The following is a 144,179-nucleotide window of genomic DNA, read 5'->3' as shown; positions in this document are numbered from 1 at the left end:
GTTTCATAGGGAAGAATTATCCTGTCATAAAATTATTTCTTGAGCATTCATTACATCTCTCGGTTAAAATGGGTTCTTTTATGGTATTGATTCATTTGAGTTTTCTCAAAATGGGAAGAATTTTCAAAATGGTGTTTTCCTCAAGGTTCAGAGTATGTCTTAGCCTCATCTTTACTCTTTTTGAAATTCACTTTTCAAATTCTTGTCCCTCTTTTTATCTTTTTAAATTAAAATGTTTCCTTTTACTATTTTTTTATTTGAGTGTAGTTGATAGTCAGTGTTACATTGGTTTCAGGTTTTCAAGATCTCCATACATTATTCTATGATCACTACAAATATAGCCACCATCTGTCACCATATAACACTATTATAATATCATTGACTATATTCTCTACACTGTCCCATATCTCTTTTTAAAATCTCTGATTTTTATGTTTTCTGTTATTCCACTTTTCGACCTCATTTTACTTGGTTACTTTAATAAAATATGCCTGATTACACACTCTATGCTGAAAACCATAGCATTTGATTTATAGTCTTCTTCTTCTTCTTCTTCTTCTTCTTCTTCTTCTTCTTCTTCTTCTTCTTCTTTCTTCTTCTTAATTAACATATAATATATTATTAGCCCCAGGGGTACAGGTCTGTGAATCGCCAGGTTTACACACTTCACAGCACTCACCACAGCACATACCCTCCCCAATGTTCATAACCCCACCACCCTCTCCCTAACCTCCCCACCCCCCCCCCGGCAACTCTCAGTTTGTTTTGTGAGATTAAGAGTCTCTTATGGTTTGTCTCCCTCCCGATCCCATCTTGTTTCATTTACTCTTTTCCTGTTCCCCAAACCCCCCACATTGCACCTCCATTTCCTCATATCAGGGAGATCATATGATAGTGACTTTCTCTGGTTGACTTATTTTGCTAAGCATAATACCCTCCAGTTCCATCCATGTCAACGCAAATGGCAAGATTTCATTTCTTTTGATGGCTGAATAGTATTCCATTGTGTGTGTGTGTATATATATATATATATATATATATATATATATATATATATATATTTCATTTGTTGATGGACATCTAGGTTCTTTCCATAGTTTGGCTATTGTGGATATTAATGCTATAAACATTTGGTGCACGTGCCCCTTTGGATCATATACAGTCTTCTTTACCTCTATCAGAACCCCAGGAAGCTTTATTTATTTATTTACTCACATAAACAGATGATCCAACACAACGTTTTTTGATGTTCCAATGTATTATAATGTCTTACCGCTTAACACTATGCTTACTGCTCTCTTTCACTGTCTGACTAAATCCTCATCATCACTATGCCATTTAATGAGAAAGAACATTTGAACTCAGAGTTCTCTCCATATCAGGGAATGAAGACTCCACCCTTCTGTTTGTGCAGGTAAAATAAATGTTGATGTCTGTCCTGCACATACCCCATCCTGTTCACCAGAATATTCACCATCAAAATATATACACAATGAAAACCATACCTCACCACTTCTATTACCACCCAGCATGCTAAAAACACCATCATATGTTCCTGAATTATTGACTTGATTGATAACCCCACTTCCACACATACTGCACTCCTTTCTCCATGCAAATTTATTTTGGTACAGCAATTTAACCTAAAAATCAAGTCATATGATTTTATTCTGCTGTTGAAAGACTTTTGGTATCTTCCCCTTTCATATTAAATAAAAACTGAAGGCGTTTCAATGTACTAGAAGGTCATACATCAATACGTTCTTCCTCTCTCCACCACTATGAACTCCTCATTGGCCTCCTTGCTTTTCCTCAAAAGTAACAGACAAGCTGTTCACACAAAGTCTATATACTTACTTGCTCTGCCTAGAGCAATCTTTTCCTTTAATATTTGTATAACACTCTCCTTCACTTCCTGGGTCTTTGTGCAAATAACATCTCATAAATGAGATATAACCACCCAAAACAAAATAAAATTAACTTTCATCCCAGCATTCCCCAATGGCTTTTACCTTTCTTGTATTTCTTTGTATCACTTATCACCATCAACCATCAATCATTATTCTATTACTGGTTTATTTTCTTATTTGAGACAGAGAGAGAGAGAATTGGGAGGGTGCGCAGAGGAAGAAGAAAACACCCCACTGCCTAGAAAGCCTGCTGGGGAGTTACATCCCAGGACCCTGAGATCATGACCCAAGCCAAAGGCAGTCACTCAATGGACTGAGCCACCCAGGTGCCCCTCTATTATTGGTTTATTTCACTATTATATTTCAAAAGAATGTGAGCTCTTTGTGGTCAGGTATTTTATATGTTTTATTAATTGAAGTATTCTCAGAAAGGTAGCTGGCAGATTGTAAGGGCTCACTAAACTGTATTTTGTTGTTATTATTGGGCTCCTTTATGGGCTTTACCTCTTACGCTAGAAGTCTATCCTTCAGATGTAAGCGATAAGAATAGAGCCCTGCTGCCTGTTCAAATGTGTAAAAAGCCTGTATTAAGTGGATATTTTAAAAGCTAAATGAATGGCTTAATAGTTGTATATAGGGGAAAAGGGAACATATTTTCCACAGTTTAGAAGTGGAGTTCTTTTATAGAGTTCTTGTACAAGCCTACACTATGGAACGATAATGGGCAGTTGTACATTACAATTATACAAACACTTTGGTAATTTATATCCTTTTTTTGTAATTCTTGACTGGATCATTTAATTCCTTAGGAGCATTATAGCATTTCAACTTTTCATGTTCAATAAACTTATTGGGGTTGCTACCTTTTTTATTCAAATGGAGAAATAGTCATGATTTAATCTAAATAAAGTGTTACTGATTGTGTTGTTTTCTAGGAATGAGTCGCACATGCTAGTTTAAAAGTTTTGTTAAATTCCCAAGTCTGTCACTGATAAAAGCCTTTTGTAGATTAGTAACTTGATTAAAACGGAAAAGTTATGTATCACCTATTGTTATACTATCTTTGTTTCCATCTTGCATTGTAATAACACCCATCTTAACTCTATTTAAGACAAATCATTGCCAGATGGATTTCTGGCATTGATTGCAGGATATGAAATCTAGTATAACTAAAAGTTTTTGGTTTTAGTAGCATATAAATCAATTTAGAAAAATATATGTATTTGAATATAAGATAAAGTTTTAAATTATTTGGCAATAATAAACTAAACTTTTTTTTTGTAAATTTTTATTTTCTAAAATTTCATTGAGCTCTCTTGCAATAAGAAACAAGTTACAAAAAATTAAGGTTTATTTACCCCAATTCAAAATTATTAGGAATATAATCATAGAGGTTGAAGTATTTAAAATATTGAACCCAAAATGTTTTATTAGGTAAATTCATGAATGCTGAGCATTCACTGTTAAAATATACTAATAACATTGATAGACTTGTAGAAGCCTAAAATCAAATATTTATTAAATATTTATATCCACATCTTTTCATAGCTTGGTAATTCATTTCTCTAGCATTAAATAATATTCCATTGTTTGCATGTACTACACTTTCTTTGACCTTTCACTTATGGAAGGATATCTTGGTTGCTTCCAAGCTTTTGTCAGTTATGAATAAAACTACTATAGACATCTTTGTGGGTATAGATTTCATCTTCTTTGGATAAATACCAAGAGCTGCTACTGCTGAATCATCTGGCAAGAATATGTTTAGTTTTGTAAGAAACTGCCAAGTTGTTTTCCATTCTTTATTCTCAATACACATGGAAGAACATTCCTGTTGCTCCACATCCTCACCAACATTTCGTGTTCTGTTGTCAGTGCTCTGGATTCTGGGTATGTACTGGTGTCTCTTTTTTGTTTTAATTTGCATTTTCCTGATGACATGTGATGTGAAGCATCTTTTTATATGCTTATTTGCCATCTGTAATATTTTCTTTGGTGAGGTATCTGCTAAGGCCTTTGGCTCATTTTTAATCCGGTCTTTCCCCCATTGTTGAGTTTTTAGGGGTCTTTGTGTATTTTTGATTAACAGTCCTTTGCCAGATGTGTATTTTGCAAATTTTTTCTCATAGTCTGTGCTTTGCCTTTTCATTCTCTTGGCATTGTGTTTCACAGAGTAGACATTTTTAAATTCAGTGCTTGTGCTTTTGTAGCTAAAGTTATTGCGAAAACCAAGGTCATTTAAATTTTCTTCTATATTACCTTCTACATGTTTCATGTTTAGGTTTATAATCCAATCTGAGTTCATTTTTGTGAAGAGTGTAGGATATCTGCCTGGATTTATTTTATTTTATATTTTTAGATTTAGCTTCACCATTGCTACAGAACCATTTGTTTAAAAGATTGTATTTTGCTCTCTTGTATTGCTTTTGCTTTTCTATTAAATATAAAATATAATTGATAATATATATTCTGTTGCTTTAATCTAGTCTCTCTGTGGTATTACAATATCATGCTTACAATTATCGTTATGGTAAACTTTTTTTTAAGATTTTATTTATTTATTTGACAGAGAGAGAGATCACAAATGGGCAGAGAGACAGCCAGAGAGAGAGATGAGGAGAAGCAGGCTCCCTGCTGAGCAGAGAACCCAATGCCGGACTCGATCCCTGGCCCCTGGGATCATGACCTGAGCTGGAAGGCAGAGGCTTAACCAACTGAGCCACCCAGGTGCCCAATCGCTTTAGTAAACTTTGAAGTCAGTCCTCAGTCTTTGTTCTCCTTCAACACTATGTTGACTATTGTGAGTCTTTGCCTCTCCATATAAACTTTAAAATAAGTTTGTTAATATTAAAAAAAAGAACTTGCTGGAATGCATTAATTGTATAGATAAACTTGGAAACCAGTGACCTCTTGAGCTTAGCAGGAGATAGACCATGGACATCAGTTGTCACAGTGGTGCCTCTGGCAGAACCTATTGCAAATCCCTAGGCAAAATGAGACCTCAAGGATCTGAGAGAATGTCTAAGAAGTACTTGATACATCCCTTGGGTATGGTTTATTGAAGTGTCCACCTGTCTGAAAGCTGGGGAATCTAGATAAGGGAGGGAAAATTAGTTATGATAAAACATATCAACAAACATCAATAAATTTTGTAAAACTAATTGTCATGGCTCATATACAATATGACCAACAGAGGGACCATCAGAAGGAAAGCATCAGTTATGTTTATTGTGAAATTTTTTATTCAAAATAAAGCAATGTGAGGGGAAGACACAATGAGAAAATTACCATTTTTTAAATGGTAAACATCTTACAAAATGGAATAGGTTTTATATTCTAAGTAGTATATTGAAAAGTAAAACATTGGGGCGCCTGGGTGGCGCAGTGGGTTGGGCTGCTGCCTTCAGCTCGGGTCATGATCTCAGGGTCCTTGGATTGAGCCCCGCATCGGGCTCTCTGCTCCGCAGGGAGCCTGCTTCCCCCTCTCTCTCTCTCTCTCTCACTGCCTGCCTCTCTGCCTACTTGTGATCTCTGTCTCTCAAATAAATAAATAAAATCTTTAAAAAAAAAGAAAAGAAAAGTAAAACATTAAAAAATAAAATTTCAATGAAAAAAATTATTTAATTTTTAAAAAGGTTAAAAATAGCAGAACCATTTTTCTTATAACTGGAAAATACACTGTATATACATCTATCAAAATAACTTGTCATGGGGGAGCCTGGGTGGCTCAGTAGGTTAAAGCATCTGCCTTTGGCTCAGGTCATGATTCCAGGATCCTTGGATCGAGGCCCACATCGGGCTCTCAGCTCAGCAGGGAGCCTGCTTCCTCCTCTCTCTCTCTGCCTGACTCTGCCTTATTGTGATCTCTGTCAAATAAATAAATAAAAACTTTTATAATAAATATTTGAAAAATAACTTGTCATGTCTGGAATCAGGAGCATATGGAAAAAAATAATATCTGAGGACAATACTTCTGCCATGTTTTGTGCCTTGCTAATATTTTTAAACAGTCAGGCAAATTTTAGCCTTATTGAAATACCTGCTAAGATACCTGCAGTGCCTTTTGGAGCCCTATGACTATAAAAATTAATTGCAAATATTCAAAATGTTTACTATGGTGTCACTATTTAGGGCCACCACCAAGTATGTTTCAGAAGTAAGCATAACTGTTACTCTTCCATAAGGCAAAAGGGCATATTTTCAGGAGTTCCATCTGCTGTACCAGGAGGTGAATCAAGTAATGATTTTTGTCTATAAAATAATTCACTTTTCAATCTAACATTCCTCATTCCACATTATAATAATAAAAACTAGGAGGAGACTAAAACAAACAAACAAATACAACTACAACAACCAGCTTTTCCTACAGTGGAAAAGTAAATATAACCTTAGGAGTAGCCTAAAATTTATTTTTAAATATTTTAAGATAAACGTTTTTGTTAGAAAACCATATATTTTATATTACTAAGAAATAACAGGCAACGTTTTATGAACTTCTAAAAAGTCTAGTTACTTGTATTTATCTATTAACTCATCTCTTTATGAAGTAGAACATGATCACACCTCTTGTATCTACCCAAGTTTGTATGCTTTGGTTGTTTTATGTTTGCTATTTCCTTGCTTAATTTTTACAATATTTGATACATAATAGTATCTTTAAGTCCATCTATGATTTCACAGAATTTGTTTGAACTTCATAAAAATGTACCATACTTTTTGCACTGTCCTTGTTTTACTTCTCTATTAGCTTTCCAAGTTTTATTCACTTTAGAGTGTGTAGCTATCATTTATTTTTACTCCTCCATAATGCTATGTTTACAAATTTGTATTTATCTGTACTTTTAAAAATATCTTAATTATATACCATTTCTCATCTCACGTAACACTCATGTTACTTCTACACTTATCAGATATTATGTAACTGAAAACCACAACTCAGCAACAATAGAACACCATTTTTCAAAATTAAATGGCTTACCAGAATTCTTTAATTCTATCCTTTATTTGTATTAGATGACCCTTTATTCTGGTATTTGGCATTGTTCATATGGAGGAAAGCTTATAAGTTGATATTCCATAAATAGAAGGATTTTTATGATCGATTAATTATTTTCATTTAGAATGCATAGAATATGGTTGATTTAATATTTCTTTCTTACTCTCTGCCTGGAACATAGTGCTATCTATGCAATAGCCACTAAAATATTAAGTTAATTACCTAGACTTTAAACTGCATATTAATAGGAATAGCATACAGAACTCTTCTCAGATTGGGACACCTGGGTGGCTCAGTCAGTTAAACGCCTGAGCCTTTAGCTCGGGTCATGATCTTAGGGTCCTGGGACTCAGTTCTGCAACAGATTCCCTGCTTAGCCGGGAGTTTGCTGCTCCCCCTGCTTGTGCTCTCTCTCACTCTCTCTCTTACAAATAAATAAAATTAAAAAAATAAATTCTTCTCAGATAGCTAATATAGAATATCGTCTTTGTATTCATCAAAGGGAAAGTGCCATATAATAATGAAATCCAGACTACTTCAAATTCATTTTTTAACCAGTAAGAAAGTACTGGAAACAAGCCAAAAATGTCTTCAATGAATTAAAGAAATAGATTGATTTTCAATATCTTAATGTTTCTAATGTTAAATTGCAAGATTTTTATACTAGATATCAGTGTAAATATTCATTATACAAGGATATTCTAAAAATAAACCTGAGAAAACTACTTGACATATATGATGACAAAAACCAATGTCAGTTTGGGTAAAACTTACAACACCTACCACCTGAAACTCTTGTTCTATATGGTGCCATCTTGTGATGCTGGGCAGCGGCAGTGAGCCACAGCTTCCAGTCAGCTAGAAGATTACAGGGGTGAACACCTGATATTCTTACAAGCATTCTATATATAGAATATATATATTCTTCTTTTTTTAGTGTAATATTTAATAAATTGCATGTGATATTTGATACTTTGTTATAAAATAGGCTTTGCTTAAGATGATTTTGCCCAAATGCAGGCAAATGTAAGTGTTCTGAGTATGTTTAAATAAGCTTAAGGTAAGCTATGATATTTGATAGTTTTGGGGTATTAAATGCATTTTCAATTTTTTATGTGTTTCTCTGTACATAGCCCCCTTGTAAGCTGAGGAACATCTCTATATGTATATGTAGCCTTGGTATGGCTTACATATTATTGGCATGAAACATCTAGAACAGTACGTGTGCCATAGAATTGTCTACAACATCAAACAAGTTTCTTGAAAACTTGTGCCAAAGGGGTTATGTCTTTAAGGATTCTTATTTCAGAAGGGTTCTCTCAAACGTAAGATTTTTCAGAAGTTAAGTGAAAATCTGACCAAACTAAACATTTTTCCATTTTCCCTAGTGAGCAAAGATAGCTAAAATCTATCTGCCATTTTCAACACTGTACTCAACGATTGTAATTCTAATTTAAGAACAGATTATTTATATCAAAACCACATGTTGGCCTAATCTTATACAATATTCATAAGTCACACTCAGACCCTTGGACACTTTTATTTGTTGAGTCTATATGGTACTACGGACATTCATCTTTTTTGACCTCATAGCTTCATGTATGTCTATACTTTTGAAAATACATGCATCATAGTTCCATTGTAAAATGTCTGGGTTATAAAATGTGCTATGCTATCAAAATGGTAATAAGAACATACAAATGACCTGATGTAATGAACTGGACCAGATTGCCAGATATCACATTGCATACCAGAAAGATTCAGTGGTAAGTTTTAAAATGGCCAGCTATACACTGACTGAATTATAACTCATTTAGCTTCTTTCTTTGTGTACAGTATTATACATTAGTCAGTATTATAGTAGATAAGTACTTTGGACAGATGTAAATATGCTGTAATAAAAAATGTTTTTCTTCTTTCTTTTAGTCCTTTTTACTTGTAAGACTAGCCACAAATACCACGCCTCCCCCAAAATAATTTGCAATCCAAATTTATCTCTAAATGAATTTATTGCACAGAAAAATATGTATATATATATATATATATACACTTACAGAAGACATGTTCAAAAATAGTTACACAACAGCAGGGCCCTAAATGTAAGCAGTATAGTTGTTTTGTTTTGTTTTGTTTTATTTCTTTTAAAAAAAGAGGTTATGTGAAATATTAGGATTTTATTTCCAGGCGTAGTATTTCAAGACAGTTAACTACACCTATGGTGTCAACATTGTAACCATATGACAAAGTATCAGTCGTACAAGATATCATTCTCTTTTACCTCTATCTTTCTGCCAGAAATGTGGGCTTAATAGTGAGAACTCCAACAGCAATTTTTGCAACTGTGAATAAAAAGCCATGAAAACCTCTAAGATAGTTCACTTGACTTTCTTAAGACTCTGAACCAACACCAGAAAACACTCTCTGTAGTCTTCTTGTTAAATGAAAAATATGGTTAAACCACTTTTGACAGTCTACTACCTACAGCAAACTGTAAATCTTAATTGAAATATGTCCTCTCAGCTGTGCTTAAGCAACTGAGTCCTGAGCTTTTCAGGTTTTCAGTCTGAAAGAGTACACCTCGGGTGCTCTGAAAGGGAAGAGAAACGACACCCTGTTCTCCATATAAATTAAAGAAGAGAAATCTGTGCATTTAAGTGGGCCATATAAAATTTATCAAGCAGTTATCTCCTAACTCCTTCCTATCCAAATTACCTGATATGCTCTCCCTACTCCTTTATTCCACGTTACTGCCTTTTCACAACATGTCTTCTGTTATTTCCTTCTTGCAAGCTAGTTTTGATTTCTGCATCTAAAAAAATCAACAATCATTGTGTATTTCAATTCCCATTTTCCTCAAATGCATTGATTCTTCTTATCTATTACTCTTTTCTCATACTCAGTGTCTTTGTCTTTATGGGGTTTGTACTTTGCTTTTCCCCATCCTTTACTGCCATTATATAATCAATCTAATAACTTCTTAGAGAAAGTTAAAAATTCCCGCATAGCCACACGTGAACACAAAGTCACTGATTTTTAGCAAACCTATAAGATAGTCAGACATCCATTCAATTTCTTTTTTTTTAAGATTTTATTTATTTATTTGACAGAGAGAGATGACAAGCAGGCAGAGAGGCAGGCAGAGAGAGAGGAGGAAGCAGTCTCCCTGCTGAGCAGAGAGCCTGATTTGGGGCTCGGTCCCAGGACCCTGGGATCATGACCTGAGCTGAAGGCAGTGGCTTAACCCACTGAGCCACCCAGGCGTCCCTCCATTCAATTTCTTAACTGAGTCCCAAATGCATCCTGACTTCTAACCTAAACCTAAGCTCTACTTCTTACACGTTGTTATATGACCAAATTCTTTCAGTTCAGTATTTTGTAACATTTAAATATTAATCAGTTGATGCTTTGTTTGTGTATTTCTATGAAAATAATTTGAATACTGTAGATTTATTGTTATATTTATAGGTTTATAATCAAAGTTTCATCAGTTGAAGTTTTTGGAAATTTCAGATATAATGATTAACCTAAAATGATACTGCCTCAAATCCCTCTGATATCAAGGCCCAACACCTGATTATAGCCAAACCTGTGGTGGATAGTTCCATGGGAAATTGCAGTTACTTAACACTGATAGCATCTCATGTTCTCTCTCTCATTTTAGAATGTCTCCAACACAACCTGAAAGTGTAGGAGAGTTAATGTCCTCTGAGGACAGCTCTCAGTGAAGTGGAAATAAGAACCATAGGTAAAATTGTCAGTTTTCAGGTCTTCATGAGGACAACTTAAAGAAGTTTCTCAGGACCTTTCAGTAAAAGCAAGCCTTCATTTTCTATCCACAACAATTATATCAACAATGTACCTCTTTGACAAAGTTGCTTCTTCACTGTATCACTTTCCCATTCTTTTCTACCTTGGATAATCTCCCAGATAAACTAACAGTACTCAAATCCTTTGTCCTACTCTTTGCTCTCAGGATAAATGGAGCCAAAAGACTTAGATTAATATCAAGTTCTGAATGGGATCTTAGAGCTATTTCTGTCCAGATTTTCATAAACATAGGGACCTTTGAATTATCAGGCTATAAATAAGTTCTAAATGGAGGGGGCAAAAGCAAAAAGTAGAAATTTTTATGTTTGATTTTTTTTTTTTTTTTTTTTTTTTTTTTTTTTTTAGGCTTTAACTTTTTATTTTTTATAAACATATATTTTTATCCCCAGGGGTACAGGTCTGTGAATCACCAGGTTTACACACTTCACAGCACTCACCAAAGCACATACCCTCCCCAATGTCCATAATCCCACCCCCTTCTCCCCAACCCCCTCCCCCCAGCAACCCTCAGTTTGTTTTGTGAGATTAAGAGTCACTTATGGTTTGTCTCCCTCCCAATCCCATCTTGTTTCATTTATTCTTCTCCTACCCACTTAAGCCTCCATGTTGCATCACCACTTCCTCATATCAGGGAGATCATATGATAGTTGTCTTTCTCTGCTTGACTTATTTCGCTAAGCATGATACGCTCTAGTTCCATCCATGTTGTCGCAAATGGCAAGACTTCATTTCTTTTGATGGCTGCATAGTATTCCATTGTGTATATATACCACATCTTCTTGATCCATTCATCTGTGGATGGACATCTAGGTTCTTTCCATAGTTTGGCTATTGTGGACATTGCTGCTATAAACATTCGGGTGCATGTGCCCCTTTGGATCACTACGTTTGTATCTTTAGGGTAAATACCCAATAGTGCAATTGCTGGGTCATAGGGCAGTTCTATTTTCAACATTCTGAGGAACCTCCATGCTGTTTTCCAGAGTGGCTGCACCAGCTTGCATTCCCACCAACAGTGTAGGAGGGTTCCCCTTTCTCCACATCCTCGCCAGCATCTGTCATTTCCTGACTTGTTGATTTTAGCCATTCTGACTGGTGTGAGGTGATATCTCATTGTAGTTTTGATTTGTATTTCCCTGATGCCGAGTGATATGGAGCACTTTTTCATGTGTCTGTTGGCCATCTGGATGTCTTCTTTGCAGAAATGTCTGTTCATGTCCTCTGCCCATTTCTTGATTGGATTATTTGTTCTTTGGGTGTTGAGTTTGCTAAGTTCTTTATAGATTCTGGACACTAGCCCTTTATCTGATATGTCGTTTGCAAATATCTTCTCCCATTCTGTCAGTTGTCTTTTGATTTTGTTAACTGTTTCCTTTGCTGTGCAAAAGCTTTTGATCTTGATGAAATCCCAATAGTTCATTTTTGCCCTTGCTTCCCTTGCCTTTTGCGTTGTTCCTAGGAAGATGTTGCTGCGGCAGAGGTCGAAGAGGTTGCTGCCTGTGTTCTCCTCAAGGATTTTGATGGATTCCTTTCGCACATTGAGGTCCTTCATCCATTTTGAGTCTATTTTTGTGTGTGGTGTAAGGAAATGGTCCAATTTCATTTTTCTACATGTGGCTGTCCAATTTTCCCAGCACCATTTATTGAAGAGGCTGTCTTTTTTCCATTGGACATTCTTTCCTGCTTTGTCGAAGATGAGTTGACCATAGATTTGAGGGTCTATTTCTGGGCTCTCTATTCTGTTCCATTGATCTATGTGTCTGTTTTTGTGCCAGTACCATGCTGTCTTGATGATGACAGCTTTGTAATAGAGCTTGAAGTCCGGAATTGTGATGCCACCAACGTTGGCTTTCTTTTTCAATATCCCTTTGGCTATTCGAGGTCTTTTCTGGTTCCATATAAATTTTAGCATTATTTGTTCCATTTCTTTGAAAAAGATGGATGGTACTTTGATAGGAATTGCATTAAATGTGTAGATTGCTTTAGGTAGCATAGACATTTTCACAATATTTATTCTTCCAATCCAGGAGCATGGAACATTTTTCCATTTCTTTGTGTCTTCCTCAATTTCTTTCATGAGTACTTTATAGTTTTCTGAGTATAGATTCTGTGTCTCTTTGGTTAGGTTTATTCCTAGGTATCTTATGGTTTTGGATGCAATTGTAAATGGGATTGACTCCTTAATATCTCTTTCTTCTGTCTTGCTGTTGGTGTAGAGAAATGCAACTGATTTCTGTGCATTGATTTTATATCCTGACACTTTACTGAATTCCTGTATAAGTTCTAGCAGTTTTGGAGTGGAGTCTTTTGGGTTTTCCACATATAGTATCATATCATCTGCAAAGAGTGATAATTTGACTTCTTCTTTGCCGATTTGGATGCCTTTAATTTCCTTTTGTTGTCTGATTGCTGAGGCTAGGACCTCTAGTACTATGTTGAATAGCAGTGGTGATAATGGACATCCCTGCCGTGTTCCTGACCTTAGTGGAAAAGCTTTCAGTTTTTCTCCATTGAGAATGATATTTGCGGTGGGTTTTTCATAGATGGCTTTGATGATATTGAGGTATGTGCCCTCTATCCCTACACTTTGAAGAGTTTTGATCAGGAAGGGATGCTGTACTTTGTCAAATGCTTTTTCAGCATCTATTGAAAGTATCATATGGTTCTTGTTCTTTCTTTTATTGATGTGTTGTATCACATTGACTGATTTGCGGATGTTGAACCAACCTTGCAGCCCTGGAATAAATCCCACTTGGTCGTGGTGAATAATCTTTTTAATGTACTGTTGAATCCTATTGGCTAGTATTTTGTTGAGTATTTTCGCATCTGTGTTCATCAAGGATATCGGTCTATAGCTCTCTTTTTTGGTGGGATCCTTGTCTGGTTTTGGGATCAAGGTGATGCTGGCCTCATAAAATGAGTTTGGAAGTTTTCCTTCCATTTCTATTTTTTGGAACAGTTTCAGGAGAATAGGAATCATGATTAATTGACTTTATTGATTATTATAAATACTAACATTATAAAAGTGTGGATCTTTGTAAAACAATGTCATATTGTAAGAAAGAAGTTGCATAATCCTTTTGAGAATATTAAACCAAGTGTTCAGGTGCCATCTAATTTCTTGTTTAATCCAGAACTTTGGTGTGCATCATCTTGAGGAATAGGATTTTGAAGTCCAGACAGACTAAGAGAAAACTGATCCAAATGTGTGTGTTTATATTTCTGCTTTTGTTGTAAAAATCAAAGTGTGATTGCTGGTTTAAAATGGTAAAACTAATAATGTTCATGGACTCGATTATAAATTTTCTAATTGTATGGGAAGAATCCAATAAACATAGAATTAATTGATTTGCAAATCCTCAAAGAGCTACAGGATCAGGTAGTGGTATGTTCTGATTCAACAGCATCATAATGCAGCATTTTATATGTGTGGCTAATGGATATTTTCATGAATGTTTGCTAGCTAGTCAGCCAATACAGAGAAATATTAGGTAGCGTAATTACTCACAGTTGTGTTTAATAAAATGAGAGAAAATTATCAAATGACACTAATAATAATAATCCTATAGCAGGCTAAATATTCAATGATAATTACAAGTATTAATCTAGCTTTCTTCCCTGATTATGACTCTGCTCTCCTTTATCATAATGGGAGTAGCAGATTGTCTGCAGTGAATTGTGAAAACGCAGCAGTGACTTTGGCAGTGAAGGCCTCCCATCAATTTTGATAGGTTAAAATGATTCTGGTTGGTCTTGAGCAAATGTGTCAATTTTTTTTTTCTGTGTGTGTCATAAAAGAAAGAAGCAATAGTAAATTCTTGCTGTTATTCCATGGAGCCAATAAAATCATACTGCCAACAAGAGGCTGTTGACACCATAGGTGTAGTTAACTGTCTTGAAATACTACGCCTGGAAATAAAATCCTAATATTTCACATAACCTCTTTTTTTAAAAGAAATAAAACAAAACAAAACAAAACAACTATACTGCTTACATTTAGGGCCCTGCTGTTGTGTAACTATTTTTGAACATGTCTTCTGTAAGTGTATATATATATATATATATACATATTTTTCTGTGCAATAAATTCATTTAGAGATAAATTTGGATTGCAAATTATTTTGGGGGAGGCGTGGTATTTGTGGCTAGTCTTACAAGTAAAAAGGACTAAAAGAAAGAAGAAAAACATTTTTTATTACAGCATATTTACATCTGTCCAAAGTACTTATCTACTATAATACTGACTAATGTATAATACTGTACACAAAGAAAGAAGCTAAATGAGTTATAATTCAGTCAGTGTATAGCTGGCCATTTTAAAACTTACCACTGAATCTTTCTGGTATGCAATGTGATATCTGGCAATCTGGTCCAGTTCATTACATCAGGTCATTTGTATGTTCTTATTACCATTTTGATAGCATAGCACATTTTATAACCCAGACATTTTACAATGGAACTATGATGCATGTATTTTCAAAAGTATAGACATACATGAAGCTATGAGGTCAAAAAAGATGAATGTCCGTAGTACCATATAGACTCAACAAATAAAAGTGTCCAAGGGTCTGAGTGTGACTTATGAATATTGTATAAGATTAGGCCAACATGTGGTTTTGATATAAATAATCTGTTCTTAAATTAGAATTACAATCGTTGAGTACAGTGTTGAAAATGGCAGATAGATTTTAGCTATCTTTGCTCACTAGGGAAAATGGAAAAATGTTTAGTTTGGTCAGATTTTCACTTAACTTCTGAAAAATCTTACGTTTGAGAGAACCCTTCTGAAATAAGAATCCTTAAAGACATAACCCCTTTGGCACAAGTTTTCAAGAAACTTGTTTGATGTTGTAGACAATTCTATGGCACACGTACTGTTCTAGATGTTTCATGCCAATAATATGTAAGCCATACCAAGGCTACATATACATATAGAGATGTTCCTCAGCTTACAAGGGGGCTATGTACAGAGAAACACATAAAAAATTGAAAATGCATTTAATACCCCAAAACTATCAAATATCATAGCTTACCTTAAGCTTATTTAAACATACTCAGAACACTTACATTTGCCTGCATTTGGGCAAAATCATCTTAAGCAAAGCCTATTTTATAACAAAGTATCAAATATCACATGCAATTTATTAAATATTACACTAAAAAAAGAAGAATATATATATTCTATATATAGAATGCTTGTAAGAATATCAGGTGTTCACCCCTGTAATCTTCTAGCTGACTGGAAGCTGTGGCTCACTGCCGCTGCCCAGCATCACAAGATGGCACCATATAGAACAAGAGTTTCAGGTGGTAGGTGTTGTAAGTTTTACCCAAACTGACATTGGTTTTTGTCATCATATATGTCAAGTAGTTTTCTCAGGTTTATTTTTAGAATATCCTTGTATAATGAATATTTACACTGATATCTAGTATAAAAATCTTGCAATTTAACATTAGAAACATTAAGATATTGAAAATCAATCTATTTCTTTAATTCATTGAAGACATTTTTGGCTTGTTTCCAGTACTTTCTTACTGGTTAAAAAATGAATTTGAAGTAGTCTGGATTTCATTATTATATGGCACTTTCCCTTTGATGAATACAAAGACGATATTCTATATTAGCTATCTGAGAAGAATTTATTTTTTTAATTTTATTTATTTGTAAGAGAGAGAGTGAGAGAGAGCACAAGCAGGGGGAGCAGCAAACTCCCGGCTAAGCAGGGAATCTGTTGCAGAACTGAGTCCCAGGACCCTAAGATCATGACCCGAGCTAAAGGCTCAGGCGTTTAACTGACTGAGCCACCCAGGTGTCCCAATCTGAGAAGAGTTCTGTATGCTATTCCTATTAATATGCAGTTTAAAGTCTAGGTAATTAACTTAATATTTTAGTGGCTATTGCATAGATAGCACTATGTTCCAGGCAGAGAGTAAGAAAGAAATATTAAATCAACCATATTCTATGCATTCTAAATGAAAATAATTAATCGATCATAAAAATCCTTCTATTTATGGAATATCAACTTATAAGCTTTCCTCCATATGAACAATGCCAAATACCAGAATAAAGGGTCATCTAATACAAATAAAGGATAGAATTAAAGAATTCTGGTAAGCCATTTAATTTTGAAAAATGGTGTTCTATTGTTGCTGAGTTGTGGTTTTCAGTTACATAATATCTGATAAGTGTAGAAGTAACATGAGTGTTACGTGAGATGAGAAATGGTATATAATTAAGATATTTTTAAAAGTACAGATAAATACAAATTTGTAAACATAGCATTATGGAGGAGTAAAAATAAATGATAGCTACACACTCTAAAGTGAATAAAACTTGGAAAGCTAATAGAGAAGTAAAACAAGGACAGTGCAAAAAGTATGGTACATTTTTATGAAGTTCAAACAAATTCTGTGAAATCATAGATGGACTTAAAGATACTATTATGTATCAAATATTGTAAAAATTAAGCAAGGAAATAGCAAACATAAAACAACCAAAGCATACAAACTTGGGTAGATACAAGAGGTGTGATCATGTTCTACTTCATAAAGAGATGAGTTAATAGATAAATACAAGTAACTAGACTTTTTAGAAGTTCATAAAACGTTGCCTGTTATTTCTTAGTAATATAAAATATATGGTTTTCTAACAAAAACGTTTATCTTAAAATATTTAAAAATAAATTTTAGGCTACTCCTAAGGTTATATTTACTTTTCCACTGTAGGAAAAGCTGGTTGTTGTAGTTGTATTTGTTTGTTTGTTTTAGTCTCCTCCTAGTTTTTATTATTATAATGTGGAATGAGGAATGTTAGATTGAAAAGTGAATTATTTTATAGACAAAAATCATTACTTGATTCACCTCCTGGTACAGCAGATGGAACTCCTGAAAATATGCCCTTTTGCCTTATGGAAGAGTAACAGTTATGCTTACTTCTGAAACATACTTGGTGGTGGCCCTAAATAGTGACACCATAGTAAACATTTTGAATATTTGCAATTAATTTTTATAGTCATAGGGCTCCAAAAGGCACTGCAGGTATCTTAGCAGGTATTTCAATAAGGCTAAAATTTGCCTGACTGTTTAAAAATATTAGCAAGGCACAAAACATGGCAGAAGTATTGTCCTCAGATATTATTTTTTTCCATATGCTCCTGATTCCAGACATGACAAGTTATTTTTCAAATATTTATTATAAAAGTTTTTATTTATTTATTTGACAGAGATCACAATAAGGCAGAGTCAGGCAGAGAGAGAGAGGAGGAAGCAGGCTCCCTGCTGAGCTGAGAGCCCGATGTGGGCCTCGATCCAAGGATCCTGGAATCATGACCTGAGCCAAAGGCAGATGCTTTAACCTACTGAGCCACCCAGGCTCCCCCATGACAAGTTATTTTGATAGATGTATATACAGTGTATTTTCCAGTTATAAGAAAAATGGTTCTGCTATTTTTAACCTTTTTAAAAATTAAATAATTTTTTTCATTGAAATTTTATTTTTTAATGTTTTACTTTTCTTTTCTTTTTTTTTAAAGATTTTATTTATTTATTTGAGAGACAGAGATCACAAGTAGGCAGAGAGGCAGGCAGTGAGAGAGAGAGAGAGAGAGGGGGAAGCAGGCTCCCTGCGGAGCAGAGAGCCCGATGCGGGGCTCAATCCAAGGACCCTGAGATCATGACCCGAGCTGAAGGCAGCAGCCCAACCCACTGCGCCACCCAGGCGCCCCAATGTTTTACTTTTCAATATACTACTTAGAATATAAAACCTATTCCATTTTGTAAGATGTTTACCATTTAAAAAATGGTAATTTTCTCATTGTGTCTTCCCCTCACATTGCTTTATTTTGAATAAAAAATTTCACAATAAACATAACTGATGCTTTCCTTCTGATGGTCCCTCTGTTGGTCATATTGTATATGAGCCATGACAATTAGTTTTACAAAATTTATTGATGTTTGTTGATATGTTTTATCATAACTAATTTTCCCTCCCTTATCTAGATTCCCCAGCTTTCAGACAGGTGGACACTTCAATAAACCATACCCAAGGGATGTATCAAGTACTTCTTAGACATTCTCTCAGATCCTTGAGGTCTCATTTTGCCTAGGGATTTGCAATAGGTTCTGCCAGAGGCACCACTGTGACAACTGATGTCCATGGTCTATCTCCTGCTAAGCTCAAGAGGTCACTGGTTTCCAAGTTTATCTATACAATTAATGCATTCCAGCAAGTTCTTTTTTTTAATATTAACAAACTTATTTTAAAGTTTATATGGAGAGGCAAAGACTCACAATAGTCAACATAGTGTTGAAGGAGAACAAAGACTGAGGACTGACTTCAAAGTTTACTAAAGCGATTGGGCACCTGGGTGGCTCAGTTGGTTAAGCCTCTGCCTTCCAGCTCAGGTCATGATCCCAGGGGCCAGGGATCGAGTCCGGCATTGGGTTCTCTGCTCAGCAGGGAGCCTGCTTCTCCTCATCTCTCTCTCTGGCTGTCTCTCTGCCCATTTGTGATCTCTCTCTCTGTCAAATAAATAAATAAAATCTTAAAAAAAAGTTTACCATAACGATAATTGTAAGCATGATATTGTAATACCACAGAGAGACTAGATTAAAGCAACAGAATATATATTATCAATTATATTTTATATTTAATAGAAAAGCAAAAGCAATACAAGAGAGCAAAATACAATCTTTTAAACAAATGGTTCTGTAGCAATGGTGAAGCTAAATCTAAAAATATAAAATAAAATAAATCCAGGCAGATATCCTACACTCTTCACAAAAATGAACTCAGATTGGATTATAAACCTAAACATGAAACATGTAGAAGGTAATATAGAAGAAAATTTAAATGACCTTGGTTTTCGCAATAACTTTAGCTACAAAAGCACAAGCACTGAATTTAAAAATGTCTACTCTGTGAAACACAATGCCAAGAGAATGAAAAGGCAAAGCACAGACTATGAGAAAAAATTTGCAAAATACACATCTGGCAAAGGACTGTTAATCAAAAATACACAAAGACCCCTAAAAACTCAACAATGGGGGAAAGACCGGATTAAAAATGAGCCAAAGGCCTTAGCAGATACCTCACCAAAGAAAATATTACAGATGGCAAATAAGCATATAAAAAGATGCTTCACATCACATGTCATCAGGAAAATGCAAATTAAAACAAAAAAGAGACACCAGTACATACCCAGAATCCAGAGCACTGACAACAGAACACGAAATGTTGGTGAGGATGTGGAGCAACAGGAATGTTCTTCCATGTGTATTGAGAATAAAGAATGGAAAACAACTTGGCAGTTTCTTACAAAACTAAACATATTCTTGCCAGATGATTCAGCAGTAGCAGCTCTTGGTATTTATCCAAAGAAGATGAAATCTATACCCACAAAGATGTCTATAGTAGTTTTATTCATAACTGACAAAAGCTTGGAAGCAACCAAGATATCCTTCCATAAGTGAAAGGTCAAAGAAAGTGTAGTACATGCAAACAATGGAATATTATTTAATGCTAGAGAAATGAATTACCAAGCTATGAAAAGATGTGGATATAAATATTTAATAAATATTTGATTTTAGGCTTCTACAAGTCTATCAATGTTATTAGTATATTTTAACAGTGAATGCTCAGCATTCATGAATTTACCTAATAAAACATTTTGGGTTCAATATTTTAAATACTTCAACCTCTATGATTATATTCCTAATAATTTTGAATTGGGGTAAATAAACCTTAATTTTTTGTAACTTGTTTCTTATTGCAAGAGAGCTCAATGAAATTTTAGAAAATAAAAATTTACAAAAAAAAAGTTTAGTTTATTATTGCCAAATAATTTAAAACTTTATCTTATATTCAAATACATATATTTTTCTAAATTGATTTATATGCTACTAAAACCAAAAACTTTTAGTTATACTAGATTTCATATCCTGCAATCAATGCCAGAAATCCATCTGGCAATGATTTGTCTTAAATAGAGTTAAGATGGGTGTTATTACAATGCAAGATGGAAACAAAGATAGTATAACAATAGGTGATACATAACTTTTCCGTTTTAATCAAGTTACTAATCTACAAAAGGCTTTTATCAGTGACAGACTTGGGAATTTAACAAAACTTTTAAACTAGCATGTGCGACTCATTCCTAGAAAACAACACAATCAGTAACACTTTATTTAGATTAAATCATGACTATTTCTCCATTTGAATAAAAAAGGTAGCAACCCCAATAAGTTTATTGAACATGAAAAGTTGAAATGCTATAATGCTCCTAAGGAATTAAATGATCCAGTCAAGAATTACAAAAAAAGGATATAAATTACCAAAGTGTTTGTATAATTGTAATGTACAACTGCCCATTATCGTTCCATAGTGTAGGCTTGTACAAGAACTCTATAAAAGAACTCCACTTCTAAACTGTGGAAAATATGTTCCCTTTTCCCCTATATACAACTATTAAGCCATTCATTTAGCTTTTAAAATATCCACTTAATACAGGCTTTTTACACATTTGAACAGGCAGCAGGGCTCTATTCTTATCGCTTACATCTGAAGGATAGACTTCTAGCGTAAGAGGTAAAGCCCATAAAGGAGCCCAATAATAACAACAAAATACAGTTTAGTGAGCCCTTACAATCTGCCAGCTACCTTTCTGAGAATACTTCAATTAATAAAACATATAAAATACCTGACCACAAAGAGCTCACATTCTTTTGAAATATAATAGTGAAATAAACCAATAATAGAGGGGCACCTGGGTGGCTCAGTCCATTGAGTGACTGCCTTTGGCTTGGGTCATGATCTCAGGGTCCTGGGATGTAACTCCCCAGCAGGCTTTCTAGGCAGTGGGGTGTTTTCTTCTTCCTCTGCGCACCCTCCCAATTCTCTCTCTCTCTGTCTCAAATAAGAAAATAAACCAGTAATAGAATAATGATTGATGGTTGATGGTGATAAGTGATACAAAGAAATACAAGAAAGGTAAAAGCCATTGGGGAATGCTGGGATGAAAGTTAATTTTATTTTGTTTTGGGTGGTTATATCTCATTTATGAGATGTTATTTGCACAAAGACCCAGGAAGTGAAGGAGAGTGTTATACAAATATTAAAGGAAAAGATTGCTCTAGGCAGAGCAAGTAAGTATATAGACTTTGTGTGAACAGCTTGTCTGTTACTTTTGAGGAAAAGCAAGGAGGCCAATGAGGAGTTCATAGTGGTGGAGAGAGGAAGAACGTATTGATGTATGACCTTCTAGTACATTGAAACGCCTTCAGTTTTTATTTAATATGAAAGGGGAAGATACCAAAAGTCTTTCAACAGCAGAATAAAATCATATGACTTGATTTTTAGGTTAAATTGCTGTACCAAAATAAATTTGCATGGAGAAAGGAGTGCAGTATGTGTGGAAGTGGGGTTATCAATCAAGTCAATAATTCAGGAACATATGATGGTGTTTTTAGCATGCTGGGTGGTAATAGAAGTGGTGAGGTATGGTTTTCATTGTGTATATATTTTGATGGTGAATATTCTGGTGAACAGGATGGGGTATGTGCAGGACAGACATCAACATTTATTTTACCTGCACAAACAGAAGGGTGGAGTCTTCATTCCCTGATATGGAGAGAACTCTGAGTTCAAATGTTCTTTCTCATTAAATGGCATAGTGATGATGAGGATTTAGTCAGACAGTGAAAGAGAGCAGTAAGCATAGTGTTAAGCGGTAAGACATTATAATACATTGGAACATCAAAAAACGTTGTGTTGGATCATCTGTTTATGTGAGTAAATAAATAAATAAAGCTTCCTGGGGTTCTGATAGAGGTAAAGAAGACTGTATATGATCCAAAGGGGCACGTGCACCAAATGTTTATAGCATTAATATCCACAATAGCCAAACTATGGAAAGAACCTAGATGTCCATCAACAAATGAAATATATATATATATATATATACACACACACAATGGAATACTATTCAGCCATCAAAAGAAATGAAATCTTGCCATTTGCGTTGACATGGATGGAACTGGAGGGTATTATGCTTAGCAAAATAAGTCAACCAGAGAAAGTCACTATCATATGATCTCCCTGATATGAGGAAATGGAGGTGCAATGTGGGGGGTTTGGGGAACAGGAAAAGAGTAAATGAAACAAGATGGGATCGGGAGGGAGACAAACCATAAGAGACTCTTAATCTCACAAAACAAACTGAGAGTTGCCGGGGGGGGGGTGGGGAGGTTAGGGAGAGGGTGGTGGGGTTATGAACATTGGGGAGGGTATGTGCTGTGGTGAGTGCTGTGAAGTGTGTAAACCTGGCGATTCACAGACTTGTACCCCTGGGGCTAATAATACATTATATGTTAATTAAGAAGAAGAAAGAAGAAGAAGAAGAAGAAGAAATAGGAGACTACTATAAATCAAATGCTATGGTTTTCAGCATAGAGTGTGTAATCAGGCATATTTTATTAAAGTAACCAAGTAAAATGAGGTCGAAAAGTGGAATAACAGAAAACATAAAAATCAGAGATTTTAAAAAGAGATATGGGACAGTGTAGAGAATATAGTCAATGATATTATAATAGTGTTATATGGTGACAGATGGTGGCTATATTTGTAGTGATCATAGAATAATGTATGGAGATCTTGAAAACCTGAAACCAATGTAACACTGACTATCAACTACACTCAAATAAAAAAATAGTAAAAGGAAACATTTTAATTTAAAAAGATAAAAAGAGGGACAAGAATTTGAAAAGTGAATTTCAAAAAGAGTAAAGATGAGGCTAAGACATACTCTGAACCTTGAGGAAAACACCATTTTGAAAATTCTTCCCATTTTGAGAAAACTCAAATGAATCAATACCATAAAAGAACCCATTTTAACCGAGAGATGTAATGAATGCTCAAGAAATAATTTTATGACAGGATAATTCTTCCCTATGAAACAGCATACAGAAACCCGGGGAAACACCTGGAAGCCAAATAAACTATACTGAAAATAAGAATTAGGAAAAAGATAAATGATGAAAGATAAGAAAATTAGACCTGCGACAGAGACCTAGTGAAGAGAATTTTTAGCTTGTGGTTTAATGTTTTTGAGGATAATCTAGAGTTCATAACTGCCTTGAGGCAGGCTGGTTGTAGGCAGTTTAGGCAGACCCCTAAGAGAGGCCTACTTTGGGCAGGTGGTGTTGGAGGAGGCCATTGGGCTGGACAAAGACAAATCCAACCATTTGACTAAAGTGTCTGTGAAGATGTTGAAGTCAGATGCAGCAGAGAAAGACCTGTCAAACCTAATCTCAGAAATGGAGATTATGAAGATGATTGGACAGCACAAGGACACCATCAACCTGCTGGGTCCTGCACACAGGATGGTCCTTCGTACACTATCATGGAATATGCCTCCAAAGACAACATACAGGAGTACCTGCAGGCCCAGAGGCCTCCTGACCTGGAGTACTGTTACAATATCAGCCACAATGCAGCAGAGCAACTCTCCTCCAAGCACCCGGTATACTTTGCCTACCAGGTAGCCTGAGGCATGGAGTACCTTGCCTCCAAGAAGTGCATACACCAAGACCTGGCCACCAGGGAAGTGCTGGTGACAAAGGACAACATGATGAAGATCTCAGACTTCAGCCTTGCCAGAGATATCACCACATCAGTTACTATAAAATGAGAACCAACAGTGGACTGCCTGTGAAGTGGATGGTCCCTAAGGCCATGTTTGACCAGATCTACATCCACCAGAGTGACTTCTGGTCTTTTGGGGGTGATCCTGTGCAAAATTTTCACTCTGGAAGCCTCCCATATCCTGGAGTGCCTGTGGAGGTGGTTTTCAAGCTGCTGAAGGAGTCATTTGATGGATAAGCCAATAAGTGCACCAGAGAGTTATACACAATAATGAGGGGTGGCTGGCATGTGGTACCTTCAAGCTGCTGGTAGAAGACCTGGATCATACTGTGGCCTTGACCTCCAACCAGGAGTACCCGGACCTGTCCTTGGCCCTGGAACAATACTGTCTATGCTTTCCCAACACCCAAAGCTTCACCTGCTCCTCAGAGAAGAATTCCACCTTCTCTCATGTGCCGTTGCCCAGGGAGGCCTATCTGCCCTGACACCCAGCCCAGCTTGCCAATGGTGGACTCAAATGACTAGTATCCCTATTACTCCTGTCCAGATTCCGTCATAAGCTGTAACCCTTACCCCCCACCCTCCCTGCAAGACTCACTGCCTTCTCCTTTGTCCCTTTCCTACTGGCAGGAGCCAGCTGCCTACCTGAGGCCTTCACCCCTTGAAGTTCACCTCTCTTCCCCTTCCTCTTCCTCCTCCTTACAACCTGCTCATGAAAGAAAGGAACAGAGAGGCAGGTACTTGCTCGTGGCTACTTCCTTCCCTCCCATATGTTGGACCAAGACCCCTCCCTGTCATCTGGTACTGCCTAGATGTCGAGAGAGTTGGAGATGAGGCATGCCAGTGAAAGCTGTCGGAGCTTTCCTGGTTTGGTTTTGTCTGCTTAGCATAACATGTAAGACTGAGTTCTGGTGGCAGGGACCTAGTCCTTGGGGCTATAGCACTAGTGAGGGGAGGTCAACTGCTCTGGGCCTTGGCTAAGAGCAAGCCCTGCTCCAGAGATATGGTGCCAAGGGCTTATCAATTTTGATACTAATTTGCTTTGCTGACCAAATACCTGGTATCAAAAGATGGGAAGGCAAAGACTGGAAGCAGTGTTGTGACCATGGGGTCCAGCCCCAAACTATGAAGAAAACACAAAGTGTATAAATCTGAGTAAGTATATATTTACACACCTTTTTAAATAGGTTGTTATCAAAGATTTAATCAATGGGTAATATGCTCCTCGTGGCTGGGAAGCATCAGTTGCCATATATTAAAAACAAAGAAAAGAGGTGTCTGGGTGGCTTCCTCCAAGAAGTGTCCCTTCTTTTCAGGTCATGATCCCAGGGTCCTGGGATGAAGCCCCACATCAGGCTCTCTGCACAGTGGGAAACCTGCTTCTCCTTTTCCCTCTGCCCTGCTTATAGTTCCTCTTCCTGTCTCTCTGTCTGTCAAATAAATAAAATATTAAAAAAAAAACAAGAAAGAAACAAAATGTTTTAAAAGGCCTTTTTTTTTTTAATTTTCTAGGGGTGCCTGGATGACTTAGTTGTTTAAGCAGATGTTTGCCTTTGGCTGAGGTCATGATTCCAGTGTACAGGGATCCAGCCCTGCATGGGACTACTTGCACCCCAAGGAGCTTGCTTCTTCCTCTCCCTTTGCACATGATTCCCCCTGTTTGTGTGCTTCTTCTCTCTCTCTCTCTCTCTCTTGCTGTCAATAAATAAAATAAAATCTTTTACTAAATAAATAAAAAAATAAATAAATTTCTAAACCTACTTTCAGTTTAGGTCCCTTAACAAAAATTGCTACTGCTTCATTAAAAAAAAAAAAAAGGATAATTTAGAAAGATGCTTCCAGAGTTAAAAAGCTGTTTTGTTTCTTTGTCAGGATTCAATATAGAAGTGCTTTAAAAAGTAAAAGAAAAAATATGCTATATTAACTCTAATCACACTATAACTTTGGTGGTTATATCAAGATAATGAAAAGTGATTTTAAAGCAAATTTCATTATCAGACATAAAGATCAAGTCAAAATTACAGAAGAGTAAAAGGATGAATTCATCAGGGAGTATAATAATTCTTTTTTTTTTAAAGATTTTATTTATTTATTTGACAGAGAGAGATCACAAGTAGGCAGAGAGGCAGGCAGAGACAGAGAGAGGAGGAAGCAGGCTCCCTGCTGAGCAGAGAGCCCGATGCGGGACTCGATCCCAGGACCCAGAGATCATGACCTGAGCCTAAGGCAGCGGCCTAACCCACTGAGCCACCCAGGCGCCCCGGGAGTATAATAATTCTTGAATTTTAATACGTAACAACAGATTTGGGGATATATAGGGAAAAACTAAGAACAAAAATCATAACTTCTACCTTGGACGACAAATGGAAAATAATTTCAACACACTTATTTTAAGATTACATAGACAAATGGTCATCATATTGGTAAGATATGTAAGACTTGAACAAAATGATCAACTAACTAGATATGCTTGATATTACATTACAGTAACTGAACTAACTGAGGTCAGTCTTTGGTGAATCACAGAAACAGGTGGAGTTATCAAACAAAGGAATCTTTGTTTACAACATACAAGGAGTTCACAGGGAATAAGTTCCAAAGCCTTGACTGTTTGAACAGGAGAGAGATTTTTATTTAGTATTTAAGATGAATACTCAGAAGGGAGAGTTTTATTATCCCGTGTATGGTTGGTCATAAGGTTGTGGATGCATGCACATCCACATATGTATTTGTGCAATATGTATTGCATGTTCACCTGAATGAAGCTTGTATTCCACCGAGGGCAGAAACTTCAACGTTAGAATAAAGCAGAGGTAACTGTTGGACAAGGGAAAGGAACTCTGCAGGCTTCAAGAGCAGATAGAAACTAGATGGGGTCTTGGGCTCATTTTCTGGGACAAGGAATGAAAGGCCTTGATTGCTTTTGAAATAGCACTAGGAGTTTTACCACTGATTTATTGTCTCAATAGCTTAGGCTATTTCCTGGTCTGGTGGTGACTGTTAGTTTTCCCATTGCCTTGTTCCCTCAAAATCCTTAGGAGTGAGGTTTTTGCATTTCTTTGTAAGAACCTCCCAGGAATTTTTGGAAGAAGTGTGCTGGGGCAAGTACACAGGTGGGGTATAGATCATTGAAAATAGCTGGGGACAAAAAATGACTTTTCTTATGTCAGGAAAACTATATCTCTTCTTTAATTTTCTGGGAACCTCTAACTCTTTCTGCTGATGTTACCAGCAGGCATCTGAGATATTACTGATTGTTCTCTTGAACCTAAGGAAAAGGAAATGTAGAAAGCAAAAGAAAAAACTTTAAAATCTATCCTGCAACTCATCAATTCACTGCAGCCACCTCTCTGTCTTTCCCTTTCTCTTTTTCTCTCTTTCTCTTTCTCTCTCACTTTCTCTCTCACATACGCACAACACACGCAAATCGACTTAAAGCAATTTTTAATTTTCCCTATTCCATTTTAATATACTTGAGGCATGATCATTTTCTTAGTAAATACAAGGAAAAAAAATCTAGGATTCCATCATTCTGTGTGATTAAAGTATTGAGGAATTTACTTCCAATAGCACTTATAAAAACACATTTTATTTAAGGAATATTATATAATCAGGTGCCTGCATTTTTCTTATTCTCTAACTAGTGTTATTTGGCAATTAATATTTTGTCAATCAATATTCCCCTATACCTGAATGTGTGGGCAGTGAGAGATGAGTTAGAGGCAAGGATGGTGAACACTCCCAACAACTGCAGACTACATATATCTTAAGCCATGATTTTCTTTGCAAAGGTCAACATTGATAATGTTCTAGTCATACCTCCGTGTACCAGGAAAGAAGTAGCATATTTCTTGAAAGACACAGCTATCAAAGCTCCATTGAGAATCCGTAAAGATGGAGAAGGGATTTGCAAATTAAATATCTGATAATGGACATCTACTCTGATTATTTAAAAATGAATAAAAATAAAAAACCTTACTAATAACCAAACAGAGTATCCAATTTTACATGTGAAGGAAATAATGGAAGAGACATGTCACCAAAAGTATATGGATGGCTTATAAGCACATGGCCAATTTCTCAACATTTAAACATTAAAGAAATAAAAATTAAAATCATAATGAGACATGCTTACATATCTATTAGAATGGCTAAAATTATAAAGGCTAATTGTACTTGGTCTGAGCTAGATTGAGAAGAAACAAAAAATCTAAACTGTTGTTGGCATATATCATGATACAACCACTTTGGAAAATAGTTTCAAAATTTTTTTAAATGAAAAATATGTTGCAGTTACACAAATAGCCATTTTATTCTAGGCATTTCACCAAGAGAAACAATCCCTATGTTCATACAAGGACTTGTATGTGAATTTCATAGCAGCTTTATTTTTAAGAATTGAAAACAGTGGAAATGTTCATCAATGTCCATCAATAGAGCAAAGACAATTGGAGATTCTCAAAGTAATGATGCCGAGAAAAGAAAATCCAGGCCATGAATAGTATATACTGTGTGATTCCATGACTACAAAAAATCTAGAAAATACAAATTTATATATAGTCACAGTCATCAAATATATGGTGTGATTTTAGTGCCTTCTTCTGTGCTCCCATAGCTTCCTACACTTGGATCTCCGAGCATTTCTTACACCATGTGAAAATATGAACTCTTTCTCTTTATTCTGTCTTACTAGAATAAGAATCCTTGAAATTTTATGGACATTTGAACTCTCAGTTATTAGCAAAAATTCTATCACACAGTAAGTTTCCAAATATAAAAGCCAGAGTTTTACAATGACTTCGAAGCTTTTACATGATCTAGCCACTCATTTAACCTCTGTGACCTCTTTCCCTGCTACTCTTCAGTCACTCACAGTGGCCTCCTTGCTATTCCTCAGATATGCCAGGCATGATCCAACCTTATGGCCTTCAAGATAGCCAATTCCTTTGTCTGGAGTGACCTTATTGCTGATAGTTCTGCGCAAATTCATCACCTTCCCATACATTTGTTCAATTGTCACCTTCATTGTAACTACCCTGATCTTTCTATTAAAATATTTAACTCCCCATCCCCTGCTTAGCAACCTTGATTTTTCTCACCCTGATCGAGTTTTTCTTTTTCCCCATTGTACTCTTCCTTTTTGAATGCACTATGCCATTTTTATTAAGGTTTATAGCTTTGAATTGTCTCACCCATTAAAATAAAAGTTCTCCAAAGCCAAGTATTTCATTTACCAGTGTAGTCTGAAGTAATATCTGCCATATAATAGTTCAGTAGACAACTGGTAAATTTCAAAATAAATCAATGTTGAGAGTATACTGAATTTCATAAGTCATTTCAATATTTTTTTCCAAAAAATAAACTACATAAAACATACTTTAAATTTACTTTCAAAATATTTTATAGCATATAATGGACAATATACATAAGCCTAAAGAAACAATCCTATAATTAACCATTTCATACCTACTTAAAAACTGCATAATACCACACTCTTAGATCCTCTTTGAATGCTCTAAAATAACCCTTCAAAGGAAATACATTTCCCCAATATGGCAAAGGGAACGAGCATCAAAATTCAGGAGGTTCAGAGAATGCCCATCAACACCAATAAGAATAGGCCCACACCCCGTCACCTAATAGTAAAATTTACAAGTCTCAGTGACAAAGAGAAAATCCTGAAAGCAGCTCGGGAAAAGAAGTCTGTAACATACAATGGTAAAAATATTAGATTGGCAGCTGACTTATCCACAGAGACCTGGCAGGCCAGAAAGAGCTGGCATGATATTTTTAGAGCACTAAACGAGAAAAACATGCAGCCCAGAATACTATATCCAGCTAGGCTATCATTGAAAATAGAAGGAGAGATTAAAAGCTTCCAGGACAAACAACAACTGAAAGAATTTGCAAATACCAAACCAGCTCTACAGGAAATATTGAAAGGGGTCCTCTAAGCAAAGAGAGAGCCTACAAGTGGTAGATCAGAAAGGAACAGAGACCATATACAATAACAGTCACCTTACAGGCAATACAATGGCACTAAATTCATATCTCTCAATAGTTACCCTGAATGTGAATGGGCTAAATGCCCCTGTCAAAAGACACAGGGTATCAGAATGGATACAAAAACAAAACCCATCTATATGTTGCCTCCAAGAAACTCATTTTAAGCCCGAAGACACCTCCAGATTTAAAGTGAGGGGGTGGAAAAGAATTTACCATGCTAATGGACATCAGAAGAAAGCAGGAGTGGCAATCCTTATATCAGATCAATTAGATTTTAAGCCAAAGACTATAATAAGAGATGAGGAAGGACACTATATCATACTCAAAGGGTCTGTCCAACAAGAATATTTAACAATTTTAAATATCTATGCCCCCAACGTGGGAGCAGCCAACTATATAAACCAATTAATAACAAAATCAAAGAAACACATCAACAACAATACAATAATAGTAGGGGACTTTAACACTCCCCTCACTGAAATGGACAGGTCATCCAAGCAAAAGATCAGCAAGGAAATAAAGGCCTTAAACGACACACTGGACCAGATGGACATCACAGATATATTCAGAACATTTCATCCCAAAGCAACAGAATACACATTCTTCTCTAGTGCACATGGAACATTCTCCAGAATAGATCACATCCTCGGTCCTAAATCAGGACTCAACCGGTATCAAAAGATTGGGATCATTCCCTGCATATTTTCAGACCACAATGCTCTAAAGCTAGAACTCAACCACAAAAGGAAGTTTGGAAAGAACCCAAATACATGGAGACTAAACAGTATCCTTCTAAAGAATGAATGGGTCAACCGGGAAATTAAAGAAGAATTGAAAAAAATCATGGAAACAAATGATAATGAAAATACAACGGTTCAAAATCTGTGGGACACAATAAAGGCAGTCCTGAGAGGAAAATATATAGCGGTACAAGCCTTTCTCAAGAAACAAGAAAGGTCTCAGGTACACAACCTAACCCTACACCTAAAGGAGCTGGAGAAAGAACAAGAAAGAAACCCTAAGCCCAGCAGGAGAAGAGAAATCATAAAGATCAGAGCAGAAATCAATGAAATAGAAACCAAAAAAAACAATAGAACAAATCAACGAAACTAGGAGCTGGTTCTTTGAAAGAATTAATAAAATTGATAAACCCCTGGCCCAACTTATCAAAAAGAAAAGAGAAAGGACTCAAATAAATAAAATCATGAATGAAAGAGGAGAGATCACAACTAACACCAAAGAAATACAAACTATTATAAGAACATACTATGAGCAACTCTACGGCAATAAATTTGACAATCTGGAAGAAATGGATGCATTCCTAGAAACATATAAACTACCACAACTGAACCAGGAAGAAATAGAAAGCCTGAACAGACCCATAACCAGTAAGGAGATTGAAACAGTCATTAAAAATCTCCAAACAAACAAAAGCCCAGGGCCAGATGGCTTCCCGGGGGAATTCTACCAAACATTCAAAGAAGAACTAATTCCTATTCTCCTGAAACTGTTCCAAAAAATAGAAATGGAAGGAAAACTTCCAAACTCATTTTATGAGGCCAGCATCACCTTGATCCCAAAACCAGACAAGGATCCCACCAAAAAAGAGAGCTATAGACCTATATCCTTGATGAACACAGATGCGAAAATACTCAACAAAATACTAGCCAATAGGATTCAACAGTACATTAAAAAGATTATTCACCACGACCAAGTGGGATTTATTCCAGGGCTGCAAGGTTGGTTCAACATCCGCAAATCAGTCAATGTGATACAACACATCAATAAAAGAAAGAACAAGAACCATATGATACTCTCAATAGATGCTGAAAAAGCATTTGACAAAGTACAGCATCCCTTCCTGATCAAAACTCTTCAAAGTGTAGGGATAGAGGGCACATACCTCAATATCATCAAAGCCATCTATGAAAAACCCACCGCAAATATCATTCTCAATGGAGAAAAACTGAAAGCTTTTCCACTAAGGTCAGGAACACGGCAGGGATGTCCATTATCACCACTGCTATTCAACATAGTACTAGAGGTCCTAGCTTCAGCAATCAGACAACAAAAGGAAATTAAAGGCATCCAAATTGGCAAAGAAGAAGTCAAATTATCACTCTTCGCAGATGATATGATACTATATGTGGAAAACCCAAAAGACTCCACTCCAAAACTGCTAGAACTTATACAGGAATTCAGTAAAGTGTCAGGATATAAAATCAATGCACAGAAATCAGTTGCATTTCTCTACACCAACAGCAAGACAGAAGAAAGAGATATTAAGGAGTCAATCCCATTTACAATTGCATCCAAAACCATAAGATACCTAGGAATAAACCTAACCAAAGAGACACAGAATCTATACTCAGAAAACTATAAAGTACTCATGAAAGAAATTGAGGAAGACACAAAGAAATGGAAAAATGTTCCATGCTCCTGGATTGGAAGAATAAATATTGTGAAAATGTCTATGCTACCTAAAGCAATCTACACATTTAATGCAATTCCTATCAAAGTACCATCCATCTTTTTCAAAGAAATGGAACAAATAATGCTAAAATTTATATGGAACCAGAAAAGACCTCGAATAGCCAAAGGGATATTGAAAAAGAAAGCCAACGTTGGTGGCATCACAATTCCGGACTTCAAGCTCTATTACAAAGCTGTCATCATCAAGACAGCATGGTACTGGCACAAAAACAGACACATAGATCAATGGAACAGAATAGAGAGCCCAGAAATAGACCCTCAAATCTATGGTCAACTCATCTTCGACAAAGCAGGAAAGAATGTCCAATGGAAAAAAGACAGCCTCTTCAATAAATGGTGCTGGGAAAATTGGACAGCCACATGCAGAAAAATGAAATTGGACCATTTCCTTACACCACACACAAAAATAGACTCAAAATGGATGAAGGACCTCAATGTACGAAAGGAATCCATCAAAATCCTTGAGAACACAGGCAGCAACCTCTTCGACCTCTGCCGCAGCAACATCTTCCTAGGAACAACGCAAAAGGCAAGGGAAGCAAGGGAAAAAATGAACTATTGGGATTTCATCAAGATCAAAAGCTTTTGCACAGCAAAGGAAACAGTTAACAAAATCAAAAGACAACTGACAGAATGGGAGAAGATATTTGCAAACGACATATCAGATAAAGGACTAGTGTCCAGAATCTATAAAGAACTTAGCAAACTCAACACCCAAAGAACAAATAATCCAATCAAGAAATGGGCAGAGGACATGAACAGACATTTCTGCAAAGAAGACATCCAGATGGCCAACAGACACATGAAAAAGTGCTCCATATCACTCGGCATCAGGGAAATACAAATCAAAACCACAATGAGATATCACCTCACACCAGTCAGAATGGCTAAAATCAACAAGTCAGGAAATGACAGATGCTGGCGAGGATGCGGAGAAAGGGGAACCCTCCTACACTGTTGGTGGGAATGCAAGCTGGTGCAGCCACTCTGGAAAACAGCATGGAGGTTCCTCAGAATGTTGAAAATAGAACTGCCCTATGACCCAGCAATTGCACTATTGGGTATTTACCCTAAAGATACAAATGTAGTGATCCAAAGGGGCACATGCACCCGAATGTTTATAGCAGCAATGTCCACAATAGCCAAACTATGGAAAGAACCTAGATGTCCATCCACAGATGAATGGATCCAGAAGATGTGGTATATATACACAATGGAATACTATGCAGCCATCAAAAGAAATGAAATCTTGCCATTTGCGACAACGTGGATGGAACTAGAGCGTATCATGCTTAGCGAAATAAGTCAAGCAGAGAAAGACAACTATCATATGATCTCCCTGATATGAGGAAGTGGTGATGCAACATGGAGGCTTAAGTGGGTAGGAGAAGAATAAATGAAACAAGATGGGATTGGGAGGGAGACAAACCATAAGTGACTCTTAATCTCACAAAACAAACTGAGGGTTGCTGGGGGGAGGGGGTTTGGGAGAAGGGGGTGGGATTATGGACATTGGGGAGGGTATGTGCTTTGGTGAGTGCTGTGAAGTGTGTAAACCTGGTGATTCACAGACCTGTACCCCTGGGGATAAAAATATATGTTTATAAAAAAAAAAAAAAAAAAAAAAAAAAAAAAAAAAAAAAAAAAGGAAATACATTTTTAAAACTCACAGATTTTTTGGCAAATAATTTAATAAAATAAAAGTTTCATTCATCTATGTAGATCAAAATAAATATGTTTAATAAGCATGAAATTATAACTCTGAAGTGTGCTAAAATGAAACCACCTGCTAAGGGTGAGAGAACAAAAATAAACATCCTTTTTCCAAATAAGAGGAATTTATTACCTTTGAATCAAAGCATGTGGATTTGTTTTAACTGGCAATAAAGCAATATGGAGACACAAACCATAGAAAGTCATATTTTAGATTTCTAAAAGACTTCTAAGTGAAGAGTATACATTTTTTAATTGCTACATAATGCTACATAATGACAAGATGACAGGTTGTGACAAATAGCATTTTAAAAGCTCTACTCATAATGGAACGAAAGATGTCATTTCCCTATAATTTTATATATGTCTTTAATTTACTATATCTGGATCAACATATTACCAAACAGATGTTCATCAAAGACTAAATCATTTTTAATGGAACATAATAATTTGAACCTACATCTATTAATCATTTTTTTCGATCTAACATTTATAGTCTCGCTAAACATTTTATCAGTTGTTGACAAAATTCAAAATAAATAGGATAAAAAGTCGTGTTTGGAAAAGTAGATTTTTTTTCAAATTTGCATTTAAATGAAAATATTTGCTGATATTTTTAAAACTTTATAAGTAATTTATATATATATCTGACCTATCAGATGATATAAAATTTTTGGAGAAAATATGACATATTTTTTGATCTTGGTTGAAGGTATTAATAAAGAGCAACTGTTTGTATTATTTGTATTGTGATATCTTAGTTAATAAACATGGATAACTGGTATAAAATATGTTTTTTTAAAAATTTTATTTATTTACTTGACAGAGATCATAGGAAGGCAGAGAGGCAGCCAGAGAGAGAGGAATGGAAGCATGCTCCCAGCTGAGAAGAGAGCCCACTGTAGGACTCAATCCCAGGAACCTGGAATCATGACCTGAGCCGAAGGAAGAGATTTTAACCCACTGAGCCACCCAGGTGCCCTAAAATATGTTTTTTTTTAATATAGAAGTATAGTTCTTGCCAAAATATGGAACTAGCTGGAACTGAATGCCTCCTTCAAAGTCAGCTCTGGAGAAATTATGCCAGTGTAATATGGAACTATTTCAGATATTAACCAAAAAGAAAGAAATGATGATAAATTCCTTAAAATACTCAAAGTTGCCCTTGACTGGTATGTTTCAAGCTCTATTCCTGGTTTGAAGACAGGTTTTAACAGGCCTGTCACTGTAGAAATCCACTAGATGTTTAGAGGCTATCAGAACTTTACAAAAACCTTCAAGGGGTAAAGACTTGAAAATTCTTTAGAGAGATTAGCTCCCTAAGGCATTATTCCTCCACACATTTTCCTCCAATCAATTAAGACTGATGGATGAGGGGCACCTGAGTGGCTCTCTCATCACGTGGGTGGTGGGTTAAGCCTCTGCCTTCATCTCAAGTCATGGTCTCTGGGTCCTGGGATCCAGCCCCACATCGGGCACTGCTCAAAAGGAAGCCTGCTTCCCTCCCTGCTTGCCTGCCTCTCTGCTTACTTGTGATCTCTCTCTCTCTCTCTTTCTCTCTCTCTGTGTCCAATAAATAAATAAAATCTTTAAAAAAAAGCTGATGGATGATAAATTATGAAAACTGCTCCCTCCAAATGATGCTTCTTCATAAGGATTTAAGAATTTAAAATTGTAAGAATTTAAAATTGAAACTTGATCATAGGATTTATCTTATAGAATAAAATCAAGTGAAGGCAGTTATTATTAGTTCTGAAGTATTGGTGATTCTGAATTCTTGGCCTCATTAGTAAATTTATTTTTAAATTCTCCCATGGAGTGGTGATTGGCCTTCAGTCTTTCATTGATATACATCATTGGGTCAAATGAGATGTGTGTGCCCAGAACTATATATAATCTTTTTTGTATTTCACTGGAGATGGCATTTCTGAGTTTTGTTCAATTGAATTTGGGCATATGTTTTAATAGTCACTTCTAGAGTTGGCCCTGGAGAATATCTTCCTTTTTTTCTCTTCCCGATTCTCTGAAAAACCCTGACTAATTCACATTATCACAGTAATATCACATTTCAAGTTTTTCCAAACACTAAAGCTGCAAAATAGAAGGAAGCTACTCAGAATGGAATACTATTATGAATGATTGAGAAAGAAAACATTATTATAATTAAGCTACCAGGTTTCAATGTATTTTATTGTTGCTTAGAAAATCCTAGCATACCCAGACTTTACAGAGATTTGATGATCCTAAGAAGAGCTGAACTCATGGACCAAAATAACTATGCACATAAAAAGTACAATTACTTACCTAAAAAATATGATGTGGTTAACTTTATATGCCAATCCAAGTGTTATTGGAACAGGAATTAAAAAAATAGCTTAGGGGCGCCTAGGTGGCACAGTGGATTAAGCCACTGCCTTCAGCTCAGGTCATAATCTCAGGGTCCTGGGATCAAGTCCTGCATCAGGCTCTCTGCTCAGCAGGGAGTCTGCTTCCCTCTCTCTCTCTCTGCCTGCCCTCTGTCTACTTGTGATCTCTCTCTGTCAAATAAATAAATAAATAAAATCTTAAAAAAAAAAAAAAGAATGACTGTACTTTTAAAAAATAGCTTAAAAGGAGCGCCTGGGTGGCTCAGTGGGTTAAGCCGCTGCCTTCCGTTCAGGTCATGATCTCAGGGTCCTGGGATCAAGCCCCACATCGGGCTTTCTGCTCAGCAGGTAGCCTGCTTCTCTTCCTCTCTCTCTGCCCACCTCTCTGCCTACTTGTGATCTCTCACTGTCAAATAAATAAATAAAATATTTTTAAAAATAGCTTAAAAGTATATGATAAAATAATGATATACATATACAAGGAAAAGAAAGATACTATACTGTGAATATAAATTAAGTGAAAATTGTTGAAATAAAGAATACAATAAATGGAGACTAAGATGAATATAGCTGTAAAATGAATAAATGAGTTGGGGAAAACAAACAAATTAATGACTTCTGCCCAAATACAGCAGAAGAGAAAAAAAAAATAAAGAAAATATTTAAATAAGTACTGAGATAAATTTTGGAGAATTAAAGAAAGATAAAAGATACCAGACTTAAAATGATGCCAAACATGAGATATCAGAAACAAAACAAAACAAAAACTACACACACTAAAAACCACTCGTATACATTATGGTGAGTTTTAAGAATATCAAAAACAGAGAAGAGCATAAATGATGCCCAAGAGAAGAACAGATCACCTAAAATGTACAAGAATAATACTGACAGCACAATTCTCAATAGTAATAGCATATAAAGAGACAGCTGGGAGTTTTTATAGATGGAAAAGATATTTGAAACTAGGTATTATACATCAATCCAAATTATTGATTAAATTTGAGAGCACAGTAAAAATACAATGAAGCATGTTAGGTCTTAGAACATTTATCACACAGAGACACACATTTTGGAAAACTTCCTTGGAAGACAGCTCAATTGAGATCGAGAAAACAGAATTATGTACTCAAAGGCACATTTTGAAGGAAGGATTGAATATAGTCTGCACTGCAAATATTCTTTAATCGTATGTTCTGAATTTCCTAAATTTAAGAAGTATTTGTTCAAATATTTATCTTTAAATAAATCCTAGGAGACTTTTTCTTGGATTCTGGAAAATCAGTCCATTTGGATACAAATCTTTTTGTCACTGATGGAAATTTTGATAGCCCTTAACTGTGGAATGCCTAATGTATTGTTACAGCAATTGTGATTTGCCAATACATGGGTGATGTGTGTGTGTTGTGTGTGTTTATTTTTATTTTTGATGGTTTAACTCTTCTATGAGATTTTTAAGTAGACATGATTTTAATAAATTATGATTTGTTGAAATTTATCTGAGGTCATATATAATAAAATGAAATTTGTGTGAACTAAAGAAGTGCATCTCCATTTTTTTTGTTTTAAGAGTAGACTGGTCTTTAAAAATTGTCCAAAGAAGTACATTATATTCATTATTAAATTTGATAATATACAATAAAGTATTTATGGTCATACTGGACCATATCAAATTCTACTATTAATTCATATTCATAATTACCATAAGAGGAAAAAGGGATATTTTTCAAAATAATAAAAAATTAGCGTATTTTTCAGAATATGATATAGTGTTATTCACTGAACTGAGGGAACAAATGTCAAAGTCTAACACAGTTTACAGAATGTTTTAACATAAATTGAAATTTAAATCTGACCAAATTTCACAGTTTTAAGTAAAATGATAGCACTTTATATCCTTGAAAAGTGGTAAGTGACCCAAAACATGGCTTAGAAAAACAAATTTAACACTACACTAGTCAGAGATGGTTAAGTTATGGTACAACTTGCCATTGTGTATCATCAAATGGTATATTTTTTTCTTTTGGGCTTGTCATTATATTTTATTTTAGCCATTCTGGTAAGTGTGTAGTGATATCTCAGTGTCATTTTAATTGCATTTCCTTGATGTCTAATTATGTCAAAATATATTACTTTGATGTTTAATGCTCTGAACTTTCTCAGTTCAAGACCATGAAGCCACTTAGGAAAAATACAGTTGCAGAGGCACTCATAGACCAACTCTTATTTCGAAATAAGAAGAAACATTACTACCCATTCCAACAAAAAATAGATTTGTTATGCAGCAGGGATTTTATAAATTACCTGACACAACTTATATAGTAAGATGAAATGGGACAGGCGGCTTCTTGCAGCTATATACAACATCATTTTAATTTCAATTTTCAGTATAATTTTTCCAAGGTATACACAGAATATATATTTAATGTAAATTGTGAACATTTTAAACTCTGTATATGGAAATTAGTCAATTTTAAGTTTATAACAATCAAAATTAACGGAAGTTTATTTTAAATTAGTTAGCTTTCTCTGCATTGCAAGACAGAATAATCAAGAATTGGTAAGAAAAAAGTAATCTCTGTAAAATTACCGGGGGTGCATTATAAAGTGTTCGGTAACCGATCAAACTCACAATTTGGATTGAATGGCAAGTGATTTTTAAAATCTGGAACTCATTGTCAATTTTTTTTTCTTCATTGTGTCTTAATAAATTACTGTGTTCATTTGCATGGAAGTGAAGAAAAATGCATGACATTTCATCTCAACACTAACACCTTTAACTGGCAACTCTGAATGTACTTTACAGCAGTGTAACAAAGTAAAGATCAATGATGTTTCATGAAATATCTGTTATAATTCTCAAGGAGATAGGGAGTTTGTGCAAAAATGCAAATCACTTTGCGACTAAACACATTGTTTATTTCAGCTAATTTTAAGAAAATATGCTGAGAATCTCTCAAAAAAGGAAGCAATGATTTAGGTTTGCCTTCAAACTCCTTATCTAATCCTGAACCAACAGCACATAGTTCAAAGAGCAACTAATTTGAGTAGCTCCAATTTACACATTTCCTAACAATGCTTAATTTAGTGGAATTTCTGTCCAATTATGGTAATTTGATGTAATGAAAGACAAAAGTTCAAAAAGATCATCCTTAATTTATATAGATGCCAAACTCTGCATTTTCTGAATGACGCCCAGGAACGTATTTTCAAAAACAAACAAACAATGCCAGAACCACTATTAGGTCATCTCTAGGCAGAAAGTGACTCAGAGCTTACATTACTCTCTCCCTGAAAGTATACTGTAGGCACTGAAACTACTACCCTGAGTCTGTGCTATCAAATTCCTTAAGTTAGAAAGTTTTAAAACCCGTCTGTGTGGGAGTATTTCATTTACAGATAGAGATTTGGTTGTTTATACATTTTCATACTTGATTTTTAGGGTGTAATAACTATGTTTTAAAATTCATGGTGGTTTTGAATACTGTTGGATAATTGAGCTAAAATGGTATATCCATTCCTCCTAGGAAACAGAAATTATAGAAAGGTAGTGCTTTTCAAATCTGACATCTTTGAGTCATTGTAGTTTCATATAAATGCAATAGGAAAAGTGTCATTCATGTTTATGATATTTTCTATAAATAAATTAGAATGTACTGGAGGCCTGATATAAAGTGGGATGCCTAAACTTCAGTAAGATCTTGTTTTCAATTCAAAATAAATTTTATTTTTTATTTTTTTATAATGTCCCTCAATTTCAGATAAGCACCCCCATAATGTCCACTCCGGTTTTTTTAAGATTTTATTTATTTTATTTGACAGATAGAGATCACAAGTAGGCAGAGAGGCAGGCAGAGAGAGAGGGAAGAGGAAGCAGGCTCCCTGCTAGGCAGAGAGCCCGATGCGGGGCTCGATCCCAGGACCCTGGGATCATGACCTGAGCCAAAGGCAGAGGCTTTAACCCACTGAGCCACCCAGGCGCCCCCAAAATAAATTTTAAATTGAATTATGCACCTCTAAGTTCAGAGACAATAAACATCAACCAACACAATTAATAAGTTCTATTTCTTGAAATTTCGGGAACATTGATAGTCTCATCTCCTGGAAGAACAACAGCTAAAATTTTTGGTCATGGATTCTTGCTAAAATATCACTTTCCCAAAGAAAATTAATGTTGTGAATTTTTATTGATTGTTATTGATCATGAAGAATATAACAACCACGATAAAAAGAGTAGGAAAAACATGATATCTCATCTGTAAGGGCATGTGGAAAGTAGGAAATGCTAATAAAAATAACTACCATTATTTCCTAAGTTAACATAATATAACAGAACAAAAATATTTCAAAACAATGTTTTCTTTTTTTTTTAAGATTTTATTTATTTATTTGACAGAGAGAGATCACAAGTAGGCAGAGAGGCAGGCAGAAAGAGAGGAGGAAGCAGGCACCCTGCTGAGCAGAGAGCCCAATGTGGGACTCGATCCCAGGACTCTGAGATTATGACCTGAGCCAAAGGCAGCGGCTTAACCCACTGAGCCACCCAGGCGCCCCCATAACAATATTTTCTAGGCTCATTCTGATAACTCTTTTCTACATTCAAATTTAAAGGTTGAGGCATGTGATATATATTACACAAAAAACATCCCAAGGAATTCGTTAAAAAAAAAACTTTAATAAAGAACAAATCCAAAGGAATTTCTTTTCTAATTTAATTAACAAATTATGAATTGACTTACCTATTTCATCACAGTGTATCAGGCACCAATAATATTTTTTAATCGTCACACCTGATGCAATAGTTATCATCTTTCAGACATACTGATCACGAACAAGCAAATAAACAAGAGCACCGTAGCTTAAGATCTACCTGCATAAATATAGGCTACTTCAGACAATCTCTTCACCACAACATAGAAATGAATAGAAATCATACATGCTCTGTATGGACATACAGATGAGATAGAAGGGGATGGATGTTAATATATGCAGAATCTTTATTAATTACATTGTAAACCATAATATGGAAAAACAGAATACAATTTTAGAAATACCCAGGTCACCATCATTGTTTTATTTTTATATGTGTAGATAAGGAGTTTAATAAACAATCCATGACTATTCAACTCTTTATATTTTGAAAATTTTAGTAAAAGTAACAAACCTACCACCTAGAAAATTATACTTATCTGCAACATACAGCTTTGCCAGCATGGTAGAGGAAAAGCAAAACAAAATAAGTAAGAAAAGTTTAACATTTCACAAGAGATTTGCTTTTATTTTTTATTTATTATTTTTTATTTTTCATTAATTATTTACTTCTATTTTCTACTTTATTTTAATGAAAATGTCATGACCATAACATAAGAGCAGAATTAAACCAACATGAGAAATTATTTTTTCATAAGTTAAAATAAACTAGCTTGGTGATTAATTCAAAATTATATTACAAATTTCAGTGTTCTTGAAGTAAGTATCACTGTATAAACAAATGAGTCAGGAGTCATAAACTAATGATGATTCTAAATGTTATTTAGAGAGACATTCTGTACTTAATATATTTCAAATATTCTACACAAGGCAAAGTGGATCCAAGTAATCTGTAGGCAAAATAAGATTTTAGAGAAGTATATATTTCCAACAGTATTTATAAAATATTACCTTTATGTAAGGCATCATCCTGGACTTTGTGGAAAACACACAAAGGAGTAAGAAGTGGCCCTTCAAGAAACATATACAATATCAAGGTTTAACATGAAGCAGCATGTCTTCTCTAAGTAAAAAAAAAAAAAAAAAAACATTGTACCAACTGACTTTACTGAAACTTTATATTTATTGCTCTCATTTTAGGTCATAGTGTCCTTCTGCATGCAGGCTGCTATAACGGACATGATATAGACTTAATAGCTTATAAAGAACAGGAATTTATTTCTCACAGTTCTAGAACGGAGAAGTTCAAGATTAAGGAATGGGCAGATCCAGGGAGAGCCCACTTCCTCATAGATGGCTATCTTCTCACTGTAAACGTACATGATGAATGAAGCAAGAGAACTCTCTGGGGTCTCCTTTAAAAGGACTGTAATCCCACTTATGACCTAATCACCTCCCAAAGGCCCCTAAGTTTTAATACTATCACTTCCAGAGTTAGATTCCATAATATGATTTTGGGAGACATAAACATTCACACCATAGTATATATAAACAAAAAAAGACACAAAAACAACAAACAAAAAAATTATTTTAACTACCTATTATTTTCAACTACATAAACTTTTAATTTGTTTCTATATAATATTAAATAACTCATTTGAGTGATTCACTTATATCCAATGCATCTGAGTGCAATTAAATTTGCTTACCCAGCATATCCAGAAGCATATTTCTTCAGACTATCCCATTCCCCACCTTACAGGATTTACCACAATTAGAAGACATGGGATAGAGGATAGATAGATAGATGTATACATAAACACACTTGTACATACACATATGCATATTTTTTCCTGTTAATGATACTCATGCAAATAAAATTTAAGCTCAAGAAACCTGTCTTGTGTGTTACTTAATATCCAGTTTTTAGTCAACATCCAAAAACAAATAATCCAATAAAACCATGGATAGAAGACATGAACAAGTGTTTCCCCAAAGCACACATTCAAATGTTCAGTAGATACATGAAAAGATGTCCATCATCATGTATCATCAGGAAATTGCAAAGCAAAACTAGAAAGAGATACCACCTCACACCTGTCAGAATGGCTAAAATCAACACTACAAGAAACAAAAGGTGTTGGAGAGGATGTGAAAAAGTAACACTTGTGGGGGCTGCCTGGGTGGCTCAGTGGGTTAAGCCTCTGCCTTCAGCTCAGGTCATGATCTCAGGGTCCTGGGATCAAGTCCCACATCGGGCTCTCTGCCAGGCATGGAGCCTGCTCCCTCCTCTCTCTCTCTCTACTTGTGATCTCTCTCTGTCAAATGAATAAAATCTTAAAAAAAAAAGTAACAATTGTGAACTGTTGGTGGTGATGCAAACTGATACAGCCATATTTGAAAACAGTATGGAATTTCCATAAAATTTAAAAATAGAAGTCCTTTGTGATCCAACAATCCTGTTGGTGTGTATTTACCCAATGAATATAAGAAAATTATTCAAAGGGATTCTAGCACCCCTATGTTTATAGCAGCATTATTTATAAAGCTAAGATATGGAAAGCGCCCAAGTATCCATCAATTGATGAATAAATAAAGAATAAGTGGTATGTATATACAATGGAATATTATTCTGCCATAAAAAAGACTGAAATCTTGCCATTTGCAATAACATGGTTGGAACTAGACAGTATAATGCTAAAAGTGAAATAAGTCAGTCAGAGAAAGACAAATACCTTTACTCATATATGGAATAAAAGAAACAAAACAAACAAGCAAAGGGGAAATAATAAGACAGAAAGAGAAACAAAGCAAGAAACAGACATTTCATTACAGAGAACAAACTGATGGTTACTTGACAGGATCTGAAAGGAGTGATGGATTAAATAAGTGATGGGGGTTAATTAGAGCACTTGTCATGATGAGCACTGAGTGCTATATGTTATATTGTACACATGAAACTAATACAACCATATATGTTAACTAACTGGATTTCAAATGAAAAATTTTTAAAATCCCAGTTTTTAGCTCACATTCTGGCTTACAAAAGGGATTTAGTCAGGAATTTGGAGATTAGTTAATGAACAAATAAGGGGTGAACAGGCAGTTGTTAGATAAAATTATTATCCTTTCTGGCATTATCTTATACCTTTTATCTAGAAGTATTTTTAGCACTTTAGACTCTTCCTATTTTATTTTGAGTCATTAAACAAAAATTTCCTCAAAGGACCTTAGACTCCATCCAATTTGAGCAACAGTGTGAGAGAGGAAATGGTGTCAGGAGGAAAAAAAAAAAAAAGATGAATCTACTTTTGTTTACTAGTGAATGCATAGTTCTTCCACAGAAGAAGCTCTAAATGGAAAGGGCTCCAGCTTTATATGTGTTCAGTCATATGTTCAGAAGTAGGTAACACTATCAAAAAATATAAAGCATCTGAGATTATTTTCCCTTATTTGAAAGCTGGTGTATGATTCTGCCGTAGTTTCTTGGGTGTTGATAGAAGACGCAGACTCATGGTTCAGAAATAATATAGTTTATTATTCACAGCAATAGAGGTAGCCAGAATATTAACAGTATTTGTGTGTGTGTGTGTATTTGTGTGTGTGTGTGTGTGTGTGTGTGTAGGGGTGGGAGTTATATATCAGTTCTGAGCCTCAGTTCCCACAAGAAGAATCAAAACAGAGGCAGATAATATTTGCAAACACAACAGGTTAAGTTAAAAAAAAGGATACTATTTCTGTCTTCCAAGTCTCAATACAACCATCTTCAAAGGATGGCCTAGAACAAATAATAAATGCAGAAATGTATGCAACCAATTGAAAAGTGTCTCCCAAGAAACACACTTTGAGAGTCTTCATTTGACAAAAATACTATAGGATATTACATGGATCAGGTGCATTGAATACTGGAAGGTTAAAATTACAAGGGACCAAATATTTTTAAGCAGTTCTGGCATCCAGTAGAGTTCAAATAGGTTTTATAAGCTTGAGGAAAGAAGCCATCAAAACCTGGGCCCAGGGGCCCCTGGGTAGCTCAGTGGGTTAAGCCTCTGCCTTCGGCTCAGGCCATGATCTCAGGATCCTGGGATCAAGCTCTGCATCAGGCTCACTGTTCAGCAGGGAGCCTGCTTCCCCTCCCCCCCTGCCTCTTTGCCTACTTGTGGTCTCTGCCTGTCAAATAAATAAATAAAATCTTAAAACAAAACAAAACAAAAATCCTGGGCCCAATTTTCCCAAAAGTATGATTCTGATTCTAGTCTCTATGATGTTATCCCTTGAAGACAATGCCTCTAATTGAGTTGAATTAGTTTACTAAAGAGCATACCCCCATTTGTTGTAGGAGATGAACAATATACAAGAGGCAAAATGCCACATGGAAGCCACCTGGTCTTCAGTGGAATATAGAATCAGTTCCTTTGGGATGAATTTGTTCCACATTTGACTTCCCACTTAAGGGAAAATAAGAGTGCCTTCTAGTAGATTTTAAATAGGAAATGACAACGGAAGCTTATACAAGATTATAAAATGGGAAATTTCATTTAGATAAGCAATCATTTCAAAGTCATCTTCTTAATATTACAGATTCTTCACATAATCATAATTTTATTTTGGTATTATATGGTAATTTCAAATATAGTAAATATAAAGAATTTACCTCTGTAATTTTAGCGAGTCTGGTCGTAGTTTAATGGCAACAAATCTTCAATTTAGAAGTATGGTCTACCAATTATTAATACATTTGGAAATGGTGTGTCATCTTCACTCCACTTGTCTCACTAAAACAGTGAGCCAAAAAAAGTAGGTCCAAGCTGTTTACTATGGTCAAAATGGGTTGCTTTTGCACTTGGTAAAGAAGCAGTCATATTTTGGAAGAAGAAACTGAGGCTATTAATATTTTCAACTTATTTTCAGAAAAGGAAAGAAAGGATAATCTAAGCTAAAGCCAAAATCTTACACAAGGTGGCAGGAGAATGATCTTTTCCCAGATAAAGGGTTTTTCATCTTAGCCATGTTAGGAGGAAGAAGAGATGAGACATTGTGGACTTGACTAACGTTTGTACACTGTTCAAAAAGTTTTCAAAATAATGTGTATTATTTTTCTTCTTTTAGTTGAGACAAAAACAAACAAACAAACAAAAAACACTAATGAGCTTACTCTTAAAAGGAGGTAAACAAGAAACTAGCAAAGATTGAGTGTTAGGTATTGTCCCCCTCCTTTTCTTTTTAATTATGTTATGTTAGTTACCATACAATACATCATTAGTTTTTGAAGTAGTGTTCCATGATTCATTGTTTGTGTAAAACACCCAATGCCCCATGCAATATGTGCACTCCTTAATACCCATCACCAGTCTCACCCATCCCCACATCCTTCTCATCTTTAAAACCCTCAGTTTGTTTCTTGGAGTCCATAGTTTTTCATGTTTCATTTCCCCTTCCAATCCCCCCACTTCATTTTTCCTTTCCTTCTCCTAATGTCCTCCATGCTATTCCTTAGGTTCCACAAATAAGTGAAACCATATGATGATTGACTTTCACTGCTTGACTTATTTCACTTAACATAATCTCCTACATTCCCATCCATGTTGATGCAAATTTGGGTATTCATCCTTTCTGATGGCTGAGTGATATTCCATTGTATCCATAGATCACATCTTCTTTATCCGTTTGTCTGTTGAAGGGGATCTTGGCTCTTTCAACAGAATGGCTATAGTGGACATTGCTGCTATGAACACTGGGGTGCATATGGCCCTTCTTTCCAGTAAAATAGAGCTAGCCTATGACCCAGCGATTGCACTACTGAGTATTGACCTCAAAGATACAGATGCAGTGAAAAGAATTAGGTATTGTTAAAGCACAAATGCAGGGGATAGAAGTTATGGTACAGAAGAGGGAAGGGCAACCATATGGCAGAGTAGAATAAAGTAGCTCAGGAAGAAATTAGTCATATCCAGATATTGTAAGGCATGTGGGGTTGGCAGGGAGAGCATGAGAAATCATGAGAGAAGAGAGAGAAAATGGACCAGGCAGGAGAGGTTTATAACATTTTAACATCTAAGGTAAGCATATGCAAAGCAGAATAGGGAAAGAAATAAAAGTTTTTATAAGACTCAATACATAAGGAATAACGTGGAGGACACTGGGAGATGGAGAGAAGTGTGCTGGGGGAAATCGGAGGGAGAGACAAACCATGAGAGACTGTGGACTCTGAGAAACAAACTGAGGGTTTTGAAGAGGAGGGTGGCAGGTGGTTGGGTGAGCCCAGTGGTGGGTATTAAGGAGGGAATTTATTACATGAAGCACTGGGTGTGGTGCATAAACAATGAATTTTGGATCCCTGAAAATAAACTAAAAGAAAAAAAAGACTGACTACAGACATGGAACTCAGTGTAACACAGATATGGAACTCACTGTAATACCAGCCACTTCCCACCGACACACACAGACTATGATAATAATAAATAATAATGCAATTAAGAAAATTTCCTGCCAAATAATTTTTCCTCTTTTTTATTTTTATGATTATTATTTTTATTTTATTTTTAAAGTTTTTATTTAAATTCCAGTTAGTTAAAATAAGGTTAATATTAGTTTCAGGTGTACAATATAGTGATCAACACTGCCATACAATGGCTTAAATAAAAAAATGAAAAAAAATTTTTTAAAGATTTTATTTTTAAATAAATCCTCTACACCCAAGGTGGATTTCAAACGTACAACTCCAAGATCAAGATTTATATATTTTACTGACTGTTCCAGCCAGGCACCCCAACAAATAAAAATTTTATAAAATTGTTGAGTTTGTGGGAGTCTCATTTGCTTAGTCAGTTAAGTGTCTGCCTTTGGTTCAGATCAGGATCTCAAGAGTCCTGGGATCGAGCCCCATATTGCTCATGCTCTCTCTCTCTTTCTCTCTGGCTTTTGCTCTTAAATAAATAAATAAAATATTTTTAAAAAAATTGTTGAATTTGTTTAACTAGTTTTAAACTAGTAGACAGAGATGAAGATAAAGTATGATGTCATGGCACGGAATAATACAACTTACACTTTTTAAAAAAAAATGTGCAATGCAAGTTACCTCACTTCTTTTATCACCACACTGGGACTTTCCCTACTGAGTTGTTGTAATGTAAAGACCTATTTTATATTTTTATATTTTAGCAAGAGGCTTTCATTGAGGTTAACCCTTAAACTGTCCTTGCTCCCCTTCCCCCAGGGGATTCACTTAAAAACAAGTCCTGGAAATCAGCTCCAGGTAACAAAGCCCATATACAAGGGTGGGTCAGGCCAGGTGGAGACATCAATGAGCAGAGGGGGGGGGCGGTGTTTGCATATTGTCTCCCTAGATACTAATGAGTATGCCCCACTCCTCTGCTCTTTGGGAACCTTTTTGGCACTAATCCTAATCAAGGTGTAATAGGCTGGGTCAAATGTCTATACTAGGGTAAATTGAACCTCAATTGGTCACCTAGCCTCACTGTGGAGTTTCCTGTGTGTGTTAAAATCTCATTGGTCACCTGTGCGTGGCCAGGCCTGACTGCATGGCCTTTGCCCTTAAAAGCTAGACTGTGGAACAGCAAAGGGTTGCCTTCTCTCATAAGAGGTGTGGCCCCAAACGTTCGGTTAGATTCTTGATGCTTCGCATGAAATAAAGCTTTGCTTGACCTTTGCTTTACATCAGTCTCGCTCCTTTAATCATAGACCCATTATTGGGGCATAACAGTATTAATCTTAAAGTTATAAGTCCACAATGCATCCATCATCCATTCTACCCCTTAACATTCCCCTTTGGACAGACCCATGATCTAGAACAAGCCTTATTTTATAGTGCCTTGTAGGTGATTTTGGCTGCTGCCTAAATTGCCTACTTTCCTCTCACCATTACCACGGAAATTGGGTCCACTGAAACAAAGGGGTAGTGTAAGAAATTAACACTTCCATAAATCTCTTTAAATAATAAAGTATAAGATAGTGATACCTTTTTTTCTGCCACATAACCAATTCTTGCAAGAATAAGGTCATATAAAAGAATTTACAACACATGCTAGCATTATCCTACTGGACCCAGATCATTTGTATGTTTCTCTGTCTCTGAGAAATGTAGTTATTTACATGACTGAAACCTGAAAATTGTTTGATATGACCACTAATATCACCTTCTTTTTTTAAAGCCTGTTTAAGTCTTCTGTAATACATAGGTTTTTTAAAAACTTATTAAGCATATTGTATATATCAAACACTTTAAAAATCTCTGCTTTAAAAAAAAAAAAAACTCTACCTCAATGGAACTTTGAGTCTGAAAAAGATACAGGCAATATACAAGGCAACAGATAGAATAATTACATATTTGATTATATACTCTGAGGATGTCACATTAAATTGATATGAAAACGATCAGAAGGATCTGGATTTCTTGTCAAAATTTTTTGCCTTACAAAGAAATTGATATTTAGGGAAAGTTGTTACTGAAAGAGGTCCTGTGTCAACCAAAAATGTTAAATCATGATCTCGCTAAATTTTCCAGTTGTGATCATTGCTTTGTTTAGCTGTCTTCTATTAAGACTGAATTTAGTAATTCAGTCTCAGATTTCAGTAAGTCTTTTTTTAAAAGATTTTATTTATTTATTAGAGAGAGAGAGGGAGGGGCAGAGGGAGAGGAAGAACCAGACTCCTTGCTGAGCAGGCAGCTGATGCAGGACTGGATCCTAGTACCCTGGCATCATGACCTAAGCTGAAGGAAGACACTTAACCAACTGAGCCACCCAGGCACTCTAGACTGTAAACTTCTTAAAGGTAAAAAAGTTTATTCTTCTAGTAGTTCCACAGACATTTCTAACATCCATAAGAAAGCATGTACTGATGTAAAATGCCAGCAAATCAAATTATTTAAAAAAGAAAGAAAGAAAGAAAAGATATATCTGGATAAAGAGAAAAACAGAAAATCTAATAATACATTGAATTATTAGAGCAAAGAGTGGAGGAAGAGAAAATAAATATGAAATAGAGATTTCCACTAAAAGAAAAAAATTGAATAAGGCAGGAGATTTAGAAAATTATTATGACAGACTTGAGAAAAAAATAAAATAGGAATTTTTAGAAAATAGCAATAAATGAAAAGGTAAATTGTTCCTACCTTTATAATATTAGCTGTTTGTTGTTGTTGTTGTTGCTAATTTACCTATTTAAGCTAATAAACAAAGAAAGGTTTCATTTAGGAATAAGGTTTCTATGTATATATATATATATTTTTTTTTTCCATTTAGGGATAAGGTATATATATATATATATTTTAATTTTAATTGTTAGAAAATGTGTCACAGAAAGTGTTTAAACTTTAAGATACAGATGCAACATGTAATGAACTGCATTGTTTGAACGTCTAATTTGTAAATGCTGTTAGAGGAAACTTGGTGGAAATGTTCCTATGTGCTTGTGTTTCTGGAACTAAGTATATTTATTAATAAGGAATAGTTTAAAATTATGAAATGACCAGGAGTGGACAATTTTCCTAATCCTATCAGCTCTTTGCAGCTCTTTTATTAGCCCCCTTCAGGAATATCAGCTTTTTTATCTAATTAAATTTTATATTAATGTGCTTTTGACTTTTGGCCTTTCTCTTCCTTCTGTTCTTTTTTTTCCCCTAAATTACATGTTTCTGTTTAACAGCTACTATCAATTCTTTGATATGAATTCTCAACATCAATTTACTAACTCCAGAGATGAAGGAGCATCAATATTTAGAAGCGAAGAATACAAAGCCTTGGGCATCTGGATGGCTCAGTCACTTAAGCATCTGCCTTCGACTCAGGTGGTGATCCCAGGGTCGTGGGATGGAACCCCAGGTTGAACTTTCTGCTCAGCTGGGAGCCTACTTCTCCCTCTCCTTTTGCCTGCAGCTCCCTTTGTTTGCGTTCTCCCTCTCTTTGTCAACTAAATAAAATATAATAAAATAATGTAAATAATACATTTATTTATTTATTAAAATGCAATTATTACACAATACATAATGTATTGCATAATTATAATAATGGTTAAATAATTTATTAAATATTTATATTAAATATATCAATTTAATTAAATAAATATTTCTAGAATTTAAAATATTTCAAATTTAGATTATTAAATATTAAATCATTAATTTAATAAATAAATATCTAAACATAATTAAATAAAATAATTTATTTATTAAAATGAATAAAATAATGTTGTCATTATCTCAGCATGTATTTTTAAATAGTCTAAAAAAAAATCTAATAAAGTCTAAATACATTGAGTTCAGATATTTATACAAGTTAACCCAGACACTCAACCCACAGTTTCAAAACTTTTGTTTTTATCTACTACTCAAAATACGATTTTAATGTATTTATTTGTAACTTTGACATAGCAAGGAAACTTGGAGGAAAAGGAGACATTTGCTTTTAATATTTGAAAATTATTTTGTTGATTTAAAAAAATAAAAACCTTAACACGTGAGCATTTCTTCTTAAATAACACTGTGAAGTTTCTGAGTCGCATTCTATTAAAAGTGCTGATAAAATGGCCTCAGTTACTCATTTAAATTATCAGCTGAATGGGTAACAAATGAAGTAGAGAGCTTTTTAATTATTTATGAATGTATTGCTTGTGGATGGAGTGCCACATAGAGTTACCTCTCTTTTTGGCTTTGTTTTGTGAGCAGCAGTGGAATCTATGAATGAGATTAAACATAAGGACATTCACAGAAATTCTTAATGAACTTCTGGGGAAGGGCAATAAGTGCAAGGAAAAACTGCAGCAAGACTAATTACAAATTTCAAGTGGTCATCGCTTAATTATAGAAGCTTTTAAGTTCAAGTAATATATCTTTTTCATGAGCCTATCATATTGTATTAATTACCACAAACTGCACTCTTGAACACTTATCTTTTCACATATTTCTTATTCTTAGTACTTAAAATTACCCTTATGATTGATAAGTAAATGGATTTTACTGACAATGCATTTATTTACATAAATAAATAATGCTGTTTATATATATAAAAACAATTGAATGTGTTCAATGAATTTTTTTTTCAAATTAACATCTTAATTCTACCACATTAGTTACAAATAGATATAGACTTTATAGATTCATCAAATATTTTATTCTCAAATTTATATGTCCTTTGTGAAGTAAATGAAACTGTATATATTAAATATAATCCTATCACATGTAACAGTTACTAGTGCATCCCAGGACATACATAGGTCAGGTCCTCCTCAAGGCATCACGGATAACTGGATTTAACTTTCTATCCTAGGAGTCTTCTGTATATTTCTGTGGCTTTTATACTACAATCAGGAGGAAGAATTCTTTTGCTAAAAGCTTCCAAATGACTATGCGAGTAGATTATTTGTAGACTAGTGATATAATATTATTGTTTAATATGTGAAGCATGATAAAATAAAATGCTATTGCCATATTTAATTTGTTCAGTAAAGCATTCATTTAGTTATCAAGCATTCATTTTCTTTTTTTAAAGATTTTATTTATTTATTTGACAGACAGAGATCACAAGTAGACAGAGAGGCAGGCAGAGAGAAAGGAAGGGAAGCAGGGTCCCTGCTGAGCAGAGAGCCTGATGTGGGGCTCTATCCCAGGACTCTGGGATCATGACCTGAGCAGAAGGCAGAGGCTTTAACACACTGAGCCACCCAAGAGCCCCAAGCATTCATTTTCTTTATACAGAAGAGATAGAACAATATTATATAGTAGAAAAGACAGTAAATAATCTAGAAACCTTGATCATTTTGTTTTGGCAACTTTAGAACATAAAATTAGCTAAAGCTCAAGTGCAAGTTATATTTGTATCATAGGAGGAAAAGTTAATTAAAAGTTTGTTTATTACCATAGTTTAACACTTCAACGAAATGATAACGAGTCCAAAATCAATGAATATATGAAGTATACAATAAAAACAATAATCTTGAGTGTATGTGACTCACTGTAGGTATTGATAGGCTAGAAATCAAAAGGAAAGTATCTATAGGGTTTGTTGAGTTCCATGCTCATCAGATTAATAGGCTTTCTCATATTGCTTCCTTCACCACATTAATTTGTCTAATGAAGTTTTCAAGAGTTAAAGACAGTGATAGGTTCATGGCTGGAGAGAAGGTACAGAATCTAAGATAGTTCAGCAGTGCTTATTATTTAAGAGAAAGACAGCATGGGAGGTGAGGGGTATATCATGCATCCTGTTTTCACTCCCTTTGTGGAGCACCTACCCTGGAGGTCATGTAATAATAACCAATGACCAAAAAACAATAAAAAAACCCAAACATCCATGTGGAAGTGCCATCCTTGCCTGGAGATGAGTAGACTGCTCAAACAGATCCTGGGCAGGCATCTCAGCCCAGGCCTGTGCTGGGGAAGCTGGTTCATGGCTTTGGGCGCAATCAGGAAGCCAGCAAACTGACGGGAGAGTGCAGCCAGGGTTAACAGGACTGATGATCTTTTTGCAGCCAGGCCGCGGGTGGACACCCGCTCAAGAAGCCAGGCTAGGAGGCTGCCCAGCGCCAGCGCTGGCAAAGCTTGCAGCCCCCGGGGCTTCCCCCGCGCCCCAGCCAGGGCGGGGCCTCAGGAGGGAGGGGGCGGGGGCGGGGCAGAGAAGGGGCTTTGCTAATTGCCAAAGCGAAAAGGGAGCTCGCGGAGGACTCAGGAGGGAGGGGGGCGGGGGCGGGTGGAGGGCGGCGGGGAGAAGGCGCTTTGCTAATTGCCTAAGCTGGAAGTGAGCTCACAGAGGATGTGGCTGAGAGTCTGGGAGGAGGTGGAGGGGCTGGCGGAGGAGGGGCGGGCAGCGCCGCGGTGCTGTGCTGCGGCCCAGTCGGGACTGCAGGACCCACCGGACTCGCCGCCCGTACGCTCCCATGTGAGGCTCCGCTGTCCCGCTCCTGCTGCCTGCTGCCCCTCCCTGCCCCAAGGCTTCTCCGGACCACCCTCTGCACAGGGGTAAAGTGACACCGCGCCGCGCCCTCACCTGGAGCAGAAAGCGCGGACCCGACCTGGGGGCGGAGAGGGAGGTTGTGGAGGCCCAGCCTCCCGGAACCCCAGGGCACCGGGACCACCCCGGACGCTGCGCCAAACCCGGGTCCTCATGGGGTCGGGCTGGGGACAGCGCCTTGCGAGGTGCCCCCCGCCAGCAGGCACGCTAGCCCCCATCTTTCCGCAGCCCCATGCGCCCGTGCTGAGGACCCCCTTCCCTCCCCCGCCGTGGCCCCGCTGCTTTTGTTCTGGACTTGGGATCCCAGGTGGAAACTAGTCCCTCAGACCTCCCTGGCAGCAAGGAGGGCAGGGAGGGATTCTTATTTTCTGCCCTGGCTCCTCCTCTCTCCCCATTCACAAGCCTTTTGGCTTCCCTTTCCTCTCCTCATTGTCAGTTTTCTGAAATGGTTTTCTTCTGCATGTTGACCCAAAGAGCTATTTCATGAATGAATATACACGAAACTGAGTTGGGGCCCACCTGTGAGAGCCCACCTGTAGAGGCCTTTCATTAGAATGGTCTCTGGTTCTAGCCTCAGTTCAGAATACTGCATGTACCTGAGGACCAAGTCCAGATGTTTCTTTCATCTCTGACTTGAATTTGAAATCCTCCTCAGACTTCAGCTTCCAGGATTTCTCCAGTCCTTGCTCTCCCACTGTCTTGGTGGGGATCCGCCATGAGTGTTGAACACAGGAATGAATGAATGATATATACCCCAGACTGCTGGGGCTTTGTCTTCTTTTGCTGAGGTTGGAAAGGCTTGGGAGAGACCCCCTGTATGCAGATAGAGAGCTGCATGCAATTGCTTAGATAAACGTGTTCCCCACTTAACTGCTTGGGCATTGAACATTTCGCCCTTAACCTGTGGCTTGAGCAGTTAGGAGGAGACAATCTGGAGGTGAATCAGAAGATGGCTGAATCCACATGGTGGTGGTCTGGGTTTGGGAGATTTTCCTGTAGATTCAAAGGAAAGATATAAATTCTTCCAGTGGGGAGTGGTAAACTTTTTATCGATGGGAGATGGAAAATAAATGGTCTGGTTAAACTTTCCCGCCCCCTCAAAACCCATTATTTGAAAACACAAAAAGCAAAGTGAAGGGAGAAATCCTCCCACTCCCATTCCCACTCACCTCCATAGCCATCTCCTCTTCCAAGAACCTAACAGACAAGGTGCCAAGAAGTGTTAGGTACCAGCAGTGGTCTCAGATCTCATTCAAGAATCATGGTGAAAGGCTTTCAAATAGATTGTGGGGGAACAGGGGTCCAATTAGGGGGGACAAGTTTAAGGTTTGCCTGGTCCCCTAAAAATTAATGGCACTAGAGAAGATGACCTTTGGGAACTATAGCTTAATGGATACAATGTGTTAAAAGCTTCAGTGAGTCATGGTGGGAAGAGGCTATGAGGGCAGCAAACACAGTCCTAGATGATGTTATTAATAGCATTATAGGCTCTAGATTTCCTGTGGTGGTGTTCTTGGCAAGACCAGCCTGGCCAAAGTGGATACTCTCAACCTGGAACAGAGGGTCTTGGAGATGCCAGCACGTGAGGTATGATGAGAGGGTAAAATGATAGGAGGTGTCCTTTGGAAGGACTGACTCCTTGACTTTAAAATGGAGAACTCAAATCTGTACGTGAAATCTTTCTGGCTACAAAGAGGGCCAAGGCCTCCTAAGGCCAAGGTCTCCTCGTCACTTTCAAAGATGTCGAAGAATATATTCAGACATTTCAAAGATGTCCTCATATCATTGGTTCCCACTCTGGAATTCTATCAATAAGGTGAGAGTTCCTCTAGTTGAAAAAGAGATCTAAAAAGACTTCCCTTTCTCATGTAATTTCTGTAACCTCCAGGACACACCCACCTCCCCCTTCCAGCTCTGTAATGAAGCCACAGCTGGTGCCAATTTGTGGAACTCCTTAAAGGCTATTCTCCCTTATATACCCCGGGACCAAGTTCCCATGCTCCCTCACCCGATTTCCTGCACTCACCTCCCACCTGGTGTGTTCACACCTGCAAGTGCCTTTTACCAACCCCTTTGCCAAAAGGCAGCCAGAGTGACCTTTCAAAGACCTATCAGTTCCTGGCATTTGTCTCCATAGAAATCTGCACTGATCTTCTAACAAATTCTCAGTCCTCCAAAGGCACCCATAATCCTCCCATCAGTCTATTCATACCCCTCCAACTGACTGATGCCTGTTCTGCCCCATCTCTCTGCCCTTCAACCACACTGCCTCCTTCTTCCTGTGGAGACCTCTCATGGCACCTGCCTCCAAGCACAGGTGATTCCCATTGATGGGAAGACCCTCTTCTCTCCCCCATCTCCCCACTCCAGTTACTCCCACTTATTCGTGAGCTCACAAGCCCCATGGTACACACTCTCCATGCAGCCTGCTCTCTGTTTTCTAGCACTGGCCTCCGTTTCTAGCTGTGGTTGTGTCATGGATGTCCTTCCCCAGCCAGCCTCCAAGCTCTCTTTCCCTTTAGCTCCAACACCTGACACAGTGCCTGGCACGTAGTAAGCCCTGGCTAGCTTCTAAGAGCCTCACTGAGGGACTGAAAGCATTTTAAAAATGTCACTACGTAGGCTCCAAACTGTAGGCAGAAAAAGCTTTGCCTGGATTGACATTTTAGAGACGTATTGGTCAAGTTGGATGTGTTCACTGACTTTGCCTTGTAAAATTAAAAAAAAAAAAAGGACCTCTGTATCGCTTCGCATCTACCGAAGGCGCATGTATACTACTAGACCACGTTATGAGCTTAATGGAAGGAGACAAGATGTTTTCGCTAAGAAAATGTATAAGACTGTTGAGGTCAAGTGGGAGGAAACAGTCCGTTTGTTGGAGCATTGCTATCTTACTCTATCACAGCCACTCTTAAAAATCTGACACGGGGTGAGTCAGAATTGTCTGTCGGAGATGAGTTAGATCTGGCTCATGTTCCTACAGACATGAAAGCCAGAAACGAAGAAGGAGGCTTTGAAAGCGTGGGTTGAGGAGGCCGTGTGGTTCACTGCGATGAGCTAAGTGCCCAGGGCCACCAGCAGACATGCTGGCCTGTGTCCGTCCTTTGTTCTGGGGTCCCTCTTGCACCATGTGGTGAGGCTGGTGGCTGGGAGCAGCTCAGGACAGGACCTGGTGGCATCTTACCTCTCCCACCCTCCTGTGGGCTCCAGTAGGTCCCAAGGGACAGCCTGCCTTCCTTGAAAAGCCCAGTAGCACTGGGAGCAGAAACTGGGGCCAAAGAGTGAGCACCCTGTTTGACAAGCTGGAGCAGCCACCTCTTCTTCAGATGCATGGGGAGCCCTGGCATGCTGACTCCTCCCTTCTCCCTTTCCCCTTTCCTCTCTTCCTCCCTCTTTCCTTCCCCTCTCTCCTTCCCTGGTGGTGCCCTTTCCCAATGCCCACTTCATCCCTTTTCCTTTCTACATACCTGTCTTCTAGAGTTTCTTCTCTTTCCTCCCCATTACTTCCCTTCATCTGAATCTCCTCTTTGGTCCCTTTGTCCCTGCTCTCTGCTCCTCCTCCCCTTCCCTGGCCCCTGTTCAGCTCCATACTGAATGCAGGCAGAGCTGGACTAACATGCTCACTTGCTAGCTCAGCCACCCTCCAGAGAAGTCACTCTTCGGTGGCCACCTTCCTGACCCCCTGGTCGCTTCTCCACTTGTTCAGATATTGCTCTGAAGTCTGAGGAGGACAGAGCGGGGCTGCCACAGAAGAAGGCCAGAGGAGAAACCAAACCATGTGTCCACACTGTCCCCCAGCACTGCTGCTCTGAGAGCTTTCTGAGTCCTCAACAGGGTTAGGATTTAGGGGCTTCTTCAGAACCGGGAGTGAAAACAACCATAGGTCAAAAGAAAAGCTATGGCACCCACAAAAAATAATAATCACAAATGAAAACTATGTTAACTCTGAGTCCCAAAGTCGAAAAATTGCCTTGAATCTGTCACTAGAAAGCACCCAAGGCCTCACTCTCTGGGTTCTGGGTGCCCTGGGAATGGCAGGAGGCTCTGACAGGCGCGTGGGAGTGCGGAACTATGGGGGCTAGCCTGCCAGCTGGGGGGGGGGAGGAGGGGGTACCTCCTGTGGCGCTGTCCTGGCCCGACCCCCTGCGGACAGGGTGTGGCGCGGTGTCCGGGGTGGTCCTGGTGCCCTGGCGTTGGCGGGAGGCTGGGCCCAGACCACCCCACACCCCGCTCCTGTCCTGCGTTTTCTGCTTCAGGTAGGGCGCGTCGCGGTGTCACTTTACCTGTGAGCAGAGGGTCCTCCAGAGAAGCCATGGGGCGGGGAGGGGCAGCAGGGGGCCTGAAGGCCTGAACGGGAACTGGACACCGCGGCGTCAGAGGCTAGGCTGCAGCGTGGGAGCACAGGGGCAGCGAGTATGGTGTGTCCTGCAGTCCCGAATGGGCTGCAGCACAGCACCCTGGCGCTGTGCGCCCCTCCTTCCCGCCTGGGCAATTAGCAAAACCCCTGCTCAAGGCCGCCCCCGACCCGCCCCCCCCTTCCCTCCTGAGTCCTCTGAGAGCTCACTTCCAGCTTTGGAAATTAGCAAAGACCCTTCTCTGCGCTGGCCCCGCCCCCTCACATCTGAAACCTGAGCCATGGCTGGGGTGTGGGGCTAAGTCCTGGCATGCTACTGCATTGCCAGCGCCAGGGCTGGGCAGCCTCCTAGCCGGGCTCCCTGAGCGGGTGTCCACGTGCAGCCTGGCTGCGAATAGATCATCAGTCTTAAACCCCGGCTGCACTCTTGGGTCAGTTTGCTGGCTTCCAGATTGCGCCCAAAGCCAGGAAACAGCTTCCCCAGCACAGGCCTGGGCTGAGATGCCTGCCTGGGATCTGTCTGAGCAGTCTCCTCCACTCCAGGCAGGGATGGCACTTCGACCTGGATGTTTCGGTTTTTGGTTTGTTTTTTTTGGTCATTGGTTATTACATGACCTCCAGGGTAGGTGCTCCACAAAGGGAGTGAAAACAGGACGCCATATATAAGCATACAGCCATTCAAGAAAAATAGCTTGGGGTTCTCCTGGAAAGGCTGCATTGGTCCTTGCACTATGGTTTAATAGAAAAGGGATTATGCACCAAGTTACTTAAATGAGCATAGGTTGAAATCGTTTACTGAGAGTAAATATTTTAAATAGTTATATTTTAACTAAATCTATCATCAATCATAAATCTATTACACGAAGGTTACAGGCAATTTAAAAGCAAGAGCACTCTCTTCAGGGTTTTAAATAATCCCTGTCTGTCTTGGCACATGAGAATGCAAAGATAGGAAATGGTTTGTAAAAGATCATATAATAGCTTTTACTAATTCTATTTATTTGACAGACAGAGATCACAAGTAGGCAGAGAGGCAGGCAGAGAGAAAGATGGGGAAGCAGGCTCCCGGTCAAGCTGAGAGTCTGATGAAGGGCTTGATCCCAGGACCCTGAGATCATGACCTGAGCCCAAGGCAGAGGCTTAACACACGGAGCCACCCAGGCGCCCCCAGATGAAATACATTTCTGACTTAGAAACTTCAGATAGAATTATTTTGTCCATGATGACAACTGAAGAAAATGTGTCATCCCTAAACCTAACCTTAAACCCTACCAACGCTGAAACCTAAGCTGACCTTAAAGCCCAAACTAGAACCCTGAATCCCAAACCTGGAATGGAACCCAAAGCCTGTACCTGAGCCCTGGATCCAAGCCCTGAACCACGAACCCAAACCCTAAACCAGACCTCCAAGTCATGAAACCTGAACCCAAATCTCAGCATGAAGTCAAACCCCAAATTTGACCTTGAACTTTATCCCATAAGCCCTGAGTCTTAAAGCCTAAATCATAAACTTAAAGCCCTAAACTATAACTCTGTTCCCTTGTCCTTCACTCTAAACCCTCACCCTAACACTAAACCCAAAGCCTGATCTAGAACTCTGACTAAAACCTGAACCTGTACCCAAATTCAAATGCTTCACCACACTTTGCTTAGGCACTTGCCATTGATGGATATTTGCAGTTTCTACCTTTTGATTCTTGTGAAATTGTTTGGGTTGGGGGCTAGGGTTAGGGTCTTGGATTAGGGTAGGGTCCAGGCTTGAGACCAAGTTGAGGTCAGAGTGTGGGTCTGCATCAGGGCCATGTTCAGTGACACTGTTTGGGTCAAGGACTGTTGTAATTCCACATTGTTTCCAATTCATTGTTCCTTAGCTATTTGGGGGGAAGTTGGGGGGTATTGGGCTCCATGCAGCTTGAATTTCCGGAATGAAATGGCATCAGCTGGACCCCAGGAGGGAGCAGGACCTTCCACTGAAGGGTGAGCTCCCACAGTCCTGCACTGCCTTGCACCGCCTGCAGAGGGCGCCAGACCCCAGCTCCGCCCTGAGCCAAGGCTGCACAGCCACAGCTGGGACCAGAGCCCCGCCTCTTCAGGACCCACTGTGGAGACTTCTGGAGAATGTGGGGCGCCTCCCACCCTGACAGGACAAGCTGAGGAGGGTGTGGCTCTGCATCCACACTGACCGGACCCGTTGTGGAGGACGCGCCCACACTGGCAGCAGTCCAACCTCCTAAGGACCAGATGCTGGAGGAGCTGAGGAGAAGCCGCCTGAGTGCACTGTCAAGGGGTTTGTGGTCTCAGGACCCCACAGAGGAAGGACGCCCTGTGTAGACACTGGGGCTTCCGTCGTTTTGTGTGAGGAGACGTGGCCTCCTGCTGTGCTGTGCACGGGGCTGTGGGGTCCCCCCTTTCTGGGCTCGGGTGCTCCTGGGTCCTCGTCTGTGTTTGTGTGCTCGCGGATTCGGTTCCTGGGGCTCCTCAGATGGTCTGCAGTCAGGGAGCATCAGCCTTCTTCGGTGCTTGTGCTCTCCCCACCTCAGCCCTGCGGGGTCCTTCCCGTGTCCACACCCACTCCAGGCTTGCGCCAAGTCCGGAAATTCGGGAGCCAGAGTGAGGACTCTGTAGACGGTTTTGGGGAGAGTAGGTATTTTCCCAGTGTGGGTTCTACCCTGAGCACAGTGCCTCCCCATCTCCGTGTGTACCCCTCCCTGTCTGTCGTCATTGTTGCAGGGCTGTCAGATGACAGGTCTGTCACCTTCTTGGTTCAGGGGCCTCCCGGGTATCTTGCTGTCTTGGATGCAGGTGTAAATGAGATCGTTCTCCGCAGTCTCTTTTTGATGGTTCCTTCCGAGCACCTAGGAGTGCCACTAATTTGTGCATATTGATTTTGTTCCTTGCAAGTTCTTGAATTTATTTGTTCGATTGGCCTTAAACTCAATCTGCCAGTTATTTGACCAGCAGCATGGATTTAATTGGGAAGAGCAGAGAATGGCAGTCTGGGCTGAGCAAGCTAAGGTCCCATCACAGGCAAGTGCGAGAAACAAAGGAGAGGAACATTATTTCATGGAGGAGGAAGAAGTTGGGAAGGGTGCTTGAAGGAAAGTCCCTTGGAGAAAGGCAGGGTGATGGAGAATTCTCACCAGCTGAGCTGCAAAGCTCCTACAAAAAGTCAGGAGATGAACCTCCAGCTTCCCGTGTGAGGCCTGGAATTGGTGAGTCTCTCCTGTGGGGGATTGCAATGTGGGGTCTGTAATGGGCACTGAGCACCAGGCGCTCCCTTCCAGCCGCCCCTTCTGGCATCCCCAGTCCACTTTACTGGGGCTTCCCTTCCTGCTTTTGCACAGTTCTAACCAGCTTGTGGTGGAACGTTGTGGAAAAACTCAAATTCCAAATCCACTGCTTCTACTGCACCTGTGATACAGGGGCCCATGATTTAATTCTCCCACGAGTCTCTTGCTAACATGTGTCCTCTCCATGTTGGGTGACCTGGATCTGGGAGGGCTTGGCCTCCATCCCAAAGTCTGATGTTCTCTCTGCTTCCGTGTCGTCGTGCTAACATGGTTGTTTGGAAGATTCATTTCCTCTGTGGTGATTTCAAAGTGCAGTCAGCTTGTTATAGCAGCACAAATACGTGCTGTCTCCACACTCAGATTCCCCAGCCGTCATTTCTTTACCACGTTTGCCACTTCACACGGGATGCTTCAGTGTGTTTGATCCCACACCAGGACAATGTCCTGCAGAACCACCACATAACCTGAAATGAGGAGATCATTACAGAACCCATCCAAGGGTTAGTGTTAGGAACCAGGGACATGGCAGGACTGACCTGAAGACCCCATGGAGAGCTGTCAGGGTGGCTGAGTTGACAGTGGAGGTGAGGGTGAGTGTCTGGCTCTGGCTTTGTGTCCAGGAGTCAGCTCTGTGTGGGTGTGTCCTCAGCTAGGCATGCAGATTTCTGCTCCTCTGAATCCTTTCCGGAGTTCCAAATGGCACAGTTTCCTTCTGGGCAGCAGGCTGAGTCCTCTGGGATTGCCCATGTGTCCCCAAATTGTAGGGCACCTACTGCAAGGCCTTTGGGGTCACAATCCTGAGAACCGAACCAAACCAAAGGTTATGGTTAGGGCCCACCACATGGCAGGCCCGATCTGCCAGCACTCTGTCCATCTTTCTGGGGGAGGAAGCAGTCGAGGGATTTGTTCAGGGTGAGTGTCAAGCTCCAGGTTTGCATCCAGGGGCCTGCTGAATATGGGGGTGTTCAGAGGTAGGAATGCAGATTTCAGTTCCTCTGAATCCTTTCTGGAGTTCCAAATGGCATGGTTCCTTTCAGGGTGGCAGGGTGAGTCCTATGGTGTTCCTCACTGTCCCCAATCTCTGAGGATTTGGAGCCAGGCCGTCGGGGACACACCTCTCAGGACAGAATCTAGGCTTAAGAGTTTGTGCCTATGGGCATGGCTGCACTGATCTGAAAGCACTGTGGCGAGGATCACAGGGGTCTGAGTTGAGAGCATGGTTCAGGATCAGTATCAAGGTCTGGGTTTGTGTCCAGTGGACCGCTGAATGTGGGGGTGGTCTCAGATGTCCAAGACGATTTCCCCTACTCTGAATCCTTTCCAGCATTCCAAATAGCCTGGTTTCCTTCTGGGTGGCAAGCTGAAATCTCTGGGATTTCTCAGGTCTTGCCATTGCCCTTGCAAGGGCAAGATACTTTTTACAGTAAAAGAATTCACCAGATGAGCTGAACAGCAGAAAAGACACAGCTCAAGAGTTAATCAGTGAACAGGAATATCATGCCAAAAACTTCTTTGATAACACACTACAGAGCAAGGGAAGATAGGAGAGAAAGCTGAGATATAAAGGACAAACCCTCCAACTTTCCAACATCATTCCCTACTTGTTTATTTCCATTGCTGTCAGCTCATTCCCAGTCAAAAATAAGTCACATGAGCCAGCCTTTTTTCTTCCTGAGATTGGGGCACTGCAAAGCCCACCAGAGGGGCCAAGGGCACCCCTATACCTGCTGAGCTGAGCCCATTTGTACCCCAACCGTGAGGAGGTACCAGCCTGTCCCCCTGGTGCTCCATGGTCTGTGGCAGTCCTTCCTTCTGGACCCTGCTTTGCTGCTCTATTTTCGCTAACCCTGGTCTCAAACTAGGGATTGCTTCTGGAAGAGGAACTCAGGGAGATGAGGCTCAGGAGGGTCTCCCTGCCTGGAATCTTCGTGTGAGGAGTGCACAGCCAACAGATTTTGCCCAGGGACTTGCAAAATGCAGAGAGGCAGATTTCTTTTCTCTCTTTCTCTCTCTCTCTAGCCTCATACTAACCAGGAGTTCTTAGAACTTTCTTCAGTGACTTCTAGGTGTAGCTTGGCCACTTTTTCACAGAAAGGCCACTTGAGCATGATGAAACACACGTATAAGCAATTACATTAAAAAAAAAAACAATAAGCCAATGCACACAGACCTTTGACAGCAGCACAGGACACTCAAGGGACCAGAGTCCCTACCTTGGGCAATAGTGGTAGAGGCCGGGTTCTGCCATGCAGGTCCCTAGACCTTTGGCAGTTTCCACGATTGCAAATCCAGACATGCAGAATCCTGAGGGACAACCTACTAACTGCAAAAGAGCAAAAATTCATCAGGATTCAGAGAGTGGAAATCCATTTGTACTGGAAAAGAAAGAAGTAGGCTTGCTGTGAATCCAGCAGGGAGGACAGGCATAGATAAAGGCTGGTGTATGGGTCACGGAAACTATTGTTTCTCAAGGGTCCTGCTGTCTCTGTAAAATGCTATGAGGACTGTCTTGGGGACCTCCTGCTTTCCTACCAGTGACACCCCCAGATTCTGCTTTGCTAGTCCCATGGATTCCTGGGGATACCCAGTTGATAAGCTATGCTGTCCTCATGACAACACTTGCTAATGGACTGAATGTTTGTGTCTTGTCCCAATTCAGATGTTGAAGCCCTGACCCTCAAGGAGTGCCATCAGGAGGTATGGGCTTTGAGAGGTGGTGAGGTCATGAGATTGGAACACTTGTGAATGAGATAAAAGCACTTCTGAGAAACGACCTGAGAGATTGTTCTGCCAGCTGTCATCCATGCAAGTCTACAACAGAAATATGGGCATTTGTAGATAATGAAGCAGTCTCTTGCTAGATATCAGATCTCCCAGGATCTTGCTTTTGGACTTCTCAGTCTCTAGAACTGCAAGGAATAGTACATGTTTTGCTGTTTCAGCCACCCAGTCTGTCATCATTTGTTGCAGCAACTTGAACTGAATAAAGCAGAGCCCAAGTCCTGGTTAATCCCTGCTTCTACTCATTTCCCCTCAGAAAGAGCTTCTAATCCAGAACTGACCTCTGCTTTCCATACACGTGCTTCAGACTCCTTCTGTGAGAGCCCAGACTTTGTAAAAGACTCCTCCCTCATGGCAACCAGCATTCTGTGACTCCTGAGGACTGTCCTCCCTGACTGTATTGAGTCAATCAAACTGATTTTGATTCTGGAGTCCCAGGATCAAGGACTGCATCAGGCTCCCAGCTTCATGGGGAGTCCGCTTCTCCCTCTGACCTTCTCCCCTCTCATGCTCTCTCTCTCTCTCTCTCTCTCTCTCTCAAATAAATAAATAAAAATCTTTTAAAAATCTGATTTTAACAGACCATAAGCTTGTTCTTGCTGGTCTTTGGAAGATTAGGCATTAGCCCTTCGGAGAAAGTTCTGAATGGCTGCTTCATGAAGGGGTGAACTGTGTCCCCAAAGTCTCTTTTTGCTGCCTTCTAATCACAGATGCTGAGACAAATCCTCCCAGGTGCTGGTTTTTCAAAGCACTTAATGCTTTGGCTTTGAAGTTCCTCACTTGACAGTTCTGCTTTAATCAGTTTGTGACAAAACAGCCAATTGGTGGTGGATGCAAAGTGCACTGATAAAGTTAATATCAGGGAACAATTTTTTGAGTGTCATGCATGTGCACGTGTGTGCACACACATATCCATGTGCTAAGCATTATGGTAAATGTCTGACAAGAACTAAAACATCAAAAAGTCAGGATACCCCATTAGCTGATATTTTTATTATTCCTACATCCTAATCTATGAAAAACAGGGTCAGAGAATAAGAAGTGGCAAAAAGAATCAAGATTTGAGGCAGTTCGATTTCTCAGCCAGCCTTGATCAATAGGCATGTACACCTGTGTCTAGTTTCAGGTCTGTGTAACCTTGCCATAACCTTGGATAAGCCATTCATCTCTCAAGTTCAGGTTCTTGGTCCAAGGAGGGAAGGGGCACAGGTTGAGTACCTCCAGTGGGACTTCCTGGCAGGCTTGTTCATCCAAGCATTCCTGTTTCAGTTTAAGTAATTGAAGCCAGTCTTTGTTTTACCGAAGGCCAAGCTTGTCCAGTGTGTCCATGCCACCAGCCAACAGCATTTGTCCATGCCATGTAACAACTGAGCAACATTCATAGGAATGGGGGGAGGAAAAGATGTCCACAGGTGTTGACAGATGTTCTGCATGGAGGAACAGGAGCTGGGGCCATCACCTGCTGTTTCTAGTGGCCTTCTCTGTCGAGTTAAAATAAATGGCAATTATTTGCAATGACAGGGGTGAAAGTAGAGGGTATTATGCCAAGCGAAATAAGTCAGTCAGAGAAAGACAATTATCATATGATCTCACTCATATGTGGAGTTCAAGAAACAAACCAGAATCATAGGGGAGTAAAGGAAAAAAATAAAACAAGATGAAGTCAAAGAGGGAGACAAACCAGAAGAGACTTTAAAAAAAAAGATTTTTATTTACTTATTTGACAAACAGAGATCACAAGTAGGCAGAGAGGCAGGAAGAGCGAGAGAGGAGGATGCAGACTCCCCAGGGAGCAGAGAGCCTGATGTGGGGCTCGATCCCAGGACCCTGAGATCATAACCTGAGTTGAAGGCAGAGGCTTTAACCCACTGAGCCAGCCAGGTACCCCTCAGAAGAGACTCTTAATCACAGTAAACAAACTGAGGGTTCTTGGAGGGGAGAGGGATGGGTGGATGGGGTAACTGGGTGATGGACATTAAGGAAGGCATGTGATACAGTGAGCACTGGGTGTTACAAAAGACTGATGAATCACTAACCTGTATGTCTGAAACTAGTATTATATGTTAATTAATTGTATTTAGATTAAAATTTTCTTTAAAAATAATTTTAAAATAAAATAAGTAACAATCCAATAATGATCAGAGTTATCCAGCAGGGAGTATCAGATCTAGAAGTCAGTTAAATTTAAGGGGCTTGCCGAAGTTTAGGAGAGTCACGCTAGGTCATTTTCCTGTGTGGGGAAGTCTTCAGGGGCAGTTCCAAAGACAAAGATTATTAATATTCCTCCTTCCCCCATTCCTCCTAGAGCCAAAGATGTTTCCTCCACTCACCCACTGGCCCTGTATGTAGGTGTTGCTTTCTCTCTACCAATCAAAAAATCAGTGAGTAACTATAACTTCACCTTTTCCAATATCCCCCTACCCCCGACCTTTGGTCTTTAATGGCCATGGGCAACAGGGACAAAGACATTTTTTAAAAACTTACAGAGATCTATTATGCTCTACTACCTTGGCCCGCATGGGCCACTGCAAAGGGATTCTGTGAACCGTGTACTCAGATGAATGGTCATTATCTTCAAAAAGGCAGGGGCAGTGATAGACACAGGAACCAAAAAAGCAAGAGTTAACGGACCATCAGAATAATGGAGTACCAACACTTTTATGTCCTTGGCTTGAATCCTCAAGGTCCAGTGTCTTAACAGAATTTTCATTTTGGTCTCATCTGCCTCACTTGTCCACCCCTGGGCCAGTTGGCAGTTATACTGAGAACCGGAAATTTTCCTTAGAAGAGAGAAAGAGTATTTGTCAGGTAAACCAAGGAAATGTCCATTATAGGAAGTTAGGCCTTTTGTCATGGTACTCCATTAGCACCCTCCTGACTGTTAAAGAAAAAAAAAATATTGTGACACCCATTAAAGAGAGTAAGGAAGATTTTATTCAAGGGATGCTACTATGATGAGATTTTATTGTATAGTATGGGAGAGAAATCTGGCTCAGCTCAGACAAATGGAGATTTACAGCTAAAGAGCATGGTGGGGATCACTGAATGTAAAATTAAGATGGAACATCAAGGGTAAGGATGAAGGGATTCTGGCTAAACCATCTGGACAGTAATATTGTTGAAGGAAGGCTAGGGTCATAAACTATTGAGATCAGGGGATAAGGAATTTTTTAAAAGACTTATTAATACATTTTAGAGAGAGGGAGCAGGGGTAGGGGTAGAGGGAGAGGGAAAGAGAATTTTAATCAGACTCTTCACTGAGCATAGAGCCTGAGGTGAGGCTTAATCTCAGGACCGTGAGATCATGACCAGAGTAGAAACCAAGAGTCAAACGTTCAACCAGCTGCACCAACCAGGTGCCCTGGGAATAAGGGATTGGATCAGATATTAAGGGTTATAGATACTGAAGCACCTGGGTGGCTTAGTTGGTTAAATCTCTGGCTTTGGCTTGGTCATGATCTGATCCCAGGATCAAGCCTGGCATTGGGCTTGCTGCTCAGTGGGGAGTCTGGTTCTCTCTCTCCCTCTGCTATTCCCCCTGCTCAGGCTCTCTCTCTGTCAAAATAAATAAATCTTAAAAAAAAAAAAGTGGTAAGATACCAGGGGTGAGAGATAAGGAATTTGATCAGATATCAAGAGTAGGATAGAAGATTGCTGAAAAATGACCAAGCAGATTTCTTGCTAAAACTGGGCTAAGTGGGCGGAGCCTAAGGTCAAGGCTAGACAGAAAGAGGACTCAGAGGAACTTGACTCGAGTCTGGTCAAGGAGAAAATCTTCATCATCCATGACCATTGTATTTTATGCAGTCACACATTTTATTAATTCTTTTATCAGACATTCAGTGAACGAGAAACATGAACGCAGCAGCAATAATATAACAAATGTAAGCGCTCTAGAAGAGACAAAGGCAGTATGGGAATCCACCTCATCAGATTTAGAATATGCATGACTCCATGACTGAATTACTACCACTGCTTGACTGTTGAGATTAAGATGTAGTACAGAGGATCAGAGGGAAGGGAGGGAAATCTGAATGGGAGTCATCAGAAAGGGAGACAAGCCATGAGGCACCTTTAACTATAGGAAACAAACTGAGAGTTGCTGGGGGGGAGGGGAGTGGGAGACATGGAGAAACTGGGTGATAGGCATTAAGGAGGACACGTGATGTGATGAGCACCAAGGGTTATCCACAACTGATGAGTTACTGAATTCTCTGAAACCAATGATGTACTATCTAATGGCTAATTGAATTTAAATATCTAAAAAAGGCACTTCAAAAAAAAAGATGTAGCATAACTCACAATATCCTTTGAGTGGAAGAATGTGCGGACTTTCCACACCTCTGCTGTCCAAGTCCCATGGCTAGTAGCCACATGTGGCTAATGACCACTTAAAAGGTGGCCAATTCAAATGGAGAAATGCTGTAAAAGCAGAATAAACACTGGCTTTCAAAGACATATTGTAACCAAAAGTCAGAGAGTATTGCCACCCTCACATCACAAACATCGCATGACTTCTACAGCTAATGAGAGTGGGACCCAAGATGAGAGAGGTCAACCTGAAAGTCCATGATGTCAGAAAGAACATGGAGAAGAAAGAGTCACAATCCTGGAGTGGATGGGCTGAGGACTGTCAGAATGCCTTTTTTTTTTTTTTTTTTTTTTGGTGATTCTGTATACGGACAAGGAGAATTCATTGGAGATGACATCTGTATGCCTCACATTTTCAAGGGAAAATTATGAAAACGCATATAGACCCACAGCCATAGTTTAATTATGTTTGAAATATATTCAGAACTACTCCAGTCAGTAAATTGCATATTTTCACATTTAGCTTCTCAATTTTCTCTTTGGCACCTCCCATTCTTGAAATCCCAACACAAATCACATCTCTTGCCTAAGGACCATAAACTACCTCACTATCAAAGGCTACAGTTCATTCATTCATTTGATTCATTCAAAGCAACCTAATCTTGAGTGATGTCTTAGGCGCTCTTCTAGGGACTGGTGACACGGTGAACAAAATAGGTAAAAATCTCACTTTCATGGAGCCTCTCTGGTATTTAGGGGAAAATCTTTCCTTATCAACATGAAAATACTTTTTATGGATGTTGCTTAGAATTTCAGTTTTTTTTTTTCTTGACAGTATCTCAGGTGATCATCTTTGAGGTGGTTCTCCTGAAAATATTTTTGGGGGGTACTGACTCGACTTTCTGAGTCAGACACTTTCCTAAAGACAGGGGTCAAAGGAAAAGTGACAACTGTCACTCTTGCAGTAAGAACAGGGATCACAATGCTTGAAACAGATATGCTGCTCAGCTGTCAGAAAGTCCACAAGGCTCCAAATGTGTGTGGCCAACTAACGGAACCTGTAACTCAGAGGTTATCATCCTGAGAGCAATGGGAAATCCCTCTAGTTAAGGACTCTCCTTGACGGAAGCTTGACAATGGCCTTGATTTACTTACTATGATGTTTAGGTAATTATACACATTAAGAAAAGTGCACAAGGCACTTACATTTCCATGATACCATCAAAGATATTGTTGTTTTATTAAAATGTTACATCTAGAGTTGTAACGTATAGAGTAGTTAAGTCAATCACTATGAGGTACAGGTGAGACTATTGTAACAGCCATACTTCCATAAAAAAGAAAAATTTTTTGTGGTTTCTGATCTAGGAATCAGCCAGTGAATAATTCTATATCAGTGTCCAGTTACCGGGCTAAACATGTAATCTATTTATATTTCTGAGGGTAAGCAGAATTGTGATCACTGAGCCAGCTGTATTCTAGTAACTACTCATTTACCCAACATAACAGATATAAGAAGGTAAAAGGCTTCTAAGGAGACTGGTTACTTATATTTTGAACCACATTTTGGCAGGTATAACTTGCAACTTGTGCTTAGTGGTAAGATTTCTGATATTTACTTTCTCCTTCCTTTGGCAAGTCAAGTTAGTTAAAAAGTAATTAGAGTAGAGTCCATTGTTTTTCTTAAATGCTTACAGAGATATAGAACTCTCAAGTTTCTTTACTAGACAGGATTAGATCACATTAGTGATAAAGATCAGAATGATTTACATTGCTAAAACGAGAACTTCCTGTCAGTTTGGAGAAAGCTCATTTTTATAACCAACATATTGGCTGGGCTAGAGATTAATGAGTGCTATGGGTGGGGTGATGAATGTGATATATTCAATGACCTGTGGAATTTGTTCTGTAATTTCCCCACTCCTCTGGTCAGCAGAGCGTCTTCTTCAGTACCCAGCACTGCCCATAACTGCATTCAGAAAATCACTCTCCAAAAATGGTTATTTGTTTTGCCTTTTTTATAATTTTTTAAAACATTTGATTTATTTACATGTCAGAGAGAGGGAATGAGAGCACAAGCAGGGGGAGCAGGAGAGGGAAGGGGAGAAGCAAGCTTCCTGCTTGGTGGGATTGCACAAGGGCTGAAGAAGACAGAATGGGAAGGGGACAAGGAGAATAGTGGGTTTCAGATTCTTGGGAACAGAGCCCACATCTATTTCTATGTTTATCTCACTGCTATAAACCCAGGTCACAGCAGAGTGCCTGCAGCAGAGTCATGGAAGTGCTCCAGAACTGATAACTATTGCTATTTATACTACTAACATTCCTCCACAAAGGGCCAAGTGTCATAGCTTCTCCCAGTTCCCCACACTGAACGCAATGAAGAATCAAACTATCGGGTGAAGGATGGCGAGGGGCATTTAACAGGACCCAGATCACAGGAGCCATATTGTATTGCAGGACCAGGGGTCTTACCAGTGACTAGGTATTCACTCCTCTTGAGAGGCTAGCTCCTTGGATCTCCCTCTTCAATCCTCTGAACCCATGTCTGGCATCAGAAACAAAAGTAAACATAACGTATCGCCCTTGTTTATTTTTTACTATTATTTGTTACAGAGGAAGAGAGAGATCACAAGCAAGGGGAGCTGCAGGCAGAGGGAAGGCAGGCCCCCCACTAGAGCCTGGTATGGGATCCAATCCCAGGACCCTGGGATCATGACCTGAACCAAAGGTAGATGCTTAACTGAGTAAGCTACCCAGGCGTCCCTTATTGTCCTTCTTTAAAATTTAATGTATTCTCTCTCCCTCTCTCTTTGTCCCCACTCTGTCACTCATACTCACACAATCACAGAGTCACCGACAATAGCAAGGCATTTCCCATTCTAATTCGCTAAGGCACTATGAGCTTAAGCTCAACAGAATCACTTTGCCAGCTGCTGCTCTACCGTGCCCTGATCCCTTCTCTATCCCCAAGCTCGATCTGTAACTCAAGTGTCATGGTGGTGGCTCTTTCTGCCCTCCCTCCACAAGGCTGTCATCAGCACACTCTTCCCCGTGGCTCCACTCCCCAGCACTGGCTGCCTTTGGTCTACGGGTATGCCCTCTCCTAGAGCTTTTCCACTCTCCCTGAGGGGAAGACAACCCTTACTTCTCCCCGGTGGCTGTCACGTGTCCGCTATATATTGTGACGATCAGCCCGATTAAGAGATTGGGAACTAAAAGACCGGCTTCTGCTTATGGATCAAACTAACTCTGGGGCTTGGCACACATGACAGCAGCACATGGTGGTAGAACTGAGATGGTTAGGGAGTTAATCTGCATTTTCACATCTGGTCAGCAGCAGAACAAAGAAGACACCCCAGATCTCCTATCTCCCAGAACAGTACTCTTCAAGTAACTTACAGCACCATCCTTCTCCAGCTTTGGAAGTGGCACTTTTCCAACCCCAAAGTCTTGATTCTAGGCAGCACTCCGAGAGATACTCCCTCCAGAATCACCCCTGGCTGGAAGTAGTGGTCGGCCAAGGCCTCCCAAATATCTTCCCTTCAGAGTTGCGCTTGCATCAAACTCAAAACTGTGGCACGTACGGGACTTTCCTGTCAGCCTCTAGCTCTAATGACCTATTGGACTTCAGAGGTGCTCTTTTATACCCACTTACCTTATAACATCAACGTGTGACTCCTCTAGAATTCTCTCCATGGCTTTTCTCCTGTACTAATTGTTATGGACTGAATTGTGTCCCCACAAAAGTCATATGAAGAATTCCTAATCTCCAGTGTGACTGCATCTGGAGATAGGGCCTACCTAGAAGGAGGTACTGAAGGCTTGGTGAGGTCACAGGAGTCCTAATCTGCTAGGACTGGTGTCCTCATAAGGGTGAAACACATGAAAGCACTCCCCCTACCTCCCCTCTGGGGGCCCACAGAGAAGAGGTCATCTGAGGGCACAGTTGAAAAGGTAGTGATCTATAGAACAACAAGAAAAAGCTCACTGGAGACCAACCTTGCTGGCACCTTGATCTGGAACTTCTGGCCTCCAGATCTGTGCGAAAATACATTTCTGACATTAAAGCTCTCCAGCCTGTGTTTGTCTGTCCCCGACGGCCTGGCTCCAAAGCCTCAGAGATTGGGGACAGTGAGGAACACCATAGGACTAACCCTGCCACCCTGAAAGGAACCATGCCATTTGGAACTCCAGAAAGGATTCAGAGGAACTGAAATCTGCATTCCTACCTCTGGACAGCCCCATATTCAGCAGGCCCCTGGATGCAAACCTGGAGCTTGACACTCAACCTGAACAAATCCCTCGACTGCCCCCTCCCCCAGAAAGATGGACAGAGTGCTGGCAGATCGGGCCTGCCATGTTGTGGGCCCTAACCATAACCTTTGGTTTGCTTTTCAAGATTCTGACCCCAAAGGCCTTGCAGTAGGTGCCCTACAATTTGGGGACACATGGGCAATCCCAGAGGACTCAGCCTGCTGCCCAGAAGGAAACTGTGCCATTTGGAACTCCGGAAAGGATTCAGAGGAGCAGAAATCTGCATGCCTAGCTAAGGACACACCCACACAGAGCTGACTCCTGGACACAAAGCCAGAGCCAGACACTCACCCTCACCTCCACTGTCAACTCAGCCACCCAGACAGCTCTCCATGGGGTCTTCAGATCAGCCCTGCCATGTCCCTGGTTCCTAACACTAACCCTTGGATGGTTTCTGTAATGATCTCCTCATTTCAGGTTATGTGGTGGTTCTGCAGGACATTGTCCTGGTGTGGGATCAAACACACTGAAGCATCCCGTGTGAAGTGGCAAACGTGGTAAAGAAATGACGGCTGGGGAATCTGAGTGTGGAGACAGCACGTATTTGTGCTGCTATAACAAGCTGACTGCACTTTGAAATCACCACAGAGGAAATGAATCTTCCAAATATCCATGTTAGCACGATGACACGGAAGCAGAGAGAACATCAGACTTTGGGATGGAGGCCAAGCCCTCCCAAATCCAGGTCACCCAACATGGAGAGGACACATGTTAGCAAGAGACTCGTGGGAGAATTAAATCATGGGCCCCTGTATCTCAGGTGCAGTAGAAGCAGTGGATTTGGAATTTCAGTTTTTCCACAACGTTCCACCACAAGCTGGTTAGAACTGTGCAAAAGCAGGAAGGGAAGCCCCAGTAAAGTGGACTGGGGATGCCAGAAGGGGAGGCTGGAAGGGAGCGCCTGGTGCTCAGTGCCCATTACAGACCCCACATTGCAATCCCCCACAGGAGAGACTCACCAATTCCAGGCCTCACACGGGAAGCTGGAGGTTCATCTCCTGACTTTTTGTAGGAGCTTTGCAGCTCAGCTGGTGAGAATTCTCCATCACCCTGCCTTTCTCCAAGGGACTTTCCTTCAAGCACCCTTCCCAACTTCTTCCTCCTCCATGAAATAATGTTCCTCTCCTTTGTTTCTCGCACTTGCCTGTGATGGGACCTTAGCTTGCTCAGCCCAGACTGCCATTCTCTGCTCTTCCCAATTAAACCCATGCTGCTGGTCAAATAACTGGCAGATTGAGATTAAGGCCAATTGAACTAATAAATTCAAAAACTTGCAAGGAACAAAATCAATATGCACAAATTAGTGGCACTCCTACGTGCTCGGAAGGAACCATCAAAAAGAGACTGCTGAGAACGATCTCATTTACACCTGCATCCAAGACAGCAAGATACCCGGGAGGCCCCTGAACCAAGAAGGTGACAGACCTGTCATCTGACAGCCCTGCAACAATGACGACAGACAGGGAGGGGTACACACGGAGATGGGGAGGCACTGTGCTCAGGGTAGAACCCACACTGGGAAAATACCTACTCTCCCCAAAACCGTCTACAGAGTCCTCACTCTGGCTCCCGAATTTCCGGACTCGGCGCAAGCCTGGAGTGGGTGTGGACACGGGAAGGACCCCGCAGGGCTGAGGTGGGGAGAGCACAAGCACCGAAGCAGGCGGACGCTCCCTGACCTCAGACCATCTGAGGAGCCCCAGGAACCGAATCCGCGAGCACACAAACACAGATGAGGACCTAGGAGCACCTGAGCCCAGAAAGGGGGGACCCCACAGCCCCGCGCACAGCACAGCAGGAGGCCACGTCTCCTCACACAAAACGACGGAAGCCCCAGTGTCTACATAGGGCTCCCTTTCTCTGTGGGGTCCTGAGACCACGAACCCCTTGACAGTGCACTCAGGCGGCTTCTCCTCAGCTCCTCCAGCATCTGGTCCTTAGGAGGTTGGACTGCTGCCAGTGTGGGCGCGTCCTCCACAACGGGTCCGGTCAGTGTGGATGCAGAGCCACACCCTCCTCAGCTTGTCCTGTCAGGGTGGGAGGCGCCCCACATTCTCCAGAAGTCTCCACAGTGGGTCCTGAAGAGGCGGGGCTCTGGTCCCAGCTGTGGCTGTGCAGCCTGGGCTCAGGGCGGGAGCTGGGGTCTGGCGCCCTCTGCAGACGATGCAAGGCAGTGCAGGACTGTGGGAGCTCACCCTTCAGTGGAAGGTCCTGCTCCCTCCTGGGGTCCACTGATGCCATTTCATTCCGGAAATTCAAGCTGCATGGAGCCCAATACCCCCCAACTTCCCCCCAAATAGCTAAGGAACAATGAATTGGAAACAATGTGGAATTACAACAGTCCTTGACCCAAACAGTGTCACTGAACATGGCCCTGATGCAGACCCACACTCTGACCTCAACTTGGTCTCAAGCCTGGACCCTACCCTAATCCAAGACCCTAACCCTAGCCCCCAACCCAAACAATGTTCACAAGAATCAAAAGGTAGAAACTGCAAATATCCATCAATGGCAAGTGCCTAAGCAAAGTGTGGTGAAGCATTTGAATTTGGGTACAGGTTCAGGTTTTAGTCAGAGTTCTAGATCAGGCTTTGGGTTTAGTGTTAGGGTGAGGGTTTAGAGTGAAGGACAGGGAACAGAGTTATAGTTTAGGGCTTTAAGTTTATGATTTAGGCTTTAAGACTCAGGGCTTATGGGATAAAGTTCAAGGTCAAATTTGGGGTTTGACTTCATGCTGAGATTTGGGTTCAGGTTTCATGACTTGGAGGTCTGGTTTAGGGTTTGGGTTCGTGGTTCAGGGCTTGGATCCAGGGCTCAGGTACAGGCTTTGGGTTCCATTCCAGGTTTGGGATTCAGGGTTCTAGTTTGGGCTTTAAGGTCAGCTTAGGTTTCAGCGTTGGTAGGGTTTAAGGTTAGGTTTAGGGATGACACATTTTCTTCAGTTGTCATCATGGACAAAATAATTCTATCTGAAGTTTCTAAGTCAGAAATGTATTTCATCTGGGGGCGCCTGGGTGGCTCCGTGTGTTAAGCCTCTGCCTTGGGCTCAGGTCATGATCTCAGGGTCCTGGGATCGAGCCCTTCATCAGGCTCTCTGCTTGACCGGGAGCCTGCTTCCCCATCTTTCTCTCTGCCTGCCTCTCTGCCTACTTGTGATCTCTGTCTGTCAAATAAATAGAATTAGTAAAATCTATTATATGATCTTTTACAAACCATTTCCTATCTTTGCATTCTCATGTGCCAAGACAGACAGGGGTTATTTAAAACCCTGAAGAGAGTGCTCTTGCTTTTAAATTGCCTGTAACCTTCGTGTAATAGATTTATGATTGATAATAGATTTAGTTAAAATATAACTATTTAAAATATTTACTCTCAGTAAACGATTTCAACCTATGCTCATTTAAGTAACTTGGTGCATAATCCCTTTTCTATTAAACCATAGTGCAAGGACCAATGCCGCGTTCCCGAGAGAACCCCAAGCTATTTTTCTAGAATGGCTGTATGCTATATATGGCGTCCTGTTTTCACTCCCTTTGTGGAGCACCTACCCTGGAGGTCATGTAATAACCAATGACCAAAAAAACAAACAAGAAACCCAAACATCCAGGTCGAAGTGCCATCCCTGCCTGGAGTGGAGGAGACTGCTCAGACAGATCCCAGGCAGGCATCTCAGCCCAGGCCTGTGTTGGGGAAGCTGGTTCCTGGCTTTGGGCGCAAACTGGAAGCCAGCAAACTGACCCAAGAGTGCAGCTGGCGTTTAGGACTGATGATCTTTTGGCAGCCAGGCTGCGCGTGGACACCCGCTCAGGGAGCCAGGCTAGGCGGCTGCCCAGCGCAGGCGCTGGCAATGCAGCAGCATGCCAGGGCTTAGCCCCGCACCCCAGCATGGGCTCTGGCCTCAGAAGTGAGGGGGTGGGGCCAGCGTAGAGAAGGGTCTTTGCTAATTTCCAAAGCTGGAAGTGAGCTCTCAGAGGACTCAGGAGGGAGGGGGGCGGGGGCGGGGGCGGGTCGGGGGCGGCCGGGAGAAGGGGCTTTGCTAATTGCCCAGGCGGGAAGGAGGGGCGCGCAGCGCCAGGGTGCTGTGCTGCAGCCCATTCGGGACTGCAGGACCCACCATACTCGCTGCCCCTGCACTCTCATGCTCCAGCCTAGCCCATGAGGCCGTGGTGTCCTGTTCCCCTTCCTGCCGCCTGCTGCCCCTCCCCGCCCAATGGCTTCTCTGGAGGACCCTCTGCTCACAGGTAAAGTGACACCACGACGCGCCCTCACCTGAAGCAGAAAACGCGGTCCAGGAGCTGGGTGTGGGAAGTTTGGGCCCCAGCCTCCCGCCAACCCCAGGGCACCAGGACCACCCCAGACCCTGTGCCACACCCTGTCCGCAGGGGGTCAGGCCGGGACAGCGCCACAGGAGGTACCCCCCCCGCCAGAGGGCAGGCTAGCCCCCATAGTTCGGCACCCCCACGCGCTTTTCAGAGCCTCCTGCCATTTCCAGGGCACCCAGAACCCAGAGAGTGAGGCCTTGGGTGCTTTCTAGAGACAGATTCAAGGCAATTTTTCGACTTTGGGACTCAGAGTTAACATAGTTTTCATTTGTGATTATTATTTTTTGTGGGTGCCATAGCTTTTCTTTTGACCTATGGTTGTTTTCACTCCCAGTTCTGAAGAAGCCCCTAAATCCTAACCCTGTTGAGGACTCTGAAAGCTCTCAGAGCAGCAGTGCTGGGGGACAGTGTGGACACATGTTTTGGTTTCTCCTCTGGCCTGCTTCTGTGGCAGCCCCGCTCTGTCCTCCTCAGACTTCAGAGCAATATCTGAACAAGTGGAGAAGCGACCAGGGGGTCAGGAAGGTGGCCACCGAAGAGTGACTTCTCTGGAGGGTGGCTGAGCTAGCAAGTGAGCTTGTTAGTCCAGCTCTGCCTGCATTCAGTATGGAGCTGAACAGGGGCCAGGGAAGGGGAGGAGGAGCAGAGAGCAGGGACAAAGGGACCAAAGAGGAGATTCAGATGAAGGGAAGTAATGGGGAGGAAAGAGAAGAAACTCTAGAAGACAGGTATGTAGAAAGGAAAAGGGATGAAGTGGGCATTGGGAAAGGGCACCACCAGGGAAGGAGAGAGGGGAAGGAAAGAGGGAGGAAGAGAGGAAAGGGGAAAGGGAGAAGGGAGGAGTCAGCATGCCAGGGCTCCCCCTGCATCTGAAGAAGAGGTGGCTGGTCCAGCTTGTCAAACAGGGTGCTCACTCTTTGGCCCCAGTTTCTGCTCCCAGTGCTACTGGGCTTTGCAAGGAAGGCAGGCTGTCCCTTGGGACCTACTGGAGCCCACTGGAGCCCACAGGAGGGTGGGAGAATTAAGATGCCACCGGGTACTGTCCTGAGCTGCTCCCAGCCACCAGCCTCACCACATGGTGCAAGAGGGACCCCAGAACAAAGGAAGGATACAGGCCAGCATGTCTGCTGGTGGCCCTGGGCACTTAGCTCATCGCAGTGAACCACACGGCCTCCTCAACCCACGCTTTCAAAGACTCCTTCTTCGTTTCTGGCTTTCATGTCTGTAGGAACATGAGCCAGATCTAACTCATCTCCGACAGACAATTCTGACTCACCCCGTGTCAGATTTTTATGAGTGGCTGTGATAGAGTAAGATAGCAATGCTCCAACAAACGGACTGTTTCCTCCCACTTGACCTCAACAGTCTTATACATTTTCTTAGCGAAAACATCTTGTCTCCTTCCATTAAGCTCATAACGTGGTTTAGGAGTATACATGCGCCTTCGGTAGATGCGAAGCGATACAGAGGTCTTTTTTTTTTTTTTTAAATTTTACAAGGTAAAGTCAGTGAACACATCCAACTTGACCAATACGTCTCTAAAATGTCAATCCAGGCAAAGCTTTTTCTGCCTACAGTTTGGAGCCTACGTGGTGACATTTTTAAAATGCTTTCAGTCCCTCAGTGAGGCTCTTAGAAGCTAGCCAGGGCTTACTACGTGCCAGGCACTGTGTCAGGTGTTGGAGCTAAAGGGAAAGAGAGCTTGGAGGCTAGCTGGGGAGGGACATCCATGACACAAGCACAGCTAGAAACGGAGGCCAGTGCTAGAAAAGAGAGAGCAGGCTGCATGGAGAGTGTGTACCATGGGGCTTGTGAGCTCACGAATAAGTGGGAGTAACTGGAGTGGGGAGATGGGGGAGAGAAGAGGGTCTTCCCATCAATGGGAATCACCTGTGCTTGGAGGCAGGTGGCATGAGAGGTCTCCACAGGAAGAAGGAGGCAGTGTGGTTGAAGGGCAGAGAGATGGGGCAGAACAGGCATCAGTCAGTTGGACGGGTATGAATAGACTGATGGGAGGATTATGGGTGCCTTTGGAGGACTGAGAATTTGTTAGAAGATCAGTGCAGATTTCTATGGAGACAAATGCCAGGAACTGATAGGTCTTTGAAAGGTCACTCTGGCTGCCTTTTGGCAAAGGGGTTGGTAAAAGGCACTTGCAGGTGTGAACACACCAGGTGGGAGGTGAGTGCAGGAAATCGGGTGAGGGAGCATGGGAACTTGGTCCCGGGGTATATAAGGGAGAATAGCCTTTAAGGAGTTCCACAAATTGGCACCAGCTGTGGCTTCATTACAGAGCTGGAAGGGGGAGGTGGGTGTGTCCTGGAGGTTACAGAAATTACATGAGAAAGGGAAGTCTTTTTAGATCTCTTTTTCAACTAGAGGAACTCTCACCTTATTGATAGAATTCCAGAGTGGGAACCAATGATATGAGGACATCTTTGAAATGTCTGAATATGTTCTTCGACATCTTTGCAAGTGACGAGGAGACCTTGACCTTAGGAGGCCTTGGCCCTCTTTGTAGCCAGAAAGATTTCACCTACAGATTTGGGTTCTCCCTTTTAAAGTCAAGGAGTCAGTCCTTCCAAAGGACACCTCCTATCATTTTACCCTCTCATCATACCTCACGTGCTGGCATCTCCAAGACCCTCTGTTCCAGGTTGAGAGTATCCACTTTGGCCGGGCTGGTCTTGCCAAGAACACCACCACAGGAAATCTAGAGCCTGTAGTGCTATTAATAACATCATCTAAGACTGTGTTTGCTGCCCTCTTGGCCTCTTCCCACCATGACTCACTGAAGCTTTTTACACATTGTATCCATTATGCTATAGTTCCCAAAGGTCATCTTCTCTAGTGCCATTAGTTTTTAGGGGAACAGGCAAACCTTAAACTTGTCCCCCTTAATTGGATCCCTGTGCCCCCACAATCTCTTTGAATGCCTTTCACCATGATCCTTGAATGAGATCTGAGACCACTGCTGGTACCTAACACTTCTTGGCACCTTGTCTGCTAGGTTCTTGGAAGAGGAGGTGGCTATGGAGGTGAGTGGAAATGGGAGTGGGAGGATTTCTCCCTTCACTTCCCTTTTTGTGTTTTCAAATAATGGGTTTTGAGGGGGAGGGAAAGGTTAACCAGACCATTTATTTTCCATCTCCCATCGATAAAATGTCACACAGGAGGGAGGTGGCAGAAACGCACTTTCAGGTTAATTTTTTTACAAGGAAGATTGACTTATGAACCTACTTTGTTATTCCCTTTCATTCAATTTCCCTGTACCTCCTTTTCTATGAAGTGTAACGGTAACCCATTATTATTTTTATTGTTGGCACGTGCTTTGTGAACCATAAAGTGTACGCTATAAATGGGAGCGCTTTTCTTTTTTTTTTTTTTTTTTGTAGTTTACGAAAAACTAATATTTTTTAAATTAATTTTTTATTTATTTTCAGCATAACAGTATTCATTCTTTTTGCACCACACCCAGTGCTCCATGCAAGCAGTGCCCTCTATGATACCCAACACCTGGTACCCCAACCTCCAAATCCCCCGCCCCTTCAAAACCCTCAGATTGTTTTTCAGAGTCCATAGTCTCTCATGATTCAGCTCCCCTTCCAATTTCCCCCACCTCCCTTCTCGTCTCTAACTCCTCATGTCCATGAAAAACTAATTTAAAAACATTCATCCACCAGAGTACCCAAAGGGCTCCCATATAAACTATCTGTCGTTACATTATGTCCCGATGTGGAGCTCGATCCCAGGATCCTGAGATCATGACCTGAACTGAAGGCAGAGGCTTTAACACACTGAGCCACCAGCCCCAATGTATTCTCTTCAGTACCAGAATTTGTAACCAATTGACAGATGAAAAAGGAGGCAGTCAAATGAAAAACAATAGGTCTTAGACCTGCAAGAAATTTGAATTAGATGAATTCAGCTACTCAGGCACTGTTTCACATTTTCAGATCTCTGCAGAAAAGGGGTTAACCTTTTTACAGCATGTAAAAGAGAAGACTATAACACATACTATGTGTAAGCATGTAAATATCAAAAAATATCCCATTAGATGCTAAGACACACAGGGCCTATATTTTCTCTCAAATTCATGAATATGTAGGAGCAATAAGTGAGAAGTGAATGTATACTCTTCACTTCGAAGTCTTTTAGAAATCTAAAATATGACTTTCTATGGTTTGTGTCTCCATATTCCTTTATTGCCAGTTTGAACAAATCCACATGCTTTGATTCAAAGGTAATAAATTCCTCTTATTTGGAAAAATGATGTTTATTTTTATTCTCTCACCCTTAGCAGGTGGTTTCATTTTAGCACACTTCAGAGTTATAATTTCATGCTTATTAAAAACATTTATTATGATCTACATAGATGAATGAAACTTTTATTTTATTAAATTATTTGACAAAAAATCTGTTATTTTTAAAAATGTATTTCCTTTAGGGTTATTTTAGAGCGTTCAGAGAGGATCTAGGAGTGTGGTATTATGTAGTTTTTAAGTAGGTATGAAATGGTTATTTATAGGATTGTTTCTTTAAGGCTTATGTATATTGTCCATTATATGCTATAAAATATTTTGAAAGTAAATTTAAGGTATGTTTTACATAGTTTATTTTTTGGAAATAAATATTGAAATGACTTGTGAAATTCAGTATATTCTCAACATTAATTTATTTTGAAATTTACCAGTTGTCTACTGAACTATTATATGGCAGATATTACTTCAGACTACACTGGTAAATGAAATACTTGGCTTTGTAGAACTTTTATTTTAATGGGTGAGACAATTCAAAGCTATAAACCTTAATAAAAATTGCATAGTGCATTCAAAAAGGATGAGTACAATGGGGAAAAAGAAAAACTCGATCAGGGTGAGAAAAATCAAGGTTGCTAGGCAGGGGATGGGGAGTTAAAATTTTTAATAGGAAGATCAGGGTAGTTACAATGAAGCTGACAATTGAACAAAGGTATGGAAAGGTGATGAATTTGCCCAGAACTATCAGCAATAAGGTCACTCCAGACAAAGGAATTGGCTATCTTGAAGGCCATAAGGTTGGATCATGCCTGGCATATCTGAGGAATAGCAAGGAGGCCACTGTGAGTGACTGAAGAGTAGCAGGGAAAGAGGTCACAGAGGTTAAATGAGTGGCTAGATCATGTAAAGCTTAGAAGTCATTGTAAAACTCTGGCTTTTATATTTGGAAACTTACTGTGTGATAGAATTTCTGCTAATAACTGAGAGTTCAATTGTCCATAAAATTTCAAGGACTCTTATTCTAGTAAGACAGAATGAAGAGAAAGAGTTCATATTTTCACATGGTGTAACAAATGATCAGAGATACAAGTGTAGGAAGCTATAGGATCACAGAAGAAGGCACTAAAATCACACCAATATATTTGATGACTGTGACTATATATAAATTTGTATTTTCTAGATTTTTTATAGTCATGGAATCACACTGTATATACTATTCATTGCCTGGCTTTTCTTTTCTCAGCATCATTACTTTGAGAATCTCCAATTGTAAATAGTTCATTTTGATGTTGAATAGTAATCTCTTTAATGAATAGATCATAATTTTTCTTTGCTCTATGGATGGACATTGATGAACATTTCCACTGTTTTCAATTCTTAAAAATAAAGCTGCTATGAAATTCATATACAAGTCCCTGTATGAACATAGGGTTTGTTTCTCTTGGTTAAATGCCTAGAAGTAAAATGGCTATTTTTGTAACTGCAACATATTTTGCATTTAAAAAAATTTTCAAACTATTTTCCAAAGTGGTTGTATCATGATATATGCCAACAACAGTTTAGATTTTTTGTTGCTTCTCAATCTAGCTCAGAACAAGTACAATTAGCCTTTATAATTTTAGCCATTCTAATAGATATGTAAGCATGTCTCATTATGATTTTAATTTGTATTTCTTTAATGTCTAAATGTTGAGAAATTTGTCATGTGCCTATAAGCCATCCATATACTTTTGGTGACATGTCTCTTCCATTATTTCCTTCACATGTAAAATTGGATACTCTGTTTGGTTATTAGTAAGGTTTTTTATTTTTATTCATATTTAAATAATCAGAGTAGATGTCCATTATCAGATATGTAATTTGGAAATCGCTTGTCCATCTTTACAGTTTCTCAATGGAGCTTTGATAGCTGTGTCTTTCAAGAAATATGCTACTTCTTTCCTGGTACACGGAGGTATGACTAGAACATTATCAATGTTGACCTTTGCAAAGAAAATCATGGCTTAAGATATATGTAGTCTGCAGTTGTTGGGAGTGTTCACCATCCTTGCCTCTAACTCATCTCTCACTGCCCACACATTCAGATATAGGGGAATATTGATTGACAAAATATTAATTGCCAAATAACACTAGTTGGAGAATAAGAAAAATGCAGGCACCTGATTATATAATATTCCATAAATAAAATGTGTTTTTATAAGTGCTATTAGAAGTAAATTCCTCTATACTTTAATCACACAGAATGATGGAATCCTAGATTTTTTTTTCTTGTATTTACTAAGAAAATGATCATGCCTCAAGTATATTAAAATGGAATAGGGAAAATTAAAAATTGTTTTAAGATGATTTGTGTGTGTTGTGCATATGTGAGAGAGAAAGTGAGAGAGAAAGATAAAGAAAAAGAGAAAGGGAAAGACAGAGAGGTGGCTGCAGTGAATTGATGAGTTGGAGGATAGATTTTAAAGTTTTGTCTTTTGCTTTCTACATTTCTTTTTCCTTAGGTACAAGAGAACAATCAGTAATATCTCAGAAGCCTGCTGGTAACATCAGCAGAAAGAATTAGAGGTTCCCAGAAAATTAAGATGACATATAGTTTTCCTGACATAAGAAAAGTCATTTTTTGTCCCCAGCTATTTTCAATGATCTATACCCCACCTGTGTACTTGCCCAAGCACACTTCTTCCAAAACTTCCTGGGAGGTTCTTACAAAGAAATGCAAAAACCTCACTCCTTAAGGATTTTGAGGGAACAAGGCAATGGGAAAACTAACAGTCACCACCAGACCAGGAAATAGCCTAAGCTATTGAGACAATAAATCAGTGGCAAAACTCCTAGTGCTATTTCAAAAGCAATCAAGGCCTTGCATTCCTTGTCCCAGAAAATGAGCCCAAGACCCCATCTAGTTTCTATCTGCTCTTGAAGCCTGCAGAGTCCCTTTCCCTTGTCCAACAGTTACCTCTGCTTTATTCTAACGTTGAAGTTTCTGCCCTCGGTGGAATACAAGCTTCATTCAGGTGAACATGCAATACATATTGCACAAATACATATGTGGATGTGCATGCAGCCACAACCTTATGACCAACCATACACGGGATAATAAAACTCTCCCTTCTGAGTATTCATCTTAAATACTAAATAAAAATCTCTCTCCTGTTCAAACAGTCAAGGCTTTGGAACTTATTCCCTGTGATCTCCTTGTATGTTGTAAACAAAGATTCCTTTGTTTGACAACTCCACCTGTTTCTGTGATTCACCAAAGACTGACCTCAGTTAGGTCAGTTGCTGTAATGGCTTTCACTACTCTGATTCTACCTCTGCAAGTCTCCAAATTTAACTATTTTTTCTCCCAATTCCGCATGTTCTTGGCTTTAAACTGCAACTCTGAAGAGAAGATTTGCTTGTTTAAAAAAAAAAATCAAGAAAAGGGAGTAGTAGTCAACATTGTTACTTTGAACTTCCTGCCCTACGGGGCTCTCCTGTTCTTTCTCTTTGACTTCCTGGACTAAAACGACAGAAATTTGGCAATACATCACTCCCCAATCCAGATTACTGCCAGAACAGTTTATACTCTTAGAAAAATATTAGTTTAAAAGATCACATAATTAAATACTTAAGCATGTAGTGTAATATAGTGGTTTACAAGAAATATATTTTGGTCATCTGAATATTTGGTTTTCAACCATGGCTACTGACTCACAGCTCCTAAAACTCTTGGGATTTCCTGTGATAAGGGTGAGAGAGGTGTGTTTTGTTCTGTTAATGAAGTGACCTTCAGACCTCACTCAAGGCAAGGGCTGTTTGCCTGAAGGACCAACCACTTGGTGAAAGCCTTCACAACTTTTTGCCTCCCCTTCCTCCCAATACAGGATTATCTGGGGAGGGAAGAGGATCTGGAGATTAGATCAGCAAATGACAATGATTTAGTCAGTCATGACTATGTCATGAAGCCTCCACAGAAAAGCTGAAAGGACTGGGTTCAGAAAGCTTTTAGTTTGTGAAATGTATGAAAAGGCAGGAAGAGTGGCAGTCTTACAGAAGGTAATAGAAGCTCTGTGCCCATTCTCCATACCTTGCCCTGTGCACTTCTTTATCTATCTATTGATTTAAATCTTCTATTATATCTTTTAATAAGCTGGCAAACATAAAGTAAGTATTTTTCTGAGTTTTGTGAGTCCCTGTAGCAAATTAAAAGAACGTAAGAAGTAGGCCACTGGGACCTCCAACCTGTAGTTGCTCAGTCACAAGCACAGGTAATAACCTGGGGCCTACAGTGAGACTGGCATCTGAGGTGGGGTTGGAGATAGTCTTGGAGGACTGATCCCTTAACTGATGAAATCTTACACTATGTTCAGGTAGATAGTGTCAGAATTTAGTTGAATTCTTGGAGATCCTGCTGTTGTCTGAAAATTATTTGGCATTGTTGGTATGATGTCCTAAAACCCAAAAAGATATAGCTACCTCAAAATAAGAATACGGTTGACAGCTTATATATAATAAGTGAGTATTTCAGGGATTTAAAATATACCCAATAAATAATGTAAGGAAATAAGGAAAGATTTTGAAATAAAAACAAGAATAAGAACCTAGTGGTACTAATAGATTAAATATATGTAATCTAGTTGAATTAAGAATACAATGGATAGAATATGTAATGGATTCAATAGAGATAAGAAGTCACTTAAGGATATAGTCATCTGGATACCAGCAAAGCATTAAAATTATCAATATAAAAGAGGTGTAAGATGTAGGTGATGTGTGTGGAACAAAAGCTAGAGAAGAAATTAGATTTCCTTACTACTCATAGCCTGTTGACAAGTCCTTGAAGCTCCTCTGGGGACTCAGCTGCTTCCATGTGGACACATCCACTCAGGGCAAAAAGCATTCTTAGTCCACCCCCCAGGATACTGAAAATCTACTTTCACATGTAAAAATTACTTTGGAAACTTCTTTATCTCTACTCCCCACCCCTGCCCTCAAGATATAAATTGGCAATCATCTCCCAAGCATATACCCACTGATACACATCAGAAGAGTCTCTTCCCTGAGTTTTTACTAAATAGTAATAAATGACCTTTCCCTAACAATAGCTAGCCCCCTCAAGGTCCTGGAAACCTTGTTTATAAAATACCTTGGAGGCTTGTGCTATCCCTAACCTCCTCCCAAATTGAAAGTATATAATCAGCCACTCTTCATGACCCTCTCTCTCTACTCCAAATAAATAAATAAATATTTTTAAATAAAATAAAATAAATGACTTTTTTTAAATGAAAGAAGAAAAAGGAAAGAAATATTTGAATATTTATGTACATCTATTTCTCAAGCATAAAATAGTCAAGACACTGGATTAAAACTTACATACAAGAAAAGAAAGAAAATATTCATAACTAGAGTTGACTCTATGAATCCCAAACTAGGGCATACATACCAAAGACACACAAAAAAAATCACAAGTGTTAGAGAGAAAAAAAATAATTCATTAATAAAGAAACAAGAATCAGACTGACAGAAATTTTTAAATAACATCAGATATAAAAAAGAATGAAGTAATAGCTTTATTATCTTGAAAAAAAATCACAAATGGAAACATTTAGATCCTTATAAAATGTCATTGGCATAGGAAGGCATAATAAAAAAAATATTTTCAGGAATACAGACCACAGATAATTTGCCTTAATTTGTGTAGGCAGCACTTAAATACTAATATTATTTTAACAGTTAAAATATACTCTATGATCTTTGAGGTTGGGGAAAAGAGGATGACCAAGTCATCTTGAAATAATTCAGTTTTATGAAAAAAGTAAAAAGATCAAAAAAAAAGACTTGTAGAAAAGAGAGATAAAACATATGCATAATAAAAATAAATAAATAAATAAACAGCTGGAGTGCCTGGGTGACTTAGTCGGTTCAAGTGTCTGCCTTCAGCTCAGGTGATGATCTCAGGGTCCTGGTATTGAGCCCTGCATCAGGCTCCCTGCTCAGTGGAGAGTCTGCTTCTCCCTCCCATTGAGAAAAAAAAAATTTGACTTATTTATTTGAGAGAGATAATCTTTTAATTTTACTTATTTATTTGAGAGAGAGTGAGAAAAGAAAAACATGCACACAGCAGAGGGAATAACAGAGGGAGAGGGAGAAGCACGCCACTGAGCAGGGAACCCCCTGCGGGGCTCTATCCCAGGACCCGGGTATTATGACCTGAGCTATAGGTAGACACTTAACTCAGGTACCCCAATAAATACAATCTTTTAAAAAAAATAAATAATAATAAAAATAAATAATATTTCAGATAGTATGATTTTTTTAATGTGAGACTTGGTATAAAAACAGGATGACATACTTGTCTAATTATAGCAAAGACTTTGATAAGTTTAGATGCAGTAGTACATAAAAAATTTAACTTCTTTCATTAACTGATAATTTAATTAGATTAAATTAAGAGACATCAAAATTTAGAGAATCTAATAGTCCTGATCTATTAATAAATGTAGCCATCCTGACCCCAAAACAAGAGTCTTCAGTAAGTATATAAGCATAAGTTGAACATTTACACAAACAGGCCATTATTTAGGCCAGAAGTATATGCCAATAAATTCCTAGAGTTAAATATCAGGCTATATTTTCCAAGAATAAGGCAATAAAATTAGAAAACAATGACCAAAATATTAAATTCATATAATTGGAAGTTAACTTCATACCTAAAAAGAAATAATACAGCTAATTCAGAAATTTTTAGAATTACAGTACTTTGGTAATATCAACTATCAAAATGAGTAACGGACAGATGGGGCTAGCAAGAGACTCGTGGGAGGATTAAATCATGGGCCCCTGTATCTCATGTGCAGTAGAAGCAGTGGATTTGGAATTTCAGTTTTTCCACAACGTTCCACCACAAGCTGGTTAGAACTGTGCAAAAGCAGGAAGGGAAGCCCCAGTAAAGTGGACTGGGGATGCCAGAAGGGGAGGCTGGAAGGGGGCGCCTGGTGCTCAGTGCCCATTACAGACCCCACATTGCAATCCCCCACAGGAGAGACTCACCAATTTTAGGCCCCACAGGGGAAGCTGGAGGTTCATCTCCTGACTTTTTGTAGGAGCTTTGCAGCTCAGCTGGTGAGAATTCTCCATCACCCTGCCTTTCTCCAAGGGACTTTCCTTCAAGCACCCTTCCCAACTTCTTCCTCCTCCATGAAATAATGTTCCTCTCCTTTGTTTCTCGCACTTGCCTGTGATGGGACCTTAGCTTGCTCAGCCCAGACTGCCATTCTCTGCTCTTCCCAATTAAACCCATGCTGCTGGTCAAATAACTGGCAGATTAAGTTTAAGGCCAATCGAACTAATAAATTCAAGAACTTGCAAGGAACAAAATCAATATGCACAAATTAGTGGCACTCCTAGGTGCTCCGAAGGACCCATCAGAAAGAGACTGCTGAGAACGATCTCATTTACACCTGCATCCAAGATAGCAAGATACCCAGGAGGCCCCTGAACCAAGAAAGTGACAGCCCTGCAACAATGACGACAGACAGGGAGGGGTACACACGGAGATGGGGAGGCACTGTGCTCAGGGAAGAACCCACACTGGGAAAATACCTACTCTCCCCCAAAACCGGCTACAGAGTCCTCACTCTGGCTCCCGAATTTCCGGACTCCGCGCAAGCCTGGAGTGGGTGTGGACACGGGAAGGACCCCGCAGGGCTGAGGTGGGGAGAGCACAAGCACCGAAGCAGGGGGACGCTCCCTAACTGCAGACCATCTGAGGAGCCCAAGGAACCGAATCCGCGAGCACACAAACACAGACAAGGACCAAGGATCACCCGAGCCCAGAAAGTGGGGACCCCACAGCCCCGCGCACAGCACAGCAGGAGGCCATGTCTCCTCACACAAAACGACGGAAGCCCCAGTGTCTACACAGGGCGCCCTTTCTCTGTGGGGTCCTGAGACCACGAACCCCTTGACAGTCCACTAAGGGACTTCTCCTCACCTCCTCCAGCGTCTGGTCCTTAGGAGGTTGGACTGCTGCCAGTGTGGGCGCGTCCTCCACAACGGGTCCGGTCAGTGTGGATGCAGAGCCACTCCCTCCTCAGCTTGTCCTGTCAGGGTGGGAGGCGCCCCACATTCTCCAGAAGTCTCCACAGTGGGTCCTGAAAAGGCAGGGCTCAGGTCCCAACTGTGGCTGTGCAGCCTGGGCTCAGGGCGGGAGCTGGGGTCTGGCGCCCTCTGCAGGCGGTGCAAGGCAGTGCAGGACTGTGGGAGCTCACCCTTCAGTGGAAGGTCCTGCTCCCTCCTGGGGTCCAGCTGACACCATTTCATTCCGGAAATTCAAGCTGCATGGAGCCCAATACCCCCCAACTTCCCCCCAAATAGCTAAGGAACAATGAATTGGAAACAATGTGGAATTACAACAGTCCTTGACCCAAACAGTGTCACTGAACATGGCCCTGATGCGGACCCACACTCTGACCTCAACTTGGTCTCAAGCCTGGACCCTACCCTAATCCAAGACCCTAACCCTAGCCCCCAACCCAAACAATGTTCACAAAAATCAAGAGGTAGAAACTGCAAATATCCATCAATGGCAAGTGCATAAGCAAAGTGTGGTAAAGGGTTTGAATTTGGGTTCAGGTTCAGGTTCTAGTCAGAGTTCTAATCAGGCTTTGGGTTTAGTGTTATGGTGAGGATTTAGAGTGAAGGACAAGGGAACAGAGTTATAGTTTAGGGCTTTAAGTTTATGATTTAGGCTTTAAGACTCAGGGCTTATGGGATAAAGTTCAAGGTCAAATTTGGGGTTTGACTTCATGCTAAGATTTGGGTTCAGGTTTCATGACTTGGAGGTCTGGTTTAGGGTTTGGGTTCGTGGTTCAGGGCTTGGATCCAGGGCTCAGGTACAGGCTTTGGGTTCCATTCCAGGTTTGGGATTCAGGGTTCTAGTTTGGGCTTTAAGGTCAGCTTAGGTTTCAGCGTTGGTAGGGTTTAAGGTTAGGTTTAGGGATGACACATTTTCTTCAGTTGTCATCATGGACAAAATAATTCTATCTGAAGTTTCTAAGTCAGAAATGTATTTCATCTGGGGGCGCCTGGGTGGCTCCGTGTGTTAAGCCTCTGCCTTGGGCTCAGGTCATGATCTCAGGGTCCTGGGATCGAGCCCTTCATCAGGCTCTCTGCTTGACCGGGAGCCTGCTTCCCCATCTTTCTCTCTGCCTGCCTCTCTGCCTACTTGTGATCTCTGTCTGTCAAATAAATAGAATTAGTAAAAGCTATTATATGATCTTTTACAAACCATTTCCTATCTTTGCCTTCTCATGTGCCAAGACAGACAGGGATTATTTAAAACCCTGAAGAGAGTGCTCTTGCTTTTAAATTGCCTGTAACCTTCGTGTAATAGATTTATGATTGATGATAGATTTAGTTAAAATATAACTATTTAAAATATTTACTCTCAGTAAACGATTTCAACCTATGCTCATTTAAGTAACTTGGTGCATAATCCCTTTTCTATTAAACCATAGTGCAAGGACCAATGCCGCGTTTCCGAGAGAACCCCAAGCTATTTTTCTAGAATGGCTGTATGCTTATATATGGCGTCCTGTTTTCACTCCCTTTGTGGAGCACCTACCCTGGAGGTCATGTAATAACCAATGACCAAAAAAACAAACCAAAAACCCAAACATCCAGGTCGAAGTGCCATCCCTGCCTGGAGTGGAGGAGACTGCTCAGACAGATCCCAGGCAGGCATCTCAGCCCAGGCCTGTGCTGGGGAAGCTGTTTCCTGGCTTTGGGCGCAATCTGGAAGCCAGCAAACTGACCCAAGAGTGCAGCTGGCCTTTAGGACTGATGATCTTTTTGCAGCCAGGCTGCCCGTGGACACCCGCTCAGGGAGCCAGGCTAGGAGTCTGCCCAGCGCAGGCGCTGGCAATGGGGCAGCATGCTAGGGCATAGCCCTGCACCCCAGCCAGGGCTCAGGCCCCTGGAGTGAGGGGGCAGGGCCGGCGCAGAGAAGGGTCTTTCCTAATTTCCAAAGCTGGAAGTGAGCTCTCAGAGGACTCAGGAGGGAGGGGGGCGGGGGCGGGGTGGGGGCGGCCAGGAGAAGGGGCTTTGCTAATTGCCCAGGCGGGAAGGAGGGGCGCACAGCGCCAGGGTGCTGTGCTGCAGCCCATTCGGGACTGCAGGAACCACCATACTCGCTGCCCCTGCGCTCCCACACTCCAGCTTAGCCCCAGAGGCCTTGGTGTCCCGTTCTCATTCCTGCCGCCTGCTGCCCCTCCCTGACCCATGGCTTCTCTGGAGGACCCTCTGCTCACAGGTAAAGTGACACCACGACGCGCCCTCACCTGAAGCAGAAAACGCAGGACAGGAGGGGGGGGGTGGAGTGGTCGGGGCCCAGGCAACCGCCAACCCCAGGGCACCAGGACCACCCAGGACCCCGCGCCACACCCCCTCCGCAGGGGGTCGGGCCAGGACAGCGCCACAGGAGGTACCCCCCGCCCCCCGCCAGCGGGCAGGCTAGCCCCCATAGTTCGGCACCCCCACGTGCATGTCAGAGCCTCCTGCCATTCCCAGGGCACCAAGAACCCAGAGAGTGAGGCCTTGGGTGCTTTCTAGTGACAGATTCAAGGCAATTTTTCGACTTTGGGACTCAGAGTTAACATAGTTTTCATTTGTGATTATTATTTTTGTGTGGGGGCCGTCGCTTTTCTTTTGACCTATGGTTGTTTTCACTCCCGGTTCTGAAGAAGCCCCTAAATCCTAACCCTGTTGAGGACTCCGAAAGCTCTCAGAGCAGCAGTGCTGGGGGACAGTGTGGACACATGGTTTGGTTTCTCCTCTGGCCTGCTTCTGTGGCAGCCCTGCTCTGTCCTCCTCAGACTTCAGAGCAATATCTGAACAAGTGGAGAAGCGACCAGGGGGTCAGGAAGGTGGCCACCGAAGAGTGACTTCTCTGGAGGGTGGCTGAGCTAGCAAGTGAGCATGTTAGTCCAGCTCTGCCTGCATTCAGTATGGAGCTGAACAGGGGCCAGGGAAGGGGAGGAGGAGCAGAGAGCAGGGACAAAGGGACCAAAGAGGAGATTCAGATGAAGGGAAGTAATGGGGAGGAAAAAGAAGAAACTCTAGAAGACAGGCATGTAGAAAGGAAAAGGGATGAAGTGGGCATTGGGAAAGGGCACCACCAGGGAAGGAGAGAGGGGAAGGAAAGAGGGAGGAAAGAGGAAAGGGGAAAGGGAGAAGGGAGGAGTCAGCATGCCAGGGCTCCCCCTGCATCTGAAGAAGAGGTGGCTGCTCCAGCTTGTCAAACAGGGTGCTCACTCTTTGGTCCCAGTTTCTGCTCCCAGTGCTACTGGGCTTTGCAAGGAAGGCAGGCTGTCCCTTGAGACCTACTGGAGCCCACTGGAGCCCACAGGAGGGTGGGAGAATTAAGATGCCACCGGGTCCTGTCCTGAGCTGCTCCCAGCCACCAGCCTCACCACATGGTGCAAGAGGGACCCCAGAACAAAGGAAGGATACAGGCCAGCATGTCTGCTGGTGGCCCTGGGCACTTAGCTCATCGCAGTGAACCACACGGCCTCCTCAACCCACGCTTTTAAAGCCTCCTTTTTCGTTTCTGGCTTTCATGTCTGTAGGAACATGAGCCAGATCTAACTCATCTCCGACAGACAATTCTCAACTCACCCCGTGTCAGATTTTTATGAGTGGCTGTGATAGAGTAAGATAGCAATGCTCCAACAAACGGACTGTTTCCTCCCACTTGACCTCAACAGTCTTATACATTTTCTTAGCGAAAACATCTTGTCTCCTTCCATTAAGCTCATAACGTGGTCTAGTAGTATACATGCGCCTTCGGTAGATGCGAAGCGATACAGAGGTCTTTTTTTTTTTTTTTAATTTTACAAGGTAAAGTCAGTGAACACATCCAACTTGACCAATACGTCTCTAAAATGTCAATCCAGGCAAAGCTTTTTCTGCCTACAGTTTGGAGGCTATGTAGTGACATTTTTAAAATGCTTTCAGTCCCTCAGTGAGGCTCTTAGAAGCTAGCCAGGGCTTACTACGTGCCAGGCACTGTGTCAGGTGTTGGAGCTAAAGGGAAGGAGAGCTTGGAGGCTGGCTGGGGAAGGACATCCATGACACAACCACAGCTAGAAACGGAGGCCAGTGCTAGAAAAGAGAGAGCAGGCTGCATGGAGAGTGTGTACCATGGGGCTTGTGAGCTCACGAATAAGTGGGAGTAACTGGAGTGGGGAGATGGGGGAGAGAAGAGGGTCTTCCCATCAATGGGAATCACCTGTGCTTGGAGGCAGGTGCCATGAGAGGTCTCCACAGGAAGAAGGAGGCAGTGTGGTTGAAGGGCAGAGAGATGGGGCAGAACAGGCATCAGTCAGTTGGAGGGGTATGAATAGACTGATGGGAGGATTATGGGTGCCTTTGGAGGACTGAGAATTTGTTAGAAGATCAGTGCAGATTTCTATGGAGACAAATGCCAGGAACTGATAGGTCTTTGAAAGGTCACTCTGGCTGCTTTTTGGCAAAGGGGTTGGTAAAAGGCACTTGCAGGTGTGAACACACCAGGTGGGAGGTGAGTGCAGGAAATCGGGTGAGGGAGCATGGGAACTTGGTCCGGGGGTATATAAGGGAGAATAGCCTTTAAGGAGTTCCACAAATTGGCACCAGCTGTGGCTTCATTACAGAGCTGGAAGGGGGAGGTGGGTGTGTCCTGGAGGTTACAGAAATTACATGAGAAAGGGAAGTCTTTTTAGATCTCTTTTTCAACTACAGGAACTCTCACCTTATTGATAGAATTCCAGAGTGAGAACCAATGATATGAGGACATCTTTGAAATGTCTGAATATGTTCTTCGACATCTTTGCAAGTGACGAGGAGACCTTGGCCTTAGGAGGCCTTGGCCCTCTTTGTAGCCAGAAAGATTTCACCTACAGATTTGGGTTCTCCCTTTTAAAGTCAAGGAGTCAGTCCTTCCAAAGGACACCTCCTATCATTTTACCCTCTCATCATACCTCACGTGCTGGCATCTCCAAGACCCTCTGTTCCAGGTTGAGAGTATCCACTTTGGCCGGGCTGGTCTTGCCAAGAACACCACCACAGGAAATCTAGAGCCTGTAGTGCTATTAATAACATCATCTAAGACTGTGTTTGCTGCCCTCATGGCTTCTTCCCACCATGACTCACTGAAGCTTTTAACACATTGTATCCATTAAGCTATAGTTCCCAAAGGTCATCTTCTCTAGTGCCATTAATTTTTAGGGGACCAGGCAAACCTTAAACTTGTCCCCCCTAATTGGACCCCTGTTCCCCCACAATCTATTTGAAAGCCTTTCACCATGATTCTTGAATGAGATCTGAGACCACTGCTGGTACCTAACACTTCTTGGCACCTTGTCTGTTAGGTTCTTGGAAGAGGAGATGGCTATGGAGGTGAGTGGGAATGGGAGTGGGAGGATTTCTCCCTTCACTTTGCTTTTTGTGTTTTCAAATAATGGGTTTTGAGGGGGCGGGAAAGTTTAACCAGACCATTTATTTTCCATCTCCCATCGATAAAAAGTTTACCACTCCCCACTGGAAGAATTTATATCTTTCCTTTGAATCTACAGGAAAATCTCCCAAACCCAGACCACCACCATGTGGATTCAGCCATCTTCTGATTCACCTCCAGATTGTCTCCTCCTAACTGCTCAAGCCACAGGTTAAGGGCGAAATGTTCAATGCCCAAGCAATTAAGTGGGGAACACGTTTATCTAAGCAATTGCATGCAGCTCTCTATCTGCATACAGGGGGTCTCTCCCAAGCCTTTCCAACCTCAGCAAAAGAAGACAAAGCCCCAGCAGTCTGGGGTATATATCATTCATTCATTCCTGTGTTCAACACTCATGGCGGATCCCCACCAAGACAGTGGGAGAGCAAGGACTGGAGAAATCCTGGAAGCTGAAGTCTGAGGAGGATTTCAAATTCAAGTCAGAGATGAAAGAAACATCTGGACTTGGTCCTCAGGTACATGCAGTATTCTGAACTGAGGCTAGAACCAGAGACCATTCTAATGAAAGGCCTCTACAGGTGGGCTCTCACAGGTGGGCCCCAACTCAGTTTCGTGTATATTCATTCATGAAATAGCTCTTTGGGTCAACATGCAGAAGAAAACCATTTCAGAAAACTGACAATGAGGAGAGGAAAGGGAAGCCAAAAGGCTTGTGAATGGGGAGAGAGGAGGAGCCAGGGCAGAAAACCAAGAATCCCTCCCTGCCCTCCTTGCTGCCAGGGAGGTCTGAGGGACTAATTTCCACCTGGGATCCCAAGTCCAGAACAAAAGCAGCGGGGCCACGGCGGGGGAGGGAAAGGGGTCCTCAGCAGGGGCCCATGGGGCTGCGGAAAGATGGGGGCTAGCGTGCCTGCTGGCGGGGGGCACCTCGCAAGGCGCTGTCCCCAGCCCGACCCCATGAGGACCCGGGTTTGGCGCAGTGTCCGGGGTGGTCCCGGTGCCCTGGGGTTCCGGGAGGCTGGGCCTCCACAACCTCCCTCTCCGCCCCCAGGTCGGGTCCGCGCTTTCTGCTCCAGGTGAGGGCGCGGCGTGGTGTCACTTTACCCCTGTGCAGAGGGTGGTCCGGAGAAGCCTTGGGGCAGGGAGGGGCAGCAGGCAGCAGGAGAGGGACAGCGGAGCCTCACATGGGAGCGTACGGGCGGCGAGTCCGGTGGGTCCTGCAGTCCCGACTGGGCCGCAGCACAGCACCGCGGCGCTGCCCGCCCCTCCTCCGCCAGCCCCTCCACCTCCTCCCAGACTCTCAGCCACATCCTCTGTGAGCTCACTTCCAGCTTCGGCAATTAGCAAAGCGCCTTCTCCCCGCCGCCCTCCACCCGCCCCCGCCCCCCTCCCTCCTGAGTCCTCCGCGAGCTCCCTTTTCGCTTTGGCAATTAGCAAAGCCCCTTCTCCGCGCCGCCCCGCCCCCCTCCCTCCTGAGGCCCCGCCCTGGCTGGGGCGCGGGGGGAAGCCCCGGGGGCTGCAAGCTTTGCCAGCGCTGGTGCTGGGCAGCCTCCTAGCCTGGCTCCTTGAGCGGGTGTCTACCCGCGGCCTGGCTGCAAAAAGATCATCAGTCCTGTTAACCCTGGCTGCACTCTCCCGTCAGTTTGCTGGCTTCCTGATTGCGCCCAAAGCCATGAACCAGCTTCCCCAGCACAGGCCTGGCCTGAGATGCCTGCCCAGGATCTGTTTGAGCAGTCTACTCATCTCCAGGCAGGGATGGCACTTCCACATGGATGTTTGGGTTTTTTTATTGTTTTTTGGTCATTGGTTATTATTACATGACCTCCAGGGTAGGTGCTCCACAAAGGGAGTGAAAACAGGATGCATGATATACCCCTCACCTCCCATGCTGTCTTTCTCTTAAATAATAAGCACTGCTGAACTATCTTAGATTCTGTACCTTCTCTCCAGCCATGAACCTATCACTGTCTTTAACTCTTGAAAACTTCATTAGACAAATTAATGTGGTGAAGGAAGCAATATGAGAAAGCCTATTAATCTGATGAGCATGGAACTGAACAAACCCTATAGATACTTTCCCTTTGATTTCTAGCCTATCAATACCTACAGTGAGTCACATACACTCAAGATTATTGTTTTTATTGTATACCTCATATATTCATTGATTTTGGACTCGTTATCATTTCGTTGAAGTGTTAAACTATGGTAATAAACAAACTTTTAATTAACTTTTCCTCCTATGATACAAATATAACTTGCACTTGAGCTTTAGCTAATTTTATGTTCTAAAATTGCCAAAACAAAATGATCAAGGTTTCTAGATTATTTACTGTCTTTTCTACTATATAATATTGTTCTATCTCTTCTGTATAAAGAAAATGAATGCTTGGGGCTCTTGGGTGGCTCAGTGTGTTAAAGCCTCTGCCTTCTGCTCAGGTCATGATCCCAGAGTCCTGGGATAGAGCCCCACATCAGGCTCTCTGCTCAGCAGGGACCCTGCTTCCCTTCCTTTCTCTCTGCCTGCCTCTCTGTCTACTTGTGATCTCTGTCTGTCAAATAAATAAATAAAATCTTTAAAAAAAGAAAATGAATGCTTGATAACTAAATGAATGCTTTACTGAACAAATTAAATATGGCAATAGCATTTTATTTTATCATGCTTCACATATTAAACAATAATATTATATCACTAGTCTACAAATAATCTACTCGCATAGTCATTTGGAAGCTTTTAGCAAAAGAATTCTTCCTCCTGATTGTAGTATAAAAGCCACAGAAATATACAGAAGACTCCTAGGATAGAAAGTGAAATCCAGTTATCCGTGATGCCTTGAGGAGGACCTGACCTATGTATGTCCTGGGATGCACTAGTAACTGTTACATGTGATAGGATTATATTTAATATATACAGTTTCATTTACTTCACAAAGGGCATATAAATTTGAGAATAAAATATTTGATGAATCTATAAAGTCTATATCTATTTGTAACTAATGTGGTAGAATTAAGATGTTAATTTGAAAAAAAATTCATTGAACACATACACATATTCAATTGTTTTTATATATATAAACAGCATTATTTATTTATGTAAATAAATGCATTGTCTGTAAAATCCATTTACTTATCAATCATAAGGGTAATTTTAAGTACTAAGAATAAGAAATATGTGAAAAGATAAGTGTTCAAGAGTGCAGTTTGTGGTAATTAATACAATATGATAGGCTCATAAAAATGATATATTACTTGAACTTAAAAGCTTCTATAATTAAGCGATGACCACTTGAAATTTGTAATTAGTCTTGCTGCAGTTTTTCCTTGCACTTATTGCCCTTCCCCAGAAGTTCATTAAGAATTTCTGTGAATGTCCTTATGTTTAATCTCATTCATAGATTCCACTGCTGCTCACAAAACAAAGCCAAAAAGAGAGGTAACTCTATGTGGCACTCCATCCACAAGCAATACATTCATAAATAATTAAAAAGCTCTCTACTTCATTTGTTACCCATTCAGCTGATAATTTAAATGAGTAACTGAGGCCATTTTATCAGCACTTTTAATAGAATGCGACTCAGAAACTTCACAGTGTTATTTAAGAAGAAATGCTCACGTGTTAAGGTTTTTATTTTTTTAAATCAACAAAATAATTTTCAAATATTAAAAGCAAATGTCTCCTTTTCCTCCAAGTTTCCTTGCTATGTCAAAGTTACAAATAAATACATTAAAATCGTATTTTGAGTAGTAGATAAAAACAAAAGTTTTGAAACTGTGGGTTCAGTGTCTGGGTTAACTTGTATAAATATCTGAACTCAATGTATTTAGACTTTATTAGATTTTTTTTTAGACTATTTAAAAATACATGCTGAGATAATGACAACATTATTTTATTCATTTTAATAAATAAATTATTTTATTTAATTATGTTTAGATATTTATTTATTAAATTAATGATTTAATATTTAATAATCTAAATTTGAAATATTTTAAATTCTAAAAATATTTATTTAATTAAATTGATATATTTAATATAAATATTTAATAAATTATTTAACCATTATTATAATTATGCAATACATTATGTATTGTGTAATAATTGCATTTTAATAAATAAATAAATGTATTATTTACATTATTTTATTTTATTTTATTTTATTTTATTTACTTGACATAGAGAGGGAGAACGCAAGCAAAGGGAGCTGCAGGCAGAAGGAGAGGGAGAAGTAGGCTCCCAGCTGAGTAGAAAGTTCAACCTGGGGTTCCATCCCACGACCCTGGGATCACCACCTGAGTCGAAGGCAGATGCTTAAGTGACTGAGCCATCCAGATGCCCAAGGCTTTGTATTCTTCGCTTCTAAATATTGATGCTCCTTCATCTCTGGAGTTAGTAAATTGATGTTGAGAATTCATATCAAAGAATTGATAGTAGCTGTTAAACAGAAACATGTAATTTAGGGGGAAAAAAAGAGCAGAAGGAAGAGAAAGGCCAAAAGTAAAAAAGCACATTAATATAAAATTTAATTAGATAAAAAAGCTGATATTCCTGAAGGGGGCTAATAAAAGAGCTGCAAAGAGCTGATAGGATTAGGAAAATTGTCCACTCCTGGTCATTTCATAATTTTAAACTATTCCTTATTAATAAATATACTTAGTTCCAGAAACACAAGCACATAAGAACATTTCCACCAAGTTTCCTCTAACAGCATTTACAAATTAGACGTTCAAACAATGCAGTTCATTACATGTTGCATCTGTATCTTAAAGTTTAAACACTTTCTGTGACACATTTTCTAACAATTAAAATTAAAAAAAAATATATATATATACATATATATCTATGTATATATACATATACCTTATCCCTAAATGGAAAAAATATATATATAGAGAAAGAAACCTTATCCCTAAATGAAACCTTTCTTTGTTTATTAGCATAAATAGGTAAATTAGCAACAACAACAACAACAAACAGCTAATATTATAGAGGTAGGTACAATTGACCTTTTCATTCATTGCTATTTTCTAAAAATTCCTATTTTATTTTTTTCTCAAGTCTGTCATAATAATTTTCTAAATCTCCTGCCTTATTCAATTTTTTTCTTTTAGTGGAAATCTCTATTTCATATTTATTTTCTCTTCCTCCACTCTTTGCTCTAATAATTCAATGTATTATTAGATTTTCTGTTTTTCTCTTTATCCAGATATATCTTTTCTTTCTTTCTTTCTTTTTTAAATAATTTGATTTGCTGGCATTTTACATCAGTACATGCTTTCTTATGGATGTTAGAAATGTCTGTGGAACTACTAGAAGAATAAACTTTTTTACCTTTAAGAAGTTTACAGTCTAGAGTGCCTGGGTGGCTCAGTTGGTTAAGTGTCTTCCTTCAGCTTAGGTCATGATGCCAGGGTACTAGGATCCAGTCCTGCATCAGCTGCCTGCTCAGCAAGGAGTCTGGTTCTTCCTCTCCCTCTGCCCCTCCCTCTCTCTCTCTAATAAATAAATAAAATCTTTAAAAAAAAGACTTACTGAAATCTGAGACTGAATTACTAAATTCAGTCTTAATAGAAGACAGCTAAACAAAGCAATGATCACAACTGGAAAATTTAGCGAGATCATGGTTTAACATTTTTGGTTGACACAGGACCTCTTTCAGTAACAACTTTCCCTAAATATCAATTTCTTTGTAAGGCAAAAAATTTTGACAAGAAATCCAGATCCTTCTGATCATTTTCATATCAATTTAAGGTGACATCCTCAGAGTATATAATCAAATATGTAATTATTCTATCTGTTGCCTTGTATATTGCCTGTATCTTTTTCAGACTCAAAGTTCCATTGAGGTAGAGTTTTTTTTTTTTTTTAAAGCAGAGATTTTTTTTAAAGTGTTTGATATATACAAGATGCTTAATAAGTGTTTACAAAGCCTATGTATTACAGAAGCCTTAAACAGGCTTTAAAATAATGTAGGTGATATTAGTGGTCATATCAAACAATTTTTAGGTTTCAGTCATGTAAATAACTACATTTCTCAGAGACAGAGAAACATACAAATGGTCTGGGTCCAGTAGGATAATGCTAGCATGTGTTGTAAATTCTTTTATATGACCTTATTCTTGCAAGAATTGGTTATGTGGCAGAAAAAAAGGTATCACTATCTTATACTTTATTATTTAAAGAGATTTATGGAAGTCTTAATTTCTTACACTACCCCTTTGTTTCAGTGGACCCAATTTCCGTGGTAATGGTGAGAGGAAAGTAGGCAATTTAGTCAGCAGCAAAAATCTCCTACAAGGCACTATAAAATAAGGCTTGTTCTAGATCATGGGTCTGTCCAAAGGGGAATGTTAAGGGGTAGAATGGATGATGGATGCATTGTGGACTTATAACTTTAAGATTAATACTGTTATGCCCCAATAATGGGTCTATGATTAAAGGAGCGAGACTGATGTAAAGCAAAGGTCAAGCAAAGCTTTATTTCATGCCAAGCATCAAGAATCTAACCGAACGTTTGGGGCCACACCTCTTATGAGAGAAGGCAACCCTTTGCTGTTTCACAGTCTAGCTTTTAAGGGCAAAGGCCATGCAGTCAGGCCTGGCCACGCACAGGTGACCAATGAGATTTTAACACACACAGGAAACTCCACAGTGAGGCTAGGTGACCAATTGAGGTTCAATTTACCCTAGTATAGACATTTGACCCAGCCTATTACACCTTGATTAGGATTAGTGCCAAAAAGGTTCCCAAAGAGCAGAGGAGTGGGGCATACTCATTAGTATCTAGGGAGACAATATGCAAACACCGCCCCCCCCCTCCGCTCATGGATGTCTCCACCTGGCCTGACCCACCCTTGTATATGGGCTTTGTTACCTGGAGCTGATTTCCAGGACTTGTTTTTAAGTGAATCCCCTGGGGGAAGGGGAGCAAGGACAGTTTAAGGGTTAACCTCAATGAAAGCCTCTTGCTAAAATATAAAAATATAAATAGGTCCTTACATTACAACAACTCAGTAGGGAAAGTCCCAGTGTGGTGATAAAAGAAGTGAGGTAACTTGCATTACACATTTTTTTTTATATTTTATTTTATTTATTTGACCGAGAGAAATCACAAGTAGGCAAAGAGGCAGGCAGAGAGAGAGCAGGACTCGATCCCAGGACCCTGAGATCATGACCTGAGCCGAAGGCAGCGGCTTAACCACTGAGCCACCCAGGCGCCCCTGCATTACACATTTTATTTTTAAAACGTGTAAGTTGTATTTTTCCGTGCCATGACATCATCCTTTATCTTCATCTCTGTCTACTAGTTTAAAACTAGTTAAACAAATTCAACTATTTTTTAAAAAATATTTTATTTATTTATTTAAGAGCAAAAGCCAGAGAGAGAGAGAGAGAGAGAGAGAGAGAGAGAGAGCATGAGCAATATGGGGCTCGATGCCAGGACTCTTGAGATCCTGATCTGAGACAAAGGCAGACACTTAACTGACTAAGCAAATGAGACTCCCACAAACTCACCAATTTTATTAAATTTTTATTTGTTGGGGTGCCTGGCTGGAACAGTCAGTAAAATATGTAAATCTTTATCTTGGGGTTGTACGTTTGAAATCCACCTTGGGTGTAGAGGTTTTATTTAAAAATAAAATCTTTAAAAATTTTTTTTTCATTTTTTTATTTAAGCCATTGTATGGCAGTGTTGATCACTATATTGTACACCTGAAAGTAATATTAACCTTATTTTAACTAACTACAATTTAAATAAAAACTTTAAAAATAAAATAAAAATAATAATCATAAAAATAAAAAAGAGGAAAAATTATTTGGCAGGCAATTTTCTTAATTGCATTATTATTTATTATTATCATAGTCTGTGTGTGTCGGTGGGAAGTGGCTGGTATTACAGTGAGTTCCATATCTGTGTTACACTGAGGTCCATGTCTGTAGTCAGTCTTTTTTTTCTTTTAGTTTATTTTCAGGGATCCAAAATTCATTGTTTATGCACCACACCCAGTGCTTCATGTAATAAATTCCCTCCTTAATACCCACCACTGGGCTCACCCAACCACCTGCCACCCTCCTCTTCAAAACCCTCAGTTTGTTTCTCAGAGTCCACAGTCTCTCATGGTTTGTCTCTCCCTCTGATTTCCTCCAGCACACTTCTCTCCATCTCCCAGTGTCCTCTACGTTATTCCTTATGTATTGATTCTTATAAGAACTTTTATTTCTTTCCCTATTCTGCTTTGCATATGCTTACCTTAGATGTTAAAATGTTATAAACCTCTCCTGCCTGGTCCATTTTCTCTCTCTTCTCTCATGATTTCTCATGCTCTCCCTGCCAACCCCACATGCCTTACAATATCTGGATATGACTAATTTCTTCCTGAGCTACTTTATTCTACTCTGCCATATGGTTGCCCTTCCCTCTTCTGTACCATAACTTCTATCCCCTGCATTTGTGCTTTAACAATACCTAATTCTTTTCACTGCATCTGTATCTTTGAGGTCAATACTCAGTAGTGCAATCGCTGGGTCATAGGCTAGCTCTATTTTACTGGAAAGAAGGGCCATATGCACCCCAGTGTTCATAGCAGCAATGTCCACTATAGCCATTCTGTTGAAAGAGCCAAGATCCCCTTCAACAGACAAACGGATAAAGAAGATGTGATCTATGGATACAATGGAATATCACTCAGCCATCAGAAAGGATGAATACCCAAATTTGCATCAACATGGATGGGACTGGAGGAGATTATGTTAAGTGAAATAAGTCAAGCAGTGAAAGTCAATCATCATATGGTTTCACTTATTTGTGGAACCTAAGGAATAGCATGGAGGACATTAGGAGAAGGAAAGGAAAAATGAAGTGGGGGGATTGGAAGGGGAAATGAAACATGAAAAACTATGGACTCCAAGAAACAAACTGAGGGTTTTAAAGATGAGAAGGATGTGGGGATGGGTGAGCCTGGTGATGGGTATTAAGGAGTGCACATATTGCATGGGGCACTGGGTGTTTTACACAAACAATGAATCATGAAACACTACGTCAAAAACTAATGATGTATTGTATGGTAACTAGCATAACAGAATTAAAAAAAAAAAGGAGGGGGACAATACCTAACACTCAATCTTTGCTAGTTTCTTGTTTACCTCCTTTTAAGAGTAAGCTCATTAGTGTTTTTTTTTGTTTGTTTGTTTGTTTTTGTCTCAACTAAAAGAAGAAAAATAATACACATTATTTTGAAAACTTTTTCTACAGTGTACATACGTTAGTCAAGTCCACAATGTCTCATCTCTTCTTCCTCCTAACATGGCTAAGTTGAAAAACCATTTATCTGGGAAAAGATCATTCTCCTGCCACCTTGTGTAAGATTTTGGCTTTAGCTTAGATTATCCTTTCTTTCCTTTTCTGAAAATAAGTTGAAAATATTAATAGCCTCAGTTTCTTCTTCCAAAATATGACTGCTTCTTTACCAAGTGCAAAAGCAACCCATTTTGACCATAGTAAACAGCTTGGACCTACTTTTTTTGGCTCACTGTTTTAGTGAGACAAGTGGAGTGAAGATGACACACCATTTCCAAATGTATTAATAATTGGTAGACCATACTTCTAAATTGAAGATTTGTTGCCATTAAACTATGACCAGACTCGCTATAATTACAGAGGTAAATTCTTTATATTTACTATATTTGAAATTACCATATAATACCAAAATAAAATTATGATTATGTGAAGAATCTGTAATATTAAGAAGATGACTTTGAAATGATTGCTTATCTAAATGAAATTTCCCATTTTATAATCTTGTATAAGCTTCCGTTGTCATTTCCTATTTAAAATCTATTAGAAGGCACTCTTATTTTCCCTTAAGTGGGAAGTCAAATGTGGAACAAATTCATCCCAAAGGAACTGATTCTATATTCCACTGAAGACTAGGTGGCTTCCAAGTGGCATTTTGCCTCTTGCATATTGTTCATCTCCTACAACAAATGGGGGTATGCTCTTTAGTAAACTAATTCAACTCAATTAGAGGCATTGTCTTCAAGGGATAACATCATAGAGACTAGAATCAGAATCATACTTTTGGGAAAATTGGGCCCAGGATTTTTGTTTTGTTTTGTTTTGTTTTAAGATTTTATTTATTTATTTGACAGACAGAGACCACAAGTAGGCAAAGAGGCAGAGGGAAGGGGGAAGCAGGCTCCCTGCTGAACAGAGAGCCTGATGCAGAGCTCGATCCCAGGACCCTGAGATCATGGCCTGAGCCGAAGGCAGAGGCTTAACCCACTGAGCTACCCAGGTGCCCCTGGGCCCAGGTTTTGATGGCTTCTTTCCTCAATCTTATAAAACCTATGTGAACTCTACTGGATGCCAGAACTGCTTAAAAATATTTGGTCCCTTGTAATTTTAACCTTCCAGTATTCAATGCACCTGATCCATGTAATATCCTATAGTATTTTTGTCAAATGAAGACTCTCAAAGTGTGTTTCTTGGGAGACACTTTTCAATTGGTTGCTTACATTTCTGCATTTATTATTTGTTCTAGGCCATCCTTTGAAGATTGTTGTATTGAATAGACTTAGAAGACAGAAATAGTATCTTTTTTTTAACTTAACCTGTTGTGTTTGCAAATATTATCTGCCTCTGTTTTGATTCTTCTTGTGGGAACTAAGGCTCAGAACTGATATATAACTCCCACCCCTACACACACACACACACACACACACACACACACACACAAATACTGTTAATATTCTGGCTACCTCTATTGCTGTGAATATTAAACTATATTATTTCTGAACCATGAGTCTGCGTCTTCTATCAACACCCAAGAAACTATGGCAGACTCATACACCAGCTTTCAAATAAGGGAAAATAATCTCAGATGCTTTATATTTTTTGATAGTGTTACCTACTTCTGAACATATGACTGAACACATATAAAGCTGGAGCCCTGACCATTTAGAGCTTCTTCTGTGGAAGAACTATGCATTCACTAGTAAGCAAAAGTAGTTTCATCTTTTTTTTTTCCTCCTGGACACCATTTCCTCTCTCACACTGTTGCTCAAATTGGATGGAGTCTAAGGTCCTTTGAGGAAATTTTTATTTAGTGACTCAAAATAAAATAGGAAGAGTCTAAAGTGCTAAAAATAATTCTAGATAAAAGGTATAAGATCATGCCAGAAAGGATAGTAATTTTATCTAACAACTGCCTGTTCACCCCTTATTTGTTCATTAACTAATCTCCAAATTCCTGACTAAATCCCTTTTGTAAGCCAGAATGTGAGCTAAAAACTGGGATTTTAAAAAATGTTCATTTGAAATCCAGTTAGTTAACATATATGGTTGTATTAGTTTCATGTGTACAATATAACATATAGCACTCAGTGCTCATCATGACAAGTGCTCTAATTAACCCCATCACTTATTTAATCCATCACTCCTTTCAGATCCCCTCAAGTAAACATCAGTTTGTTCTCCTTAATGAAATTTCTGTTTCTTGCTTTGTTTCTCTTTCTATGTCTTATTATTTCCCCTTTGCTTGTTTGTTTTGTTTCTTTTATTCCATATATGAGTAAAGGTATTTGTCTTTCTCTGACTGACTTATTTCACTTTTAGCATTATACTGTCTAGTTCCAACCATGTTATTGCAAATGGCAAGATTTCAGTCTTTTTTATGGCAGAATAATATTCCATTGTATATACATACCACTTATTCTTTATTTATTCATCAATTGATGGATACTTGGGCGCTTTCCATATCTTAGCTTTATAAATAATGCTGCTATAAACATAAGGGGTGCTAGCATCCCTTTGAATAAGTTTTCTTATATTCATTGGGTAAATACACACCAACAGGATTGTTGGATCACAAAGGACTTCTATTTTTAAATTTTATGGAAATTCCATACTGTTTTCAAATATGGCTGTATCAGTTTGCATCACCACCAACAGTTCACAATTGTTACTTTTTCTTTTTTTTTTTTAAGATTTTATTCATTTGACAGAGAGAGATCACAAGTAGAGAGAGAGAGAGGAGGGAGCAGGCTCCATGCCTGGCAGAGAGCCTGATGAAGGGCTCGATCCCAGGACCCTGAGATCATGACCTGAGCCCAAGGCAGAGGCTTAACACACGGAGCCACCCAGGCGCCCCCAGATGAAATACATTTCTGACTTAGAAACTTCAGATAGAATTATTTTGTCCATGATGACAACTGAAGAAAATGTGTCATCCCTAAACCTAACCTTAAACCCTACCAACACTGAAACCTAAGCTGACCTTAAAGCCCAAACTAGAACCCTGAATCCCAAACCTGGAATGGAACCCAAAGCCTGTACCTGAGCCCTGGATCCAAGCCCTGAACCAAGAACCCAAACCCTAAACCAGACCTCCAAGTCATGAAACCTGAACCCAAATCTCAGCATGAAGTCAAACCCCAAATTTGACCTTGAACTTTATCCCATAAGCCCTGAGTCTTAAAGCCTAAATCATAAACTTAAAGCCCTAAACTATAACTCTGTTCCCTTGTCCTTCACTCTAAATCCTCACCATAACACTAAACCCAAAGCCTGATTAGAACTCTGACTAAAACCTGAACCTGAACCCAAATTCAAACCCTTTACCACACTTTGCTTATGTACTTGCCATTGATGGATATTTGCAGTTTCTACCTCTTGATTTTTGTGAACATTGTTTGGGTTGGGGGCTAGGGTTAGGGTCTTGGATTAGGGTAGGGTCCAGGCTTGAGACCAAGTTGAGGTCAGAGTGTGGGTCCGCATCAGGGCCATGTTCAGTGACACAGTTTGGGTCAAGGACTGTTGTAATTCCACATTGTTTCCAATTCATTGTTCCTTAGCTATTTGGGGGGAAGTTGGGGGGTATTGGGCTCCATGCAGCTTGAATTTCCGGAATGAAATGGCGTCAGCTGGACCCCAGGAGGGAGCAGGACCTTCCACTGAAGGGTGAGCTTTCACAGTCCTGCACTGCCTTGCACCGCCTGCAGAGGGCGCCAGACCCCAGCTCCCGCCCTGAGCCCAGGCTGCACAGCCACAGTTGGGACCTGAGCCCTGCCTTTTCAGGACCCACTGTGGAGACTTCTGGAGAATGTGGGGCGCCTCCCACCCTGACGGGACAAGCTGAGGAGGGAGTGGCTCTGCATCCACACTGACCGGACCCGTTGTGGAGGACGCGCCCACACTGGCAGCAGTCCAACCTCCTAAGGACCAGACGCTGGAGGAGGTGAGGAGAAGTCCCTTAGTGGACTGTCAAGGGGTTCGTGGTCTCAGGACCCCACAGAGAAAGGGCGCCCTGTGTAGACACTGGGGCTTCCGTCGTTTTGTGTGAGGAGACATGGCCTCCTGCTGTGCTGTGCGCGGGGCTGTGGGGTCCCCACTTTCTGGGCTCGGGTGATCCTTGGTCCTTGTCTGTGTTTGTGTGCTCGCGGATTGGGTTCCTGGGGCTCCTCAGATGGTCTGCAGTCAGGGAGCGTCTGCCTTCTTTGGTGCTTGTGCTCTCCCCACCTCAGCCCTGCGGGGTCCTTCCCGTGTCCACACCCACTCCAGGCTTGCGCTGAGTCCGGAAATTCGGGAGCCAGAGTGAGGACTCTGTAGCCGGTTTTGGGGGAGAGTAGGTATTTTCCCAGTGTGGGTTCTTCCCTGAGCACAGTGCCTCCCCATCTCCGTGTGTACCCCTCCCTGTCTGTTGTCATTGTTGCAGGGCTGTCACTTTCTTGGTTCAGGGGCCTCCTGGGTATCTTGCTATCTTGGATGCAGGTGTAAATGAGATCGTTCTCAGCAGTCTCTTTCTGATGGGTCCTTCGGAGCACCTAGGAGTGCCACTAATTTGTGCATATTGATTTTGTTCCTTGCAAGTTCTTGAATTTATTAGTTCGATTGGCCTTAAACTTAATCTGCCAGTTATTTGACCAGCAGCATGGGTTTAATTGGGAAGAGCAGAGAATGGCAGTCTGGGCTGAGCAAGCTAAGGTCCCATCACAGGCAAGTGCGAGAAACAAAGGAGAGGAACATTATTTCATGGAGGAGGAAGAAGTTGGGAAGGGTGCTTGAAGGAAAGTCCCTTGGAGAAAGGCAGGGTGATGGAGAATTCTCACCAGCTGAGCTGCAAAGCTCCTACAAAAAGTCAGGAGATGAACCTCCAGCTTCCCCTGTGGGGCCTAAAATTGGTGAGTCTCTCCTGTGGGGGATTGCAATGTGGGGTCTGTAATGGGCACTGAGCACCAGGCGCCCCCTTCCAGCCTCCCCTTCTGGCATCCCCAGTCCACTTTACTGGGGCTTCCCTTCCTGCTTTTGCACAGTTCTAACCAGCTTGTGGTGGAACGTTGTGGAAAAACTGAAATTCCAAATCCACTGCTTCTACTGCACATGAGATACAGGGGCCCATGATTTAATCCTCCCACGAGTCTCTTGCTAGCCCCATCTGTCCGTTACTCATTTTGATAGTTGATATTACCAAAGTACTGTAATTCTAAAAATTTCTGAATTAGCTGTATTATTTCTTTTTAGGTATGAAGTTAACTTCCAATTATATGAATTTAATATTTTGGTCATTGTTTTCTAATTTTATTGCCTTATTCTTGGAAAATATAGCCTGATATTTAACTCTAGGAATTTATTGGCATATACTTCTGGCCTAAATAATGGCCTGTTTGTGTAAATGTTCAACTTATGCTTATATACTTACTGAAGACTCTTGTTTTGGGGTCAGGATGGCTACATTTATTAATAGATCAGGACTATTAGATTCTCTAAATTTTGATGTCTCTTAATTTAATCTAATTAAATTATCAGTTAATGAAAGAAGTTAAATTTTTTATGTACTACTGCATCTAAACTTATCAAAGTCTTTGCTATAATTAGACAAGTATGTCATCCTGTTTTTATACCAAGTCTCACATTAAAAAAATCATACTATCTGAAATATTATTTATTTTTATTATTATTTATTTTTTTTAAAAGATTGTATTTATTGGGGTACCTGAGTTAAGTGTCTACCTATAGCTCAGGTCATAATACCCGGGTCCTGGGATAGAGCCCCGCAGGGGGTTCCCTGCTCAGTGGCGTGCTTCTCCCTCTCCCTCTGTTATTCCCTCTGCTGTGTGCATGTTTTTCTTTTCTCACTCTCTCTCAAATAAATAAGTAAAATTAAAAGATTATCTCTCTCAAATAAATAAGTCAAATTTTTTTTTTCTCAATGGGAGGGAGAAGCAGACTCTCCACTGAGCAGGGAGCCTGATGCAGGGCTCAATACCAGGACCCTGAGATCATCACCTGAGCTGAAGGCAGACACTTGAACCGACTAAGTCACCCAGGCACTCCAGCTGTTTATTTATTTATTTATTTTTATTATGCATATGTTTTATCTCTCTTTTCTACAAGTCTTTTTTTTTGATCTTTTTACTTTTTTCATAAAACTGAATTATTTCAAGATGACTTGGTCATCCTCTTTTCCCCAACCTCAAAGATCATAGAGTATATTTTAACTGTTAAAATAATATTAGTATTTAAGTGCTGCCTACACAAATTAAGGCAAATTATCTGTGGTCTGTATTCCTGAAAATATTTTTTTTATTATGCCTTCCTATGCCAATGACATTTTATAAGGATCTAAATGTTTCCATTTGTGATTTTTTTTCAAGATAATAAAGCTATTACTTCATTCTTTTTTATATCTGATGTTATTTAAAAATTTCTGTCAGTCTGATTCTTGTTTCTTTATTAATGAATTATTTTTTTTCTCTCTAACACTTGTGATTTTTTTTGTGTGTCTTTGGTATGTATGCCCTAGTTTGGGATTCATAGAGTCAACTCTAGTTATGAATATTTTCTTTCTTTTCTTGTATGTAAGTTTTAATCCAGTGTCTTGACTATTTTATGCTTGAGAAATAGATGTACATAAATATTCAAATATTTCTTTCCTTTTTCTTCTTTCATTTAAAAAAAGTCATTTATTTTATTTTATTTAAAAATATTTATTTATTTATTTGGAGTAGAGAGAGAGGGTCATGAAGAGTGGCTGATTATATACTTTCAATTTGGGAGGAGGTTAGGGATAGCACAAGCCTCCAAGGTATTTTATAAACAAGGTTTCCAGGACCTTGAGGGGGCTAGCTATTGTTAGGGAAAGGTCATTTATTACTATTTAGTAAAAACTCAGGGAAGAGACTCTTCTGATGTGTATCAGTGGGTATATGCTTGGGAGATGATTGCCAATTTATATCTTGAGGGCAGGGGTGGGGAGTAGAGATAAAGAAGTTTCCAAAGTAATTTTTACATGTGAAAGTAGATTTTCAGTATCCTGGGGGGAGGACTAAGAATGCTTTTTGCCCTGAGTGGATGTGTCCACATGGAAGCAGCTGAGTCCCCAGAGGAGCTTCAAGGACTTGTCAACAGGCTATGAGTAGTAAGGAAATCTAATTTCTTCTCTAGCTTTTGTTCCACACACATCACCTACATCTTACACCTCTTTTATATTGATAATTTTAATGCTTTGCTGGTATCCAGATGACTATATCCTTAAGTGACTTCTTATCTCTATTGAATCCATTACATATTCTATCCATTGTATTCTTAATTCAACTAGATTACATATATTTAATCTATTAGTACCACTAGGTTCTTATTCTTGTTTTTATTTCAAAATCTTTCCTTATTTCCTTACATTATTTATTGGGTATATTTTAAATCCCTGAAATACTCACTTATTATATATAAGCTGTCAACCGTATTCTTATTTTGAGGTAGCTATATCTTTTTGGGTTTTAGGACATCATACCAACAATGCCAAATAATTTTCAGACAACAGCAGGATCTCCAAGAATTCAACTAAATTCTGACACTATCTACCTGAACATAGTGTAAGATTTCATCAGTTAAGGGATCAGTCCTCCAAGACTATCTCCAACCCCACCTCAGATGCCAGTCTCACTGTAGGCCCCAGGTTATTACCTGTGCTTGTGACTGAGCAACTACAGGTTGGAGGTCCCAGTGGCCTACTTCTTACGTTCTTTTAATTTGCTACAGGGACTCACAAAACTCAGAAAAATACTTACTTTATGTTTGCCAGCTTATTAAAAGATATAATAGAAGATTTAAATCAATAGATAGATAAAGAAGTGCACAGGGCAAGGTATGGAGAATGGGCACAGAGCTTCTATTACCTTCTGTAAGACTGCCACTCTTCCTGCCTTTTCATACATTTCACAAACTAAAAGCTTTCTGAACCCAGTCCTTTCAGCTTTTCTGTGGAGGCTTCATGACATAGTCATGACTGACTAAATCATTGTCATTTGCTGATCTAATCTCCAGATCCTCTTCCCTCCCCAGATAATCCTGTATTGGGAGGAAGGGGAGGCACGTTGGGCAAAAAGTTGTGAAGGCTTTCACCAAGTGGTTGGTCCTTCAGGCAAACAGCCCTTGCCTTGAGTGAGGTCTGAAGGTCACTTCATTAACAGAACAAAACACACCTCTCTCACCCTTATCACAGGAAATCCCAAGAGTTTTAGGAGCTGTGAGTCAGTAGCCATGGTTGAAAACCAAATATTCAGATGACCAAAATATATTTCTTGTAAACCACTATATTACACTACATGCTTAAGTATTTAATTATGTGATCTTTTAAACTAATATTTTTCTAAGAGTATAAACTGTTCTGGCAGTAATCTGGATTGGGGAGTGATGTATTGCCAAATTTCTGTCGTTTTAGTCCAGGAAGTCAAAGAGAAAGAACAGGAGAGCCCCCTAGGGCAGGAAGTTCAAAGTAACAATGTTGACTACTACTCCCTTTTCTTGATTTTTTTTTTAAACAAGCAAATCTTCTCTTCAGAGTTGCAGTTTAAAGCCAAGAACATGCGGAATTGGGAGAAAAAATAGTTAAATTTGGAGACTTGCAGAGGTAGAATCAGAGTAGTGAAAGCCATTACAGCAACTGACCTAACTGAGGTCAGTCTTTGGTGAATCACAGAAACAGGTGGAGTTGTCAAACAAAGGAATCTTTGTTTACAACATACAAGGAGATCACAGGGAATAAGTTCCAAAGCCTTGACTGTTTGAACAGGAGAGAGATTTTTATTTAGTATTTAAGATGAATACTCAGAAGGGAGAGTTTTATTATCCCGTGTATGGTTGGTCATAAGGTTGTGGCTGCATGCACATCCACATATGTATTTGTGCAATATGTATTGCATGTTCACCTGAATGAAGCTTGTATTCCACCGAGGGCAGAAACTTCAACGTTAGAATAAAGCAGAGGTAACTGTTGGACAAGGGAAAGGGACTCTGCAGGCTTCAAGAGCAGATAGAAACTAGATGGGGTCTTGGGCTCATTTTCTGGGACAAGGAATGCAAGGCCTTGATTGCTTTTGAAATAGCACTAGGAGTTTTGCCACTGATTTATTGTCTCAATAGCTTAGGCTATTTCCTGCTCTGGTGGTGACTGTTAGTTTTCCCATTGCCTTGTTCCCTCAAAATCCTTAAGGAGTGAGGTTTTTGCATTTCTTTGTAAGAACCTCCCAGGAAGTTTTGGAAGAAGTGTGCTTGGGCAAGTACACAGGTGGGGTATAGATCATTGAAAATAGCTGGGGACAAAAAATGACTTTTCTTATGTCAGGAAAACTATATGTCATCTTAATTTTCTGGGAACCTCTAATTCTTTCTGCTGATGTTACCAGCAGGCTTCTGAGATATTACTGATTGTTCTCTTGAACCTAAGGAAAAAGAAATGTAGAAAGCAAAAGACAAAACTTTAAAATCTATCCTCCAACTCATCAATTCACTGCAGCCACCTCTCTGTCTTTCCCTTTCTCTTTTTCTTTATCTTTCTCTCTCACTTTCTCTCTCACATATGCACAACACACACAAATCATCTTAAAACAATTTTTAATTTTCCCTATTCCATTTTAATATACTTGAGGCATGATCATTTTCTTAGTAAATACAAGAAAAAAAAATCTAGGATTCCATCATTCTGTGTGATTAAAGTATAGAGGAATTTACTTCTAATAGCACTTATAAAAACACATTTTATTTATGGAATATTATATAATCAGGTGCCTGCATTTTTCTTATTCTCCAACTAGTGTTATTTGGCAATTAATATTTTGTCAATCAATATTCCCCTATATCTGAATGTGTGGGCAGTGAGAGATGAGTTAGAGGCAAGGATGGTGAACACTCCCAACAACTGCAGACTACATATATCTTAAGCCATGATTTTCTTTGCAAAGGTCAACATTGATAATGTTCTAGTCATACCTCCGTGTACCAGGAAAGAAGTAGCATATTTCTTGAAAGACACAGCTATCAAAGCTCCATTGAGAAACTGTAAAGATGGACAAGCGATTTCCAAATTACATATCTGATAATGGACATCTACTCTGATTATTTAAATATGAATAAAAATAAAAAACCTTACTAATAACCAAACAGAGTATCCAATTTTACATGTGAAGGAAATAATGGAAGAGACATGTCACCAAAAGTATATGGATGGCTTATAGGCACATGACAAATTTCTCAACATTTAGACATTAAAGAAATACAAATTAAAATCATAATGAGACATGCTTACATATCTATTAGAATGGCTAAAATTATAAAGGCTAATTGTACTTGGTCTGAGCTAGATTGAGAAGCAACAAAAAATCTAAACTGTTGTTGGCATATATCATGATACAACCACTTTGGAAAATAGTTTGAAAATTTTTTTAAATGCAAAATATGTTGCAGTTACAAAAATAGCCATTTTACTTCTAGGCATTTAACCAAGAGAAACAAGCCCTATGTTCATACAGGGACTTGTATATGAATTTCATAGCAGCTTTATTTTTAAGAATTGAAAACAGTGGAAATGTTCATCAATGTCCATCCATAGAGCAAAGAAAAATTATGATCTATTCATTAAAGAGATTACTATTCAACATCAAAATGAACTATTTACAATTGGAGATTCTCAAAGTAATGATGCTGAGAAAAGAAAAGCCAGGCAATGAATAGTATATACAGTGTGATTCCATGACTATAAAAAATCTAGAAAATACAAATTTATATATAGTCACAGTCATCAAATATATTGGTGTGATTTTAGTGCCTTCTTCTGTGATCCTATAGCTTCCTACACTTGTATCTCTGAGCATTTGTTACACCATGTGTAAATATGAACTCTTTCTCTTCATTCTGTCTTACTAGAATAAGAGTCCTTGAAATTTTATGGACAATTGAACTCTCAGTTATTAGCAGAAATTCTATCACACAGTAAGTTTCCAAATATAAAAGCCAGAGTTTTACAATGACTTCTAAGCTTTACATGATCTAGCCACTCATTTAACCTCTGTGACCTCTTTCCCTGCTACTCTTCAGTCACTCACAGTGGCCTCCTTGCTATTCCTCAGATATGCCAGGCATGATCCAACCTTATGGCCTTCAAGATAGCCAATTCCTTTGTCTGGAGTGACCTTATTGCTGATAGTTCTGGGCAAATTCATCACCTTTCCATACCTTTGTTCAATTGTCAGCTTCATTGTAACTACCCTGATCTTCCTATTAAAAATTTTAACTCCCCATCCCCTGCCTAGCAACCTTGATTTTTCTCACCCTGATCGAGTTTTTCTTTTTCCCCATTGTACTCATCCTTTTTGAATGCACTATGCAATTTTTATTAAGGTTTATAGCTTTGAATTGTCTCACCCATTAAAATAAAAGTTCTACAAAGCCAAGTATTTCATTTACCAGTGTAGTCTGAAGTAATATCTGCCATATAATAGTTCAGTAGACAACTGGTAAATTTCAAAATAAATTAATGTTGAGAATATACTGAATTTCACAAGTCATTTCAATATTTATTTCCAAAAAATAAACTATGTAAAACATACCTTAAATTTACTTTCAAAATATTTTATAGCATATAATGGACAATATACATAAGCCTTAAAGAAACAATCCTATAAATAACCATTTCATACCTACTTAAAAACTACATAATACCACACTCCTAGATCCTCTCTGAACGCTCTAAAATAACCCTAAAGGAAATACATTTTTAAAAATAACAGATTTTTTGTCAAATAATTTAATAAAATAAAAGTTTCATTCATCTATGTAGATCATAATAAATGTTTTTAATAAGCATGAAATTATAACTCTGAAGTGTGCTAAAATGAAACCACCTGCTAAGGGTGAGAGAATAAAAATAAACATCATGTTTCCAAATAAGAGGAATTTATTACCTTTGAATCAAAGCATGTGGATTTGTTCAAACTGGCAATAAAGGAATATGGAGACACAAACCATAGAAAGTCATATTTTAGATTTCTAAAAGACTTCGAAGTGAAGAGTATACATTCACTTCTCACTTATTGCTCCTACATATTCATGAATTTGAGAGAAAATATAGGCCCTGTGTGTCTTAGCATCTAATGGGATATTTTTTGATATTTACATGCTTACACATAGTATGTGTTATAGTCTTCTCTTTTACATGCTGTAAAAAGGTTAACCCCTTTTCTGCAGAGATCTGAAAATGTGAAACAGTGCCTGAGTAGCTGAATTCATCTAATTCAAATTTCTTGCAGGTCTAAGACCTATTGTTTTTCACTTGACTGCCTCCTTTTTCATCTGTCAATTGGTTACAAATTCTGGTACTGAAGAGAATACATTGGGGCTGGTGGCTCAGTGTGTTAAAGCCTCTGCCTTCAGTTCAGGTCATGATCTCAGGATCCTGGGATCGAGCTCCACATCGGGACATAATGTAACGACAGATAGTTTATATGGGAGCCCTTTGGGTACTCTGGTGGATGAATGTTTTTAAATTAGTTTTTCATGGACATGGGGAGTTAGAGACGAGAAGGGAGGTGGGGGAAATTGGAAGGGGAGCTGAATCATGAGAGACTATGGACTCTGAAAAACAATCTGAGGGTTTTGAAGGGGCGGGGGATTTGGAGGTTGGGGTACCAGGTGTTGGGTATCATAGAGGGCACTGCTTGCATGGAGCACTGGGTGTGGTGCAAAAAGAATGAATACTGTTATGCTGAAAATAAATAAAAAATTAATTTAAAAAATATTAGTTTTTCGTAAACTACAAAAAAAAAAAAAAAGAAAAGCGCTCCCATTTATAGCGTACACTTTATGGTTCACAAAGCACGTGCCAACAATAAAAATAATAATGGGTTACCGTTACACTTCATAGAAAAGGAGGTACAGGGAAATTGAATGAAAGGGAATAACAAAGTAGGTTCATAAGTCAATCTTCCTTCTAAAAAAATTAACCTGAAAGTGCGTTTCTGCCACCTCTCCTGTGTGACATTTTATCGATGGGAGATGGAAAATAAATGGTCTGGTTAAACTTTCCCGCCCCCTCAAAACCCATTATTTGAAAACACAAAAAGGGAAGTGAAGGGAGAAATCCTCCCACTCCCATTCCCACTCACCTCCATAGCCATCTCCTCTTCCAAGAACCTAACAGACAAGGTGCCAAGAAGTGTTAGGTACCAGCAGTGGTCTCAGATCTCATTCAAGAATCATGGTGAAAGGCTTTCAAATAGATTGTGGGGGAACAGGGATCCAATTAGGGGGGGACAAGTTTAAGGTTTGCCTGGTCCCCTAAAAATTAATGGCACTAGAGAAGATGAGCTTTGGGAACTATAGCTTAATGGATACAATGTGTAAAAAGCTTCAGTGAGTCATGGTGGGAAGAGGCCAAGAGGGCAGCAAACACAGTCTTAGATGATGTTATTAATAGCACTACAGGCTCTAGATTTCCTGTGGTGGTGTTCTTGGCAAGACCAGCCCGGCCAAAGTGGATACTCTCAACCTGGAACAGAGGGTCTTGGAGATGCCAGCACGTGAGGTATGATGAGAGGGTAAAATGATAGGAGGTGTCCTTTGGAAGGACTGACTCCTTGACTTTAAAAGGGAGAACCCAAATCTGTAGGTGAAATCTTTCTGGCTACAAAGAGGGCCAAGGCCTCCTAAGGTCAAGGTCTCCTCGTCACTTGCAAAGATGTCGAAGAACATATTCAGACATTTCAAAGATGTCCTCATATCATTGGTTCCCACTCTGGAATTCTATCAATAAGGTGAGAGTTCCTCTAGTTGAAAAAGAGATCTAAAAAGACTTCCCTTTCTCATGTAATTTCTGTAACCTCCAGGACACACCCACCTCCCCCTTCCAGCTCTGTAATGAAGCCACAGCTGGTGCCAATTTGTGGAACTCCTTAAAGGCTATTCTCCCTTATATACCCCGGGACCAAGTTCCCATGCTCCCTCACCCGATTTCCTGCACTCACCTCCCACCTGGTGTGTTCACACCTGCAAGTGCCTTTTACCAACCCCTTTGCCAAAAGGCAGCCAGAGTGACCTTTCAAAGACCTATCAGTTCCTGGCATTTGTCTCCATAGAAATCTGCACTGATCTTCTAACAAATTCTCAGTCCTCCAAAGGCACCCATAATCCTCCCATCAGTCTATTCATACCCCTCCAACTGACTGATGCCTGTTCTGCCCCATCTCTCTGCCCTTCAACCACACTGCCTCCTTCTTCCTGTGGAGACCTCTCATGGCACCTGCCTCCAAGCACAGGTGATTCCCATTGATGGGAAGACCCTCTTCTCTCCCCCATCTCCCCACTCCAGTTACTCCCACTTATTCGTGAGCTCACAAGCCCCATGGTACACACTCTCCATGCAGCCTGCTCTCTTTTTTCTAGCATTGGCCTCCGTTTCTAGCTGTGCTTGTGTCATGGATGTCCCTCCCCAGCCAGCCTCCAAGCTCTCCTTCCCTTTAGCTCCAACACCTGACACAGTGCCTGGCACGTAGTAAGCCCTGGCTAGCTTCTAAGAGCCTCACTGAGGGACTGAAAGCATTTTAAAAATGTCACCACGTAGGCTCCAAACTGTAGGCAGAAAAAGCTTTGCCTGGATTGACATTTTAGAGACGTATTCGTCAAGTTGGATGTGTTCACTGACTTTACCTTGTAAAATTAAAAAAAAAAAAAGACCTCTGTATCGCTTCGCATCTAAGGAAGGCGCATGTATACTATTAGACCACGTTATGAGCTTAATGGAAGGAGACAAGATGTTTTCGCTAAGAAAATGTATAAGACTGTTGAGGTCAAGTGGGAGGAAACAGTCCGTTTGTTGGAGCATTGCTATCTTACTCTATCACAGCCACTCATAAAAATCTGACACGGGGTGAGTCAGAATTGTCTGTCGGAGAGGAGTTAGATCTGGCTCATGTTCCTACAGACATGAAAGCCAGAAGCGAAGAAGGAGGCTTTGAAAGCGTGGGTTGAGGAGGCCGTGTGGTTCACTGCGATGAGCTAAGTGCCCAGGGCCACCAGCAGACATGCTGGCCTGTATCCTTCCTTTGTTCTGGGGTCCCTCTTGCACCATGTGGTGAGGCTGGTGGCTGGGAGCAGCTCAGGACAGGACCCGGTGGCATCTTAATTCTCCCACCCTCCTGTGGGCTCCAGTGGGCTCCAGTAGGTCCCAAGGGACAGCCTGCCTTCCTTGAAAAGCCCAGTAGCACTGGGAGCAGAAACTGGGGCCAAAGAGTGAGCACCCTGTTTGACAAGCTGGAGCAGCCACCTCTTCTTCAGATGCAGGGGGAGCCCTGGCATGCTGACTCCTCCCTTCTCCCTTTCCCCTTTCCTCTCTTCCTCCCTCTTTCCTTCCCCTCTCTCCTTCCCTGGTGGTGCCCTTTCCCAATGCCCACTTCATCCCTTTTCCTTTCTACATACCTGTCTTCTAGAGTTTCTTCTCTTTCCTCCCCATTACTTCCCTTCATCTGAATCTCCTCTTTGGTCCCTTTGTCCCTGCTCTCTGCTCCTCCTCCCCTTCCCTGGCCCCTGTTCAGCTCCATACTGAATGCAGGCAGAGCTGGACTAACATGCTCACTTGCTAGCTCAGCCACCCTCCAGAGAAGTCACTCTTCGGTGGCCACCTTCCTGACCCCCTGGTCGCTTCTCCACTTGTTCAGATATTGCTCTGAAGTCTGAGGAGGACAGAGCGGGGCTGCCACAGAAGCAGGCCAGAGGAGAAACCAAAACATGTGTCCACACTGTCCCCCAGCACTGCTGCTCTGAGAGCTTTCAGAGTCCTCAACAGGGTTAGGATTTAGGGGCTTCTTCAGAACCGGGAGTGAAAACAACCATAGGTCAAAAGAAAAGCTATGGCACCCACAAAAAATAATAATCACAAATGAAAACTATGTTAACTCTGAGTCCCAAAGTCGAAAAATTGCCTTGAATCTGTCTCTAGAAAGCACCCAAGGCCTCACTCTCTGGGTTCTGGGTGCCCTGGGAATGGCAGGAGGCTCTGAAAAGCGCGTGGGGGTGCCGAACTATGGGGGCTAGCCTGCCCTCTGGCGGGGGGGGGGGTACCTCCTGTGGCGCTGTCCCGGCCTGACCCCCTGCGGACAGGGTGTGGCACAGCGTCTGGGGTGGTCCTGGTGCCCTGGGGTTGGCGGGAGGCTGGGGCCCAAACATCCCACGCCCAGCTTCTGGACCGCGTTTTCTGCTTCAGGTGAGGGCGCGTCGTGGTGTCACTTTACCTGTGAGCAGAGGGTCCTCCAGAGAAGCCATTGGGCGGGGAGGGGCAGCAGGCGGCGGGAACGGGAACAGGACACCACGGCCTCATGGGCTAGGCTGGAGCATGAGAGTGCAGGGGCAGCGAGTATGGTGGGTCCTGCAGTCCCGAATGGGCTGCAGCACAGCACCCTGGCGCTGCGCGCCCCTCCTTCCCGCCTGGGCAATTAGCAAAGCCCCTTCTCCCGGCCGACCCCGACCCGCCCCGCCCCCGCCCCCCTCCCTCCTGAGTCCTCTGAGAGCTCACTTCCAGCTTTGGAAATTAGCAAAGACCCTTCTCTACGCTGGCCCCACCCCCTCACTTCTGAGGCCGGAGCCCATTCTGGGGTGCGGGGCTAAGCCCTGGCTTGCTGCTGCATTGCCAGCGCCTGCGCTGGGCAGCCGCCTAGCCTGGCTCCCTGAGCGGGTGTCCACGCTCAGCCTGGCTGCCAAAAGATCATCAGTCCTAAACGCCGGCTGCACTCTTGGGTCAGTTTGCTGGCTTCCAGTTTGCGCCCAAAGCCAGGAACCAGCTTCCCCAACACAGGCCTGGGCTGAGATGCCTGCCTGGGATCTGTCTGAGCAGTCTCCTCCACTCCAGGCAGGGATGGCACTTCGACCTGGATGTTTGGGTTTCTTGTTTGTTTTTTTGGTCATTGGTTATTACATGACCTCCAGGGTAGGTGCTCCACAAAGGGAGTGAAAACAGGACGCCATATATAGCATACAGCCATTCTAGAAAAATAGCTTGGGGTTCTCTCGGGAACGCGGCATTGGTCCTTGCACTATGGTTTAATAGAAAAGGGATTATGCACCAAGTTACTTAAATGAGCATAGGTTGAAATCGTTTACTGAGAGTAAATATTTTAAATAGTTATATTTTAACTAAATCTATTATCAATCATAAATCTATTACACGAAGGTTACAGGCAATTTAAAAGCAAGAGCACTCTCTTCAGGGTTTTAAATAACCCCTGTCTGTCTTGGCACAAGAAATGCAAAGATAGGAAATGGTTTGTAAAAGATCATATAATAGATTTTACTAATTCTATTTATTTGACAGACAGAGATCACAAGTAGGCAGAGAGGCAGGCAGAGAGAAAGATGGGGAAGCAGGCTCCCGGTCAAGCAGAGAGCCTGATGAAGGGCTCGATCCCAGGACCCTGAGATCATGACCTGAGCCCAAGGCAGAGGCTTAACACACGGAGCCACCCAGGCGCCCCCAGATGAAATACATTTCTGACTTAGAAACTTCAGATAGAATTATTTTGTCCATGATGACAACTGAAGAAAATGTGTCATCCCTAAACCTAACCTTAAACCCTACCAACGCTGAAACCTAAGCTGACCTTAAAGCCCAAACTAGAACCCTGAATCCCAAACCTGGAATGGAACCCAAAGCCTGTACCTGAGCCCTGGATCCAAGCCCTGAACCACGAACCCAAACCCTAAACCAGACCTCCAAGTCATGAAACCTGAACCCAAATCTCAGCATGAAGTCAAACCCCAAATTTGACCTTGAACTTTATCCCATAAGCCCTGAGTCTTAAAGCCTAAATCATAAACTTAAAGCCCTTAACTATAACTCTGTTCCCTGTCCTTCACTCTAAACCCTCACCCTAACACTAAACCCAAAGCCTGATCTAGAACTCTGACTAAAACCTGAACCTGTACCCAAATTCAAATGCTTCACCACACTTTGCTTAGGCACTTGCCATTGATGGATATTTGCAGTTTCTACCTTTTGAGTCTTGTGAACATTGTTTGGGTTGGGGGCTAGGGTTAGGGTCTTGGATTAGGGTAGGGTCCAGGTTTGAGACCAAGTTGAGGTCAGAGTGTGGGTCTGCATCAGGGCCATGTTCAGTGACACTGTTTGGGTCAAGGACTGTTGTAATTCCACATTGTTTCCAATTCATTGTTCCTTAGCTATTTGGGGGGAAGTTGGGGGGTATTGGGCTCCATGCAGCTTGAATTTCCGGAATGAAATGGCATCAGCTGGACCCCAGGAGGGAGCAGGACCTTCCACTGAAGGGTGAGCTCCCACAGTCCTGCACTGCCTTGCACCGCCTGCAGAGGGCGCCAGACCCCAGCTCCCGCCCTGAGCCCAGGCTGCACAGCCACAGCTGGGACCTGAGCCCTGCCTCTTCAGGACCCACTGTGGAGACTTCTGGAGAATGTGGGGCGCCTCCCACCCTGACAGGACAAGCTGAGGAGGGTGTGGCTCTGCATCCACACTGACCGGACCCGTTGTGGAGGACGCGCCCACACTGGCAGCAGTCCAACCTCCTAAGGACCAGATGCTGGAGGAGCTGAGGAGAAGCCGCCTGAGTGGACTGTCAAGGGGTTCGTGGTCTCAGGACCCCACAGAGAAAGGGAGCCCTATGTAGACACTGGGGCTTCCGTCGTTTTGTGTGAGGAGACGTGGACTCCTGCTGTGCTGTGCGCGGGGCTGTGGGGTCCCCCCTTTCTGGGCTCGGGTGCTCCTAGGTCCTCATCTGTATTTGTGTGCTCGCGGATTCGGTTCCTGGGGCTCCTCAGATGGTCTGAGGTCAGGGAGCGTCCGCCTGCTTCGGTGCTTGTGCTCTCCCCACCTCAGCCCTGCGGGGTCCTTCCCGTGTCCACACCCACTCCAGGCTTGCGCCGAGTCCGGAAATTCGGGAGCCAGAGTGAGGACTCTGTAGACGGTTTTGGGGAGAGTAGGTATTTTCCCAGTGTGGGTTCTACCCTGAGCACAGTGCCTCCCCATCTCCGTGTGTACCCCTCCCTGTCTGTCGTCATTGTTGCAGGGCTGTCAGATGACAGGTCTGTCACCTTCTTGGTTCAGGGGCCTCCCGGGTATCTTGCTGTCTTGGATGCAGGTGTAAATGAGATCGTTCTCAGCAGTCTCTTTTTGATGGTTCCTTCCGAGCACGTAGGAGTGCCACTAATTTGTGCATATTGATTTTGTTCCTTGCAAGTTTTTGAATTTATTAGTTCAATTGGCCTTAAACTCAATCTGCCAGTTATTTGACCAGCAGCATGGGTTTAATTGGGAAGAGCAGAGAATGGCAGTCTGGGCTGAGCAAGCTAAGGTCCCATCACAGGCAAGTTCGAGAAACAAAGGAGAGGAACATTATTTCATGGAGGAGGAAGAAGTTGGGAAGGGTGCTTGAAGGAAAGTCCCTTGGAGAAAGGCAGGGTGATGGAGAATTCTCACCAGCTGAGCTGCAAAGCTCCTACAAAAAGTCAGGAGATGAACCTCCAGCTTCCCGTGTGAGGCCTGGAATTGGTGAGTCTCTCCTGTGGGGGATTGCAATGTGGGGTCTGTAATGGGCACTGAGCACCAGGCGCTCCCTTCCAGCCTCCCCTTCTGGCATCCCCAGTCCACTTTACTGGGGCTTCCCTTCCTGCTTTTGCACAGTTCTAACCAGCTTGTGGTGGAACGTTGTGGAAAAACTGAAATTCCAAATCCACTGCTTCTACTGCACCTGAGATACAGGGGCCCATGATTTAATTCTCCCACGAGTCTCTTGCTAACATGTGTCCTCTCCATGTTGGGTGACCTGGATCTGGGAGGGCTTGGACTCCATCCCAAAGTCTGATGTTCTCTCTGCTTCCGTGTCATCGTGCTAACATGGATATTTGGAAGATTCATTTCCTCTGTGGTGATTTCAAAGTGCAGTCAGCTTGTTATAGCAGCACAAATACGTGCTGTCTCCACACTCAGATTCCCCAGCCGTCATTTCTTTACCACGTTTGCCACTTCACACGGGATGCTTCAGTGTGTTTGATCCCACACCAGGACAATGTCCTGCAGAACCACCACATAACCTGAAATGAGGAGATCATTACAGAACCCATCCAAGGGTTAGTGTTAGGAACCAGGGACATGGCAGGGCTGATCTGAAGACCCCATGGAGAGCTGTCTGGGTGGCTGAGTTGACAGTGGAGGTGAGGGTGAGTGTCTGGCTCTGGCTTTGTGTCCAGGAGTCAGCTCTGTGTGGGTGTGTCCTTAGCTAGGCATGCAGATTTCTGCTCCTCTGAATCCTTTCCGGAGTTCCAAATGGCACAGTTTCCTTCTGGGCAGCAGGCTGAGTCCTCTGGGATTGCCCATGTGTCCCCAAATTGTAGGGCACCTACTGCAAGGCCTTTGGGGTCAGAATCTTGAAAAGCAAACCAAAGGTTATGGTTAGGGCCCACAACATGGCAGGCCCGATCTGCCAGCACTCTGTCCATCTTTCTGGGGGAGGGGGCAGTCGAGGGATTTGTTCAGGTTGAGTGTCAAGCTCCAGGTTTGCATCCAGGGGCCTGCTGAATATGGGGCTGTCCAGAGGTAGGAATGCAGATTTCAGTTCCTCTGAATCCTTTCTGGAGTTCCAAATGGCATGGTTCCTTTCAGGGTGGCAGGGTTAGTCCTATGGTGTTCCTCACTGTCCCCAATCTCTGAGGCTTTGGAGCCAGGCCGTCGGGGACAGACAAACACAGGCTGGAGAGCTTTAATGTCAGAAATGTATTTTCGCACAGATCTGGAGGCCAGAAGTTCCAGATCAAGGTGCCAGCAAGGTTGGTCTCCAGTGAGCTTTTTCTTGTTGTTCTATAGATCACTACCTTTTCAACTGTGCCCTCAGATGACCTCTTCTCTGTGGGCCCCCAGAGGGGAGGTAGGGGGAGTGCTTTCATGTGTTTCACCCTTATGAGGACACCAGTCCTAGCAGATTAGGACTCCTGTGACCTCACCAAGCCTTCAGTACCTCCTTCTAGGTAGGCCCTATCTCCAGATGCAGTCACACTGGAGATTAGGAATTCTTCATATGACTTTTGTGGGGACACAATTCAGTCCATAACAATTAGTACAGGAGAAAAGCCATGGAGAGAATTCTAGAGGAGTCACACGTTGATGTTATAAGGTAAGTGGGTATAAAAGAGCACCTCTGAAGTCCAATAGGTCATTAGAGCTAGAGGCTGACAGGAAAGTCCCGTACGTGCCACAGTTTTGAGTTTGATGCAAGCGCAACTCTGAAGGGAAGATATTTGGGAGGCCTTGGCCGACCACTACTTCCAGCCAGGGGTGATTCTGGAGGGAGTATCTCTCGGAGTGCTGCCTAGAATCAAGACTTTGGGGTTGGAAAAGTGCCACTTCCAAAGCTGGAGAAGGATGGTGCTGTAAGTTACTTGAAGAGTACTGTTCTGGGAGATAGGAGATCTGGGGTGTCTTCTTTGTTCTGCTGCTGACCAGATGTGAAAATGCAGATTAACTCCCTAACCATCTCAGTTCTACCACCATGTGCTGCTGTCATGTGTGCCAAGCCCCAGAGTTAGTTTGATCCATAAGCAGAAGCCGGTCTTTTAGTTCCCAATCTCTTAATCGGGCTGATCGTCACAATATATAGCGGACACGTGACAGCCACCGGGGAGAAGTAAGGGTTGTCTTCCCCTCAGGGAGAGTGGAAAAGCTCTAGGAGAGGGCATACCCGTAGACCAAAGGCAGCCAGTGCTGGGGAGTGGAGCCACGGGGAAGAGTGTGCTGATGACAGCCTTGTGGAGGGAGGGCAGAAAGAGCCACCACCATGACACTTGAGTTACAGATCGAGCTTGGGGATAGAGAAGGGATCAGGGCACGGTAGAGCAGCAGCTGGCAAAGTGATTCTGTTGAGCTTAAGCTCATAGTGCCTTAGCGAATTAGAATGGGAAATGCCTTGCTATTGTCTGTGACTCTGTGATTGTGTGAGTATGAGTGACAGAGTGGGGACAAAGAGAGAGGGAGAGAGAATACATTAAATTTTAAAGAAGGACAATAAGGGACGCCTGGGTAGCTTACTCAGTTAAGCATCTACCTTTGGTTCAGGTCATGATCCCAGGGTCCTGGGATTGGATCCCATACCAGGCTCTAGTGGGGGGCCTGCCTTCCCTCTGCCTGCAGCTCCCCTTGCTTGTGATCTCTCTCTTCCTCTGTAACAAATAATAGTAAAAAATAAACAAGGGCGATACGTTATGTTTACTTTTGTTTCTGATGCCAGACATGGGTTCAGAGGATTGAAGAGGGAGATCCAAGGAGCTAGCCTCTCAAGAGGAGTGAATACCTAGTCACTGGTAAGACCCCTGGTCCTGCAATACAATATGGCTCCTGTGATCTGGGTCCTGTTAAATGCCCCTCGCCATCCTTCACCCGATAGTTTGATTCTTCATTGCGTTCAGTGTGGGGAACTGGGAGAAGCTATGACACTTGGCCCTTTGTGGAGGAATGTTAGTAGTATAAATAGCAATAGTTATCAGTTCTGGAGCACTTCCATGACTCTGCTGCAGGCACTCTGCTGTGACCTGGGTTTATAGCAGTGAGATAAACATAGAAATAGATGTGGGCTCTGTTCCCAAGAATCTGAAACCCACTATTCTCCTTGTCCCCTTCCCATTCTGTCTTCTTCAGCCCTTGTGCAATCCCACCAAGCAGGAAGCTTGCTTCTCCCCTTCCCTCTCCTGCTCCCCCTGCTTGTGCTCTCATTCCCTCTCTCTGACATGTAAATAAATCAAATGTTTTAAAAAATTATAAAAAAGGCAAAACAAATAACCATTTTTGGAGAGTGATTTTCTGAATGCAGTTATGGGCAGTGCTGGGTACTGAAGAAGACGCTCTGCTGACCAGAGGAGTGGGGAAATTACAGAACAAATTCCACAGGTCATTGAATATATCACATTCATCACCCCACCCATAGCACTCATTAATCTCTAGCCCAGCCAATATGTTGGTTATAAAAATGAGCTTTCTCCAAACTGACAGGAAGTTCTCGTTTTAGCAATGTAAATCATTCTGATCTTTATCACTAATGTGATCTAATCCTGTCTAGTAAAGAAACTTGAGAGTTCTATATCTCTGTAAGCATTTAAGAAAAACAATGGACTCTACTCTAATTACTTTTTAACTAACTTGACTTGCCAAAGGAAGGAGAAAGTAAATATCAGAAATCTTACCACTAAGCACAAGTTGCAAGTTATACCTGCCAAAATGTGGTTCAAAATATAAGTAACCAGTCTCCTTAGAAGCCTTTTACCTTCTTATATCTGTTATGTTGGGTAAATGAGTAGTTACTAGAATACAGCTGGCTCAGTGATCACAATTCTGCTTACCCTCAGAAATATAAATAGATTACATGTTTAGCCCGGTAACTGGACACTGATATAGAATTATTCACTGGCTGATTCCTAGATCAGAAACCACAAAAAATTTTTCTTTTTTATGGAAGTATGGCTGTTACAATAGTCTCACCTGTACCTCATAGTGATTGACTTAACTACTCTATACGTTACAACTCTAGATGTAACATTTTAATAAAACAACAATATCTTTGATGGTATCATGGAAATGTAAGTGCCTTGTGCACTTTTCTTAATGTGTATAATTACCTAAACATCATAGTAAGTAAATCAAGGCCATTGTCAAGCTTCCGTCAAGGAGAGTCCTTAACTAGAGGGATTTCCCATTGCTCTCAGGATGATAACCTCTGAGTTACAGGTTCCGTTAGTTGGCCACACACATTTGGAGCCTTGTGGACTTTCTGACAGCTGAGCAGCATATCTGTTTCAAGCATTGTGATCCCTGTTCTTACTGCAAGAGTGACAGTTGTCACTTTTCCTTTGACCCCTGTCTTTAGGAAAGTGTCTGACTCAGAAAGTCGAGTCAGTACCCCCCAAAAATATTTTCAGGAGAACCACCTCAAAGATGATCACCTGAGATACTGTCAAGAAAAAAAAAAACTGAAATTCTAAGCAACATCCATAAAAAGTATTTTCATGTTGATAAGGAAAGATTTTCCCCTAAATACCAGAGAGGCTCCATGAAAGTGAGATTTTTACCTATTTTGTTCACCGTGTCACCAGTCCCTAGAAGAGCGCCTAAGACATCACTCAAGATTAGGTTGCTTTGAATGAATCAAATGAATGAATGAACTGTAGCCTTTGATAGTGAGGTAGTTTATGGTCCTTAGGCAAGAGATGTGATTTGTGTTGGGATTTCAAGAATGGGAGGTGCCGAAGAGAAAATTGAGAAGCTAAATGTGAAAATATGCAATTTACTGACTGGAGTAGTTCTGAATATATTTCAAACATAATTAAACTATGGCTGTGGGTCTATATGCGTTTTCATAATTTTCCCTTGAAAATGTGAGGCATACAGATGTCATCTCCAATGAATTCTCCTTGTCCGTATACAGAATCACCAAAAAAAAAAAAAAAAAAAAGGCATTCTGACAGTCTTCAGACCATCCACTCCAGGATTGTGACTCTTTCTTCTCCATGTTCTTTCTGACATCATGGAATTTCAGGTTGACCTCTCTCATCTTGGGTCCCACTCTCATTAGCTGTAGAAGTCATGCGATGTTTGTGATGTGAGGGTGGCAATACTCTCTGACTTTTGGTTACAATATGTCTTTGAAAGCCAGTGTTTATTCTGCTTTTACAGCATTTCTCCATTTGAATTGGCCACCTTTTAAGTGGTCATTAGCCACATGTGGCTACTAGCCATGGGACTTGGACAGCAGAGGTGTGGAAAGTCCGCACATTCTTCCACTCAAAGGATATTGTGAGTTATGCTACATCTTTTTTTTTGAAGTGCCTTTTTTAGATATTTAAATTCAATTAGCCATTAGATAGTACATCATTGGTTTCAGAGAATTCAGTAACTCATCAGTTGTGGATAACCCTTGGTGCTCATCACATCACGTGTCCTCCTTAATGCCTATCACCCAGTTTCTCCATGTCTCCCACTCCCCTCCCCCCCAGCAACTCTCAGTTTGTTTCCTATAGTTAAAGGTGCCTCATGGCTTGTCTCCCTTTCTGATGACTCCCATTCAGATTTCCCTCCCTTCCCTCTGATCCTCTGTACTACATCTTAATCTCAACAGTCAAGCAGTGGTAGTAATTCAGTCATGGAGTCATGCATATTCTAAATCTGATGAGGTGGATTCCCATACTGCCTTTGTCTCTTCTAGAGCGCTTACATTTGTTATATTATTGCTGCTGCGTTCATGTTTCTCGTTCACTGAATGTCTGATAAAAGAATTAATAAAATGTGTGACTGCAGAAAATACAATGGTCATGGATGATGAAGATTTTCTCCTTGACCAGACTCGAGTCAAGTTCCTCTGAGTCCTCTTTCTGTCTAGCCTTGACCTTAGGCTCCGCCCACTTAGCCCAGTTTTAGCAAGAAATCTGCTTGGTCATTTTTCAGCAATCTTCTATCCTACTCTTGATATCTGATCAAATTCCTTATCTCTCACCCCTGGTATCTTACCACTTTTTTTTTTTTTTTAAGATTTATTTATTTTGACAGAGAGAGAGCCTGAGCAGGGGGAATAGCAGAGGGAGAGAGAGAACCAGACTCCCCACTGAGCAGCAAGCCCAATGCCAGGCTTGATCCTGGGATCAGATCATGACCAAGCCAAAGCCAGAGATTTAACCAACTAAGCCACCCAGGTGCTTCAGTATCTATAACCCTTAATATCTGATCCAATCCCTTATTCCCAGGGCACCTGGTTGGTGCAGCTGGTTGAACGTTTGACTCTTGGTTTCTACTCTGGTCATGATCTCACGGTCCTGAGATTAAGCCTCACCTCAGGCTCTATGCTCAGTGAAGAGTCTGATTAAAATTCTCTTTCCCTCTCCCTCTACCCCTACCCCTGCTCCCTCTCTCTAAAATGTATTAATAAGTCTTTTAAAAAATTCCTTATCCCCTGATCTCAATAGTTTATGACCCTAGCCTTCCTTCAACAATATTACTGTCCAGATGGTTTAGCCAGAATCCCTTCATCCTTACCCTTGATGTTCCATCTTAATTTTACATTCAGTGATCCCCACCATGCTCTTTAGCTGTAAATCTCCATTTGTCTGAGCTGAGCCAGATTTCTCTCCCATACTATACAATAAAATCTCATCATAGTAGCATCCCTTGAATAAAATCTTCCTTACTCTCTTTAATGGGTGTCACAATATTTTTTTTTTCTTTAACAGTCAGGAGGGTGCTAATGGAGTACCATGACAAAAGGCCTAACTTCCTATAATGGACATTTCCTTGGTTTACCTGACAAATACTCTTTCTCTCTTCTAAGGAAAATTTCCGGTTCTCAGTATAACTGCCAACTGGCCCAGGGGTGGACAAGTGAGGCAGATGAGACCAAAATGAAAATTCTGTTAAGACACTGGACCTTGAGGATTCAAGCCAAGGACATAAAAGTGTTGGTACTCCATTATTCTGATGGTCCGTTAACTCTTGCTTTTTTGGTTCCTGTGTCTATCACTGCCCCTGCCTTTTTGAAGATAATGACCATTCATCTGAGTACACGGTTCACAGAATCCCTTTGCAGTGGCCCATGCGGGCCAAGGTAGTAGAGCATAATAGATCTCTGTAAGTTTTTAAAAAATGTCTTTGTCCCTGTTGCCCATGGCCATTAAAGACCAAAGGTCGGGGGTAGGGGGATATTGGAAAAGGTGAAGTTATAGTTACTCACTGATTTTTTGATTGGTAGAGAGAAAGCAACACCTACATACAGGGCCAGTGGGTGAGTGGAGGAAACATCTTTGGCTCTAGGAGGAATGGGGGAAGGAGGAATATTAATAATCTTTGTCTTTGGAACTGCCCCTGAAGACTTCCCCACACAGGAAAATGACCTAGCGTGACTCTCCTAAACTTCGGCAAGCCCCTTAAATTTAACTGACTTCTAGATCTGATACTCCCTGCTGGATAACTCTGATCATTATTGGATTGTTACTTATTTTATTTTAAAATTATTTTTAAAGAAAATTTTAATCTAAATACAATTAATTAACATATAATACTAGTTTCAGACATACAGGTTAGTGATTCATCAGTCTTTTGTAACACCCAGTGCTCACTGTATCACATGCCTTCCTTAATGTCCATCACCCAGTTACCCCATCCACCCATCCCTCTCCCCTCCAAGAACCCTCAGTTTGTTTACTGTGATTAAGAGTCTCTTCTGAGGGGTACCTGGCTGGCTCAGTGGGTTAAAGCCTCTGCCTTCAACTCAGGTTATGATCTCAGGGTCCTGGGATCGAGCCCCACATCAGGCTCTCTGCTCCCTGGGGAGTCTGCATCCTCCTCTCTCGCTCTTCCTGCCTCTCTGCCTACTTGTGATCTCTGTTTGTCAAATAAGTAAATAAAAATCTTTTTTTTTAAAGTCTCTTCTGGTTTGTCTCCCTCTTTGACTTCATCTTGTTTTATTTTTTTCCTTTACTCCCCTATGATTCTGGTTTGTTTCTTGAACTCCACATATGAGTGAGATCATATGATAATTGTCTTTCTCTGACTGACTTATTTCGCTTGGCATAATACCCTCTACTTTCACCCCTGTCATTGCAAATAATTGCCATTTATTTTAACTCGACAGAGAAGGCCACTAGAAACAGCAGGTGATGGCCCCAGCTCCTGTTCCTCCATGCAGAACATCTGTCAACACCTGTGGACATCTTTTCCTCCCCCCATTCCTATGAATGTTGCTCAGTTGTTACATGGCATGGACAAATGCTGTTGGCTGGTGGCATGGACACACTGGACAAGCTTGGCCTTCGGTAAAACAAAGACTGGCTTCAATTACTTAAACTGAAACAGGAATGCTTGGATGAACAAGCCTGCCAGGAAGTCCCACTGGAGGTACTCAACCTGTGCCCCTTCCCTCCTTGGACCAAGAACCTGAACTTGAGAGATGAATGGCTTATCCAAGGTTATGGCAAGGTTACACAGACCTGAAACTAGACACAGGTGTACATGCCTATTGATCAAGGCTGGCTGAGAAATCGAACTGCCTCAAATCTTGATTCTTTTTGCCACTTCTTATTCTCTGACCCTGTTTTTCATAGATTAGGATGTAGGAATAATAAAAATATCAGCTAATGGGGTATCCTGACTTTTTGATGTTTTAGTTCTTGTCAGACATTTACCATAATGCTTAGCACATGGATATGTGTGTGCACACACGTGCACATGCATGACACTCAAAAAATTGTTCCCTGATATTAACTTTATCAGTGCACTTTGCATCCACCACCAATTGGCTGTTTTGTCACAAACTGATTAAAGCAGAACTGTCAAGTGAGGAACTTCAAAGCCAAAGCATTAAGTGCTTTGAAAAACCAGCACCTGGGAGGATTTGTCTCAGCATCTGTGATTAGAAGGCAGCAAAAAGAGACTTTGGGGACACAGTTCACCCCTTCATGAAGCAGCCATTCAGAACTTTCTCCGAAGGGCTAATGCCTAATCTTCCAAAGACCAGCAAGAACAAGCTTATGGTCTGTTAAAATCAGATTTTTAAAAGATTTTTATTTATTTATTTGAGAGAGAGAGAGAGAGAGAGCATGAGAGGGGAGAAGGTCAGAGGGAGAAGCGGACTCCCCATGAAGCTGGGAGCCTGATGCAGTCCTTGATCCTGGGACTCCAGAATCAAAATCAGTTTGATTGACTCAATACAGTCAGGGAGGACAGTCCTCAGGAGTCACAGAATGCTGGTTGCCATGAGGGAGGAGTCTTTTACAAAGTCTGGGCTCTCACAGAAGGAGTCTGAAGCACGTGTATGGAAAGCAGAGGTCAGTTCTGGATTAGAAGCTCTTTCTGAGGGGAAATGAGTAGAAGCAGGGATTAACCAGGACTTGGGCTCTGCTTTATTCAGTTCAAGTTGCTGCAACAAATGATGACAGACTGGGTGGCTGAAACAGCAAAACATGTACTATTCCTTGCAGTTCTAGAGACTGAGAAGTCCAAAAGCAAGATCCTGGGAGATCTGATATCTAGCAAGAGACTGCTTCATTATCTACAAATGCCCATATTTCTGTTGTAGACTTGCATGGATGACAGCTGGCAGAACAATCTCTCAGGTCGTTTCTCAGAAGTGCTTTTATCTCATTCACAAGTGTTCCAATCTCATGACCTCACCACCTCTCAAAGCCCATACCTCCTGATGGCACTCCTTGAGGGTCAGGGCTTCAACATCTGAATTGGGACAAGACACAAACATTCAGTCCATTAGCAAGTGTTGTCATGAGGACAGCATAGCTTATCAACTGGGTATCCCCAGGAATCCATGGGACTAGCAAAGCAGAATCTGGGGGTGTCACTGGTAGGAAAGCAGGAGGTCCCCAAGACAGTCCTCATAGCATTTTACAGAGACAGCAGGACCCTTGAGAAACAATAGTTTCCGTGACCCATACACCAGCCTTTATCTATGCCTGTCCTCCCTGCTGGATTCACAGCAAGCCTACTTCTTTCTTTTCCAGTACAAATGGATTTCCACTCTCTGAATCCTGATGAATTTTTGCTCTTTTGCAGTTAGTAGGTTGTCCCTCAGGATTCTGCATGTCTGGATTTGCAATCGTGGAAACTGCCAAAGGTCTAGGGACCTGCATGGCAGAACCCGGCCTGTACCACTATTGCCCAAGGTAGGGACTCTGGTCCCTTGAGTGTCCTGTGCTGCTGTCAAAGGTCTGTGTGCATTGGCTTATTGGTTTTTTTTATTAATGTAATTGCTTATACGTGTGTTTCATCATGCTCAAGTGGCCTTTCTGTGAAAAAGTGGCCAAGCTACACCTAGAAGTCACTGAAGAAAGTTCTAAGAACTCCTGGTTAGTATGAGGCTAGAGAGAGAGAGAGAAAGAGAGAAAAGAAATCTGCCTCTCTGCATTTTGCAAGTCCCTGGGCAAAATCTGTTGGCTGTGCACTCCTCACACGAAGATTCCAGGCAGGGAGACCCTCCTGAGCCTCATCTCCCTGAGTTCCTCTTCCAGAAGCAATCCCTAGTTTGAGACCAGGGTTAGCGAAAATAGAGCAGCAAAGCAGGGTCCAGAAGGAAGGACTGCCACAGACCATGGAGCACCAGGGGGACAGGCTGGTACCTCCTCATGGTTGGGGTACAAATGGGCTCAGCTCAGCAGGTATAGGGGTGCCCTTGGCCCCTCTGGTGGGCTTTGCAGTGCCCCAATCTCAGGAAGAAAAAAGGCTGGCTCAGGTGACATATTTTTGACTGGGAAGGAGCTGACAGCAATGGAAATAAACAAGTAGGGAATGATGTTGTAAAGTTGGAGGGTTTGTCCTTTATATCTCAGCTTTCTCTCCTATCTTCCCCTGCTCTGTAGTGTGTTATCAAAGAAGTTTTTGGCATGATATTCCTGTTCACTGATTAACTCTTGAGCTGTGTCTTTTCTGCTGTTCAGCTCATCTGGTGAATTCTTTTACTGTAAAAAGTATCTTGCCCTTGCAAGGGCAATGGCAAGACCTGAGAAATCCCAGAGATTTCAGCTTGCCACCCAGAAGGAAACCAGGCTATTTGGAATGCTGGAAAGGATTCAGAGTAGGGGAAATCGTCTTGGACATCTGAGACCACCCCCACATTCAGCGGTCCACTGGACACAAACCCAGACCTTGATACTGATCCTGAACCATGCTCTCAACTCAGACCCCTGTGATCCTCGCCACAGTGCTTTCAGATCAGTGCAGCCATGCCCATAGGCACAAACTCTTAAGCCTAGATTCTGTCCTGAGAGGTGTGTCCCCGACGGCCTGGCTCCAAATCCTCAAAGATTGGGGACAGTGAGGAACACCATAGGACTCACCCTGCCACCCTGAAAGGAACCATGCCATTTGGAACTCCAGAAAGGATTCAGAGGAACTGAAATCTGCATTCCTACCTCTGGACACCCCCATATTCAGCAGGCCCCTGGATGCAAACCTGGAGCTTGACACTCACCCTGAACAAATCCCTCGACTGCTTCCTCCCCCAGAAAGATGGACAGAGTGCTGGCAGATCGGGCCTGCCATGTGGTGGGCCCTAACCATAACCTTTGGTTTGGTTCGGTTCTCAGGATTGTGACCCCAAAGGCCTTGCAGTAGGTGCCCTACAATTTGGGGACACATGGGCAATCCCAGAGGACTCAGCCTGCTGCCCAGAAGGAAACTGTGCCATTTGGAACTCCGGAAAGGATTCAGAGGAGCAGAAATCTGCATGCCTAGCTGAGGACACACCCACACAGAGCTGACTCCTGGACACAAAGCCAGAGCCAGACACTCACCCTCACCTCCACTGTCAACTCAGCCACCCTGACAGCTCTCCATGGGGTCTTCAGGTCAGTCCTGCCATGTCCCTGGTTCCTAACACTAACCCTTGGATGGGTTCTGTAATGATCTCCTCATTTCAGGTTATGTGGTGGTTCTGCAGGACATTGTCCTGGTGTGGGATCAAACACACTGAAGCATCCCGTGTGAAGTGGCAAACGTGGTAAAGAAATGACGGCTGGGGAATCTGAGTGTGGAGACAGCACGTATTTGTGCTGCTATAACAAGCTGACTGCACTTTGAAATCACCACAGAGGAAATGAATCTTCCAAACAACCATGTTAGCACGACGACACGGAAGCAGAGAGAACATCAGACTTTGGGATGGAGTCCAAGCCCTCCCAGATCCAGGTCACCCAACATGGAGAGGACACATGTTAGCAAGAGACTCGTGGGAGAATTAAATCATGGGCCCCTGTATCACAGGTGCAGTAGAAGCAGTGGATTTGGAATTTCAGTTTTTCCACAACGTTCCACCACAAGCTGGTTAGAACTGTGCAAAAGCAGGAAGGGAAGCCCCAGTAAAGTGGACTGGGGATGCCAGAAGGGGAGGCTGGAAGGGAGCGCCTGGTGCTCAGTGCCCATTACAGACCCCACATTGCAATCCCCCACAGGAGAGACTCACCAATTCCAGGCCTCACACGGGAAGCTGGAGGTTCATCTCCTGACTTTTTGTAGGAGCTTTGCAGCTCAGCTGGTGAGAATTCTCCATCACCCTGCCTTTCTCCAAGGGACTTTCCTTCAAGCACCCTTCCCAACTTCTTCCTCCTCCATGAAATAATGTTACTCTCCTTTGTTTCTCGCACTTGCCTGTGATGGGACCTTAGCTTGCTCAGCCCAGACTGCCATTCTCTGCTCTTCCCAATTAAATCCATGCTGCTGGTCAAATAACTGGCAGATTGAGTTTAAGGCCAATCGAACAAATAAATTCAAGATCTTGCAAGGAACAAAATCAATATGCACAAATTAGTGGCACTCCTAGGTGCTCGGAAGGAACCATCAAAAAGAGACTGCGGAGAAAGATCTCATTTACACCTGCATCCAAGACAGCAAGATACCCGGGAGGCCCCTGAACCAGGAAGGTGACAGACCTGTCATCTGACAGCCCTGCAACAATGACGACCGCCAGGGAGGGGTACACACGGAGATGGGGAGGCACTGTGCTCAGGGAAGAACCCACACTGGGAAAATACCTACTCTCCCCAAAACCGTCTACAGAGTCCTCACTCTGGCTCCCGAATTTCCGGACTCGGTGCAAGCCTGGAGTGGGTGTGGACACGGGAAGGACCCCGCAGGGCTGAGGTGGGGAGAGCACAAGCACCGAAGCAGGGGGACGCTCCCTGACTGCAGACCATCTGAGGAGCCCAAGGAACCTAATCCGAGAGCACACAAACACAGATGAGGACCTAGGAGCACCCGAGCCCAGAAAGGGGGGACCCCACAGCCCCGCGCACAGCACAGCAGGAGGCCACGTCTCCTCACACAAAACGACGGAAGCCCCAGTGTCTACACAGGGCGCCCTTCCTCTGTGGGGTCCTGAGACCACGAACCCCTTGACAGTGCACTCAGGCGGCTTCTCCTCAGCTCCTCCAGCATCTGGTCCTTAGGAGGTTGGACTGCTGCCAGTGTGGGCGCGTCCTCCACAACGGGTCCGGTCAGTGTGGATGCAGAGCCACACCCTCCTCAGCTTGTCCTGTCAGGGTGGGAGGCGCCCCACATTCTCCAGAAGTCTCCACAGTGGGTCCTGAAGAGGCTGGGCTCTGGTCCCAGCTGTGGCTGTGCAGCCTGGGCTCAGGGCGGGAGCTGGGGTCTGGCGCCCTCTGCAGGCGGTGCAAGGCAGTGCAGGACTGTGGGAGCTCACCCTTCAGTGGAAGGTCCTGCTCCCTCCTGGGGTGCAGCTGATGCCATTTCATTCCGGAAATTCAAGCTGCATGGAGCCCAATACCCCCCAACTTCCCCCCAAATAGCTAAGGAACAATGAATTGGAAACAATGTGGAATTACAACAGTCCTTGACCCAAACAGTGTCACTGAACATGGCCCTGATGCAGACCCACACTCTGACCTCAACTTGGTCTCAAGCCTGGACCCTACCCTAATCCAAGACCCTAACCCTAGCCCCCAACCCAAACAATGTTCACAAGAATCAAAAGGTAGAAACTGCAAATATCCATCAATGGCAAGTGCCTAAGCAAAGTGTGGTGAAGCATTTGAATTTGGGTACAGGTTCAGGTTTTAGTCAGAGTTCTAGATCAGGCTTTGGGTTTAGTGTTAGGGTGAGGGTTTAGAGTGAAGGACAAGGGAACAGAGTTATAGTTTAGGGCTTTAAGTTTATGATTTAGGCTTTAAGACTCAGGGCTTATGGGATAAAGTTCAAGGTCAAATTTGGGGTTTGACTTCATGCTGAGATTTGGGTTCAGGTTTCATGACTTGGAGGTCTGGTTTAGGGTTTGGGTTCGTGGTTCAGGGCTTGGATCCAGGGCTCAGGTACAGGCTTTGGGTTCCATTCCAGGTTTGGGATTCAGGGTTCTAGTTTGGGCTTTAAGGTCAGCTTAGGTTTCAGCGTTGGTAGGGTTTAAGGTTAGGTTTAGGGATGACACATTTTCTTCAGTTGTCATCATGGACAAAATAATTCTATCTGAAGTTTCTAAGTCAGAAATGTATTTCATCTGGGGGCGCCTGGGTGGCTCCGTGTGTTAAGCCTCTGCCTTGGGCTCAGGTCATGATCTCAGGGTCCTGGGATCAAGCCCTTCATCAGACTCTCTCCTTGACGGGGAGCCTGCTTCCCCATCTTTCTCTCTGCCTGCCTCTCTGCCTACTTGTGATCTCTGTCTGTCAAATAAATAGAATTAGTAAAAGCTATTATATGATCTTTTACAAACCATTTCCTATCTTTGCATTCTCATGTGCCAAGACAGACAGGGATTATTTAAAACCCTGAAGAGAGTGCTCTTGCTTTTAAATTGCCTGTAACCTTCGTGTAATAGATTTATGATTGATGATAGATTTAGTTAAAATATAACTATTTAAAATATTTACTCTCAGTAAACGATTTCAACCTATGCTCATTTAAGTAACTTGGTGCATAATCCCTTTTCTATTAAACCATAGTGCAAGGACCAATGCAGCGTTTCCAGGAGAACCCCAAGCTATTTTTCTAGAATGGCTGTATGCTTATATATGGCGTCCTGTTTTCACTCCCTTTGTGGAGCACCTACCCTGGAGGTCATGTAATAACCAATGACCAAAAAAAACAAACAAAAAACCCAAACATCCAGGTCGAAGTGCCATCCCTGCCTGGAGTGGAGGAGACTGCTCAGACAGATCCCAGGCAGGCATCTCAGCCCAGGCCTGTGCTGGGGAAGCTGGTTCCTGGCTTTGGGCGCAATCTGGAAGCCAGCAAACTGACCCAAGAGTGCAGCCGGCGTTTAAGACTGATGATCTTTTCGCAGCCAGGCTGCACGTGGACACCCGCTCAGGGAGCCCGGCTAGGAGGCTGCCCAGCGCTGGCGCTGGCAATGCAGTAGCATGCCAGGGCTTAGCCCCGCACCCCAGCCATGGCTCAGGTTTCAGAAGTTAGGGGGCGGGGCCGGAGCAGAGAAGGGTCTTTGCTAATTTCTGAAGCTGGAAGTGAGCTCTCAGAGGACTCAGGAGGGAAGGGGGGGGCGGGTCGGGGGCGGCCTTGAGCAGGGGTTTTGCTAATTGCCCAGGCGGGAAGGAGGGGCGCACAGCGCCAGGGTGCTGTGCTGCAGCCCATTCGGGACTGCAGGACACACCATACTCGCTGCCCCTGTGCTCCGACGCTGCAGCCTAGCCCCTGACACAGCGGTGTCCCGTTCCCCTTCAGGCCTTCAGGCCGCCTGCTGCACCTCCCCGCCCCATGGCTTCTCTGGAGGACCCTCTGCTCACAGGTAAAGTGACACCGCGAGGCGCCCTCACCTGAAGCAGAAAACGCAGGACAGGAGCGGGGTGTGGGGTGGTCGGGGCCCAGCCTCCCGCCAACCCCAGGGCACCAGGACCACCCAGGACGCCGCACCACACCCTGTCCGCAGGGGGTCGGGCCAGGACGGCGCCACAGGAGGTACCCCCTCCTCCCCCCCGCCAGCCGGCAGGCTAGCCCCCATAGTTCCGCACTCCCACGCGCCTGTCAGAGCCTCCTGCCATTCCCAGGGCACCCAGAACCCAGAGAGTGAGGCCTTGGGTGCTTTCTAGTGACAGATTCAAGGCAATTTTTCGACTTTGGGACTCAGAGTTAACATAGTTTTCATTTGTGATTATTATTTTTGTGTGGGGGCCGTAGCTTTTCTTTTGACCTATGGTTGTTTTCACTCCCGGTTCTGAAGAAGCCCCTAAATCCTAACCCTGTTGAGGACTCAGAAAGCTCTCAGAGCAGCAGTGCTGGGGGACAGTGTGGACACATGGTTTGGTTTCTCCTCTGGCCTGCTTCTGTGGCAGCCCCGCTCTGTCCTCCTCAGACTTCAGAGCAATATCTGAACAAGTGGAGAAGCGACCAGGGGGTCAGGAAGGTGGCCACCGAAGAGTGACTTCTCTGGAGGGTGGCTGAGCTAGCAAGTGAGCATGTTAATCCAGCTCTGCCTGCATTAGCCATGGAGCTGAACAGGAGCCAGGGAAGGGGAGGAGGAGCAGAGAGCAGGGACAAAGGAACCAAAGAGGAGATTCAGATGAAGGGAAGTAATGGGGAGGAAAGAGAAGAAACTCTAGAAGACAGGCATGTAGAAAGGAAAAGGGATGAAGTGGGCATTGGGAAAGGGCACCACCAGGGAAGGAGAGAGGGGAAGGAAAGAGGGAGGAAGAGAGGAAAGGGGAAAGGGAGAAGGGAGGAGTCAGCATGCCAGAGCTCCCCCTGCATCTGAAGAAGAGGTGGCTGCTCCAGCTTGTCAAACAGGGTGCTCACTCTTTGGCCCCAGTTTCTGCTCCCAGTGCTACTGGGCTTTTCAAGGAAGGCAGGCTGTCCCTTGGGACCCACTGGAGCCCACAGGAGGGTGGGAGAGGTAAGATGCCACCAGGTCCTGTCCTGAGCTGCTCCCAGCCACCAGCCTCACCACATGGTGCAAGAGGGACCCCAGAACAAAGGAGGGACACAGGCCAGCATGTCTGCTGGTGGCCCTGGGCACTTAGCTCATCGCAGTGAACCACACGGCCTCCTCAACCCACGCTTTCAAAGCCTCCTTCTTCGCTTCTGGCTTTCATGTCTGTAGGAACATGAGCCAGATCTAACTCATCTCCGACAGACAATTCTGACTCACCCCGTGTCAGATTTTTATGAGTGGCTGTGATAGAGTAAGATAGCAATGCTCCAACAAACGGACTGTTTCCTCCCACTTGACCTCAACAGTCTTATACATTTTCTTAGCGAAAACATCTTGTCTCCTTCCATTAAGCTCATAACGTGGTCTAGTAGTATACATGCGCCTTCGGTAGATGCGAAGCGATACAGAGGTCCTTTTTTTTTTTTTTAATTTTACAAGGCAAAGTCAGTGAACACATCCAACTTGACCAAAACGTCTCTAAAATGTCAATCCAGGCAAAGCTTTTTCTGCCTACAGTTTGGAGCCTACGTAGTGACATTTTTAAAATGCTTTCAGTCCCTCAGTGAGGCTCTTAGAAGCTAGCCAGGGCTTACTACGTGCCAGGCACTGTGTCAGGTGTTGGAGCTAAAGGGAAGGAGAGCTTGGAGGCTGGCTGGGGAAGGACATCCATGACACAACCACAGCTAGAAACGGAGGCCAGTGCTAGAAAAGAGAGAGCAGGCTGCATGGAGAGTGTGTACCATGGGGCTTGTGAGCTCACGAATAAGTGGGAGTAACTGGAGTGGGGAGATGGGGGAGAGAAGAGGGTCTTCCCATCAATGGGAATCACCTGTGCTTGGAGGCAGGTGCCATGAGAGGTCTCCACAGGAAGAAGGAGGCAGTGTGGTTGAAGGGCAGAGAGATGGGGCAGAACAGGCATCAGTCAGTTGGAGGGGTATGAATAGACTGATGGGAGGATTATGGGTGCCTTTGGAGGACTGAGAATTTGTTAGAAGATCAGTGCAGATTTCTATGGAGACAAATGCCAGGAACTGATAGGTCTTTGAAAGGTCACTCTGGCTGCCTTTTGGCAAAGGGGTTGGTAAAAGGCACTTGCAGGTGTGAACACACCAGGTGGGAGGTGAGTGCAGGAAATCAGGTGAGGGAGCATGGGAACTTGGTCCGGGGGTATATAAGGGAGAATAGACTTTAAGGAGTTCCACAAATTGGCACCAGCTGTGGCTTCATTACAGAGCTGGAAGGGGTGTGTCCTGGAGGTTACAGAAATTACATGAGAAAGGGAAGTCTTTTTAGATCTCTTTTTCAACTAGAGGAACTCTCACCTTATTGATAGAATTCCAGAGTGGGAACCAATGATATGAGGACATCTTTGAAATGTCTGAATATATTCTTCGACATCTTTGAAAGTGACGAGGAGACCTTGGCCTTAGGAGGCCTTGGCCCTCTTTGTAGCCAGAAAGATTTCACCTACAGATTTGGGTTCTCCCTTTTAAAGTCAAGGAGTCAGTCCTTCCAAAGGACACCTCCTATCATTTTACCCTCTCATCATACCTCACGTGCTGGCATCTCCAAGACCCTCTGTTCCAGGTTGAGAGTATCCACTTTGGCCAGGCTGGTCTTGCCAAGAACACCACCATAGGAAATCTAGAGCCTATAATGCTACTAATAACATCATCTAGGACTGTGTTTGCTGCCCTCATAGCCTCTTTCCACCATGACTCACTGAAGCTTTTAACACATTGTATCCATTAAGCTATAGTTCCCAAAGGTCATCTTCTCTAGTGCCATTAATTTTTAGGGGACCAGGCAAACCTTAAACTTGTCCCCCCTAATTGGACCCCTGTTCCCCCACAATCTATTTGAAAGCCTTTCACCATGATTCTTGAATGAGATCTGAGACCACTGCTGGTACCTAACACTTCTTGGCACCTTGTCTGTTAGGTTCTTGGAAGAGGAGATGGCTATGGAGGTGAGTGGGAATGGGAGTGGGAGGATTTCTCCCTTCACTTTGCTTTTTGTGTTTTCAAATAATGGGTTTTGAGGGGGCGGGAAAGTTTAACCAGACCATTTATTTTCCATCTCCCATCGATAAAAAGTTTACCACTCCCCACTGGAAGAATTTATATCTTTCCTTTGAATCTACAGGAAAATCTCCCAAACCCAGACCACCACCATGTGGATTCAGCCATCTTCTGATTCACCTCCAGATTGTCTCCTCCTAACTGCTCAAGCCACAGGTTAAGGGCGAAATGTTCAATGCCCAAGCAGTTAAGTGGGGAACACGTTTATCTAAGCAATTGCATGCAGCTCTCTATCTGCATACAGGGGGTCTCTCCCAAGCCTTTCCAACCTCAGCAAAAGAAGACAAAGCCCCAGCAGTCTGGGGTATATATCATTCATTCATTCCTGTGTTCAACACTCATGGCGGATCCCCACCAAGACAGTGGGAGAGCAAGGACTGGAGAAATCCTGGAAGCTGAAGTCTGAGGAGGATTTCAAATTCAAGTCAGAGATGAAAGAAACATCTGGACTTGGTCCTCAGGTACATGCAGTATTCTGAACTGAGGCTAGAACCAGAGACCATTCTAATGAAAAGCCTCTACAGGTGGGCTCTCACAGGTGGGCCCCAACTCAGTTTCGTGTATATTCATTCATGAAATAGCTCTTTGGGTCAACATGCAGAAGAAAACCATTTCAGAAAACTGACAATGAGGAGAGTAAAGGGAAGCCAGAAGGCTTGTGAATGGGGAGAGAGGAGGACCCAGGGCAGGAAACCAAGAATCCCTCCCTGCCCTCCTTGATGCCAGGGAG

Source organism: Mustela nivalis, assembly GCF_964662115.1.
Source record: "Mustela nivalis genome assembly, chromosome: 10".
Taxonomy (NCBI): domain Eukaryota; kingdom Metazoa; phylum Chordata; class Mammalia; order Carnivora; family Mustelidae; genus Mustela; species Mustela nivalis.
The sequence above is the reverse complement of the archived record's forward strand: the minus strand, read 5'-3'. Positions refer to the sequence as shown.